This window comes from Nuphar pumila, chromosome 8, assembly GCF_984573655.1.
Source record: "Nuphar pumila chromosome 8, dmNupPumi1.hap1.1, whole genome shotgun sequence".
Lineage (NCBI taxonomy): Eukaryota > Viridiplantae > Streptophyta > Magnoliopsida > Nymphaeales > Nymphaeaceae > Nuphar > Nuphar pumila.
The window spans coordinates 17,163,558-17,307,736 of record NC_143256.1 but is presented as its reverse complement, the minus strand read 5'-3'; the positions used below and the strand labels follow the sequence as shown (position 1 = coordinate 17,307,736).

At 37.9% G+C, this 144,179-nt stretch overlaps 2 protein-coding genes, 1 long non-coding RNA gene and 1 pseudogene across 3 annotated transcripts in view; all 4 read right to left on the bottom strand.

Moving 5' to 3' along the window:
* Nucleotides 1–9,003: 9,003 nt before the first annotated feature.
* LOC149829692 (actin-interacting protein 1-2 pseudogene) lies at nt 9,004–13,425 on the bottom strand (annotated as a pseudogene).
* A 38,757-nt stretch (nt 13,426–52,182) lies between these two features.
* Nucleotides 52,183–101,603, bottom strand: LOC149829691 (actin-interacting protein 1-2-like). Its single transcript, XM_090016067.1, has 6 exons — nt 101,092–101,603; nt 85,179–85,340; nt 80,919–81,102; nt 68,979–69,401; nt 55,705–56,112; nt 52,183–52,562 (listed from the first exon to the last, which is right to left on the bottom strand). Exons 1-6 carry the CDS (start codon nt 101,484–101,486, stop codon nt 52,305–52,307), a joined length of 1,830 nt encoding a protein of 609 aa, XP_089872193.1. The 5' UTR covers nt 101,487–101,603; the 3' UTR covers nt 52,183–52,304.
* A 19,274-nt stretch (nt 101,604–120,877) lies between these two features.
* On the bottom strand, nt 120,878–130,968 carry LOC149829690 (uncharacterized). The gene is made up of 3 exons (XR_016433741.1): nt 130,884–130,968; nt 122,116–122,244; nt 120,878–122,003 (listed from the first exon to the last, which is right to left on the bottom strand). It is a non-coding gene; the product is annotated as an uncharacterized LOC149829690 (long non-coding RNA).
* Nucleotides 130,969–143,919: 12,951 nt separating this feature from the next.
* Nucleotides 143,920–144,179, bottom strand: part of LOC149829689 (actin-interacting protein 1-2-like) — a 9,130-nt gene continuing 8,870 nt past the window's right edge. The window contains exons 4-5 of the mRNA XM_090015252.1: nt 144,079–144,179; nt 143,920–143,961 (exon numbers count right to left, since the gene is read on the bottom strand). The exon at nt 144,079–144,179 is cut by the window's right edge and continues 322 nt beyond it. Of these exons, the coding sequence (XP_089871378.1) occupies nt 143,920–143,961; nt 144,079–144,179 (143 nt within the window). The remainder of the gene's footprint in view (nt 143,962–144,078) is intronic.

Here is a 144,179-nt window from a genome sequence, read left to right as displayed (position 1 = left end):
AGAGAAAAAATAAATATTTAGGAGAAAATTTATATATTTGGAAAAAAAATTGCATATATAAGAGAAAATTCACATATTTAAGAGAAATTTCTCATATTTAAGAAGAAATTCACATATTTAGGAGAATATTTTCATATTTGAGAGAAAAAATACATATATAGGAGAAAATTCACATGTTTAAGAGAAATTTGCATATTCACGTATTTTCTGCAAAACCATTTTTTTTTCATATCTGTATCTCTCTGATCTAATAATGAAAACCTATATTTTTATAGTCGTTAGAAGAAGATATAGGCCTGTAACTTTCCTGTTTTTAGTAAGAACTGAAAACCCTTCTAAGGTTTATGTTTTTGAGTTTAAAAAATAGAACAGAAATATGCCCTACAAACTAGAATAATTGAACAATCTATCTTTCAAAGAATGTTTCTTCCCCACCACTAATCTGATCAAGCTGATCTTAGTGGCATTAAAAAGCGAACAACATGATCTCTCTGCACTTTTTATTATTTTTTTAGATTTTTGGCACGTGGCTAGAAAATAGCATAGAATAATCAGGATAGGCACAATCACATTTGTTCATCTTTTATTTTAAAAATGTTATCAGGGTTGTATCCCTGCATCCGTTTATCATTTTCTAGCAAATCAAGTATCGTTGGTAATGTATTTATGCCTAGTTTGTTTGTTCTTCTTTATATTTTTTCATAATCTTTCATTTTTTGGGTAAAAAATAAGTGGTAAAGTCTGTAGCAAATCTTGGAAGCAATACTTAGACACATATTTAAGAGAAAATTTAAATATTTGAGAGAAAAATCACATATTTAGGAGGAATTTTGCATATTTAAGAGGAAGATCGTGTATTTAGGAGAAAATTCGCATATTCGCATATTTACAAATTTTTGTTGAACATTCATTGTTCTCAGATATGTATCTCTCTGATTCAACGTTGAAAACATATATTTTTAAGTTGTTGGAAAGTTAAGATACATGTCAATAAGTTTTCTATTTTGAGTCAGAACTCAAAACCCCTCTAAGGTTCTCGTTGGAGTTACAAAATTGGAAACGAAACATGCTTTGTAGACTGGAACAACCAAATAGTCTAACTTTTAAATGATGTTTCTCTCCAACCACTCATTAGATCATGGTAACCTTGGTGGCATTGGAAATATAACACCTCGATATGCCTCTATTCTTTTTATTATGTTTTTGGGTTTCTAGTATAAATGGCTAAAAAATAGTATAGAATAATTGGGATAGGAATAACCATGCTTGTTCAGCTCTTGTTTTAAGAATGTTGTCAGGGTTGTATCTCGTTCGTAGTTTTTCTGCAAATCAGGTATCGTTGAAAAGGTATTTTTGTGTAGTTTCTTTATCCTTTTATTTAGTTTTATGGAATATGGTGCACACCGACAATAAGTCAGTTCGTGATCAAGACATCGAAATAAAATTCTATTGCAAAAGCAGTCAAAGTGAAATTTTATGGAATATGACAATGACTGATACTACTAGAATTTGACTTAGTAGGTCACTAAATTTGAAAAAACTGATTAACAGAGAAAACACAGAAAACAAAAATATCTTTCCAACGAATCAATAATTGTAATTTTTTGATATCGGGGTGCCATGATATGGTATGAATAACTGGTCTGAATGATGCACCAGAAATACAGTCACTCGAATGACTGTACTCTTTGTTCAGATCTATTTTTGGTGACTGCAAATACAAAATCTGTCAGCGGACTGAACACTGGAAATATAGGAGAGTTCATTAGATTTTCAACAAATCTAAGTAAGCACAAAATAGACCTATATCTACGAAGATACACTCTGATTATCAGGACTGGGTCAGACAAACCAAAATGCATAAACACACATCAAGCACAAATGCACAAGTTTTGATTTTCGATTTTAATTTTTTGGTGGTTAAAATTTGACCTGCACAAAAAATATACTTCCAATGGTGATTTATCAAATTTTCAACTGCCCTTTCTCTGAAACCCAACTCCGGTTAGACAATGCTCAACTCAAACACGAAAGATAATCAACCACACAAGCTTTCAAGAAAATAACTTAACAAATCTGTATTCATTCAAAAGACATGCATGTTTCAAATATGGTGCAACACAATCCAACTCTAACAATGAGATGACAGATTTAAGAAGCAATAACAACATCCACAACACAAATTTAATAGAGCAATTGGGTTTTAGCCAAACTGATGGAGACAAAAATTGGCCAGTTCAAGCCACAAACATGTTTCTTCAATCCTAGTGGTCACAAGATAAGAAGTGTAATCTAAAATTGCCACCAAGGAACACATGCAACATTATGGGTCACGAACAGTAGCAGAGATGCACTTAAAACAACAATGGTGGATGCCCTTCATGTCCATCACGATACCATGAGGATGGAAGGCATCCTACTCGGTTCCTCCAAGCTCGAATACTCCAAGTTTGGCTCAAAACACAAAAATTGCCATTCTTTCTCCAAGTTTCTTCTCAAAACTTTTGCAAAATTCTTCAAATTGTTGTACATATATTGTATTTGAATCGTTATACCAGATAATGTCCTTAAGTGATTTACACAATGACATCTACGTCGGAGACAACGATTTACCTTTGCTACAAATAACAGTCCAACTTATTGACGTGTTTAGTAAAATTAATTTTTATTTCAACCCAGAGAGATTTACATAATTTGTCTGTTATATGTTCAAACCACAAACTCATCATTTATAATAGAAATGTCACTTCGTCTATTATTTACTGACGAAGCAAAGCGAAGTGACACCCTCCTAAACTTGTGCGACCTGTCATTCATTTATAAAGGAAACATCGTTTCACATACCGCTCATTTTAAAAAAGCGCACACAAATAAATTGCATTGCACATTAATTAAAAAACATCATTTCATTTGCCTTTTGCAAAAATGAATTATAATTGATTGCAAGTCAATCAATATCAAGCAACAATATGCCTTTGTTTGTCTTTCTCAATGAAATCGATTTGTATTTATGAAGTTACCTCGATTTGTATCGCTGAAGTTACCTCAATTTATACTTTACTAAGTCTAAACATTGTGTCGATTTGTTTGTTGTTTTTCTTTTCTGCCTTTTATGAATCAGTCATTTTGTAAATCGCGATAGGACATATCATTCATATAGACAAAGCTCGTAAAGGCAAATCGTAATACGATATTCAAATGGATTTGGTGGGATGAGATGTATTTGATTGTCAGATGTGTTTAGGTAGGGGAGTGATTGGATTGGGTTGGATGTGAGACCTATTTAGCTCTCATCAAATTTAAACCCAATCTAAACTATTATATATAGAGAGAGATACAAATTTACATATATATATTTTAATTAAATTTATTTGGGTCTCAAATGAACCCAAAAGTTATTATATTTAAGTATGATCCATTTGGAATTTAGATAGATCAAAAACTTATTATATTTTAGTAAAATTCACAGTACACTAAAATGATTCATTTAGATCATAAGTGAATCCAATTTTTTTTTTCTTAAGTAGGAGTTATTTGGACCTCGAATTGAATTCAGATTTAAACAAATTCATTTTACATTCATGAGAACCATTTAGGTCTCAGGTAGATCCAAAAGCCTTATTTACTTACTGGAATCCAATTGGATCTCCAAATGGGTCTAAATGTTAATATACATAATGAGATCAAATTGAGTCTTTAAGTAGATTCGATATCTTATTTTCTTAGTAGGATCCAATTTGATCTCTAAATGGATCTAAAATACTTTTACATTAGATTAGATTTATTTGGGTCTTAAATGGATCCAAATCTCTTATAGGTCCAGTCCAAACCCTGATCTGAGTCTAAACTATTTCCATATCCATGATGGTCATGTATTGTATCTAAGCCAAACCATTGATTATGATGTATTATAACTAAATACTCATATTTTTTGTAAATGAATGTGGTTGTAAATCACATCGATTTGTAGTTATGAAGTTACCGCGACAATGATATGTCTTTGTGAACGAAATCAATTTGTATTTATAAAGTTACATTGATTTGTATCATTGAAGTTAACTCGATTTGTTCTTTACTAAGTCTAAACATCGTCTCGATTTGTTTATTGTTTTTCTTTTTTTACCTTTTATGAATCAGTCATTGTGTAAATCGCGATATGACGTGTCGTTCACTTAGACAAAGCTCGTAAAGGCAAACCCAATCTAAACTATATATATATATATATATATATATATATATATATATATATATATATATATACACATTTACATATATATTTTTTAATTAAATTTATTTGGGTATCAAATAAACCCAAATTTTTTTTATTTAAGATGATCCATTTGAAATATAGATAGATCCAAAACTTAAACCCTAAACCCCAAACCCCAAACCCTAAAGCCTAAACTACAAACCCTAAAACCTAAAACCCTAAACCCTAAAACACTAAACACCAAACCCTAAACCCTAGACCCTAAACCCTAAACCTTAAATTCTAAAACCCTAAACCCTTAAAACACAAAAACCTAAACCCTAATCGTGATAGGGCATATCATTCTTATAGACAAAGCTCGTAAACACAAATCACGATAGGACAAATCATTTTTGCTTTATGTTCATGGGTGTACAGATCGTGATAGAACACTTCTTCTATAAAAAACAAATCGCGATCTCTTATAGAACTGATTGCAAGCCAATCGGTATCAAGCAAATCGCGATAACATGTAGCCTTTATACGTACAAATCCTTTCAGCCTTTTATCATTTTTTGTGTAAATCACGATAGAAAGAAAGGTCGTAAAAGTAAATCATAATTTCTGTAGTACACAACGCTAAATGCTTCTTCAATTTTTTTTTATGAAGGCCGAACATTACAACAATTTATTCAGTAGCACTTGTGTGTTGAACTTATTAAAAAAAGAATTATATATTTATAGAATGTCACATTACAAAAAAGAATTATAGAATTACAACAAAGAATTATAGAATTACAATAAATAATTATCGGGATACAAAAATCACATAATGTTTATTCAGTAGCACTTGACGACTCAGATGGACTATGATATACAAATCGTCTCTTTCTTTTCCTTGGTGGACTCTCTTTTCTCGGTGGCCTCTTGGTTTCCTCGAACTTATTCAAACCACTGGTAATCATCTCTACCAGTGTACCATATTGTGATCGCATTTATCTCTCCAAATTCTGCACCTACTTCCGTAACTCCTTATTCTCTCTCTCCAACATCTCTAACCTTGTGACAGAGACTACCTTCTTTTTTGTGAGTTGTGTTTGCTCCTCACCGTGTACTACAACTGAGGGAATCGTTGTTGTAGGTAGAGGGACACGATGAACATTTTTTCTATGCTGGGAGATGACATGTTGGGGGACGGGAGGGATGCATGGGTTCCCAATATTTTCACGTTGCTTCTTCTCAATCTCCAGATTTTGATGCATGGGTTCCTAATATTTTTTAAAATAGTTGAGGTCATATTGTCGTTCTTTATAATCATATGCTATGTTACAAACACCTCATTTGTTCCAGCTATCCAATTGTTTCCTAAAGCGTTCGTACTAATTCTCATTCCTGACCCCACCACTATTCATCTTCCTTCTCACTTCCACAAGCTGCTTTGGGGTAGACTGTCCCAAGCCAGCTTACAGGAGAACTTGACTACCATGCTGCAACTTGGCTTCAGATTTGCTAAATAGCCAAATATTGCAGCCAGACAGTCTCGCAGCCTCAGCAATAACCTCTTGGTCCTCGTCCTCCCCATCTTCATACAGTCTCCACACAACCTGTACATTGGAGATTATGGTTTAGGTATAGGCATAATTATTCATGCTAATGAATGCTAAATATTAAAATGATTTATAATAACGAGTGCTAAATATATTACAACGATTGTTGCTAATGAATGTTTTGTATTAAAATGATTTACACTAATGAATGCTACATATTACAACAATTTACAATAATGAATGCTAAAACGATACCGCTTTGTACTAACGAAGACAAAATCATTCAACGATCATTACTTAAGAATACTAAAGATTATAACGATTTACACTAATAAAAGTTAAATGCTAAAGCGATAACGATTTATACTAAGGAATACAAAATCCTGCAACGATCATTACTTAATAATGTTAAACATTAGAACGATTTATACTAATGAATGCTAAATGCTAATACGATAATGATTTGTACTAACGAAGACAAAATCCTACAGCGATGATTACTTAAAAATGCTAAACATTTCAATGATTTACACTAATAAAAGTTAAATGCTAAAGCAATAACGATTTGTACTAAGGAATACAAAATCTTATAAGCAATCATTACTTTAGAATGTTAAACATTAGAATGATTTATACTAATGAATGCTAAATGCTAATGCGATAATGATTTGTACTAACGAAGACAAATTCTTGCAGCGATGATTACTTAAGAATGCTAAACATTTCAACAATTTATACTAATGAATGATAAATGCTTAAACGATTATAAACGATTTTAAACCATTTACCTCATTTAATTGCAGACCATCTAAAATGAACTTAGCATTATCCTCCTTGACATTTATTGTAGCCTATCGGTCGATCTTGGAAAAACCATAAATCGCAGGGCCACACTGAGGACAAAAGGCGACAATATGCTCTCATGCTCAGGCCTACAAAAATAATATATTAGTAAGACTATAACCTTCAACGACATTAGTCTATAACTACCAAATATGTAATAAATAATTACCTTAACAAATGGCTAAAACCCTTCGACGGTTTTTGTACCCTTACTCACACGGTAAAGTTGACTGCATAAGAATGCAAGAATAGTAGCACCCCATGCATAGTTGTCTACTTCATCGAAGTCTTTCAAGAACTGCAGCCACAGGTAACTTAACCTCGAACCAGACAAATCCGAAAATAGAGTAAGTCCAAAAAAATAAAGATGGAAGCTGCGCAACTCTTGGTCAGCTCTTTCAGATGCACATGTAGCAGACCGGCCTTCCCATTTATTACGAAAAGAAGAAACTTTCATTAATGTGAAATTGCTTTCACCAAAAATACATTGACCCCAATCCTCCATCGACATTCCTAGAAGGGTCGTGCACTTGTCCCTTGCATTATAGTTTGAATCTCATGCTAGGACAACAATTCTATGGCACTTAAGACCCGTAATTTGTGGCACATCTTCTAGGGTCATGGTGATCTCAAAAGAATCAAACTGGAATGTGTTCATCTTATGATTTCACTTATTGACCGGGTGGGTTTTAGTGTTCCAACACGAGAAAGCCACTGAAGTGCATATTTCATAATTGATCATTCTGATATTCACTCAGATGTCCATATTACGACAGAACTGCAGGCCACTGACACCGCCCTTTGAGCTTTTCACCTGGCGTTCTACTTATCTTCTGACCTATTTGTAGCACAAAATAACATATTATTTGTATCAAATCAAAATTACTCTCATTTGTACTTTTACATGTCGCTATACACAGTAATTCCTATATAAAATAATTGTTGCACACTCGGTATCACTGTAATCATATACACAATAATCAATATCAAAGTAATCGCTATACGTACTAATCGCTATACATAGGTCACAATAATCACTATACATAGTAATCGCTATCACAGTAATCACTGTACATAATAATACCTATCACAATAAATCATTACGTAATCGCTATATGTTACATATAAACAGATTCAGATATCCTTCAAATTTGGATATTTATCAGATTTGATAGCAAAATCAGAATCGAATTATACTCGAATAGTTTTAGCTTATCAAATGCAACTGGACAATCGAATTTGGTCGGATATAGGATCAAAAATATGATTCACTGAGTGGCAGTTGTGCCAGAGAATGATGTTAAGGCACTTTATGCATTTGAGAAAGGAGGTGAGACGACCTTTGTATTTGCATTGAAAACTGGATTTAGCAACTACCACCTCATAAAATGGTAGATGCCAAATCCAGAAATGGACTGCTGCCACTTTGTCAAATGCATAAACTCCCTCCAACTACCAGTTCCCATATGGAGACTTATTTCACATTCTTAAGATCGAAATATCATCAAGAGGGCATTTATTGCATCCCCACCTAAGGGAAGCCACTTCTTGAAGGGACGCATGAGAAAAAGTTCTTTCCCATGGGGGGAAGGTGTGAACCAGTGTTGTCGATATTGGCCTGAATGTCGATGCACCAGAAAATACTGACCTGAATTGGCTATTTTTTAATAAAATGTAAAAAATAGATTAAAATTAATTTTTTATATTATTTTAATGGCTTTAACATGTGTCACGTTCTGATTGACACAATATTTTTTAATTATTTTTTGGCCAATTCAGAATAATTCACTTGAGAATGGATATTGAAGGATTCACCTGAATCATTGGGCCAAACGATAGAAGTCCGATTCTAATACAGACAACAGTGGTGTGAACCCATTTTGACAGGAAAGATGCTTGTTTGCCTTTATTATGTAAACACCACCACATGTTTTCCATGGAGATGTTTGTTTCACCTCCCTTAGTAAAAGTTCTCTTTCCTACGAAAGAGTGTCTCTTTCATCCCCCCCCCCCCGAAAAGAAAGCAATATCCATGCTTGAACAAAGAAGCGAGTGCGAATAGGCCAAGGGATTAAGCATTCTATTATTTCATCACAATTCCAGCAATGAACATTGCATACACAAATATGATCATGGAAAATATTTAGGTGTATGCATGGCTGATCAGACCGACAAAAGGAGAAGGAAAAAAAAAACACCCAATATAACCCAAAAAAGGCGAAAAACTCACATCAGCAAAATCATATCAAAACACGAGCCATTCTGCTATGTTCTTCTAGTCTTCAATCAAAGACAAACTGGAAAGGGTTTTCCTACAAACAAAACAGAGAATTCTTTTGACGAAGACTGCACAGAGCAAGAAATGTAAGGCCACACAATTTGCTTCCAAAACCAAATCAACCATCAATTGCAGTTACGATCCCGTTACTGCTGCACTAATCTCCACACACGAATGCATGCATCTTCACCAGAGCTTACAACAGTGCAATCATCATTGAAAACTAATCCATAAACACCTCCCAAGTGAGCACCCTTTATGGTTATATGACTTGAAGCTGGCTTATCAACTTCATATATAATTATGCTTGTGTCTAGAGATCCCGTAGCAACCATTGTGCTATCAGGAGACCAAGCCACACAATTTATACGAGCAGTATGGTACAACATGTTCTTAAGCTTAACCTGCAGAAGATAGTCAACTGGTTAGTGAGACAAATGTTCAGGAAGTTAAAAATCAAACCTTGGTAATTAACATTACATTTCTAAAAAGGATTAATGCGGAAGGGAAAGGAAGAAAGAGAGATGGACTATGCAAATGGGAACCAAAAAGTTAGAAGTATGAACAACTTAAATATAGTGACAAAATCTATCAAAAATAAAGAAAAAAGAAACATGGATGAAGCATGACAGCCTTCCACTACTTTAATGTGTGTAAAAAGAATTTAGGAAACAAAAAGAAAATTAAAAAACCATATAGGATTTACATTGTGCCTGATAAATTGAACCATGGCATTTTGCTATGTCACATGGGTGCGGGTGCGACACGGGTGCGGCGCAATTTCAAAAATTTTGGACACGGGGACTCAGCTATATATATATATATATATATAATTCTAGTAAACAATTAAAATTAAGTAGCCAAAACTATGACCTTAATTTTTTCGAAAGTTTCAATTTGGCATTCCCATTTCTTTATGGTAGTTCTTAAGCTAGCTTTTCTAATACTTGTGAAACTAGTATTTTTTTAAACTGGAAAAGCATTTATTTAGCTATCTCAAATGGTTGGGTTACCTTTTATCGTGTTTTATACATATTTTTACATAAGTTGTGACTTGTGAAACAGTCACACAAACTGTGCACACAGTCTGTGCAATGCAGTCTGTGACTGTGCAGACTGTGCACAGTCACACAGACTGTGCACAGTCACACAGACTGTGTGCAATGACTGTGCAGTTGCAGTTGCACAGTCTGTGACTGTGCAACTGCATTGCACAGTCTGGTTATATATTAAAAAAAAAGATATATAAAAATTATTTTTTTTTGTTTTTTGTCTTAAAAAGGGACATTTTTGGACTCGGTCAAAGTTGACCGAGTCCAAAATGTGGACGGACGCGGCCTAGACTCGTTGACCGAGTCCGACTCGGCGTTGACCGAGTCCGACTCGGCGTTGACCGAGTGCGACTCGGCGTTGACCGAGTCCGACTCGGCGTTGACCGAGTCCGACTCGGCGTTGACCGAGTCCGGGCCGAGTCCGGGCCGAGTCCGAAGCCGCACCCGTGTCCGCACCCGTGTCGGGGCGTGTCGACTCGGGTGCGGCACCTCCCTAGCCGAGTCCGTGTGACATAGGCATTTTGTAGTCTAGGAAAACAAGGGTAATTATAATACCGCACACAAGGCCATAAATGCTTAAGAATTTTCAAGGTTTTTGGATCTAGAATGCCATTGACATACAATAGAATGAATGTCTACTACATTTTTCATAACAGGGATATTGCGCTGAATCAATTCATTCTAGGTCTTGATTGCTTTGTCACCTTCTCATGAAAATCCAGAACATGCAATTAATAGCAAAGTACACCATTATTATCAAAACTGGTATTTGTCTTATGCACCACAATTTGCTTTGTAATCCCATTGTTGCTTAAAGCTAAACTTATGGTCCCCAATAGTAATATTCCTGCTTATTGCTGATCTCCAATCTTTACTGGGCTCCTCCTTTTCCCAGTTCCTTCAACTTGCTTCATGTCAAATTTTTTGTGTTCTGTAATTTCAGACAACTTGTAACATGCCCATTCTATCCCTGACAATGCTCATCTTTCTGTTTAATTAACTCTTAAGGACAAGATGTAAGGATACGTGGCATTTCTTCAATATGTGTTTTTATTTTTGCTTTACGTAACATGCATTAGTATTGTATCATTGTCATCAATGGCTCGGGTAATTGATTTGTAGTACCAGTTGGAGTCACACTATCTCAATCGGGCCATATTCAGGCAAACCTAGCTTGACTAATAAAAAAAAATTAACTCAATCCTAGTGAGGATTAATCTATTATGAGAGATCATCCCATGTGATTAATGAGTTGGGACATCAACCTGTTGTAGTTGGAATATTTATTTTCTCTTTCCTATTTCATTGAGTCAAATTGAAATGACAAAAATTGACACAGAATTAGAGCAGCCATGACGAAGTGATCTATTAATCTCATCTTCATGCTTTTTCCTCTAATCTTCTAACCTCTTTCTTCTCTATGGATTTAATATTTTTCAGAAGATTTCTTTGTTTTGAATGTTAAATTTTAAAACACTTACTGGAATCATAGGCAGATCTGACTGTTAGCTTTGAACAAATCTGGAATCTAACTTGTTTTTTGGTCCCATAGGCTTGGGTGAAGGGGATAAATGGATTGGTACGTGGAAATGGTAGCTCTATCTCAGCTGGTGGTGTGGTTGGCTGGAACCAAATAATCAAATCTTCAAGGGAGTACGACCTTGCAAAGGGGGGTGATTGAATTGGTAATTAAGTTTATGGTTCAAATCAAGCTTGCAAAGGGGTCAAGCTGAGGTTCCAGACTGACTTATGGTCCAGGGATGTAACTCTTGCTGAAAGATATCCACCGTTTTTTCACATAAACAGAGATAACAGCATACTTGTAAGTGAATGTTGGAAAGGAAGAGCTAGTTAGTTCACTGAATTCAGAAGGAATTTCAAGGAGCAAGAGGTAGAAGATTGGTTTTGGTTATGGCTATTGGATTTTTAGGCCCATGGAAAATTTCTGACAGCGAGAATTCCTTATATGGAAATGTGACGGATGTGTTATGTTCTCTATAGCTTCATTTAGCCATGCTTTTGGCTGTAAAGATGTAGACCACTTTCCAAATGACACCGTCCAGGGTTTCCATCCCTCTCCTACAACCAAGATATTTGTGTGGCTCTTAGCACTTGATAAGGTTAATAACCAGTGCAAATTGAAAGACAAAAGTTTCCAGCTTGCAAGTACTTGCTACTTCTGTTTCGATGAGAACGAAACAATTGAGCATTTGTTTTGGTTTTATCCAGCATTTCAGTGGTTGTTCAAACAAGCTTTGGATTGTGCCAATAAAATGGCCAGATGGGGATTTAGCTTGGATTGGTCGGAATAGGCCTGGTGGTTAAGAATCTTAATTTGATCTATTCTGTAAGCTTGTTGAAAGATTTCTTATCCCCTGGCTTAAATTATTTCTCTTAGACAAAAAAAAAGGATTTACATGGTTTGCAAAGTGTTATAATGTGCATCTCCCTAGCATACTGTCTGTAGACTCTGTACATACACCAATTCTTGTTTTCTTTTTGTTATGTGTGTGTGCTTGTGTTCAAGGATTGATACACACACACACACACACACACACACACACACACACATATATATATATATATATAGAGAGAGAGAGAGAGAGAGAGAGATGGTACCTCTCGAGTGACATGGTCCCATACAACAGCTTCTCGATTGAGATCACCAGAAATAAACATAGAGGCATCTGGGGAGAAACGAATGACGTTAATAGCACCACGATGCTTCTCAAGGACTGACTCTTTAGTGAGAGTGTCCCCATTGACAGAATAGACATGGAGTTTCCCATCTTGGCCACCAACAATGGCCTCACTTCCATCAGGTGAAATTGCAGATGCCGTCACAGCAAACCCAAGATTCAGAGTTGACAACACTTTGGATCCACGAAGCATGATTACTCCTGAATCAGTTGAAAGCAATGCCAGCTCGAGCTTATCAAGTGCAATATTTAAGTCCTTTGGTTGTGCACCAATATCAATTTGTTCTTCATCACCACACTGATCAGCATGCAGCGGAATTCTCCTTACCTGTAAAATTTTGGGAAAAGGATCATCTCTTGTAGCAAAAGCAAGTTGAACATATTGTACATAGCTACAGTTGTTGTACAGTCAGCAAAATATAAGCCCCACAGCAGGATATCATCAATTGGAATTTGGCAGGTAGATTAAGAAATTGTTCCTTATTAAAGGAATATGCTATTCATCAGACTTGGTGAGCAATACTACCGTGTATTGAACTTTTATAATTGGCTGCAAAGCTTTCCAGACAAGAATATATGGACTATCCCTGATATTTACTATCCGAACATCAAAGAAGAGGACCAAATATTTGGAGAACACCTGATAAAATCATCAAATTGGACTAGGACAATATAACTTAAAAACGAGGAGAAAATCTCCAACCGAATTGCCTTTGGAAATCTTTCACATGTTATTGCCATTAGACATACTAGCGAGCACAGACATGCTCCCAGTCTATGTCACAGGGACTCACCAAAGAGGCCTCTGCACCCACATCGACGCGACGCGGGTGTGGCACCCAATTCGGTCAACCCGCACCCAAGGTTATCATTGTCCAAAATGGACTTGGTTAACTTTGTCCATTAAAAAAAGGGACAGGGCTCGATAATGGGTAAGGGTACCTCGAGCACCCCCCTCCCCCCCCAATTAAAAAAATAAGGGGGTACCTCGAGAAGGGGTAAAGAGGGATGGGGCTTGAGAATGGGGTACCACGAGAAAGGGTAAAGGGGTGGTGTTAAAATATATATATATATATATATATATATATATATACCCTCCCGCACCCCCACACCCAAGTTCTTTTAAAGTGCCGCATCGCCGCCCCCGCATCTGCACCCGTACCTATGTGACATAGCTCCCAGTTTATCCAATACATATATGCACATGTATGAATAAAAATTGTAGTTAGTTGCCTGTTTATAGAGAGCGTGAGAGAGGTTGACTATACCATGCACGTGCGAAAATCAAATTCCACTTGTACAACTTACATAATGAATAACAAATAGTGTCAACTGTCACATACAAATCAATTCCTTATGCTGTGAACATTGGATCAAGAGAATTTCTGCTCATGACATTTTATATGTCAAATTTACAACTGGCACGGTAACAATGTCAGAACAAAACAATATCCATAGTGCTATGATTAGGCCAATGAAGCACTGCTCGTCATATTATATCATTACATGGCAAGGTGTACCTTTCAAAAGGTATATGTGTAATTAGGTTAACCTAAAGTTAGACATAACATACAAGAGAGTTGACTGCGACATCACCCACCATATGAGGCACTTTACAGCCCTGTGGTACCTCCTGTTATCTCTTCTCTATTCTTCGTCTTCACCACATGAACATAAAGTTGAATTACTTGCTTAAAAGATGTAGTACTGCTCATTTCAAGCATGGGCGTGAACAAATCTCAATTCATTTTTTATTTCTTCTCAAGGAGTATTGAAAATGATATTACTTGCATATTTTGGTCAAACTATTTCAATGGAATATTATATAGAATTTCAAAGGCTATTTAAGTTTCTAATTCAAGAATTTGACATCAAGAAATTGGTCTCATTTACGTACCTCTTAGAGATTGAAGTTACAAGAACAACAAAGAGTATATTTATCTTTTAGAGAGAATATGTTGGAAGATACTGTTATTAGTCAGTTTGGAGCCTTGTGAATTAACTAACATATCTGTTATCCGATTAGCCTGATTAATCAATTCATGCACAATGAAATGATACTGAGATGGGCCATGAATATTCAAAAAATTGAAGGCTACTCATCAAAAAGGAATCTTCTATGCCAATTCCTTTGAAGTACAAAATAGATGACCTGCATGTATGTGCATAAAAGAACCGCCTCTGGTTTTATTTTCTTTGAGAGTGAATTCCGTACCATTGAATAGAAAAGAGACAAATGATCATAAACTTAAATGTTGAAGCCAAATTATAAAGCCATGTCTTTTGGGCCATTTGAAAAGAATTCATGTAAAAGCAATATTACAAAAGGCAGAGATTCAGGTGAAACTTCTAGGAAGCTTTATGGTGATAAATAATATCTATGAAAAGAAGCAACCATATATTGGTGACTTGCCACTTTAATAAGAAAGAGTTGCATTCAAGATGTTTAGCACTTCAAATTTTCTGAACAGAATTGCAAATTCTCCAAGAGAGTTCAAGGCTTGACTTCATAAATCAATTTGATAGATATCTTTGCAACACCTCAAGATGGAGCATTGTTGCCTATCTCAATTAGGGGTGGCAATCGGGTCGGGTTGGCAGGTCGACTCGGCGGGTTGGCTGGTCAGCATACCTCAACCCGACCCGTTTATTAAACGGGTCGGCTGTGGCAAACACGAACCCGACCCGTTTATTAAACGGGTAACCCGACACGACCCGCCAACCCGTTTATAAACGGGTTGGGTCGGGTAAACGGATTGGCAGGTTAGCAGGTTGACCCGCCCGCCTAACCCATTTATTAAACGGGTCAGCTGGGTTGGCATACCCCTAACACGAACCTGACCCGTTTAATAAACGGGTTAGGCGTGAAAAGATACTGTCATTTAGTATAAAGTCTGGATCTCAGGATCCACACCCAATTCCTTTCATTTTAAACACATGCTCATTAATGTTTCATTAATGACATGCTATAATTTTATCATAACATGTAATGGGTATTTTCGTACCCTAGCTATTGTATCTGTGTGTATTTAATCAGAGAAGCAAAAATGAATACCCTGATTAGGGATTTTTGTTGCAGCCTCGTTCTCTCTCCCCATGCTGTGTTGTTGCTTGTAGATGAAGAAAGGAACCCATGATTTCTATCATGGTATCAGAGCAGCAGGTTCAATATTGAAGATCGGTTCCTTCTATGACTGATTTGTCTCCTTCTAAGGTACCTGTTTTCTCATTTTTCCTATCGATTTCTCTTGTATTTAAATCTGCAGTCCGGACTGAAATCTCTTCTTCGTACTCTCCTCTTTCTTTTTGCTCTTTTGAAATACATCATTAATCTGCTTATTGTCTTCTTCAAGTACCTCCTTTTGATTCCCCTTTTTTATTTAAGCCAACGTGTTTCTCTTATTTCCAAAATCCAAAACTGAAATTTGGTCACGTTGGCATATTTCCTCCTTCTTTCATTCCCTGTTGTTCTTCTGTCATATCTACTACTTCTTTCACATTGCTGCACGTGATCTTACCCATCCATAAGCAAAATAATCAAGCAAGATCAATTTTTTTGATCTATGTGTGATTACAAGAGTTGAAAAGGATCACTCCAAACTCATTTGCACATTGACGTCAGATCAGATTGTGATCTGCACGCCCAGATCTATCTTGATTAAAATAATTTCATCTTCGAATTCATTTTCATCTCTGTTTTGCCTGTTTTCTCATTATTCTAAAAGGAAAACACATTATTTTCAAAATAACGTACCTATTACTGATTGAATTTTATTCAAAACAGATTCTTTACTGTGCAGTCCTGTTTTTCTGCCTCGTGTTCATCAGTTAAAAAAAAAAACTAGTCTGGTCTTTAGACTTCTCTGATATTAAAATTTATGTTCTGAATTATACTAGAATTCAATTGTGGTTGGGTCTTTGTCGTAAGGCCATTTCTTATTTTTTATTCCTTCTCTTGGTTGGATCTTATTCCTTCTTGTTTTTGGCTTCAAAAGAATATGGACTCATTCCCTCATTCTCAGTCTGGTCTTTCCTCAAACTTTCTCAGCCAACTCGTGTCTGAGAAACTGAACAATTCCAATTTCCTAACTTGGAAGCAACAAATCATACCATTCATAAGAAGTCAGGACCTTTCTGGACATCTGGATGGTTCTGTTCCTGTTCCTCCAGAATTCATACCACAAGAAGAAAAGAATGGTGAGAAAGATCTTTCTATTACCTATGTTAGAAATCCTGAGTATGTATCCTGGATAAAGTGAGATCAGGCGTTGGTTGCCTATATCACTTCTACATTGTCACAAGAAGTGCTTGTGGCAATTCCAGATGACTGCTCTGTTAAAATGTAAAACTGTGCAAATGTTTCATATTTACTGACAAAAATGATAAACTTTCTCCTCGTGTGATTCCCTGTGCCTTTTTAGGATATGCTGAAAACCAGAAAGGTTATAGATGTTTTGACTTCAAAAATAATAAACTATATGTGTCTAGAAATGTTTCCTTTCTTGAAAAGGAGAGCTTCTTTGATTTTAGAAAATTAAAAGACGTCACTGAGTACTCCTTTTTGCTAGATCTAATATCAACATCTGATGAATATGACCTTGATTGTAACTTTGATGATGATCAAAGAATTATTAATCTTAATGTTGAAAATGAAGAAGTTCATAGAGATACTAGTATTCAATATTCCAGGCGACAAGAGTCTAATCCTCCATGTGCACTTGAAAAATATTCTAACATTCCAACTAGACAATCATCCCGAATCTCGAGGCCTCCAGGAAAGTTTATATCAGTGGCGGAGCCAGGGGTGGGCATGGGTGGGCGGCCGCCCACCCTAAAATTTGAAACTGAGTCGACTCATGACTCGGAAAACCGAGTCGAATCAGGACTCGTGAAACCGAGTCGACCGAGACCCGGGCTCTCGATGAGTCTAGAGCCTGCCAAAATAGGCGAGGGGTAAAACCCTAGCCAGTTTTCTAAAGCTCTGCCCCTCCGTTCCAGCGTTCCCCTTCAGTCACAGGCAAGACGGCAACCCCATTCGCCGGCAACCCTTGTGCTCTGCAGTGCCGCCGGCTTCCCTTCGGTGAACCCGCGGTGGCGGTGCCCCCCTTCGAGCTTCTCCCTCTCGGCTGCAATCTCCGGCGACGCGAGGCACCGGTGTCGCAGTCAGTCGGACCTTTGCCAATCTCCGGCAACCATCGCTAGCAGTTTGAAGAAGACCCTCTTATCTCCTAAATTTGAGGGTGGGTTTTGTTCATGTTCAGTGGCTCTGGTGATACAGTATCCAGTTATCCATTCTACAGGAGCAATACAGGCCAATCCTTCAATTTGGTTCTTGATCCTTTCTTTTTGGGGCACAACTGAACGTGGGTCTAGTTTCTTTCCTCCTTTTTGGGCGCAACCTCATTGGAAGAGTCAATCTTGCTATCCTTTCTTGGTCATCGTCCGTGCATAGGACTCTCCTTTTGTGCCTGCTGCTAAAACAAGGTATGGATGTCTATCAATGTAACGAAGGCAACGGATAGCGTATCTTTATCTACCAGATAGTTGGTGAGTGAATTGCTTGTTCTCGATTGTCTAGGATTCTTGTAGTGAGTAACTATGGCCATTGACAGATTTTAATAATTGGGCGTCTGTATTTTTTGTCTAACAGGCATTTTTATACTCTTTTTGCTTGAATTCTGCATATGGTGCATGTTGGTCATCATCGGTGTCATAAAAAATGTATTCATTTTTAAGCTTAAAGCTTTTTCGGGGTTCTACGGCCAATCTTGGTGGTCAGAGGCGGAGCTGGGGGGGGCGGGGGCAGGAATGGGCTGTAGCCCAGTCCTGCCTCTCGAAACAGTTAATTTTTTTTTTTTTTAAAAGCCCAGTCCTAGCCCAGCTCAGCCCTGACTGCAGCAAATAGTTTGATTTGTCCATATAAAATAGATTTTTATTAATAATTGTAGCCATTTTTTATTTTATCTCAAAAAATTTTTTTTCGGGGGCGCTGCCCCCGAGCCCCCAACTATCACGCCATTTTTTTTTTGCTACACCCCTGTTTGCCCATCCCCCACGTCAATCCTAGCTACGCCACTGGTTTGTATCATACGAGTCTTTCTCACCCACATATAGGGCAATTATTGCATTAATTCACTCATATGAAGAACCATCCACATATTTTCAAGCAAAAAATGATATCAAATGGATAGAAGCCATGAAAGCTGAATTAGATGCACTTGAAAAGGCTTCTACATGGAATATTCAAGATCTTCCTTCAGGGAAGAAAACTATAGGATGTCGATGGGTTTATAAAATCTTGCTGATGTCTTGGCTCACAATCAGTATATCATCCATATAAAGCAAGAGAATGATAAAATTACCATCTGGAAATTTCTTCACAAACACACAATGGTCTGTGGAGGTTCTTGAGTATCCATGCTCCTTCATAAAGAAATCAAAATTCTTATACCACTGCCTTGGTCTTGCTTCAATCCATACAAGCTCTTCTTCAACTTGCAAACTAGGTGCTTTTTACCCTTGTCAATGAAACTCTCAGGTTGCTCCATATAAATTTCTTCTTCCAAGTCACCATATAGAAATGCAGCCTTCACATCAAGCTGCTCAACTTCCAAATTCATGCTTGCAGCTATATCGAGCACAGTTCAGATGGAGGGCATCTTCACAAGTGGTGAGAAGATCTCATCAAAGTCAACTCTTTTCTTCTGAGCAAAACCTTTCACAACAAGACGTGCCTTGTATCTAGGTTGAGAGTTTTTTTCATCAGTCTTCTACTTGAAGACCCATTTGTTCTTTAACACCTTCTTCCCTTTAGTTGTCTTTACCAGATCAAAGGTGTGATTCGCATGCAATGAATCCATTTCTTCTTTCATTGCCTTAAACCACTCAGACTTGTTTTCATCCTCCAAAACTTCTTCAAAAGTTTCTGGCTCACCTTAATCTGTAATCATCACATACTCATTTGATGAGTATTTTCTGGATGACTGTTTTTCTCTAGTGGATCTCCTTATCGGAGTCTGAGGAAGTGACTCTTGGGGTGTTGGCTCCCCCTCAATTTCTGACTCAACACTTCCTTCCTTTGCATCATTGCGAGGAGGTGGAATCTCCTCCACGAAATCATGAACAGTCGGCGCATCTAGGGGATCTAAATCAATAAGATCACCTGTACTGGACTCTGATGGCTCAGACTCACCAATGTCTTCAATGGTCTAATCTTCCAATAAGACAAGATCTTGACTTCTGACCACCTTTTTATCAATAGGGTCATACAGTCTGTAGCCAAATTCTTCATGTCCATAGCCAATGAATATGCATTGCTTGACTTTTGGATCAAGCTTGGACCTCTCTTCCTTCGGAATGTGAATAAATGCTCTACAGTCGAACACTCTTAAGTGTCCATAGAAAGGTTCTTTTCCTATCCAAACTTTCTCTGGAACATCTCCCTTCAAGGGAATAAAAGGAGACAAGTTGATAAGATCAATTGTTGTCCTCATTGTCTCACCCCAGAAAGATCTTGGCAATTTAGAGTGTGACAGCAAACATCTGACTCTCTTAAGAATGATGTGCTTCATCCTCTCAGCAACCCCATTCTGTTGAGGTGTCATCCTTATAGTTCTTTCATGCTTGATGCCATGATTGGTGCAATACTGATTAAATGGCCCAATGTATTTGCCACCATTATCCGAGCGAACACACTTCAACTGCCTGCCAGTTTCTTATTTAGCCATGGCCTGAAAGTGCTTGAATACATCTAGAACTTGGTCTTTAGTCCTCAGTGTATAAGCCCAGACTTTCCTAGAGTGATCATCAATGAAAGTCATAAAGTACAATGCACCACCAAGTGTCTTGACCTTTAAAGGTCCACACACATCAGAATGTACAAGATTTAGAACATGAGATTTTCTAGATGCAATGCATCTATGGAAAGAAACTCTATTTTGTTTACCATGGAAGCAATGAACACAAGGTTCCAAAGATGTACCTGCTGCACCTGTCAGGAACTCTTTCTTAACTACGACTTGCAGCCCCTTCTTGCTCATATGCCCAAGCCTTCTATGCCATAATTTTGTGGACGAGCCAGTCTCCACAACATTCACAACACTCTTCCAGATCTTCGCTTACAAAGTGTAAAGGGAACGAGCCTTTGTTCCTCTGGCTATCACCAATGAGCCTTTGGTTAGCTTCCACCTTCCATCACTTTAGGTGTTGTTATAGCCCTCATCATCTAACTTTCCAGCAAGGATCAGATTCAGTCGGATGTCTGGTACATGCCTCACATTTTTCAGCAACAACTTACAGCCAACACTTGTTTCCAAGCAAATGTCGTCCATGCCAACAATCATTGACACATCTTCATTTCCCATTCAGACATTACCGAAATCACCTTGCGAGTAGGAAGTGAAGAAATCAACCCGTGAGGTAACATGAAATGAAGCTCCAGAGTCAATCACCCAATCGGTCTCCTGATCGATCAAATTTATGCTAGTGCCATCACAGACAACCATGAGCTCTCCATCTGTGACTGTGGCACCTTATTTTTCTTCTGAGCTCTTCTCTCTGTTCTACTCCTTAAGCTTGAGCTTCCTGCACTGTCGCTTCATATGCCCCTTCTTGTGGCAATAATAATACTCGACGTCTTTCTTTGAGCTCGAGTGTGAGTGGCCTCTGGATTTGCCATGGTAGTGCAGAGCCCTGCTCTTACTTCTGCTTCTCCCCCTGTTTTCAATCACAAGCGCCTTTGAGGTAGAAGGACCTAATGACTTTCTCCTGGACTCTTCATTCAACAGACTGCTGGTAACTTGGCTCATCGTTACCATTCCATCAGGTGCAGAGTTACTGACTGTGACCACCAAGGTTTCCCAACTCTCAGGAAGGGAAATAAGAGAAACAAAGTTTGTAACTCATCATCAAAAGTGATTTTCATTGTGGCCAACTGATTTACAATGCTTTTGATCTCATTCAAATGCTCTGCAATAGAGCCGCCCTCTTTATACTTGAGGTTCACAAGCTTTCGAAATAGAAAGGCCTTATTCACTGCTGCCTTTCTATCATAAAGGCTCTCTAGTTTGGTTCAAAGACCATGCGTCAAAGTTTCTATGGATACATGATGAAAGACACTATCATCTATCCATTGTCGAATGAAACTGATCGCCTTTCGGTCTAGTTTTTTTCATTCGACATCTTTCATCTCTTCTTGTTTGCCTCTTACACCGTCTATGGGTCCATCCAAATCTTTATAACCCAAGAGGTCTTCTATTTTAGTTTTCTATGCCATCCAGTTTGTGCCATTCAAACTGATCATACGCCCAATGTTATTCTCCATGACTTCACACACAAATATACTAACCAAATCTCTGATACCATATGTTGGGGTTAAAATGGACGTACCGGGTCTCCCCACAAGTGTGAATTGATGAAAACAATACGATGATGATAGTGGTAGAAAAATAAACCAAAACAAACTAGCTGCGAAAATAAAAATAGCACACAACGATTTACGTGGTTCCCTCTCAACTGAGGTATGTCCACGACGACCAATAGGTCAACAACTTCCACTATCTTCAAACAAAGATTACAAAGTGGCCAAAAGGCATAAGCCTTACAAACACACAAGGTGTAACGAAATGAACAAGAGGATATGCCTCACTGAGGAACAAAGAACGAATGATTTAAAGAACTAGCTTGACGAAGCTGTCTTGAAAGAAGTGTCGCAACACTTCTTGTTTTTTTTTTCCTCCGCACCCTTTCGGTGCCCTAAAAGTGTTTCTCACACTCTCTCCCTAATATTCTGCCTTTTTTGCTCTCTTCCATTGCTTTTGCTCTCTCATCCATCCCTTAAATAGAAGACAAGACTCACATTAAATGCGGAAGACTAAATATCTTGCATAACTTACGATGCGCCTTATCACAAATCGCTATCCAGCGATACCACAAATCGCTATCCAACGATAACCACAAATCGTCATCCGACTGAAACACATAACGCTAACCACAAACCGCTATGCAACTGAAGGCACTCACCACAAATCGTCATCGACAACTCGCTGAACCTCAAACTCTGAACAGTTGAATAGTCATTTAGCTGAGAGGACTTCTACAAATCGCTATCCAGCAAATACTCTAAATCATCTTCGAAAAGATCAAGCATCGTGCTTGAAATTCTGCAGTGATACTGAATGTGCATCGAACCAATGGATCCCACAAAGGAGGGAAACCCAACATATATCTCATCAAAGGGTGTTATTCTATAATATCTGCCCAACAGGTCTCCCGCTAACTCGAGTGAGCATTCAAATATTTGTCCCACATTCGTTCGTGAAGGTACTCTTAATGGATTGAATGCCATATCAACTGGTGTCCCATTTTGCAAATAAGACATATCCGGTCTAGGCAATTTTTTTGAAATGAAACCTTTTTTCCTATGACTTCCGACTACTTTATCGCCCACTTTGATTTTACGGGAGATTTACCACTTCCACATGTGCATCTGTTTGGAATGCAACTAAAAAGTTGGAAATAATACTGAAAGAACGTTAGGAAGGTTGTTGAAGCAGTCACCTGTGTGAGATCTGGTGTAGTATTTGGTAACTACCACCTCATGTAAGTGGGATGTAAAATGTGGAATTGGACGTGTCAAATACCATCTCACTTGCATCATTTCTTACAACTCCATCCATCACCAACAATTCTGGTGTTGGTATTCCCACTCTGGCTACTTCTGACAACTAGTTTCCAAACATCGCCTAAATCTATGAAACCCATCCATTTGGATGGGCAAAATTTCATGTTTATGCATCCGCACAAATATACGTGTGGTGTTGTAGTTTCAGTTTGGGTTACAAACTCTGTAGCGCATGTACAAGAGAGAGAGAGAGAGAGAGAACATTCACCATTCAACATTACCAAAATACATCCAACAGAATATTGGATGGGAGAGACAAAAGAGAAACATAAGAGCAAAACAGCCACAATCTAGATGGCGATTGTACATAGTTCAGAGTACAAGCCGATCAGCCCCTCCCCCCTACTATGTAATTTAAGAGCCAGATACACATCAGACATGACCCGTTGTCGAAGCCTTCCGAAATCGAATTTGATGCCCCTGAAGAAGATGTCGTTTCTTTCAGTCCATATGACCCACCATGCTGAAAGCAACCAAACCCGCCACAGTAATCTCCATTTTTTTTGTGTCGTACAATCCTGGGACCAAGCAAGAGGTCCCGAATAACGGAGCACGGACGAGTTTGAAAAAGTGGCGCACCCCAAGTTTGAAAAAATAAGTCTAGAATGACCGGGCAGAGCCAAAATAGGTGAGTCGTGTCCTCTACAACCTTCTCGTAAAGAACACACATGCTTAGAAATTGAATCCCCGTTTCCTGACATTAATTTGGGTTTGAACACGATCCAGAGCCACAAGTCACGCCAAAGCTTTTGCCCTTGGAGCTGGCCCCTTACCCCACATACAATCACTGGGAAACCAGTTCATCCCGGATGGCAACAAGGAATGGTAAACTTGCTTAATGGAGAACCTATCTCCGCTCGCCATGGCCCAGTGAAGCCATGTCATGCCATGGACAGGCCTAAAATCTCTGCCACTGAAGGATCGAAGTGTCTTCCGCCACTCTAGCCAGAGGGACGAATGACACACTGAACTGGGCGTGGAAAGAAGGGATTCATGTAGACTACCATATTTTTGCCTAACAATCATATCCCAAGAAGATTGAGATGTGGAAGCTTCCCAAGCCCACTTCAAGACTAAAACGATGCTCCTCTTTCTCATAGTTGGAATCTCTAAGCCACCTTGGTGCCTCGGAAGCATGATCTGTTGACAAGAAACAAGCAGGTACTTTTTGTGCGACACATTCCCAGACCAAAGGAAGTGCGAAAGCAAACGATTGATCGTCTGCTCTACTGTCGTCAGTATAATAGACATGCTCATTCGAAACTCTGGTAATCGGGCTAAAACATGGCGAATGAGCATCACTCGTCCCACAAAAGATAAATATTGAGCCTTCCAAGCCTGCAATCTTCCTTGCACCCGCTCTATGGTAGACATCCAAGTAGAAGTTCCCGCTGATTGTAGAGAGTGCAACGATGGACCCAAGAAATTGACAGGAAGTCGGATATTGGGCAGTTGAAGATCCTTGCAGCAGCCGATTGGAGAAGAGGGTCAACATTGAGTAAGACCAGAGCGCACTTACTCTCGTTCAGGCGAAGGTCTGAAATTGCAGCAAAGACTTTAATAATGAAGTACAACCTAGACATTTGATTAACATTCGCATGTCCAAATATTAAAGTATCGTCTGCATATTGAATTGTGTGACCAACAAAACCAGGAATGCCCAAGGATTCCAAGAAGCCTGTTTCTTCTGCCCTTTTCATGAGAATAGGTAAACCATCTACCACGATATTAAAAATGATAGGTGCTAGAGGACAACCCTGTCGTGCACCTCTAGCCAACTTGAATTCTTCCCCTCTCATTCCATTGATGCAAACTGATGATACGGATTTTGTGACCAACTCCTTAACCCATGCTATAAATCGGCTGCCAAGCCCCATATTTGTTAGAGATTCAATCAGAAAATCCCATGCCATTCTGTCATAAGTCTTGTGAAAATCCAATTTTAGCATGAAGTGCGGTGATCCAGTCGACTGTAAAGAGTGAAGAAGCTCAGTTGCACAAATAAAGGATCCTTGCAAACTTCGACCTGGAATAAAAGCACCCTGGTTCGGACAAAACAAGTTGATCAATGACAGCGTGCAACCGATTAGCCAACACCTTAGATATAATGCGATACAGAGCACCCATCACCGAAATCGGCCTAAAGTTGGATATGTCTGATGCCCCTTGCCTCTTAGAAATCAAAGAGATGACTGCCACATGATATGGTTTAGGCAGCCTCGCATTACGATAGAATTCATCGAACAAGTGGAGCAGGTCAGTTTTTACAGTTGACCAAAATGCTTTAAAGAAGTCAATGTGAAAACCATTAAGGCCTGGTGCCTTCCATCCCGATAGTTCGCTAATAGCATTCGAAATCTCCACTTCAGTGAATCTAACCTGCAAAGAAACAAATTGGTTTGCCGCCAACTGCTTATAGCCCATATCGCCGATGACCCCCCTGACGCCTAAGTCGGCCGAATACAACCTGGAGAAATAAGAAGTAATAGCTGGTAGGCAATTGTGCGGACCAAACTGGCATCCATCGATCTCGATCGAGAGTATACAGTTCTTACTGTATTTATTTGATGCGTTCATATGAAAAAATTGTGTATTATCATCGCTATTAGCCAACCATGCAACTCTAGCCCTCAACTTCCATCTAAGCTCATCTCGTGCTCTCCATTCTGCAACGAGAGTAGAGATTACGACGATACGCTCCTGCAATTGAAGCACTTGACCCTTCGGTACACCAACAAGATCGACCTGATGTTGGGCCAAATCGGAGAGCTCAGCTTCCCACTGGCCGATGAACCTAACTTGTTCAGGTTATTAAAACTTAGCCATTCCTTAATACGTTTTCGAAGACGAAGAAGCTTAACATGGATGCGGATGGCCACCCAAGATCCCGTAGCAGGTTGAGCCCACGATTGACCTACCAACTGCTGAAAGTCTGGCACCCGAAGCCACCATTCCTCAAAGAAGAACCTACGACATGCCTTGAAGCCTGCGCCCCACGAAACAGTCATTTGTCCATGATCGGACATGGTCTGTGGCAGCAGACAAGCAGTGACATCCGGAACTGCGTGAAATAGTTCTGGGGAGAGAAAAACGCGATCAAGTATCCGCAAGCAAGGGCGAGACCTCATATTTGACCACGAGAATTGCTCCCCTACAAGAGAGAGAGAGAGATCTAAAATGGTTTACAATTTAAGTACTTGATTGCCAAATTATTCAAGATCTAAAATGGTTTACAATTTAAGTATTTGATTGCCAAATTATTCTAATGGCTGGTTGACATGGTGAGTTGATTCACTTTCTGGGAAGCATATTGATTTTGTCAGTTATCAAGTTTGAACTGAAAAGTTTACTTCAACGATAGGGTCGCGAGATCGAAACTCAGAGGAATTGACAGGGGCCTGCACAAGATTTGAATTGCTTATCCGGTTCGGGCGTCAGGTGTACGGGGGACATAAAAACAATGAAAATATCAAATACAATATAATTGCACCAACATTAAGCACCTGATCATCCTCCATCTTGAGGACAGCCTGTCAGTTGTGGGGCTCAGGGCCTGATGGAGGGCAGTCAAGTGCATAATGCACAAATTTTGTGCCATGTGATTGCACCCGATCAGAATCCACAAAATAGGGTGGTTGTGTCTTAATCTTTGAGGGTCTTATATCGCAGTGGGCCGAGCCCATTAAGCGACCTGGTCTTCGATACGGGTTTTCTTGTCATTAAAAAATAAAGTTTAGATTAAAATATTGTTAAATTGTAAAATAGATGCTGTCATTATCCTAAAGAATTAAACATTAAAATTTTTTAAATATTTTCTAAATAGTCACTTTTTGAGCGCACAATGGTGAAATTTGTCCTTAGCGACCTGTTCCAGCACACAGAGACAAGGTCCTACCCCAGAACTACCCAACAATTAAGCGCACACTCTATCCTACTGAGAAAGTGGAAACTCACTATGACACTTTAGTGATTGGATGTCATCTAAGAAAGTTTGCTCACAAAAAAACCAGGACCGTTTTATGGGACAATATTTGCTACCCCTCGTGGGTAAGGAACCCCTCAGTGAAAAACTGTAATATTTTTATTATTTTTTGCACATTTGACACGATCTACATGTTTAGTTTAGTAGAAAAGGACCTTTGAAACATGTTATTATAACATGCATGTGAGATTTTTTCAGGGTTAAAAAATCAACGGCCTACAATGTACCAAACTTTCAACCTTCAAAAAATAATATTTTTACATAAAAAATATGATCTAAGTGTTCATTCTTACGAATTCGACCATGTTGAATACATTTGCTCAAACCAACCTTCTCCTGTGAGTTCCAATTAGAGGGTCAAATGCTTTCCCCATCTTATATTGCCCTTCGTAATGATGCATCTACTCATTCAGGAATCATGTCAGCCTTTTACATTAATGTTAGATCGTGGTTGTTTTTACTTTAAGCTTACGACATTGTATGTAAGGGTGTCAATAGGTCGGCTTTGGTTCGACCTAGGTGGAACCAAACTTGGATCAGATTTTTGGGTAGGATACCGGGTCTAGACCCAGGTCTAATCGAGCCTACTATAAGATAAATCATACCTAGATCCAATAAGAACTACATGAACCAGACCCAGATCATACCTGATAAAATAATAATTTTTTATCATTTTTACATTGAAAATTTATGGTCTTAATCAAAGCTTGAGTCAAGCTTGGGTCTGGTATAAAATTTCACAAACTATACTCGGGTCCATATATTAATCGGTTCTTCAAGTCGGGACATGAGTCTTAATCGGGTATTCTTTTTTGTCACCAAACCCGAACCCTATAGGGTTTGGTCGAAGTAAACCCAACCCGTTGACACCCCTAATTATATAGAGTCAAACATATTACTTTTCCCTAACAATTATGAGGGTGTGCTTGAGTGCCGAGATCTTGTAATATCGTGTATTAAATTTAGAGATATTTGAGGTTTTGGCTAAGTGCCATAAAAAAATCGATAAATCCTCGATTTTAGGTAGCGTCAATTGAGTTTGGGTTTGACCCATGGGTCATTGATAAGACCTAAATGAGCCAAACAAGATATGATAAAAACTTTTATTTTTGACCTTTAAAATCAAGCAAAATTTGAGCAAAATTCAGGTTAAATTCAAGTTATACATCATTAGATGTACCTCAAAATGTTGAATTCAACTATATTTTATTTTTCTGAACTCAGGCTATGGTCTGCTCGAAAATCATATTTTTTAAAAAAGGGTCTGTCTCGATGGGACCGGGTCCAGATTGGATCAAACTGAATCCAATCTGTATGATCCAAGTTAATATGGATCTAAACTCAATCCAAAACCCATATTAATTAGGATCTGATCCAGTTCAAGATCCATATAAATATTGGATATGAATTTGCATCTTGGATCTGGACCCAGATCTAAAATCTAGGTCCAACGAAATTAAAGCTTTCAATTCGGTATAAAGGTTTAATTTAAGGAAATTTAAGGTTAAAAAGACTCCAAGATGGATAAGGCACTCTATGAAATTTTCTAGATATTTATTAATTATTAATTAATTAATTAATTCCAAATTTTAGTTATATATGGTAGTTACCAAATAGTGAGGTCTCTAAAAGAGTCCCTTTGATTGCTTTAAAAAAAAATTACTTTTCAATAGGGATGAGTTGGGGTCGCTACAGGTTTGGTATCAGAGTCGACCATAAAATATTATATTTTAATCATTTTTGTGTACCAGAATTTTCTTTTGATAATCAAGCCATGTCCAAATTTTATCAGAAAGTCATGACTTGTATTCTAGAGCAGTCTCCATCACTAGTAAGGGCTACCTGGTATTTTTTTTACTAATATCAATTTATTTAAATTTCATATGATAGACTGTGAGAATGGCTTAATTTAATTCCTTTTTATGTGAATTAGGAATTTGATGTGAATATGCAATTATGATTGTTGAGGGGATCAATCCTAAGGGGGTAGGTTTGATAAGGGTGCAAATTTTTTAACTATTTTTCATGTTTTAGATGTATACCCGCTCCCGAGCTTTGACTTCTGGTGCTCTCGCTGATTGACAGGAGCAAAGGGACTTCATGTTGAATGCCCTGAACACCTTGACAACGATAGTGACCACATACGTCCAGGCACAGGTGGCGCAACAGATCATGTGTGTCTATCTTGCCGAGGTCACTCCAAACCCCACCGTGGTGATGTTCAAGAAGTTTCTTAGGTTGAATCTCCAACCTTCTCAGTGAAGGCCGACCCAGAGGCAGCTGAGAGTTGGGTTGAGGAGACTAAAAGGGCGTTTTGTATCCTGCCTGTGCCTGAGGATAGGCAGACTAATTTTGGCATGTTCCAATTGAAGGGTGATGCCAAGAAATTGTGGGACACCCTGTGATGAGTGAAATACGACAGAGTGGAGGTAATTCCTTGAGTGACTTTCAATGAGAATTTCTTAGATGCTTAGTTCCCTGCTTATGCACGAGAACGTATGTAGCAATATTTTTTTGGGTTTGTTCAGGGGAACATGAGTTTGGTGAACTATACCACCAAATTCAGGAGTTTGGAGCGCTACTACTTGAACCTTTTTACTAATGATAAGGCAAGGGCAGCGAAGTATGTTCGTGGGCTGAAAGACGGACTCCAGGTTCGTGTGATGACGAGTTGTCCTACTATATTCAGTGATGTGATCAAGTCTGCATCCATCTTGAATGAGGAGTGGAAGAGGTTCAAGGATGAATCACAGAAGAGTGGGGGGTAACCAGGGCATCACCAGTGGCAAAGCGAGGAAGAACCCACCTGTGGGTGGCAGGGGGTAAGGTAAAGAGGCAGAGGACACAACAAGGGCATCAGAAGGGTCGACCCCAACAGAGGAAGCAATAGGGGAAGACTTTGTTCATGTGTCAAAGGTGCAACAAGAGTCATCATTAGGGCTCTTGTCCACTCTTTAAGGGAGTCTGCTACTAGTGCCAACAGCCCGAACATATCGTTATCTATTGTCCGAACAAGCCAACGACTCATGGAGGACAACAATAGTAGCAACATAGGCCTCAACAATAGGCGCAACAGAGGACCAACAGGAGAGTGTACGCTGCAACAACTGCAACACAAGGTAATCAAAATGACCTGCTCGAAGGTATTTTCGTAGTCTTTGAACACTATGCTCGTGTGATGTTTGATTTGGGTGCTACCCATTCTTTATATCCTCCTCCTTTGCGAGTTTGCTTGATCTTGTTACATCTAGCCTCGAGAAGGCTTTTTACGTGATGTCACCGATGGGTACATCTTCTTCTTGCGAGAAATATTTTCCTACAGTCTGAGTGATCATCGAGGGGCATGAGTTGTTTGCTGACTTGATCATACTGAACATGACTTTCTATGATGTCATTTTGGGTATAGACTGGTTGTCTAAATACAATGCTACTCTTTAGTGTTGGAGAAATGAGGTTCCGTTAGAGCGCCCTGATTTGTCTGTATTGGTGTTTTAGGCGATTTGATCAACGAGCGAGGTGAAGATTGTCTCGACATTGAAGATCTCCAAGTACCATAAGCAAGGTTGTATGATGTTCTTGGCCAGTGTGTCTGCGACAGACAGTTAGGTGACACATTTGGAGCAGTTGGACGCGGTTCATGAGTTTTTGAACGTCTTTCCCGAGGACTTGCCAGGTTTGCTACCTCACAGGAAGATCAAGTTCTCAATCGAGCTAATGCCTGGCATGACACCAGTTTCCTGAATACCGTATCACATGGCACTTGCAGAGCTGGTTGAGTTGAAGAAGGAGCTGGTTCTGTAAGATAGATCTTTGTTTCGGGTACCATCAGTTGTGAATCAGGGCAGAGGATGTTCTAAAGACCACATTCAGGTCAAGATACGGGGACTATAAGTTTTTGGTGATGTCTTTTAGACTTACCAATGCCCCTGCAACATTCATGGACCTGATGAATCGGGTCTTCAGTTTATGGTTGGATTCTTTTGTCATTATATTCACCGATGGCATTCTTATCTACTCTGAGAGCGTGGAGGAGCACTGAGAGCATCTGTGGATTGTGTTGCAGACACTGAGAGAACATCAACTTTATGTTAAGTTCTTAAAGTGTGAGTTTTGGCTCCACAGGGTGATGTTTCTCAGCCACGTGATCTCTAAAAAGGGCATTGAGGTCGATCCAGCCAAGGTGGAGGCAATGTTGTCTTGGAAGCAACCGAAGACAATTTTAGAGATCAAGAGTTTCTTGGGATTGGTGAGCTACTACTGTCAATTCATTGAGAACTTCTCTCGTATAGCGGCTCCAATGACTCGACTTTTATAGAAGAAGATAAAGTTGGTTTGGTCACCTCGATGTGAGGCGAGCTTTCAGAAGCTGAAGAGGAGGTTGACCACAGCCCCACTATTAACTTTACCTTTTGGGACAGGTAGATTCATTGTGTACAATGATGCTTCAGGGACCGGGCTTTGGCTTAAGTAATTCTTGTTTGATTAAATTTCACAATTTATCCCCTACTGTTTGGTGCACTGAAATCTATTGTCAAACAACCGAGGCATAGAAAGTAAGGTCGTAGCTCTAGATCATAGGGTTTTATTGTTGTTGTAACTTGCAATTAATGGGAAAAAATCACAATCACATTAGAAACGGTTGAAGGCATACATGTATACATTATGTTTACACTTTAAAGTGATAATTTCTTACTAAAATTCTAATATATGATACAAAAGGGCAGCCTTTAATTTTGCTCCCAATACATCACTAAGCCATGCCTGCGTATGTCAAATCGACATCTTTCACTTTCTTACTAATATTATATTTCCATGCCTCTCTCTCTATTTGGTAGATTTTTTTTTCTATAAACTTGAGTAAGGCCCTGTTTGGAAGCTGTCAGTATGTGGCAGGAATGGAAATCTTTGTGTGTATATTGTTGGGGTTAAAACGGATGTACTGGATCTCCCCATGAGTGTGAATTGATGGAAACAATACGACGATGACACTGGTAGAAAAATAAACCAAAACAAACCAGTAGCGAAAATAAAAACAGCACACAACGATTTACGTGGTTCTCTCTCAACTGAGGTACGTCCACAGCGACCAATAGGTCAACAACTTTTACTATCTTCAAACAAAGATTACAGAGTGGCCAAAAGGCATAAGCCTTACAAATACACAAGGTGTAACGAAATGAACAAGAGGATATACCTCACTGAGGAACAAAGAACGAATGATCTGAAGAATCAGCTTGACAAAGTTGTCCTGAAAGAAGTATCGTAGCACTTCTTGCTTTTTGTTCCCTCCGCACCTTTTCGGTGCCCTAAAAGTGTTTCTCACACTCTCTCCCTAATGTTCTGCCTTTTTTGCTCTCTTCTGCTGCTTTTGTTCTCTCATCCATCCCCTAAATAGAGGACGAGACTCGCATTAAATGTGGAAGACTAAACGTCCTGCATAACTTACGATGTGCCTGAAGCGCCTTATCACAAATCGCTATCCAGTGATAACCACAATTCGTCATCCAGCTGAAGCACATAACGTTAACCACAAATCGCTATGCAGCTGAAGGCACTCACCATAAATTGCCATCGACAACTCGCTGAACCTCAAACTCTGAACAACTAAAGCATCATTCAGCTGAGAGGACTTCTACAAATCACTATCCAACGAATACTCCAAATCGTCCTCGAAAAGATCAAGCATCGTGCTTAGAATTCTGCAGCGATACTGAATGTGCATCGAACCAATGGATCCCACAAAGGAGGAAACCCCAACAATTCTCCCCCTTCCCGACTTATATGGAAGCTTCTTCCATTCCTGCTAGGAATCGACACTTCTCATGCTTGTCCTTGGTCAGCATATCTGATGTATTTTTTATCTCTCCTTTTTCTAGCGAGGTTATCTTGGGTTCTGGTTCGGGAATCAAGCCTTGGACATAGCCCCAAAGTCTTTTTCCTTTGATGTGAGCTTCCATATTTCTGGCCCAAACATGATAGTTGGACCCATTGAGTTTGAACCCAAGAGAGAAATGAGAGTCTTTTTCACCTATTAGAGAGGAAAGATGATGAAAAACAATACGTACCTTAAGGGTTTCTCAAGTCTTTCTTGATAAAAGAGGCTTCTAAAATATTGCCCGAAGAAGATGATCCACTCCAAAAAACAATAGCTTGAAGGCACGTTTTTTGAGGCACTAAAAAATGAACAAACGCACAATCCTTCTTCAAACGAGGCTCTGATACCATGTGAAAGTATCTTCAACAAGATACTATGATCAAGACCTTAATATTCTTGATAACAAATATGTGCACACATGTACAATAATTCCATTATTAATATTATTAGTGTTTATGCTCCTCAAGTAGGTTTAGATGATTCCATTAAGCGTCAATTTTGGGAAGATTCAGATGGAGTAGTACAAGGGATATCTTATGGAGAAAGGCTTTTTATCGGCGGTGACCTTAATGGGCATGTAGGCATTAGTAGGGATGGTTTTGAGAGTATCCATGGAGGCTATGGTATAGGAGAAATAAACGAGAGTGGAGAAAGGATTTTAGATTTTGGTTTGTCCTATGATATGATCTTAGCAAACACTTGGTTTAGGAAGAGGGAGTCTCACTTAGTAACATTTAAAAGTGGGGTTAATATGAGTTAGATAGAGTTTTTCCTACATAGAAAGAGAGATAGGGGTTGTTGCATCGATTGTAAGGTTATACCGGGAGAAAGTGTAGCTACACAACATAGTCTTAATTTTAGATCTTAGAATTAGATAATGCCGCAAAAGGGATAGACATAGGATAGATCCTAGAATTAAGTGGTGGGCACTGAAAGGAGCTAAACAAGGAATGTTTGTAGAGCAGGTAGTTAAGGAAGCTGATTGGTATCTCGGGGAGGATTCAGAATCAATGTGGAATAAGATAGCGGGTGGCATGAGAAATGTGGCTAAGGAGGTATTGAGTGAGTCTAAAGGCGGTGCACCGCTAGGTAAGGATACATCGTGGTGGAACGAGGATGTCAAATTAGCTATTAAAGTTAAAAGAGAGTGTTATAGAAATCTAAGAGTCGTGATAAAGAGAATTTGGAGAAGTATATGATAGCAAAGAAGGAAGCTAAAAAAGTAGTTCGGAACGCGAGGGATAAGATATATAAGGAGGTTTATGATAAGTTGGATACCAAAGAAGGCGAGAAGGATATTTATAGGCTTGCAAAGATGAGAGATGCTTGGGAGAGAAAGGTTTAGAATGATTGACAAATCTTTTTAACAAGATTTGGCGGACAAATAAGATGCTTAATGAGTGGAGGAAGAGTACTTTGGTGCCTCTATATAAAAATAAGGGTGATATACAAGATTGCACAAACTATCGTGGTATAAAACTCATGAGTCATACTATGAAACTTTGGGAGAGGGTGATTGAGTCTAGGTTGAAGAAGGTTGTCATGATATCGGAGAATCAATTTGGTTTTATGCCTGGAAGATTAACTATGGAAGCTATACATCTTCTTAGACAACTTATCGAGAGAAATAGATAGAGGAACAAAGATTTGCATATGGTTTTTATTGATTTAGAGAAGGCATACGATAGAGTACCTAGGGACGTTCTTTGGTGGACAATGATGAAGAAAGGTGTTTCTCTCAAGTACATTAAAATAATTAAAGATATGTATGAAGGAGTAGTAACCAATGTCCGCACTTGTGGAGGGGTGACAACCAATTTTCCTATAACGGTTGGGTTCCATCCAGGATCTGCTTTAAGCCCTTTCCTATTTGCTATAGTGATGGATGAGCTTACGAGATCAATTCAAGAAAATGTGTCGTGGTGTATGTTGTTTGCTGATGATATTGTTTTGATTGATGAGTCTAGAGCTGGGGTTAATGCTAAGTTAGAATTATGGAGACAGACATTGGAAGCAAGAGGTTTTAAGTTGAGTAAGAGTAAGACAGAATACATGGAATGTCGGTTTAGTAAGCAACAAAGTAATGATGGGAGTGTAGTGAAGCTTGGTGAGCAAGAAATATCGGTGGATGATTGTTTCAAATATTTGGGATCTATCATTCAAAAGTATGGAGAAATTGATGGAGATGTAGATCATAGGATAAAGATTGGGTGAATGAAATGGAAAAGTGCAACTGGAGTGTTGTGCGATCGTAGAATGTCATTGCGGTTGAAGGGAAAGTTTTATAGGACGACTATTAGGCCCGCTTTACTATATGGTACGGAATGTTGGGCTGCCAAGAGACATCATATTCAAAAAATGAGTGTAGCTGAGATGCGTATGCAGAGATGGATGTGTGGAAATACAATAAAAGATAAGATTCGGAACGAGGAGACACGTAAGAAGGTAGGTGTTGCACCCATTGAAAATAAGATGAGAGAGAATCGTTTATGGTGGTTTGGACATATTCGCCGAAGGCCTAATGATGCTCCAGTTAGTGTAAATTTTACCTATGAACAGACGTGTTCTGTTCAGATCGAGAGAGAGAGAGAGAAAAAGAAGCTTCTGCAATCGGCAGCCTCAATTAACTTGTTAGCTGCAACAATACATCATTAGGTTTAATAGGGTTACAATCATTTTACAATGACGAAGGTGCCCTTCATTAGTTGCACATGTTACATTTAAAATACAAAACAGAACTCGTGAATGGATATGGATCCTTTATCGGATCCATATCCATTCTATATTCTAATACCCTCCCTCAAGTTGTGCATGGGAGTGAACCATGTGCAACTTGTTCTTCAGATTCCAGAAACAGTGTCTGGTAAGACCTTTTGTAAACATATCGGCAACTTGGTCTTCTGAAGGCACATAAACTGGTTCAATCTCTTTGTCTGCTATCTTTTGTCTGATGAAATGTTGATCAATCTCAATATGCTTAGTCCGACTGTGATGGATAGGGTTGAATGCAATTTGTATAGCACTTCTATTATCACACATAAGTGTCAAATTTGAGATATCCTCTCCCATCTCTGCAAGTAGATGCCTAATCCAGGTCACCTCTGCTGTGGCAGCTGCCATAGATCTATACTCTGCCTCTGTGCTAGATCTTGCTACAACCTTCTGTTTTCTGCTACTCCATGAGACAAGATTTCTCCCAATGAAAACGCAATATCCTGAAACAGACCTTCTCTCATCTGGATCCCCTGCCCAGTCTGCATCTGTATAGGCCAGTATGTCATGTTTTGGTGTCTTCCATGAAGATTGAATATATATGAGTTCATCACCCACCGTTCCTTTTAGATAGCGAAGGATGCGTTTGACAGCATCCATGTGACCAATTTTTGGTTCATGCATGAATTGAGACACTTGATTAACAGAGTATACAATGTCTGGTCGAGTAAAAGGTATTGCAACATACCCACTAAACTGCGATATTTAACTGCATCAGGATATAACTCACCATCACAAATACTGAGCTTTTGGTTGACAACACTGGGTGTGGGTAGAGGTTTACAATCTGTCATTCCTGCTTTAGCCAGAAGATCAAGAGTGTATTTGTGTTGAGTTAATGACATTTTTTCATCTTGTCTGTCCACCTCTACACCAAGAAAATATCTCAGTTCCCCAAGGTCTTTCATTTTGAACCGCATACTCAACAAAGCTTTAATTTGTTGAATGTGGTCAGGAGCATTACCAATGATCACAATATCATCAACATATATGAGTAAGAAAACCACAGTGGTACTATTCCTGTATATAAACAGAGAATGGTCAAGTTGGGAACGAAAGAAACCATGTTTCTGAATTTCTAAGGAAAAGCTTTCAAACCATGACCTAGAAGCTTGCTTCAACCCATACAAAACTCTGGTTAATTTGCATACATATTCTTTTGTGTCTCCCTCTGCATAACCTTGAGGTTGCTCCATGTAAACCTCTTCCTTTAAGTCCCCATGAAGAAATGCATTCTTAACATCAAGCTGACTAAGGGTCCAACCTTGTTCAATTGCCAAACCAAGAATAATGCGAATAGTTCCCATTTTTACCACTGGGCTAAATGTCTCGTCATAATCCTGACCATATTCTTGAGTGAAACCCTTGGCAACAAGACGTGCCTTGTACCATTCAATACTACCATTCGGTTTATATTTAATTTTATATACCCATTTGCATCCAACGACATTTTTATCTGAAGGACGGCCAACTATCTCCCATGTTTGACACTCGTGAAGTGCCTCAATCTCCTCATTCATCGCTTCAATCCATTTGTTGGATTGGATAGCTTGATGAAAACCAAGTGGTTTATCGTGTTTTTCAATCTTGGATAGGAAAATTTGAAAGTCCATAGAAAAGTTGTCATAACTAACCCATTTTTCAATAGGATGCCTTATCCTGCCTGATCTTCTCGGTGCTTCTCTGTTATTGGACGATGCAATGTGTTCTTCAACAGGTTCATTTGTTCGCTCTTTGGGTCTCCTGGTATACACATTACCTTTGTATCTCAGACATTCTGTTTGTGATGCATCATCCCAAACCGTCTCCCCATGTATGCTTTCAGGGGTTAAAGTAGTATGTTCGGCAGTTTGTGAAATAAGTTCTGCACTAAGCCATGGGTCATACCAATCAACAACTGCACCAATATGTTCACGATTGACGTCTGCTTCTTTTCCCAGAAAACTATTTTCATCAAAAACAACATTTATGGAAATTCTTATCTTCTTGTTGACGGGATCATAGCACCTGTAACCCTTGTATTCATCTGCATAACCTACAAATTGGCAAATAGAGGCTTTGTCCTGGAACTTAGTCCTCATGGATTTGTCAATATGTACATAACATGTGCATCCAAAAACTCGTAACTCATTATAATCGGGATGTGCCCCAAAGAGAACATAATAGGGAGATTGATTTTCAAGAATGGGCATAGGAAGGCGATTTATCACATGAGTGGCAGTGTGAAAAGCTTCAGTCCAAAGACTAATGGGTAAGTTACTCCCATGTATCATACTCATTGCGCTTTCCACAATATGTCTGTGTTTACGTTCAGCAATTCCATTTTGTTGTGGAGTGTACGGGCAAGAAACTCTACGATGCATCCCATTATTTTGGAGAAAATCAAAAAATTCTTTGGAGGAATACTCACCACCTCCATCACATTGGAGAATTTGAATATTTTGAGAGAATTGATTTTTAACATAGGCATGAAAGTGACGGAAAATGAGAAAAACCTCTGATTTATGTTTCATGAAAAATATCCAGGTAAAACGAGAGAAACTGTCAATGAAGGATACATAATATTTACTTCCAGAAGAAGAAGAATTGGGGGTTGTGCCCCAAACATCTGAACATATTATTTCAAAGGGCATGGAGGCTCTTTTATTTATTTGATGAAAAGGAAGTACATGACTTTTGCAAACCTGACAACTAGGACATATTTTATCCTTCACTGAAGGTGAAACAGACTCTGAAAGAAAACCATTTGACACTAACTTTTCAATAAAGACTTGACTACAATGACCAAGACGAGAATGCCAGAGATCTGACTTATTGCATTTGGATGTACTTAGGATGCTTTTAGAGACGAGATCAGACTTGAGCTTCATGATACTGGAGGCTGGATCTTCATTAAAGACATACATGTCTCCACGTCGCTCTCCTTTAGCGAACATCTCCTTCGTTTGAAGATCCTTGACAAAGACAGAAGTAGGAGTAAATTCTACAGATGAATTGGTAGAATCAACAAGTTTAGAGACAGAGACAATATTTTTCTTTATATTTGGTGCATGAACAACATCAGATAAAGGGATAGATGACTCAGACAAAGGAATGAGGACGTTGCCTATGTTTGAAATAGGGTGGTGAGTCCCATCTCCAGTTACAATGTTAGATTTTCCAAAATATGGAGTCAAAGTAGAGAACTTACCTGCATTGCCAGTCACATGGGTTGCTGCCCCAGAGTCAACATACCATATTCCATCATCATTTTGCTTCAGATTCAAGTTGGCCATTGCAGATAGTAGAAGATCCTTAGCATCATCACTGACCCGAAATGTACCTGCAGTTCCTGATGTACCAACATTTCTAGTGTTTTGCATTCTATTCCGATTTTGTGGGTTGAACCAGCAGTTAGCTTTGATGTGACCTCGTTTGTTACATTGGTAGCATGTGGGAACATTCCTTGAAAAACTAGCAGTGGAATTTGGTGGTGTAGGTAGTAACCCACGTCCACCCTGGATTGGATTTCCCTTGCCTCTGCCCCGTCCTCCTCGTGCACGATCAGCTATCACCCCTGTGGCAATAACCGCATGCGTAGATGATTGTCCCGTTGAAGCTTCAGACATGCTTTTCAGTGTCATCTCATACTGAAAGAGTTTGGCGCGTAATTCCTCAAAACTGAGCAACGTAGGCAAGCACAATAAGGATGTAACAAGAACATGATATTCTGAACCCAGTGCATTTAGTGTCTGTTGCACCTTTTCTTTATCTGATACTGGATACCCAGCCATAGCTAATTGATCTGTGATGCTTTTGACTTGATTCAAGAATTCAATAATGCTCATTGTACCCTTTTTTAACATTTGAAATTCGCGTTTAAGAAACAATACTTTAGCCTCTGATATCTGAGAGTAGGTCTGAGCTAAAGCCTCCCACAAAACTTTAGATGTGCAATCATCAGGAATGAAAATCAGGACTTCTTGTGACAATGTGGAAGTGATGTACGCGACGAGGGCCTGATCGCGCTTCATCCAAGCAACAAATGCAGGGTTGCGAATAATCTTCGGCAATCCTCCATCATCTTTGTCTTCAGTTGTGAAAAATTCTAGAGGCATTGGAGTGGATCCATCCAAGTGGCCTGAAAGATCTTGGCTCCGAATAAAAGGAGCGATCTGCCTTTTCCAAGTCAGATAGTTGTTGGTGGTTAGCTTTGAAACTAATTGCCCCAGGAAACTGGAAGAGAGACCCGAATTGACGGAAGAGTCCATTTGAAGATTTGTTGACAGGAATGGAAACGAAAAACACTAGTGGCTGAAGCTGGCCTATTTTATCATAAACTGACAGTTATGACAGAATATGTTGGGACAGGCGTGGCAGCAGTAACGACAATCAGATCTTGGCAAGTGAGAGTGAAATCAGATCACTAACGTGACATATAGAAGCAAAGAAAATTTTTGGGCAAGAAACAGAAATGAAAGAATGTTTTAGAATAGGCGTGACGACAAAATCCAGATTAACACTAATGTGAATCTGGTTTCTTTCGTAGGAGAGTGGAACCAGATTCACTCAGGAAGGGACTTGGGTTTATGAAACTAAAGGTGAACCCGACTTTTGCAGGAAAGGGAATCTAGCAATTCCAAAACAGCTGTGACAGAATTCCAAAACAGCTGAAGATAAAAAGTAAGAAGAATCCAGCAAAAAATGGGGATAGGAAGAAAATAAAAGACAACAAAGATATTTTCAAAAGAATATCAAGAATTGCAAAGCAGCTGAAGATAGAGAATAAGAAGAATACCTGAAAATGGGGACAGGATGGAAGTAAAAACAGCAAAGAGACCTGTTGGCAGCAAGGAGAAGTAGACTTTTACATCGACTGGGCAAGCCTGTCACGCAACAGAAGTTTCGTGGCTCGTTGACGGTAAGAACTTGATCTTCACGTCGACTGAGCAGAACCCTTCACGCCCAGAGGAAAAATCTGTCACGCAGCAGAAGTTTCGTGGCTCGTTGACGGTAAGGAGAACTCGATCTTCACGTCGACTGAGCAGAACCCTTCACGCCCAGAGGATCCTCTGCTCTGATACCATGTAAATTTTACCTATGAACAGACGTGTTCTGTTCAGATCGAGAGAGAGAGAGAGAGGGAGAGAGAGAGAGAGAGGGAGAGAGAGAGAGAGAAGCTTCTGCAATCGACAGCCTCAATTAACTTGTTAGCTGCAGCAATACATCATTAGGTTTAATAGGGTTACAATCATTTTACAATGACGAACGTGCCCTTCATTAGTTGCACATGTTACATTTAAAATACAAAACAGAACTCGTGAATAGATATGGATCCTTTATCGGATCCATATCCATTCTATATTCTAATAGTTAGAAGGATGGAGAAATGGGAAAATATATTAGTTAAAAGAGGTTGGGGTAGGCCTAGGAAGACATGGATGGAGGTGATAGGAAAGGATATGAATGCTTTGAACCTCACCAAGGACATGGCATTGGATAGAAATGATTGGAGGAGAAGGATTCATGTGGAAGACCCATAATGATTTTCTTTTTTGGTTGATATCGCCGACCCCAATTATTTTGGGATGAAGGCGTAGTTGTTGTTGTATGCACAATAAGAACACTTGTGCATAAAAGCACAAAATCATAAACTCTCACAAATGCACCAAAGGCATAAAAATAAATATTTGAACTTTATTAGGAGCTTGGGCTTTGACTCAAAGCCATGAGAATACAAGAGGGGAGAGGCCCCTATTTATAACCAAACAAGGAGCCACATAGGGGACTCCCAAGAGAGTCGTCCCAACAGTCATATATGTGACCGTTGGAGGCTCCACAATGACTCTTTGGGGAGCCTCCATATGTGGCACAAAATATAAAAAATAAAAAAGAAAGAAAGAAAAAGAAAAAGAAGAAAAATAAAAGAATTAAAAAAGTTACAATCATATTCCAAAATGGAATATGCGTAAAATAAGTATTTATAGAATTACCCTTTTCGGGTGAACAATGAGACAAAAAAGAAATATATATGTATATGTATCTCTCTCTATATATATATATGAGTATATATATATATACGAGATTACAAGGTTGATATACATAATTTAATAGGTTCAACCCTCAAAATAAGGGAAAAACCCTACAAGCAGAGGCTAAGAGGGATGGAGAAGTAAAGGAGTTTCTATTGGCAGCCTTGGCATGCTTGAACATGAAACAAAATGATAAAGGTATTTGGTATGTTGACTCCGGAGCTGCGACCCACGTTTCGGGTGATGCGGGTAAGCTCTTGAATCTTACTCCTTATGTTGGAAAAAATAGCATAGTCACAGGAGATGGTTCTCATCACTCCATCTCACATATTAGAAATGCCATTATACCTATGTCCAAATCGTCTCTTAATCTTTCAAATGTTATTCATGCTCCTAATATTCAGAAGAATATTGTTTCTGTCTCAAAACTTGTTGATGATGTTAATGCCTCAGTTGAATTTACTCCCTCTTCTGTTTATGTCAAGGATCTTTGCACGAGGGAGACATTCGCTGAGGGAAAGAGATGTGGTAACATGTACATCTTCCAAGAAGATCCCTCATTCTCACTTTATTCTGCCTGTTCATCCTTGAAGCCTCATCAGTATCCATCTTTTGTTTCTTTCGATTATGTGTTTGCCATTTCTGAATGTAATAAGCCAACTCTTTGGCATAGTCGTTTGGGTAATTGTGGTCGTCATTTTATTGAAAAACTTGTCTTGAATAATTTCATTCCCAGGTCCAGTCTGAGTCCAAAAGTCAGTGATACAAAGTGTCCTAATTGTCACTTATGTAAGAGTCGTGTTTTGCCTTTCAATTCAATCAATAAGAGAGCTTCAATGCCCTTTGAGGTCATATGTTCTGATGTCAGGGATCCTGCCTCAATTGCTTCTTTTTCTGATAGTAAATATTACCGTATTTTCATTGATAGCTATTCACGCTATACTTGAATATTTTTTATGAAACACAAATCAGAAGTTTTTGGATTGTTCCAAAAATTTCACTCATTTGTCAGAAATCATTTCTCTACAATCATTCTAAATTTCTAATGTGATGAAGGAGGTGAATTCTCTTCTAACGATTTTGTTAGTTTCCTTCAGCATAATGGGATAAAGAGAAGAGTGTCTTGCTTACATACACCTCAACAAAATGGGATTGCTGAGAGGAAGCATCGACATATTGTTGAGAGTGCAATGAGCATGATGCATGAAAGTAATTTCCCTATCACCCTATGAACATAAGCTTTTCACTCCACAGTCTATGTGATAAATCGGCTGCCCATGACCATTTTAGAAAACAAGTCACCATTTTTCTTCTTATTTGGCGTTCATCCCGACTATCATGAATTACGTGCATTTGGATTAGTTTGCTATGTTCACATCAATGGTTCATTAAGACATATGTTTCAGGACAAAACCTTAAAGTGCAGGTTCTTGGGATATGCTGAAGACTACAAGGGATATAGGTGCTATGATCCATTAAGCAAACATGTCAAAATATCAAGAAATGTCGTGTTTGACGAGATGAATTTTGACAATCAACCTGCTAATCCAAACCTTCATGTTGCTACTCCAAGTCTCAGTGTTGAGGTGTACTATCCATGGTTAAATTCAGAACTCTTCTCCAATACTAGGGATGATTGTTCTACAGGTTGCAGTTTGGGAATCAACAGATGACTCTCAACCAGAAGAGGTTACTACACAAAACTTGGAGCCAGTAAGGTATAAGGGTATTGTCTACACCCGGTGTGAGAAAGGCCCCTCATCCATCCCTGGCACAGATGTTGGTCCTTCTACTTCTGCTCCACAGATGTTGGATGTCAGGAGATCCACCCGGACCCGACATCCGCTTGACAGGTGGGTAAGCTATAAAAAATTTTCTTTGGATTTTCAACTGTTCCTAACGTCCATAAATAAAGAAGATGAGCCTCTCATATTCTATCAAGCTGCGAGTTTTGGAAGATGGATCGAAACGATGAATAAAGAAATGGAAGCCTTATATGAATGTCGTACATGGGAAGTTGTGCCTAGACCACTAAATATAAATGTGGTTGGGTCAAAGTGGGTGTGCAAGATAAAATATAAACCAGATGGGAGCATTGAAAGGTATAAAGCTAGACTTGTAGCTAAAGGGTTCACACAAGAACAAGGACATGACTTTGATGAAACTTTCAGTCCTGTTGTTAAGACGAGGACCATTCGTATTGTCCTGAGTCTAGCCATTGAACATGGATGGACATTGAGCCAACTAGATGTAAAAAATGCCTTTTTACATGGTGACCTAAAAGAGGATGTTTATATAGAGAAACCCACTGGGTACGCAGAACAAGATGCCAATCAGTATGTATGCAAGTTGAAAAGAGCACTCTATGGATTGAAACAAGCTTCTCGGTCATGGTTCAAGAGTTTTTCACTGGAAATACAGAAGCACGGTTTCTCTCAGTCTCTTCTAGATCACTTATTATTCATTCACAATGAACGAGATGTTACCACTCTTCTATTGATATACGTAGATGATATTATTAGCATAGGGAACTGCAGAATAAATCAGAGATTCAAAATGAAGGATCTGGGAGATCTGCGGTATTTTCTTGGGGGTGGAAGTTGATAAGACATGTGATACCCTTACTCTTACTCAACACAAATACACAATGAATATTCTTAGTAGGGCAGACATGAAAGATTGTGAGCCATTAGCAACTCCCAGTATCATCCATCAGAAACTGAGTTCTAAAGAAGAAGATTTATATGAGGATCCGACTAGGTATCGCAACATAGTTGGCATGCTGCAATACCTAACTTTTACTAGACCTAACGTAGTGTATTCGGTTAATCAGGTATCTCAGTTTATGCATGAACCTCATACACCGCACATGGAGGCAGTTAAGCGAATACTACAGTATTTAAAAGGTACAGTTGGTGATGACCTGGTGTACAGGAAAAGTGAATCAAATCAAGATGGCCATGAAATCATTATTTATGCTGATGCTGATTGGGAGGGTGACCTAGATGAACGACTGTCAGTATCTAGTTATTGTAGTTTCATTGGGTCAAACATGGTGTCTTGGAGCAGTAGAAAGCAAAAGGCGATTGCTAGGTCGAGTACAGAGGCTGAATATAGATCGATGACTGCTGCCACTGTTGAGGCTACATGGATAAGACATCTCCTAGCAGAGATGGGAGAACCGATTGCTCGACCACTTCTGTTGTGAGATAATCAAAGTGCCATTAATATGTCTTTTAACCCCATCTATCACATTCGAGCCAAGCACATTAAGATAGATCAACATTTCGTCAGGAAAAAGGTTGAAGAAAAGGAGATTGAGCCTATGTTTGTGCGAACCAATGAGCAAGTTGCAGATATTTTCACCAAAGGGCTCACAAAGGACAAATTCTGGTTTCTGAAAAGCAAGTTGTTCATGGTTCAAGACCATGCACAACTTGAGGGAGGCTGAAAAGAAGTGATTGGACCCGACCTCTACCGGATCGGATCCAGATCCAAACATAGTATTGTAATTCTTTTTGTTATTAAAGGGTATTTTTGTACCCTAAAAGTATGTATTAGTTAAATACTCGTACCCTAATATAATGAAAACACGTTGAACACTTTAACGTGTTGTTTTTCTGCAGCCTCTTTCCCATTATCGTGTTTTCTCTTTTCTTGCACAGGTGTAACCTGGAGATCATTGTATTTTAACATTCTCTTCCCTCCTTCCCGTTGTTTTTATTGGGAGAGCTGATGTGGGGTTGATATCATTGGAAATCACCATGACCAAGGTCCAACCCCTCCCTGCTGGGACTCAAAGGGGCAGTACTCCCAGCAAGCATCAGAATCACTGCTGTTACTTTCTCCTTTTTTGATTGTTTGTTTTTCTCACACTAAACAAACATCAGAATTGGAATCACATGAGATTCGAAATCATGTGATTTTTGAATCTCATGAGATTGCAAATCTCATCTGATTTATTCACTTTTGCAAATTACAACCAAACATACCCTTGATGTTGGTGGGGCATTTGGCTGAGCTTTCTCTTTTGTTTGTTTTCTCTTATGTGCTCAAGTCTCTTGAGTGTAGTCTATATTGAAGTAGTTCAAGGTTTGAGAGATCTTTTGTTGCGAAAACCAGTATGCTTGACACATTGTATGGGGAGTTCTAACCATGACCTGGTTTCATGGATACTTCATTGGTCCCTTTGGTGACTGAGACTTGGTACAAACAAATTTTTTTCTGAAAATTTTGTCATGCTAATCATTTTTCTGGTTTGACAGTGAACTGCCATATGATCAGTGGTTTGGTGAGGTTTCGGAAGAGGCTATGCTTCGATTGAGTGGAAGAACTAAAATGATGAATGGGGAGCGGGATCTTAACAGTCCAACTGCATCTATATCAGCTCAGTCGATCTCTTCAATTAGATCTCATGGAAGCAACTAGTCATCAGTTAATGGTACCACTTGTGATCTATGGGGTCAGAGTAGGGTCATTGTGTTGCCTCGAAACAAGCCAATTCTTGATAGGCCTGCACATGTTCTGCCATTTTGTGGCAGTCATGTATAAATAGCAGACTGTTTATTCTTTTAACAAGCTGCCTTTGGTGTTTTAACCTGTGTAGGTTGCGATTATTTTTAGAGTTTAGGACGTCTTTTGCTTGCATTGGCCTAGCAAACCAATTTGAGATTGTAAATGTTATCCATTCTTTCTTTTTGTTAATGCTGTATTGTATCATTATCATGCATTGTGTCATGTTAGTTTGTATGTACAATTATTGAATTTCTGGCTGGGATGTGTTTCTGGTTTTTTGAGTGTACACCATTGATAAGAATTCTTTCCAATGGAAAGACCACATAAGGTGATGGATTCTCTGTTCTCAGCCCTCTCTCTGTGTTTGTGTGTTTGCACGTGCATACCCTGAATGAATTTCCTTTGTAGTTTCAATTAATCAGTCTTGGGAAAAGTAGAAGGAAAAATATAATGCGAGAAATTGCAGAAAGTAGAACAATTACAAATGGGAGACTGCAGAGATTGATCAGCACCTGTACATGATTAGCACGTCTATAGTCAAACCGCGTGGAGCATCACACCTCCCTGATACTAAACTGTAAACTGCAAAATAACATATCAAGCACCAATGGCATTTTATCGGGGGTGTCTGCCATTCAGACCTGTATTAGATTTCATAGTGCCGGTTTTAGTTAGTTAGCTCATTCAATCATATTGGATTCAGCCTAAATGATATCTGGATACAACGAAGCATACTTATATTTAGAAACTGGTTCAAAGATATTGTCATTCAAGCAACAATTGAAGTATATTAATATTTAGAAACTGTTTCAAATAGACTGTCAAACAAAAGTAGTCTACTTTATTTGTCAATGCTATTTTTTATTTCTTATTTTACTCTTTCATTGTATTCAAATGTGGGTGTCTATTAGTTTTGTATTAAGTGTATGGAATTTTAGCCATTTCATTTATTTTGATCAAATTATTGTTTGTTGAGGATTTTGCATGGTTATAAAAAAATGTTTATGTAGCTTGCAAACTATTCATCATTTTTTTATAAGCAATTATTCATCAAATTTGAGATCTAGATGGTTCCATCTTTGCTACAGTCTACATGGAGCCATTTCAAGGTAGTCAAATGGGTCGAGCACGTGGGTCTTAAAGTTGCCACAGAAAATGCATGGTCCAAAACGTATTATGCAGTAAATGAGTTTCCGAGTGTTGAAAGGGTTTTGGTTTGACCCTGAATCTAAGCAAGTCATATCTCCTATGAACTATGCAACAATTACATAAAGGTAATTTTCTTAAAGGATCATAGTGCATTTTCACTTTTCTCTTCATGTAGTTTTTTTTTTTGAAGGAATAAATCATTTCTTCATTCAGCTCATACAAGCTGGTTGGTCGTTGAGAATTCGACCTTAATCAAATAGAACAAACTTTACATATAGAGGTCACCGTTTACAATGGGGTGTAGCCTCTCCAAATGCTCCACATCAGAAATGATAGATCGGTTCAGGTCACACAACATTGCAGCTTGTCTCTTTGAAGATTCTGGCATTCCTCTCGTGCCAGGCTGAGATGATCCAACAGTGCCAGACAAAGCACCAAGGCCCAAGAAGGAGATCTCTTGCCCAGGATTCCATCCTAACCATTAACCATTGGGTAAGGCAGCGACCAGGCTAGCCGTAAGAGCTCCTTGAAGAAAGGGCACTCCAAAAAGAGAGCACAAGGGCTGGGCAGTTGCATGCCCCACTTTTTCAGGTCCCCCTATCCAAGAGTAGCAACCAGGTGAAGAGGCTGGCTCTAGGGGATGGGACCCCTACCCTAGATGGTATATGCAGGTAGCTGTGCTCAGCCCGGATCAGTAAGATAGTAACAACTATTTGTAATTAGAACAAGAAATAAATAAATATAGGGTTAATCTAATCATTAAACTAGTTGTATTTAACATTAGATGAATTTAAACTTATTAAAATGACTAAAATATCTTTAAAAAAATAACATTTTTGAAAATCAAGGTCTCTTTTTTGGGAACTACAGGTCTTCTACATTTGGAGGGAAGTTAAAAGTCAAACATCTTTTTCAAAAACATAACTTTATAAATCTATCAAAATTACCTTTGTACCTCAAAAAGTAACTATGCAATTTCATAAATGTTATTATTTTATAGGCATTTTTAAGGTTGAATCCATCAATGTTAAATATAACTAGTTTAATGTTAGATTAACCTATAAATATAAATGAAGGCCTATCCATGGATATGTTTCAATTTAAGATAATTATAGCAAAGAATAAGGTCGAAAAATGACCGTACTCTATGGATAATTTGATGTGTTTTTCTAAAAATCGTATAATTTTCACTATTCTTCTGCAAATACTCAACTTCGTTAAGTCCTTTTTATCCTCCACAATTGCAAATTGATGGGTTATTGCGATAAAATTGTATGCTTGTCGGCTAGTGCAAACTCCCACTTAAATCCAGAATCACACGTTTTCTTGTGAACCTCACAAACTCACATAAATTTATTTACGAACATTCAGTGAAACTGAAACCCCTAACGTAACAAATATCCTACATAATACGCATATATAATATGAACCTCGCATAAATTTATTTGTGCACATCCGGTTAGACTGAAACTATTAAAATCACAAATATCCTACTTATTCACATATACTTTACCAGTTTTCATAAATATATGTGTGAACCTTCACTTAAACTAGTTGTATTTAACATTAGATGAGTTTAAATTTATTAAAATGATTAAAATATCTTTAAAAAAAATAGCATTTTTGAAAATCCAGGTCTCTTTTTTGGGCATTACAAGTCTTTTACACTTGGAGGAAGGTTAAAAGTCAAACATTTTTTTCAAAAAAATAACTTTATAAATCTATCAAAATTACTTTTTTACCTCAAAAAGTAACTATGCATTTTACAAAATATTATTCTTTTGAAAGCATTTTAAAGGTTGAATCCATCAATGTTAAATACAACTAGTTTAATGTTAGATTAACCTATAAATATAAATGAGGGCCTATCCATGGCTATGTCTCAACTTAAAAGAATTACAACAAATAATAAGGTCGAAAAATGACCATACTATACGAATAATTTGGTACATTTATCTAAAAATCCTATAATTTTTGCTATTCTCCTGATGTCAAAATTCGTAAATACCCAACTTTGTTAGGACATTTTTACCCTTCACAATTACAAATTGATGGGTTATTACGATAAAATTGTATCACTCGTCAGCTAGTGCAAACACTCAAATCTAGAATTGCACGCTTTCATATGTGTGCCTCACGAATTCACATAAATTTATTTATGAACATTCAGTTAAACTAAAAGCCCTAACATAGCAAATATTCTACATAATTCACATATATAATACGAACCTCACACAAATTTATTTGTGCACATCTGGTTAGTCTGAAACAACAAAAATCATAAATATCCTTACTTATTCGCATATACTTTACCAATTCTCATAAATATATGTGTGAACCTCTACTTAAACAGAATGTCACATCACAAATATCATACTTAAATATTTGTGAATTTATGACATATACGCAGATTTCTTGCATATATGTGGACTTTCTGACAAATATGCAAAATTTGCCGATACATTGCATATGTTTTGGATGAATACTATGCAAGTTTTCTTATGATTTGTGGAGTTCTCAAATCATATATAAACTCATTTTTGTACCTAGGGTTTCTTTTTCTCGTTTGTTTCTACCTTCTAGAACCCTCTTTATTGTTTCTCACTCCTTGCAAAGATTTTCGTGTAATTTGACACTGCATTTTGAGGAGGTTGTGGTATCATCCATGTCATCGACTTTCCCATCTACAAGTTTGAACAGTGAGTTCCATACAATATATATGCATATTGTTTGTTTTTTCACACTGAACTTTTTTTTATATGTGATAATTTAATAACCCTATGCATATTTCTATTTGGTTGTTGCTATGGATGTCTTTTGCATGTTTTCCTATGTTGTTATCAACTTTTTCAGCCACTAGATTTATCGTTTAGGGTTTACTATGTTTAGGTTTTTTTTCATAGATATATATATTTGTTTTTGTTATAGATGATTTAGGATTGTTTTCTTGCCCTTTAATTAATATTTGTTGCTCTTGTTTTAGTATAATAGGGCTAGGGTTCACTGTGCACAAGCATTGAACATCTATAGTGGTTGTTGTAGGCGGTCAAAGATGACATCTAAAAGGGATAAAGTACACTACTATAGGTCTGATTGATCTAATCAAAGATCTATAGTGGTCTTAAAAAATAATACCCTTAAAGAATTTATGACTTTAATATCTCATAAAATTGATATATGAAAGACTTATTGAGCCTCCAGTATAGTTATTCTCCGAACATAAACAACCAACAAATATGGATAAATGTTTTGAACGATGATGATGTAGAATATATGTTATTTAGTGGTAATGTTTACTTGGATGCATGCAAAGTTAATCAATAAATAGTTAAATGAGGAATAGTTGATGAATTGAATGATGTGAATAGAATGCGCATCTATCTCAGACACCGTTTATCGAGCTCAGTCCTTTGCCAATTTGATGTTGTACAAAGGCCAATGAAAAGCTAAAGGTTGAGATGACATCGATCATTTAGGTGCCAGGTGTCGATATCTCGATAGATGAGTTGTGGACACTTGTGGGTTAAATGTAAATTTATATTGTAAGCTTCAAACATTAAGGATGTAACCACATACACACATATAAGCAGTGGATAATGTTGCACTTCTTTTATTATTTGTATGGTTTAGATTCAGTTTTTGCTTTGATTTATGAAATTTTATTATTTTTGTGGTTTGTACATGCACACACACATATGAATGAATATATGAGCATGTATGAATGAATGAATATATGAGCATGTATGAATGAATGAATGTATGAGAATATACAAGCAGGTTCATTATAAATAAATGGATGCTAATAAATTTATGCAAATATTTACTAGAATGAGAAAGTTTGCATAATTTGTCAACTTTCACAATTATTTTATGCAGAATGTCTCAATTTTCATAAATATTTTATGTGGACTTCTTCATCCTCACAAACATTTGTTAATTTCTGCATTTATTTTATGTAGACTTCCTCGTTTCAAAAAATATTTGTATATGATTGACTTTTTAATGGCTTTAACATGTGTCACGTTTTGATTGACACAATATTTTTTAATTATTTTTTGGCCAATTCAGAATAATTCACTTGAGAATGGATATTGGAGGATTCACCTGAATCATTGGGCCAAACGATACAAGTCCGATTCCGATACAGACAACAGTGGTGTGAACCCATTTTGACAGGAAAGATGCTTGTTTGCCTTTATTATGTAAACACCACCACATGTTTTCCATGGAGATGTTTGTTTCACCTCCCTTAGTAAAAGTTCTCTTTCCTACGAAAGAGTGTCTCTTTCATCCCCCCCCCCCGAAAAGAAAGCAATATCCATGCTTGAACAAAGAAGAGAGTGCGAATAGGCCAAGGGATTAAGCATTCTATTATTTCATCACAATTCCAGCAATGAACATTGCATACACAAATATGATCATGGAAAATATTTAGGTGTATGCATGGCTGATCAGACCGACAAAAGGAGAAGGAAAAAAAAACACCCAATATAACCCAAAAAAGGCGAAAAACTCACATCAGCAAAATCATATCAAAACACGAGCCATTCTGCTATGTTCTTCTAGTCTTCAATCAAAGACAAACTGGAAAGGGTTTTCCTACAAACAAAACAGAGAATTCTTTTGACGAAGACTGCACAGAGCAAGAAATGTAAGGCCACACAACTTGCTTCCAAAGCCAAATCAACCATCAATTGCAGTTACGATCCCGTTACTGCTGCACTAATCTCCACACACGAATGCATGCATCTTCACCAGAGCTTACAACAGTGCAATCATCATTGAAAACTAATCCATAAACACCTCCCAAGTGAGCACCCTTTATGGTTATACGACTTGAAGCTGGCTTATCAACTTCATATATAATTATGCTTGTGTCTAGAGATCCCGTAGCAACCATTGTGCTATCAGGAGACCAAGCCACACAATTTATACGAGCAGTATGGTACAACATGTTCTTAAGCTTAACCTGCAGAAGATAGTCAACTGGTTAGTGAGACAAATGTTCAGGAAGTTAAAAATCAAACCTTGGTAATTAACATTACATTTCTAAAAAGGATTAATGCGGAAGGGAAAGGAAGAAAGAGAGATGGACTATGCAAATGGGAACCAAAAAGTTAGAAGTATGAACAACTTAAATATAGTGACAAAATCTATCAAAAATAAAGAAAAAAAAAACATGGATGAAGCATGACAGCCTTCCACTACTTTAATGTGTGTAAAAAGAATTTAGGAAACAAAAAGAAAATTAAAAAACCATATAGGATTTACATTGTGCCTGATAAATTGAACCATGGCATTTTGCTATGTCACATGGGTGCGGGTGCGGGTGCGGGTGCGGGTGCGACACGGGTGCGGCGCAATTTCAAAAATTTTGGACACGGGGGCTCGGCTATATATATATAATTCTAGTAAACAATTAAAATTAAGTAGCCAAAACTATGACCTTAATTTTTTCGAAAGTTTCAATTTGGCATTCCCATTTCTTTATGGTAGTTCTTAAGCTAGCTTTTCTAATACTTGTGAAACTAGTATTTTTTTAAACTGGAAAAGCATTTATTTAGCTATCTCAAATGGTTGGGTTACCTTTTATCGTGTTTTATACATATTTTTACATAAGTTGTGACTTGTGAAACAGTCACACAAACTGTGCACACAGTCTGTGCAATGCAGTCTGTGACTGTGCAGACTGTGCACAGTCACACAGACTGTGCACAGTCACACAGACTGTGTGCAATGACTGTGCAGTTGCAGTTGCACAGTCTGTGACTGTGCAACTGCATTGCACAGTCTGGTTATATATTAAAAAAAAAGATATATAAAAATTATTTTTTTTTGTTTTTTGTCTTAAAAAGGGACATTTTTGGACTCGGTCAAAGTTGACCGAGTCCAAAATGTGGACGGACGCGGCCTAGACTCGTTGACCGAGTCCGACTCGGCGTTGACCGAGTCCGGGCCGAGTCCGAAGCCGCACCCGTGTCGGGGCGTGTCGACTCGGGTGCGGCACCTCCCTAGCCGAGTCCGTGTGACATAGGCATTTTGTAGTCTAGGAAAACAAGGGTAATTATAATACCGCACACAAGGCCATAAATGCTTAAGAATTTTCAAGGTTTTTGGATCTAGAATGCCATTGACATACAATAGAATGAATGTCTACTACATTTTTCATAACAGGGATATTGCGCCGAATCAATTCATTCTAGGTCTTGATTGCTTTGTCACCTTCTCATGAAAATCCAGAACATGCAATTAATAGCAAAGTACACCATTATTATCAAAACTGGTATTTGTCTTATGCACCACAATTTGCTTTGTAATCCCATTGTTGCTTAAAGCTAAACTTATGGTCCCCAATAGTAATATTCCTGCTTATTGCTGATCTCCAATCTTTACTGGGCTCCTCCTTTTCCCAGTTCCTTCAACTTGCTTCATGTCAAATTTTTTGTATTCTGTAATTTCAGACAGCTTGTAACATGCCCATTCTATCCCTGACAATGCTCATCTTTCTGTTTAATTAACTCTTAAGGACAAGATGTAAGGATACGTGGCATTTCTTCAATATGTGTTTTTATTTTTGCTTTACGTAACATGCATTAGTATTGTATCATTGTCATCAATGGCTCGGGTAATTGATTTGTAGTACCAGTTGGAGTCACACTATCTCAACCGGGCCATATTCAGGCAAACCTAGCTTGACTAATAAAAAAAAATTAACTCAATCCTAGTGAGGATTAATCTATTATGAGAGATCATCCCATGTGATTAATGAGTTGGGACATCGACCTGTTGTAGTTGGAATATTTATTTTCTCTTTCCTATTTCATTGAGTCAAATTGAAATGACAAAAATTGACACAGAATTAGAGCAGCCATGACGAAGTGATCTATTAATCTCATCTTCATGCTTTTTCCTCTAATCTTCTAACCTCTTTCTTCTCTATGGATTTAATATTTTTCAGAAGATTTCTTTGTTTTGAATGTTAAATTTTAAAACACTTACTGGAATCATAGGCAGATCTGACTGTTAGCTTTGAACAAATCTGGAATCTAACTTGTTTTTTGGTCCCATAGGCTTGGGTGAAGGGGATAAATGGATTGGTACGTGGAAATGGTAGCTCTATCTCAGCTGGTGGTGTGGTTGGCTGGAACCAAATAATCAAATCTTCAAGGGAGTACGACCTTGCAAAGGGGGGTGATTGAATTGGTAATTAAGTTTATGGTTCAAATCAAGCTTGCAAAGGGGTCAAGCTGAGGTTCCAGACTGACTTATGGTCCAGGGATGTAACTCTTGCTGAAAGATATCCACCGTTTTTTCACATAAACAGAGATAACAGCATACTTGTAAGTGAATGTTGGAAAGGAAGAGCTAGTTAGTTCACTGAATTCAGAAGGAATTTCAAGGAGCAAGAGGTAGAAGATTGGTTTTGGTTATGGCTATTGGATTTTTAGGCCCATGGAAAATTTCTGACAGCGAGAATTCCTTATATGGAAATGTGACGGATGTGTTATGTTCTCTATAGCTTCATTTAGCCATGCTTTTGGCTGTAAAGATGTAGACCACTTTCCAAATGACACCGTCCAGGGTTTCCATCCCTCCTACAGCCAAGATATTTGTGTGGCTCTTAGCACTTGATAAGGTTAATAACCAGTGCAAATTGAAAGACAAAAGTTTCCAGCTTGCAAGTACTTGCTACTTCTGTTTCGATGAGAACGAAACAATTGAGCATTTGTTTTGGTTTTATCCAGCATTTCAGTGGTTGTTCAAACAAGCTTTGGATTGTGCCAATAAAATGGCCAGATGGGGATTTAGCTTGGATTGGTCGGAATAGGACTGGTGGTTAAGAATCTTAATTTGATCTATTCTGTAAGCTTGTTGAAAGATTTCTTATCCCCTGGCTTAAATTATTTCTCTTAGACAAAAAAAAAGGATTTACATGGTTTGCAAAGTGTTATAATGTGCATCTCCCTCGCATACTGTCTGTAGACTCTGTACATACACCAATTCTTGTTTTCTTTTTGTTATGTGTGTGTGCTTGTGTTCAAGGATTGATACACACACACACATATATATATATATATATATATATATATAGAGAGAGAGAGAGATGGTACCTCTCGAGTGACATGGTCCCATACAACAGCTTCTCGATTGAGATCACCAGAAATAAACATAGAGGCATCTGGGGAGAAACGAATGACGTTAATAGCACCACGATGCTTCTCAAGGACTGACTCTTCAGTGAGAGTGTCCCCATTGACAGAATAGACGTGGAGTTTCCCATCTTGGCCACCAACAATGGCCTCACTTCCATCAGGTGAGATTGCAGATGCCGTCACAGCAAACCCAAGATTCAGAGTTGACAACACTTTGGATCCACGAAGCATGATTACTCCTGAATCAGTTGAAAGCAATGCCAGCTCGGGCTTATCAAGTGCAATATTTAAGTCCTTTGGTTGTGCACCAATATCAATTTGTTCTTCATCACCACACTGATCAGCATGCAGCGAAATTCTCCTTACCTGTAAAATTTTGGGAAAAGGATCATCTCTTGTAGCAAAAGCAAGTTGAACATATTGTACATAGCTACAATTGTTTTACAGTCAGCAAAATATAAGCCCCACAGCAGGATATCATCAATTGGAATTTGGCAGGTAGATTAAGAAATTGTTCCTTATTAAAGGAATATGCTATTCATCAGACTTGGTGAGCAATACTACCGTGTATTGAACTTTTATAATTGGCTGGAAAGCTTTCCAGACAAGAATATATGGACTATCCCTTATATTTACTATCCGAACATCAAAGAAGAGGACCAAATATTTGGAGAACACCTGATAAAATCATCAAATTGGACTAGGACAATATAACTTAAAAACGAGGAGAAAATCTCCAACCGAATAGCCTTTGGAAATCTTTCACATGTTATTGCCATTAGACATACTAGCGAGCACAGACATGCTCCCAGTCTATGTCACAGGGACTCACCAAAGAGGCCTCTGCACCCACGTCGACGCGACGCGGGTGTGGCACCCAATTCGGTCAACCCGCACCCAAGGTTATCATTGTCCAAAATGGACTTGGTTAACTTTGTCCATTAAAAAAAGGGACAGGGCTCGATAATGGGTAAGGGTACCTCGAGCACCCCCCTCCCCCCCCCCCAACTAAAAAAATAAGGGGGTACCTCGAGAAGGGGTAAAGAGGGATGGGGCTTGAGAATGGGGTACCGCGAGAAAGGGTAAAGGGGTGGTGTTAAAATATATATATATATATACCCTCCCGCACCCCCACACCCAAGTTCTTTTAAAGTGCCGCATCGCCGCCCCCGCATCTGCACCCGTACCTATGTGACATAGCTCCCAGTTTATCCAATACATATATGCACATGTATGAATACAAATTGTAGTTAGTTGCCTGTTTATAGAGAGCGTGAGAGAGGTTGACTATACCATGCACGTGCGAAAATCAAATTCCACTTGTACAACTTACATAATGAATAACAAATAGTGTCAACTGTCACATACAAATCAATTCCTTATGCTGTGAACATTGGATCAAGAGAATTTCCGCTCATGACATTTTATATGTCAAAATTACAACTGGCACGGTAACAATGTCAGAACAAAACAATATCCATAGTGCTATGATTAGGCCAATGAAGCACTGCTCGTCATATTATATCATTACATGGCAAGGTGTACCTTTCAAAAGGTATATGTGTAATTAGGTTAACCTAAAGTTAGACATAACATACAAGAGAGTTGACTGCGACATCACCCACCATATGAGGCACTTTACAGCCCTGTGGTACCTCCTGTTATCTCTTCTCTATTCTTCGTCTTCACCACATGAACATAAAGTTGAATTACTTGCTTAAAAGATGTAGTACTGCTCATTTCAAGCATGGGCGTGAACAAATCTCAATTCATTTTTTATTTCTTCTCAAGGAGTATTGAAAATGATATTACTTGCATATTTTGGTCAAACTATTTCAATGGAATATTATATAGAATTTCAAAGGCTATTTAAGTTTCTAATTCAAGAAATTGGTCTCATTTACGTACCTCTTAGAGATTGAAGTTACAACAACAAAGAGTATATTTATCTTTTAGAGAGAATATGTTGGAAGATACTGTTATTAGTCAGTTTGGAGCCTTGTGAATTAACTAACATATCTGTTATCCGATTAGCCGGATTAATCAATTCATGCACAATGAAATGATACTGAGATGGGCCATGAATATTCAAAAAATTGAAGGCTACTCATCAAAAAGGAATCTTCTATGCCAATTCCTTTGAAGTACAAAATAGATGACCTGCATGTATGTGCATAAAAGAACCGCCTCTGGTTTTATTTTCTTTGAGAGTGAATTCCGTACCATTGAATAGAAAAGAGACAAATGATCATAAGCTTAAATGTTGAAGCCAAATTATAAAGCCATGTCTTTTGGGCCATTTGAAAAGAATTCATGTAAAAGCAATATTACAAAAGGCAGAGATTCAGGTGAAACTTCTAGGAAGCTTTATGGTGATAAATAATATCTATGAAAAGAAGCAACCATATATTGGTGACTTGCCACTTTAATAAGAAAGAGTTGCATTCAAGATGTTTAGCACTTCAAATTTTCTGAATAGAATTGCAAATTCTCCAAGAGAGTTCAAGGCTTGACTTCATAAATCAATTCGATAGATATCTTTGCAACACCTCAAGATGGAGCATTGTTGCCTATCTCAATTAGGGGTGGCAATCGGGTCGGGTTGGCAGGTCGACCCGGCGGGTTGGCTGGTCAGCATACCTCAACCCGACCCGTTTATTAAACGGGTCGGCTGTGGCAAACACGAACCCGACCCGTTTATTAAACGGGTAACCCGACACGACCCGCCAACCCGTTTATAAACGGGTTGGGTCGGGTAAACGGATTGGCCGGTTAGCAGGTTGACCCGCCCGCCTAACCCGTTTATTAAACGGGTCAGCTGGGTTGGCATACCCCTAACACGAACCCGACCCGTTTAATAAACGGGTTAGGCGTGAAAAGATACTGTCATTTAGTATAAAGTCTGGATCTCAGGATCCAGACCCAATTCATTTTAAACACATGCTCATTAATGTTTCCTTAATGACATGCTATAATTTTATCATAACATGTAATGGGTATTTTCGTACCCTAGCTATTGTATCTGTGTGTATTTAATCAGAGAAGCAAAAATGAATACCCTGATTAGGGATTTTTGCTGCAGCCTCGTTCTCTCTCCCCATGATGTGTTGTTGCTTGTAGATGAAGAAAGGAACCCATGATTTCTATCATGGTATCAGAGCAGCAGGTTCACTATTGAAGATCGGTTCCTTCTATGACTGATTTGTCTCCTTCTAAGGTACCTGTTTTCTCATTTTTCCTATCGATTTCTCTTGTATTTAAATCTGCAGTCCGGACTGAAATCTCTTCTTCGTACTCTCCTCTTTCTTTTTGCTCTTTTGAAATACATCATTAATCTGCTTATTGTCTTCTTCAAGTACCTCTTTTGATTCCCCTTTTTTATTTAAGCCAACGTGTTTCTCTTATTTCCAAAATCCAAAACTGAAATTTGGTCACGTTGGCATATTTCCTCCTTCTTTCATTCCCTGTTGTTCTTCTGTCATATCTACTACTTCTTTCACATTGTTGCACGTGATCTTACCCATCCATAAGCAAAATAATCAAGCAAGATCAATTTTTTTGATCTATGTGTGATTACAAGAGTTGAAAAGGATCACTCCAAACTCATTTGCATATTGACGTCAGATCAGATTGTGATCTGCACGCCCAGATCTATCTTGATTAAAATAATTTCATCTTCGAATTCATTTTCATCTCTGTTTTGCCTGTTTTCTCATTATTCTAAAAGGAAAACACATTATTTTCAAAATAGCGTACCTATTACTGATTGAATTTTATTCAGAACAGATTCTTTACTGTGCAGTCCTGTTTTTCTGCCTCGTGTTCATCAGTTAAAAAAAAAAAACTAGTCTGGTCTTTAGACTTCTCTGATACTAAAATTTATGTTCTGAATTATACTAGAATTCAATTGTGGTTGGGTCTTTGTCGTAAGGCCATTTCTTATTTTTTATTCCTTCTCTTGGTTGGATCTTATTCCTTCTTGTTTTTGGCTTCAAAAGAATATGGACTCATTCCCTCATTCTCAGTCTGGTCTTTCCTCAAACTTTCTCAGCCAACTCGTGTCTGAGAAACTGAACAATTCCAATTTCCTAACTTGGAAGCAACAAATCATACCATTCATAAGAAGTCAGGACCTTTCTGGACATCTGGATGGTTCTGTTCCTGTTCCTCCAGAATTCATACCACAAGAAGAAAAGAATGGTGAGAAAGATCTTTCTATTACCTATGTAAGAAATCTTGAGTATGTATCCTGGATGAAGTGAGATCAGGCGTTGGTTGCCTATATCACTTCTACATTGTCACAAGAAGTGCTTGTGGCAATTCCAGATGACTGCTCTGTTAAAATGTAAAACTGTGCAAATGTTTCATATTTACTGACAAAAATGATAAACTTTCTCCTCGTGTGATTCCCTGTGCCTTTTTAGGATATGCTGAAAACCAGAAAGGTTATAGATGTTTTGACTTCAAAAATAATAAACTATATGTGTCTAGAAATGTTTCCTTTCTTGAAAAGGAGAGCTTCTTTGATTTTAGAAAATTAAAAGACGTCACTGAGTACTCCGTTTTGCTAGATCTAATATCAACATCTGATGAATATGACCTTGATTGTAACTTTGATGATGATCAAAGAATTATTGATCTTAATGTTGAAAATGAAGAAGTTCATAGAGATACTAGTATTCAATATTCCAGGCGACAAGAGTCTAATCCTCCATGTGCACTTGAAAAATATTCTAACATTCCAACTAGACAATCATCCTGAATCTCGAGGCCTCCAGGAAAGTTTATATCAGTGGCGGAGCCAGGGGTGGGCATGGGTGGGCGGCCGCCCACCCTAAAATTTGAAACCGAGTCGACTCATGACTCGGAAAACCGAGTCGAATCGGGACTCGTGAAACCGAGTCGACCGAGACCCGGGCTCTCGATGAGTCTAGAGCCTGCCAAAAGAGGCGAGGGGTAAAACCCTAGCCAGTTTTCTAAAGCTCTGCCCCTCCGTTCCAGCGTTCCCCTTCAGTCACAGGCAAGACGGCAACCCCATTCGCCGGCAACCCTTGTGCTCTGCAGTGCCGCCGGCCTCCCTTCGGTGAACCCGCGGTGGCGGTGCCCCCCTCCGAGCTTCTCCCTCTCGGCTGCAATCTTCGGCGACGCGAGGCACCGGTGTCGCAGTCAGTCGGACCTTTGCCAATCTCCGGCAACCATCGCTAGCAGTTTGAAGAAGACCCTCTTATCTCCTAAATTTGAGGGTGGGTTTTGTTCATGTTCAGTGGCTCTGGTGATACAGTATCCAATTATCCATTCTACAGGAGCAATACAGGCCAATCCTTCAATTTGGTTCTTGATCCTTTCTTTTTGGGGCACAACTGAACATGGGTCTAGTTTCTTTCCTCCTTTTTGGGCGCAACCTCATTGGAAGAGTCAATCTTGCTATCCTTTCTTGGTCATCGTGCGTGCATAGGACTCCCTTTGTGTCTGCTGCTAAAACAAGGTATGGATGTCTATCAATGTAACGAAGGCAACGGATAGCGTATCTTTATCTACCAGATAGTTGGTGAGTGAATTGCTTGTTCTCGATTGTCTAGGATTCTTGTAGTGAGTAACTGTGGCCATTGACAGATTTTAATAATTGGGCGTCTGTATTTTTTGTCTAACAGGCATTTTTATACTCTTTTTGCTTGAATTCTGCATTTGGTGCATGTTGGTCATCATCGGTGTCATAAAAAATGTATTCATTTTTTAGCTTAAAGCTTTTTCGGGGTTCTACGGCCAATCTTGGTGGTCAGAGGCGGAGCTGGGGGGGGAGGGGGCAGGAATGGGCTGTAGCCCAGTCCTGCCTCTCGAAACAGTTAAATATTTTTTTTTTTAAAAGCCCAGTCCTAGCCCAGCTCAGTCCTAGCCCAGCTCAGCCCTGACTGCAGCAAATAGTTTGATTTGTCCATATAAAATAGATTTTTATTAATAATTGTAGCCATTTTTTATTTTATCTCAATTTTTTTTTTTTCGGGGGCGCTGCCCCCGAGCCCCCGACTATCACGCCATTTTTTTTTTCTACACCCCTGTTTGCCCATCCCCCACGTCAATCCTAGCTACGCCACTGGTTTGTATCATACGAGTCTTTCTCACCCACATATAGGGCAGTTATTGCATTAATTCACTCATATGAAGAACCATCCACATATTTTCAAGCAAAAAATGATATCAAATGGATAGAAGCCATGAAAGCTGAATTAGATGCACTTGAAAAGGCTTCTACATGGAATATTCAAGATCTTCCTTCAGGGAAGAAAACTATAGGATGTCGATGGGTTTATAAAATTAAAACCAAGAGTGATGGTACTCTTGAAAGATATAAAGCCCGTTTAGTAGCCAAAGGTTATGCCCAAGAATATGGGATTGATTATGAAGAAACCTTTGCTCCGATGGCTCGTATGACTACTGTCCGAACCTTAATTGCCTTAGCTTCTATCAAAAAATGGTCTATTTTTCAAATGGATGTCAAAAATGTTTTTTTAAATGGAAAGCTAGTTGAAGAAGTATACATGGAACCCCCTCCTGGTCTAAGTATTCCTAAGGGTAAAGTCCTTCGCTTAGAAAAAACTCTTTACGGACTTAAACAAGCACCAAAAGATTGGTATGATAGGTTTAGTCGTGTTATGATTGATATTGGTTTTCAATTCTGTTTAACTGACACGCTTTGTTTATTAAGAATTCTGATGCAGGGATCATTGTGCTTCTTCTCTATGTGGATGATACGATCATCACCAGAAGCGATAAACAGGGAGTTGAAACAATCAAAACACTTCTTAAATCTCATTTTGAAATGACTGATTTGGGCTTGTTGAGATACTTTTTAGGCATTGAAGTTGCTTATTCTCCTAGAGGATATTTATTATCTCAGACTAAATTTGCTTTTGATATTGTTTTCAGGTCTGGTATTACTGATGATAAGAAAGTTGACAGTCCAGAAGTTGTTAATGTTAAAATGAAGATTGATGATGGAGAACTTCTTGCAGACCCTACTCCTTATAGACAGCTTGTCGGGGCACTTTCCTATCTATCCATTACCAGACCAGATATAGCACATGTTGTTCATACAGCAAGTCAATTTCAACATGCTCCTACTTCTGTTCATATGGGAGCAGTCATGCGTATTATCATATACATCAAGTCCTCTCTTTCACAAGGACTTTTCTTATCTTCCTCCTCTTCTCTTGATTTAATTGCATATACTGATGCTGATTGGGGAGGTGATCCCAATAACAGACACTCAACCACTGGCTTTTGTGTCTTTTTAGGGGAATCATTGATCTCGTGGAGGTGTAAAAAGCAGCAGAAGGTATTTCTCTCATCCACCGAAGCTGAATACAGAGCCATGGCAACCACGACCATGGAAGTAGTTTGGCTCCGACGACTGCTTGCTGACATGGGAGTTGAAGCAACAAAGGCTTCACAAATGTGTTGTGACAACAAAAGTGCGATCTACATTGCCAGTAACATAACATTCCACGAACGCACCAAACACATCGAAATGGATTGTCACTACGTCAGAGAGGAATATCTACACGGGATAATTGATCTGCCATATGTCACTTCAGAATATCAGTTAGCAGACTTCTTTACAAAGCCTCTCGCTGCTCCCCGATTTCACTTTCTCTTAGACAAACTTTCGCTCATTGTACCGTAAGTTTGAGGGGGAATGTTAAAATGTAAAACTATACACATATGTATATATAATAATATTATATTATTATTATATATATATAAATACATTTTTCATTTCTTTCTTTTCTGTATTTTTTTTCCTTTATTTTTATTTTTTGTCTTTATGTCATCTAGTTCAGTTTGAACTAGAATGACTGTTGCTAGTCAAGTCCTGTCCAGACTTGACTAGCAATAGAGCTGTTGGACTGACACATTCCAACAGCTCTTAATAGAGCTGTTGGACTGACACATTCCAACAGCTCTAAATAGAGCTGTTGGACTGTGTCCAACAGCTCTATTGAGTCCTCTTTCAGCTGTGTATATAAAGGGGTGCAGCCCCTCTTGTATTTCATTCCAATGCTTCTTAAGCAATTGGTTTTTCATATCAATAAATAATACATTTTTGTTTTTATTTTGTTTCCGGTTATACCCTTTTTAAGGGTTATGCTTTAGTGTCATTCTTGACACTTGCCCTTGTTAATCTAAGCTCGTGTTTCGAAGATCCCCATTTCATTTCATGCTCAACAATGCAATTATGGCATCGACTGGTTCAGACATATTCTCAAGTTTCTCAAGCCAGAGTATTATTTTTAAAGAAAGAGTTTCAAATGCTAAGAAAGGACTCCATGACTATTATGGAGTATTTGAACAAAATGAAGACTATTACAGATCAATTGGCCATTGTGGGATGCCCTGTTAGTGACAAAGATATGATGCGACAAACTTTGAGTAGGTTGGGGTCGGACTATCATATGATGGTTACTTCCTTATTGTGTTTGCCAGATTTACCTACATTTGAAGATCTTCGTGTCAAGCTTTTACAGTATGAGATGACGTTTAAAGGATTTTCTGAAGATACTCATGCTCATGTTGGAGCACACAATGTTCTTGCCACAGGAGTTGCCTATGGGCGAGGACGTGGTAGGTATGATTTTCGAGACAAATGGGGTCAAAAAAGGAATGGACAAGAAAGTCGTGGAATACTACCTACACCCAATGTTCCTCCCAATGGGCAAAGGCAAAGGACAATACCTACCTGCTTTCTCTGGAACAAAAAGGGACACATAAAGGCAAATTGCTGGTTTAACCCGCAAAATAGAGGAAAGCAATTGGAGACAAAAAAGGGAACAGATACATTGAAAAATAGTGGAGAAGTCAAAGAGTTACTATTATTTGCCTTGGCTGAATTGAATATCAAACAGAATAATCAAGGTACTTGGTATGTTGATTCGGGTGCAGCCACTCATGTCACTGGTGATGCTGGTAAGCTCCTAAATCTTGTTTCTTATGTTGGTAGAAATAGTATAGTCACTGGAGATGGGTCTCACCACCATATTTCGCACATTGAAAATTTTGTAATCCCCATGTCCAACTATTCTCTTGCACTTTCAAATGTCATTCATGCTCCTAATATCAAGAAAAATATTGTTTCTGTCTCTAAACTTATAGATGGCATTAATGCTTCAGTTGAGTTTACTCCTTTTTCTGTTTGTGTTAAGGACCTTCAAACGAGAGAAACATTCACTGAAGGAAAACGTCAAGGAAATATGTACGTGTTCCAAGAGAATCCTTCCTCTCGTGTTCAACCTGTTGATTCCATCTTGAAGCTCACATCATCATCTTCAGTTTCTACTGAGAGTGTTTTTAATCTTTCTGAATGTATTGAGTCGAATCTTTGGCATGGTCGTCTGGGTCATTGTAGTAGTCGCTTTATTGATAAGCTTGTTTCAAGTAGTCTTATTCCCAAGTCAAGTCTAGACTTAAGTGTCGATAATAAAAAGTGTTCTAGTTGTCTTCAGTGTAAGAGTCATGTTCTTCCTTTTCATTCCATTAATAAAAGAGCTTCAAGACCATTTGAAATTATATGTTCTGATGTTTGGGGCCCGGCTCCAGTTCCTTCCATGTATGGCACTAGATATTATCTCATATTTGTTGACAGTTATTCTCGATATACATGGATCTTCTTTATGAAAAGTAAATCTAAAACCTTCAAGTTATTTCAGAATTTTCATTCTTTTGTTCAAAACCAATTCTCTCAGAATATTATTTGTTTCCAATGTGATGGAGGGGGTGAATTCTCTTCAAATGACTTCATAAATTTCCTCCAAACAAATGGAATAAGTAGATATGTGTCTTGCCCTCACACACCTCAACAGAATGGGATTACTCAACGGAAGCATTGTCATATTGTCAAGAGTGCAATGAGCATGATGCATGATAGTAACCTTCCAGTTACCTTCTGGGCAGAGGCTTTTCACACAACTGTCTATGTCATAAATTGATTGCCTATGAACATCTTAGAGAACAAATCACCCTATTTCTCTTTGCATGGTGTGCATCCAAATTATCACGATTTGCGTGTATTCGGGTGTATGTTATGTTCATGTTGACAGTTCAATGCGGCACAAGTTTCAGGATAAGGCCTTAAAGTGCAGATTTGTGGGGTATGCTGATGATTACAAAGGCTACAAATGTTATGATCCCGTGAGCAAGCGCATAAAAATATCCAGAAATGTTGTGTTTGACGAATCAAATTTTGGTCATAATGCTAGCACTCCTCCTGAAATTGAAGTTTATCACCCTTGGTTGAACTCAGATCTCTTTTCTAGTATTGATAATGTATGTTCTTCTTAATGTAATCAAAGAGACTAGGGAAACGTATCTACTGTTGCGCAAAGAACTCAAGAAAGTGTAACGTCTGAATCACTATTGGCCCCCGAAAGGTATAAAGGCATTGGTTACTCTCGACGTGAGAAGGAGATACCTCCCAGCTTTAATCAGGAGCATAATTCTCCTTATGTTTCCACTCAATCACTTGCTCACAGAAGGTCTACCCGACCTCGGCATCCTATTGATAGGTGGGTCAGTTATGAGAACTTCACGATGGATTTTCAACTTTTCTTAACCTCTTTGGGCAAGGAAGATCAACCGACAACATTTTATCAAGCAATAAATTCTAAGAGATGAATTGAAGCTATGAACAACAAAATGGCGGCTCTTCATGAGTCTGGCACTTGGGATATTGTTCCCAGACCACATAATCGGAATGTGGTTGGGTCAAAATGGGTCTATAAGATAAAGTATAAGCTAGATGGTGCTATCGAGCGATATAAGGCAAGGCTGGTTGCCAAAGGATTCACACAGGAGCAAGGACAAGACTATGATGAGACCTTTATTCTAGTTGTGAAAATGGGAACTATCCGCATCATAGTATCATTGGCTGTTGAGCACCAGTGGACTCTCAACCAATTGGATGTGAAGAATGCGTTTCTACATGGAACTCCGAAGGAAGAAGTATACATGGAGCAGCCCACTGGGTATACAAAAGGGAACTCTAAAGAATACGTGTGCAGGTTAAAGATAGCTATATATGGTCTAAAGCAGGCATCTCGATCTTGGTTTGACAGTTTCGCTCTTGAAGTAGAAAAATATGGGTTTAGTCGGTCTCTTCTTGACCATTCTCTTTTCATATTTAAATGCAAAGATATAATTACCCTGTTATTGATATATGTTGATGACATTATCATTACAGGTAACTCTAATGAACATATTGAACAGGTTAAAGAACTTTTGAATCATAAATTCAAGATGAAGGATCTTGGTAAACTGCGATACTTTCTTGGAGTAGAAGTTGACAGGACTCCTTAAGGCATGACGCATAAGTATACCATTGATGTTCTTAGCAAGGCAGGTATGACAGATTGTAAGCCCCTCAGCACACCCAATGTACTTCATCAGAAACTCAGTTGCTAAGATGGAGATTTGTACGAGGATCCTACAGGATATCGCAGGATAGTAGGAATGCTTCAATATCTTACCTTCACTCGGCCTGACATTGTCTATTCTGTCAATCAGGTATCTCAGTTCATGCATGAACCACATATTGGGCATATGAAAACCGTTAAACGCATTCTTCGATATTTGAAGGGTACTATTGGAGATGGTCTTCTGTACAGAAAGAGTATGCCTGGTCATCACATGCATGAACTCCTTACTTACACAGATGTAGATTGGGCAGGAGATCCAGATGAACGTAGGTCTGTCTCAGGATACTGCGTTTTCATTGGGCTAAATCTTGTCTCCTGGAGCAGTAGAAAACAAAAAGCCATAGCCAGGTCGAGCACAGAAGATGAATATAGATCAATGTCAGCTACTACAGCCGAAGTAACATGGATCAGACACCTGTTGACAGAAGAGAATCGATTTCTAAAAGTATTCTCTTGTGTGACAATCAAAGTGCTATCAACATGTCATTCAATCCTATCTACCACAGTCGTACCAAACATATTGAAATTGATCAACATTTTGTAAGACAAAAGGTTGAAGAGAAGGAAATTGAACCAGAATACGTGCGGACTGCTGATCAAGTTGTTGACTTGTTTACAAAAGGACTTATCAAGGACAGATTTTGGATGTTCATGGTCCAAAACCATGTACAACTGGAGGGGGGGTGAAAAGATATTGTCATTTAGTATAAGGTCTGGAACTCAGAATCCAGACCCAATTCCTTTCATTTTAAACACATGCTCATTAATGTTTCATTAATGGCATGCTGTAATTTTATCATAACATGTAATGGGCATACCCTAGCTATTGTATTTGTGTGTATTTAATCAGAGAAGCAAAAATGAATACCCTGATTAGGGATTTTTGCTGCAGCCACGTTCTCTCTCCCCATGTTGTGCTGTTGCTTGTAGATGAAGAAAGGAACCCATGATTTCTATCAAGGCGGGTCGACCCGTTTATTAAACGGGTTAGTTTAAGCCCAACCTGAACCCGCCTAAAAGGCGGGTTGGCGGGTCGGGTTGGGAGGTCGTGTCAGGTTTTGCCACCCCTAATCTCAATATTTGTCATATTTTATGACAAAATCTTTGCAGTTTGTAGTTCTACTTTTAAAGGCAGTGACATTTTTTATTGATAAAAATATAATTTACAATGAAGCTCCTTTACCACCGGAGAAAATTATTAACACTATCACAGTTCACTATACATGGAGTTCACAAAACTATACTAGTCATCAATAACTTCACTTTTCATATTCTTTATATATTTTATATTTTTCACTCCATTGTTCTCTAAAATGCCAAAATTACTTCTGTAATATCACATAAGGGCATTTTGTGAAGCACATTCTTGTACCATTTCTATATTGAGGGATCTAACATTTCTCCATCAACGCAAGATTTCATTTTCTTGTTATTCAATTGCAATGAACATCTAGTCAGTCTTTTCCCTCAAGACATGTTTTATTTAGAACACAAGATCTTGTTGGCTTACTATGCCTGGCTCAACATTGAGTAGTAATTTTAGCTAGTGTGTAAATTGCCTATCCCATCAAGGTGCAAGATTGAATTGAAATATATTCATTTCAGTGATCATATTGGATAATAGAAAGACACATCATCATGTTCTCCAGCCTAATTGCAATCATAAGTCATCAAGAAAATCAGCTTCAAAAAGATGGTGCAAGCACACAAACCACAAGATATAAAAATAAAGGCAACTACTACATGTACATGAAGAAATGGTGCTACCTTGTTATCAAAGGCAAATGTGGTGAGCTCTCCTTCCACCACTGCAAAACATTTAATTTGAGAGTTCTCCCTTCTCTGTAACCTTCCTGCACATCCAACTCCTTGCATCCATCGGACAATCACCCCATCATAACTGCTAGATAGAATAATATTCTGGCTGCCTTCAGAGGTGACTGCCAAACCAGTGACGCTCTTCATGTGCCCAGAAAATGATACTGGCATCTTTTCTAGGTCATTGGCTGAATATATACTAATAGTGCCACCAAGGGAAACAGTGACAAGATGATTATTCTGCCACAGGCAACCAACTAGCATTCCATCCAGTCCAGAATCAGATGAAGTAAGTGTCTTCTTCACCTTACCGTTTCCATTTTCATCAATCTCCCACACTTTTGCAGTTTTATCTGCAGACACTGTTAGCACCTGAAACAGCAGGATAAGCTTTCGCAGTAAGATATGAGAGTTGGCTACTAGAGAAATAAATATATAAAACAAAGAATGAATAGGTATCTTTCTGTTGAGTCACACCAAAAGAAAAAATCATAATCACTTGCTGATCCACCTGTAAAATTGCAACAGGCAATTCAGTCAAAACCAGAAATCCAGCAGTAGCCGATGTGATTCGAAGCTAACAAGGAAAATGAAGGGCTTTTCACCATCTCTATTTCTCATAGTGACATAATCACTTCAACAGATTAAGTTTGCAAACTAAAGGCTATTAAGATACAGCATACAATGCAAACTACTTGTCTTAGATGTTCAAATGATATAACCCAAATATTGTTAAGATATATATATATACATATATATATATATACTTGTATATATATTATGTACTTTAAAGTTAAGTCAACTGTGGTTGACTTAGACTAGTTGTTGGACTGCTGGTCCAACGGCTAGAAATCTAGCCATTGGACTAGGTCCAACAGCTAGTCAAACTAATGTGGACTCCCTTTTTCTCTCCTTTAATCTCTTTTCTTCCTCCGTTTCTCTATAAATATGGGTGCCTTTGTAAGGTAAGAGAGTGATGGGTAGTTTTAAGCTTCTTGTGTGTTTTTTAGTGTATTGTAATGATGATTAAAATGTATTTTTCTTTGTATTTTTAATGTTCTTTATTAATGAAGTTATTCATTCACATTCTATTGTGTTTTATTTTAGTTATTATGTTTTTATCCAAATGCATTGTGTTTTTATTCTTGGAGTTCATTATAGAGTGCATTGAGGTCCATGCCATTTTGTGACATGGTATCAGAGCAAGGCATCATGGTCTTGAAAAAGATTCGTATTAATGAATAGCATGGATTCGAGGATTTTGCATTCCGGTATGTATCTTTAGCTTTTCTATCTTCATATGTATGGTAGGTGTTTTGAAAGGGTTATATTAAAAATGAATGTCTTCTTTTGAAATTAGAATATGTAGAAATTGTTAGAAGTCAAGCACCTTCGACCAGATCTTCATCCACAGCAGAAGAGAAAGGGATTTGCAAGAAGGAGAGGCGGCAATGACTGACACGATTCTCAATGAGAGGTTGTGCCCTATATTCAATGTTATATATATGATACAAGTTGGATTGGGTCTGTCAACCCAGACCCGATAATACCAACCATGTAAATACAATACAAAAGAATCATTTTGGGTCTAGAACTAGACCTGTACACTACATTCTCAATACCCTCCTTCAAGTTGTGCATGGTTTTGCAACATGGACAACTTGTTCTTCAAGAACCAAAAACGCATATTGGTACGGCCCTTAGTGAACAAATCTGCCACTTGGTCAGCCGTAGGAACATAAGTAGGTGCAACTTCTCTATCTTCAATCTTTTGCCGAATGAAGTATTGATCAATCTCTATATGCTTTGTGCGACTATGGTGAATAGGATTAAAAGCAATTTGTATGACACCTTGATTATCGCGCAAGAGAGTGGTGGGTAGCATAGATTCTCCAACTTCAGTCAAAAGATGTCTCAGCCATGTGGCCTTTATTGTAGCAGCCACCATAGATCGATACTCAGCTTTAATACTAGATCGTGCAAATGCACGTTGTTTCTTGTTACTCTACGCCATCAAGTTCCCATCAAGAAAAGCACAATATCCAGAAACCGACTGCCTGTCATCTGGAACTCCAGCCCAATCTGCATTTGTGTATACATCCAGTCGATGTTGCTCCCCTTTAGTCTTGGATTGATGATAAACTAGACCATCTCCAAGAGTTCCTTTTAAATATCAAAGGATTCTCTTGACAACATTCATATGCTTTGTTCGTGGGTCATGCATGAATTGTGAAACTTGATTCACTGCATACACAATGTCTGGTCTAGTGAAGGTGAGATATTGGAACATACCCACAAGACTCCGATATTTCTTGGAATCTTCATATGCTTCCCCATCCCGGGATCCGAGTTTATGATTAAGGACACTAGGGGTGGATAGAGGTTTATAATCCTTTATGCTGCCTTATCCAACAAATCCAAAGTATATTTGTGTTGGGTTAGTGAAGTGTTTCATCCTGTCGATCCACCTCAACCCCTAAGAAATAACGCAAAACCCCCAAATCTTTCATCTTAAACTGTCGACTCAATAAGATCTTGGTAGCTTCTATGTGTTCATCGGAGTTCCCAGTAATAATAATATCATCCACATATATAAGAATTAAGGTGCGTACCTGACAATCTCGAAAAATAAAAAGCGAATGATCAAGATGAGATCGAACCCATGTCTCTGAACTTCAATAGAGAAACTATCAAACCATGAGCGGGAGGCCTGCTTTAGCCCATAGATGGCTCTTCGTAGCTTGCAAACATGCGTGTTGGGGCTATGTTTGGTATAACTAGAGGGTTGCTCCATATACACCTCTTCCTTGAGAGTGTCATGCAAAAAATACATTTTTGACATCAAGTTGACTTAGAGTCCATCCATACTGAACTGACAAGGACAGAACTAATCGAATAGTTTCCATCTTGATCACAGAACTAAATGTTTCGGCATAATCTTGCCCGTATTCTTGAGTGAACCCTTTCGCTACTAGCCTCACCTTATAGCGTTCAATGGATTCATCGAGTTTATACTTGATTTTATAGACCTATTTAGATCCTACAACATTCTTGTTCGATGGTCTAGGAACAATCTCCCAAGTCCCACACTCATGTAAAGCTTTCATTTCCTCATTCATGACCTCAACCCATTTGATTGACATAGATGCTTGTGAGAAACTGATAGGTTCATCATGCTTTTCAATCTGGGAGATGAACAGTTGTAAGTCTGTAGAGAAGTTGTCATAACTTACCCATCTTTCAATAGGATGGTGAATCCTCTCAAGCCTCCTGGGTTGCACAATAGGTCGTTGAACTTTGTCTTTGTTTCACTGCACATAGGTAATCCCTTAAAACTTTATAACATCTGAAATGACAGGCATAGTAATATCTTGTGTGTTTGTCGACATTTCCTTTTCTGGGTGTACAACTGTACTATTTTGTTCTGCAGATAGTGTATGACATGAGGGTACGTCATGCATCACCATTTGATCAAGCACCTCAGCAACAAGCCATGGCTGATAACTTTTAGCATCCTTACAGTGTCCCTCTGTACTTCCTGAATCATCAGTATGAGTCTCGTCAAACACGACATTCCATGAAACTCTGATGCGACTGGTAGTGGAGTCATAGCAGTGATATCCTCTATATTGATCAACATATCCAACAAACCTACACCTGCATGCCTTTTTCTGAAACTTATCACGTTAAGAACTGTCAATATGAACATAGCATATGCAGCCAAACACTCGCAACTCATTATAGTCAGGATGAACCCCAAATAGTGTAAATAGCGTAAAATAAGGGGATTGATCTGCTAACAATTTCATTGGCAGTCGATTTATGACATAGACAGCTGAATGAAAAACTTTCATCCACAAGTTTAAAGGAATGTGAGTGTTATGCAACATACTCAGCGCACTCTCTACAATGTGCCAGTATTTTCTTTCAGCCGCACCATTTTGTTGTGGTGTGTGTGGACAAGATATTCGACGACCTATTCCATTATTTTAGAGAAATTCAGTAAATTCCTTTGATAAGTACTCTCATCCACCGTCACAATGAAAATATTGAATTTTAGTTGAAAATTGATTACAAACTAAAGCACAGAATGAGCAAAAAAGCTTGAAAACTTCAGATTTATATTTGATAAAATAAATACAGGTGTATCTAGAGTAACTATCAATGAAAGTAATGTAATAATGATTGCCCAATAAAGAAGACTGCAGGGCATGTCTCCAGACATCAGAATAGACAATTTCAAAAAGCATAAAATCTCTTTGATTTATTGAATGAAATGGAAGAACATGACTTTTACATAATTGACAACGGAAACAAAGAAGAAAATCAGCCTCGACATTCAAACTAGACTGCGGAACAAGTCCACTAGACACAAGCTTCTCAATAAATGAATGATTACAATGACTAAGACGACGATGCCAAATCTCTGGCTTATTACATTGAGATAGACTAAAACAAACTTTGAATGACACTGGACGAACTGGTTGTGAATTTATTGATGCATCATGAACTAGAAGAGACTCCTTGAAGACATACATGTTTCCCTGTCGTTCTCCTTCAACGAGTGTCTTCTTCGTGAGAAGATCCTTGACACATACAGAAAGAGTAAATTCGACAAAAGAATTAGTATCATCGACAAGTTTAGAAACAGAAACAATGTTTTTAACAATACTAGGAGAATGGTAAACATCAGATAAAGGTAATGAGGAATTGGAGAGTAGAAGGAAAATATTTCCAACATGAGAGATAGGATGAAGAACACCATCTCCGGTTTTAATAAATCTTACCAATATCACATGTCACATGTGCAGCAGCCCGGAGTTAATGTACCAAGTCTCCTACTCAGTTTGCTTGAAGCTCAATTCTGAAAGAGCGAAAATCAAAAGATTCTTCACATTTTTCTTTTCATCTCCTTTACGGTCGTCTCCTGCTTGTCCCCTAGTAGAAGGCCCAGCACCATTAAACTTGCCTTTGTTTTGCGGATTATGCGAGCAATTTGCTTTAATGTGCTCCATTTGATTACACTGAAAACATGTCGGGATGTTTATAGGGTTCCCTGGATACAAGTTAGGTGACATGTAGGGTATGGGAAAAAGCCCACGGCCTCCTTGATTACCTCTTCTATGTCCACGCCCGCCTCAAAAGCCCCCACGTCCTCGTCCTAATACTACTCATGTGACAAGTACCTCATGGTTGTTGGAATTCAGGGTCATCTTCTCGCCCCTAATGGTAACTTCATATTGTAGTAGCTTAGTCCGTAGATCTTCAAAACTGGACAATGAAGGGAGGCATAGAAGAGAGGTGACTAACATGTGGTAGTCAGAACCCAGACCATTCAGTGCCTGTTGAACCTTTTCTTTGTTAAGAATTACGCAACCCACCATGGCTAGTTGATATGTAATACTCTTGATTTTGTTCATGTATTATGTCACTGATAAACTCTATTTCTTCAAAAGCTGAAATTCTCTCTTTAAATGCAAAATCCTAGCTTATGAAATCTGTGAATAAGTCTGCGCCAATATTTGCCACAACTCCCTGGCTGAACATTCATCTAGGATGGCCACTAATATCTCATGGGAAAGCATAGAGGTAATGTAAGCCACAACTGCCTGATCTTTTCTTCTTCATGTTACAAATTTTGAATTATGAATCAATTTGTTGGAAACCTCCCCTTTATCATCTCGCTCTTCTTGCAGGACGAATTCTAGTGGTGCATGGATCGTTCCATCAAGATATCCAGAGAGATCCAGACTCTTAATAAAAGGAAAACTTTGTCGCTTCCAGGTCAAGTAGTTATATGAGTTGTCCAAGGAAACTGGAAGGGAGAATCCATGTGAAAGGACAACAAAAGAACACTCTGACCAGCAGTTTGATTTACCAGCAATGTAAATCTGTTTTTTTTTTCTTTTTGCTACAAAAATAATATTGCAGGGAAACAAATAATCAGTAGAACACGACAAATTAATGATCTGAATTTTTTTTTTGTATGGACCGAAACTTTGATTTGGTTTTGGAGAATAAGATTTGACTTGAAAGACAAAAGAGAGATCTAAGTTTAAATGGAAACACAAATCTGATCTGATACGATCAGATTTGATTTAACGCTGCTGAAGGGAAGAATCAATATGCCATGGCCAGATCTAATTTAGTCTGGCTTGGAACGAAAACACTAGATCTGGAACGATCCGATCAAGCATCAAAGAGGAAAAAAAATAATCAAGATTTAAGAAAACAGATCTGGTTTGACGTGACCAGACTGTTTGACGTGAACAGATTCAGTTTTAAGAGATCGAAAACTTAGAGAGGAAGAAAGATGTTTAAAAATTTTAAGAAAGAGATTTTTAACCCAATATGATAAGATCAATTTTCAGGACAGAAGGAGAATAGAATCTGATCTGATAAGATCAGATCTTGGATCAAAGAAAGGAAGAAGAGAACTCGACCTAGTATTTACTTCTCAGCCTGCTCTGATACCATGTTAGAAGTCACGCACCTTCGACCAGATCTTCATCCACAGCAGAAGAGAAAGGGATTTGCAAGAAGGAGAGGCAGCAATGACTGGCACGATTCTCAATGAGAGGTTGTGCCCTATATTCAATGTAATATATATGATACAAGTTGGATCGAGTCTGTCAACCCAGACCCGATAACACCAACCATGTAAATACAATACAAAAGAATCATTTTGGGTCTAGAACCAGACCCGTACCCTACATTCTCAATAGAAATTATTGTCTTTTAATATATTTTTTAGATTATGGATATGTATATTGAAAAAATTATATTTTGCAAAAATATGTGGTTTCTTAAAATCTTATGTGTTTCATGTTTTGCAAAATATTAATTTTTTACATTTTTTTTTTGTGTCTCTTAATGTATGTATTTACATAGATTATCTTTGGGATTTTTAATATATAGTGATGTTTCTTTGGTGATTCTAACTAATGTGACCATGCATGATTTTAATTATGTAGCCTTTGTGATTATTATTGGATGGCATAAGCATGATTTGTCATCATGAACTCGAATGCATATTTTAATTTCTCTATTATGCATTATATTTTTTAGTGGGTTCTTGTGTATGCTTCTTGAGCATTTTATGAATAAAACTTATATTTTTTAAAAGACTCTTGTATGATTGTTGCTTAGCCCTTAGTAGTTTTATGTGCTTTTTGGTAGCTTAGTGACTTGAGTGTTTGTGCACTTTTGTAACCCTTAGTGGTTTCTTTCTTGTGCATTGATACTTCATTGCATGTTTCTTAAAGATTTTATATTTGTTACATTGTGATAAAATTCTTTGTATGATATATATGAGTTCATGGTTGTTGATAGTTATATAGCTCTTTGTGAATCTCTATATGTTTGTCATCAATTGTCTAATAGTAGACTAATGATTTAGATCTAGCTTCTTAGAAGCTTTTCTTTAATAAAATCATATACTTTTGTCTTTTTATTGAGATTTATTGGATCTTTTGTATATGATGTGCCTTAGTGCACTTGTTTCTTGATTGGTGGATTCATGATTCCATTATCTTTTGAAAGATACTCTAACATCATAATTTCATCACATCTATGTAGATTATTTATATTGGGCATGATTCTTGTCCATTATTTGCTTGTCAAAGTTTGTAAAATTTGTCATGAGACATCTTGTGTTGGAAGTGATTGCATCAATTGACATATTGTTGTGCATATGATTGAACTATATTCATTCTAAGTCTTCATCTACCTTTATTGGATTTGATTTAAAACTTTGTTTTTTCAAATCGGTACTTTTATATATGAACTCACTTATTTAAAAATCAATTTCCGTGAGTATTTTTTGCCTTCTTTTGGCATTGTTTTTTGTCCATCATAGATTTTTCTAGGATGCGCCATTTATTTTTGGCCTTGTTGTTGGGTCAGAGTTAGCCGTTGAGGTGAGTTATGTGTGCACCTCATGTCATCTTACTAGTCTAGATTCCCAAAGGTTATGAGTGATGTGTTGTCACTTGTCTTGGGTTTGATTGGTATCTACATCCATGTTGCTTTTGTTGAACAAGAGATGCTTGTTGGGGTGAGTTGTGTGCACCTTGGTTTTCTTATCAGTATAGATTGTCGCCTTATAGTTTGGCTCTAATTGACGGTTGTTTGATCTCTAGTTCTATGAGTGTGTTATATCACTCATTTGTTTATTTGGACAATGTTATTATGAATACTTATAATTATGTTTATCTGTGATGGTTATCTATTTTGAAAATATGGTGTTTGAAAGATTGTTAAAATTGATACATTTATCCTTCTTGATGACATTAGTTTGTTTTTATTACAAGCTCTCTTACTTCGTGTCTTCTCCTATTATGTCTCTTATTTAAAAGATATTTTTGTGGTGAGTTATATGCACCCATTGGTTATTCACATTTTGTGTGTTTGTATTATACTCTTATTCTAGTAGCTGATGCACTTGAATATTGAGGTTTGTCTCTTATTTAAGTGTCATTTTACGTAGACAAGAAAGATTTGTTTGCAATGAGTTAGGTGCACCCATTGGTTATTCATACTTTTTGTGTGTTTGTATTATGCTCTTTTTCTAGTAGCTGAAACATTGAGGTTTGTCTCTTATTTAAGTGTTATTTTATATAGATGAGATGTTCACACTTTTTGTGTGTTTGTTAAGCTCATAAGTGGCATTGTCATTGATCTCTTGTTCTAGCAGCTATTACACTTGAATTTTGAGGTTTGAAGGTCAAGCGAGGTAAATTGCTTATGGTGGTCGAACTATTGTGAAGGTTTGCAAAATATCATTTCTTGATATTTGTGGGATTTTCAAATCTCTCCACAAAATTTCTAAAAAAAAATCACTCATTTACCCTTGTCTGGGAAATGGTTATTGAAAATTCTTCATGCATTTTGCATTGAATATGTTTTAATTGCATGCTTAAAGATATTTTAAATGTGTTCCATGATTAGTTATCTTGGGTGATTTACATCATGATATGCCTTGGTTGCATAGGATGCAATATTTTGAGTGTATTTATAGATATTGTTTCTATTGTTGAGATTTAAATTGTTATTAATATTTGTCATTATTACAAAATATCTCTTGTTATGATTTGTACGTGGGATTTTGAACTTCCCCATTATTTCTGTTGTACATTTAATATGGCTACTTGTTTTGAAAAACCCTGCTTTATGAATATTTTTTGTGTGGGTTAAACTCTTTTGTGAGTTATTTATTCATGGTATTGATGTGGTTTGAAAATTCATATTTCATGCATTAATGTGCTTTTCGAGATAGATGTGTGTATTGACTTTCAATAATGCATGTTTTCATGAATGTTTAAAGTGATGAATGATTTATACGTTTATCTTTGAGATATTTTATGCATGCATCTCTTCTTTTGATAATATGCAATTGTGTTCTCTTATAAATCAAGAACTATGATTTCGTAAAATTATCTATTGAGGTGAGACTCTCAATGAATATTGTGTATAAAAATTTAATGACTTTCAAAATTGATGTTGAAAAATTTTCTTACTATTAAAAGATTTTGAAAATTATTAAAATGTCTTATTAAATATGTATTGTATTTTTGGCGTGTTTGGTCATTTATATATATATATATAGAGACAGAGAGAGAGACAGAGAGATGGGTGTGTACGAAATGAAATATGCGAATGAAATGTGCTAAATGGGTTTTTCTGCTCTTTTGGTGTGGGTTTTTTTTTGCAGTTCTGACCCCATAAATGTGTTGGGCATGGTCAATTTACGAGGAATCCACACTTGGATCATGTGTTTTCGATGAAAAAAATGATATTTGGAGCCTAAAAATTAACAAAGATTTTGGAATGGTGATTTTTTAAACGTTATAAAAACCCGCTCATGTGTCAGAATCGAACACTTAAAGAGTTGAACCCTATAAAATCAAGTACATAGATCACATTTGTACGATTAGAATTTAAAAATAAAACAAAAAAACCCTGAAAAACTCATTTAGCATGTTTCATCTAGCATATTTTATTTAGCACGTACCCATTACTCTCGCTCTCTCTCTCTCTCTCTATATATATATATATAGTTATTTTTAGTTGGATTGCTCATTTTGCACTCTTTAAAATATTGGCATTATTGATGATTCTAGAGACCTTTCGAGCATATCAAGGAAGATCTAGAAGCTCCTTCAAGAATTTGTATTATAGAAGAACATGTCGATATCTTGTGTAATGGGATTCCTTTTGTAATTGCAAACTTATAGTGAGTCAATGTAAGTTTGAGCGGGGGCGTTAACATATATCATGGTTGCCAGTCGAGGAAGCAGGAGCAGGAAGCGTGGCACTTTCAAAATTTTAGGAAGCGAGAAACGTGAGGCTACTTAAAAGCGAATCAAGAATCATCTTGAAAGCGACCTAGGAAGCGAACCGGAAGCGACCTACGAAGCGAAGGGGAAGCGAAAAAATAAAAATAAAAAAAATGAAAAAAGGGAGGAAGCGCAGGAGAAGCGCGGGATAAGCAACGGGAAAGCACGCTTCTCAAAAAAAATGGCGCTTCCCAACGCGTTTCGGAAGCACAACATTTCGTGCTTCCACTAGGCTAGGTGCTTTCGGTAACTCTGATATATATACTTTAAAGTTAAGTCAACTTTGGTTGACTTGGACTAGTTGTTTGACTTATGGTCCAATGGTTAGTGTGGTCTCCCTTTTTCTCTCCTTTAATCTCTCTCTTCTTCCTTCTTTTCTCTATAAATATGGGTGGGTGGGTGCCTTTGTAAGGTGAGGGAGTGATGAGTAGTTTTAGGCAGAGTTACTGGAAGCACCTAGCCTAGTGGGGAAGCATGTTTCGGAAGCGTAAAACGTCGCGCTTCCAAAACGCACTGAGAAGCGCCAATTTTTTTGAAAAGCGCATTTCCCATTTATGGGAAGCGCGTTTCTCTTTTATGGGAAACATGCTTCCCATTTATAGGAAACACACTTCCCATTTATGGGAAGCACGCTTCTCCTTCGCTTTCCCTACATTTCCTCCCTTTTTTTGTATTTTTATTTTTATTTTATTTTTCGCTTCCCGCTCGCTTCCTAGGTCGCTTCCAGATTCGCTTCTGGTTCGCTTTCGAGACGATTCTTGATTCGCTTTTAAGTCGTCCCATGCTTCCCGCTTCCTAAAATTTTGAAAGTGCCACGCTTCCCGCTTACACTTCACATATCGCTTCCCGCTTCCTCGACTAGCAACCATGGTTTTAGGCTTCTTGTGTGTTTTTTAGTGTATTGTAATGAGGATTAAAATGTATTTTTTTTGTATTTTTAGTGTTCTTTATTAATGAAGTTATTTACTCACATTCTATTGTGTTTCATTTTAGTTCTTATGTTTTTGTTTAAATGCATTATGTTTTGACCCTCGGAGTCCATTATGGAGGGTATTGGGATCCGTGCCATTTTGTCACAAATATAACCTCAACCAGGTTTATCCAACTGCACAGAAAATATGAAAGAATTTTCTATCAATACCAAAGAAAAGCAGACTAAAGCACACAATGAAACTTTGGATTAACACTTCCACTCACACCTGCAATACAGACAAGTACAGCCCCATCAGAACCAGTATGGTGCTGGAGACCATTAGAATATAGGTAAACCAGATTGTATAAAACTTTCATTCAACAGATAAATGAATGTGCTTCTTCGATCAACCAAAAAACAAAAAAGTAGAAGAAAAACTCTCCATTAGTCAGGCATTTGATTATATAAGTAACATTTAAATTTAATTGTGTTCCAATTAAAATGTTCATATTATCAATCTAAGAATCTGAAAAAGGAAAAAGTAGATATCATTCAATGTAGATATTTGCATCCTAAGTCCACCACTGGAAGTATAATTATTAATCAATAATGAAAATAGCATAGGAATATCATAAATACCGCTTTACTGTCAGGACTCCAACTAACAGCATAGATGCTACCATTGTGACCTTCAGCAGATAGCTCCCCAATCTTTTCTCCTGTCCTCCCATCATATAGTATACCTTTCTTATCTGAACTTACACTGATAAACTTGCTTCCATCAGGAGAAAACCTTACGCAATTGACAAAGTTGGAATGTTCCCTGCACTTCAAACAATAATTTTTCCTTTAGATACTACCTTTGTTCGGTAAGACACAATCAAGAACATCTTCCTCAGCACATTATATTTTATTATGGCCACAAGCCTACATTGCTACAATGCCATGAATGAGTTTTTTATCATTGACATAAAATTAAAATAATGACTACATTTCTCCTACAAGAAATTTTGAAAAAAAAAAAAGAAAAAATACCAAGCACTCGATGTTAATTAATATGAACCCTAGAACATTTTTCCAGAAGTTTTGCATTGGACTCTGCAAATCAAGGACACGACTGTTGCTCCAAAATAAAGAGTATGCTTCAACAATTAATGGGGAAAGGCATCTTGTAAACAATGTAGCCAAATCACACCAATGCACAATATTTGATGGGCCAAACAAGCAATGCAAGGAAACTTGAATAAATGTTATGTTTCTGCGTTCTATCTTGAACCAAGAGGCTACCATGAATTAAAATCTTAGAAGGATGAAGACATCTAACACTCAATCCAATTGCATCGATCAGAAGATGGCAGGTTTAGTGGATACTTAAGGGAAGTTTTCCACTTTTTCACTTTTTCTGTTTTGGTTAGCTTAACTGGAGTGCAGACCAGTGAATTAATGAGGTAACAAAAATAAAGGGTTCATATACATCATGATGACCAGTTTAGAGGTTTATCCCAGGGTTACCGGAAGTACCATAGGACATGGGGAAGCATGCTTCTCCGAAGCGTATTTCGGAGGCGCGAAACGTGGCGCTTCCAAAATGTATCTTTTTTTCCTTTTTTTGTTTTTTCCTTTTTTTGTTTTTTCCTTTTTTCGCTTCCCCCTCACTTCCCGCTTCCGCTACCCGAATCGCTTCCCCAACTGGCAACTCTGGTTTATCCTTTGAAGTACAATATGTTATAAGGAAGCATTACATGAGAGTCAAAATTGATTGGCTAGTGAAGTCCTTTTTTGTATTCAAGACCCAATAGGTCAAAAGATATAGTTATGAAGGGCATTTTTGTAAACTGACTTAAATTACCTTTATAAGGGTCAATATGAGAGGGATAGGGCACGATTCCAGCCCCTATTCTCTTTCTCCCTTGTCTTTTCTCACTTCCTCTCTTTTCCTATATCTTCTTCTTCCTCCTCACTCACTCATTTCTCTCACCTTGTTTCACAGTTCGCACACACCACATATTCTTTCACACATCAAAGGAACATAATCATGTTACCATCAATCTGAAGATGGTATCAGACCAGATGAAGATATGAAGGGAAATTTTGAAGCATACATCAACCACAAAATGACAAGGGGATTCATGACCTGCCACATGGGAGCTCCAATCAGTTTTGGTTGCATTCATGCAGATAATATTTCAGAAGATTTTGGTTAGGGAGCTCCAAAATCCAAAATTCAGTTTTTAAACATTATAACAAAAAGTATTCTTAGGTATTTCCAAAAAATCTATGTAGTATAAACCTCCTTCTTTACAGCCTTCTCCAATCAGCTTCCCTGAGAGACGATCCCGCACTCATAAACCAATAGAAGAGAAAGAAACATTATACCAAAGGTCACATAATTAAGAGACAAATAAAAGATTTAGGCTTAACTTGGGAATATATCTAATTTTTTGAATAAAAAATCTCTTTAAAATATTTTCAAAATTTCTTATTCCCTTTATCTCAAGAGATATTCTATCAACAATAAAAAACATTTGACTCGCTTGAGTTATGACATCCAGATAAAATATCACAATTTAGTGTCATATGAAATGAGGCACATGAGCCAAGAAGCCAAAGAGACTTACTGGGATCAAAGATGCCAACAGAAGAGACCGTAGCTTCGGTTGGTGAAGCTCCTTTGAATAGAGGTTGAAGAGCTTCTACAATTTGAGTCAAGGACATGCTCTCAATAGTTGATTCTTGTGTAGCTTTGAATTCACTTGACTCTTGAGCAACGGAGGCTACCTTCTTCTCGTAGGGTATCTTTAGTTTAGGACAATATATCTTGACATACCCCGGTTCACGACAATAATAGCAAATAATTTATTTTTTTTTCGAACTCATTGTCTTGCTTTCCATAGCTATCATTGTTTGGTCTCTTATAATGTGATAGTTATAATGTAGTAGTTGGTAAGCATGGACATGGTTTCTCAGCCTAGACACGGCTATGACCGAATTATCATCATCTTTAAATGTCTTTTTTTTAGTCTATTTTCTTTCATACTTAGCTCTTCAATAGAGAGAACTTCTCCTTTATGAAGAAAAGCCGATTTAGTAGACTCAAACTCCGGTCTTAGACCATTGATGAATTGATAGAAATGTTTCACATCAATTTGTCTTTGACGGAGTTCTATGTCTTTGGGATAATGTCATTGTGACTCAAGAAGAGCAAACTCATTCCAAAGGTCGAACAACTTACTAAAATATTCTCTAATACATTTTTCTCCTTGAATCATAGTGTGTACCTTGTCTTACAAGTTGCAAATGTGGGTAATATCTTTAAGACTATGTCACAGGGACTCTTCAACTAGGTGCTGCACTCACATCGCACCCGCACCCGATGCGATCAACCTGACCCTGGGTGCAGTCAATGCACCCAGGGTCATTTATGTCCAACTTTTTGCCGCATCCCCGCACCCAAGTTTTTTTAAAGTGTCGCACCCCTGCCCCTGCACCTGCACCCATGTGACATAGATTTAAGAGAATACATTTTCGTAAGATAGTCTCATGCAAATATTTATTTGCATGTTCAAATTTAGCTAGACTCAAGCACTTCTTGATATCAAGACTACTAATGACCCAAGACATAATCTTGGCATGCCCCATTCTCCATTCTTTCCATTTTTTCTCATATGTGGCCATAGCCATAAAGATTCAAATAGAGATACATGTTTAAATTACTTTGAATAGAAAGCTAATCTAGTTTGATCTAATTTCAAATCTAACAAATATGTTAATCAAATCCTCAAACTGTATGAATCCATATGTATATATGAAACTTAAACCTTTATGAATGTGCAATTAGATTTTCTAGAGAAGCGTCATTTGTTAGTAGCCTTTTCCCTTATCGGTTAACTTACTCTTTTATCATTTATATATCCATAACCTATGTTAACGGTTAAGAAAAAGAAAGTTTGCCAAGCCCCTCATGTTCTTGTCATATTTTCTGCTTTTTGCCATTTTTATAACCTTCCAGCCTTAAACACAGAGGGAGAGAGACCTAAATTAGTAAGTGTTCCTGATGTGCTCAGACTAGATTCATAACTATATCGCTCTCATGAAGGGGGCTTGGCAGTTATAATGTATTTTGAAGCAATATTATCAAGATATGAACTGTGATCTGGAAACCAGCAGGGCCCATCCTCTAGGACAGAAAAGCTCTCTAGTTATGGCTTGAAAAATCTGTTTAGATTTTTGGTAGAAAAAGTGGTAGTCCTGTCCCTACAAGAACAAAGATCAATTATATTAAAACATTTACCTAGACGGTGCAGTTAATTTAAACCTGTGTTGGCCATTTTAGGAATAATAGTTTAAATGTTATCTTCAATACCCTGATATATTCCCCTTGGATGTTATTAGTTAATTCTCTTACTAGTTTTAAACAGACTACACATCAGATAAAGGGCAGGTATACATCTCCCTCACTAGAGCACATAATTCCTTACAATTTGGAGAAAATATTATTTACATCATGTGCATTGCTTTTGGAAAATGTCATTCAAGCATGAAGATACTAGGAACACTTATTTATACCATGATTTTATATTCCATTGCAAGTTAAACGTTATAGTAATGTTTCAAGCCAGAGTGCACTCCTAAAGTTTGAGAATGGTCATTATTTACTTAAAAGCTAACACATCATATACTGAATAGCTATTAGAATTTCATTTGCTTCGACAGGCTAACATGTCACGCTTCAGTTCCTGCATTGGATCCTCATACCTTTACCAAAAAAGAAAGACAATGTACCAAAGGATTCTTCATACAAAACAATTATGTTAAAACAGCTGAACCTTTAGCAAATTTGCACTATCCTTGACCTAATATAGTATAAATCAATCTCTTAAAACCATAAACAAGACTAACCTTTGTGACAGTTTGAACCTAAATGGTGGTCCCTCATAGAAATTCACCAAGTAATCTTCTCCACATGTAACAATACGAAAAGGTCTTGTAGGCTTGAATGCACAACTTAAGACACGTCTTGAATGACCGTCAAACTCACCAACAGTTGATCCTGAATCCCACCTACAAACAAAAACAAAAAATACAACAAAGAGAAGGAGATCACCATGACAAAGATGGATTAAACTATAAATTGTGCAAAGCACAAAATACAACCGAAACAAATTTAAATGTAAAATATCAAGGCAATCTCAATCAAACTTCACATATGGTAAATAATGCTAGAAAAAAAAAAAGATATTATCTCTATCATAAACAGAATGTCAATGATAGAAAGACAAAAAAATCACCCTTTCCTTACTCTTTGAGGTATCAAAAGAAAATGGAATTAGCAACATTATGCATGCTTGCTTTGTCATTTTTTAATTGTGTGCAAATGATTCAATTATAAATAATAAAAAAACTACATATTCTTGGTTAAGTAAATGTCATATTTACCTTTAGCACAGACCAAGATCCCAAAAAGGAGTAGCTGTTGCAACGAAATAGAACAAGTGTTGATGGTATGCCTGATAACTCTCCTGACTCTGGCAGGCTAGTGAAATGTAATCAACGTTAATAAACTTTTAGGTGGTGAAGCACCTTTGTGAGTTTTAAGAGGATGAGGTGTTTTCCAAATTATAGACCTGGTTCATGGTTCTATCGGTGAATGTTGCTAGAATTAGATCACATGGTGACATGTAATGTGACCAACACACTATGTTGTCGAAAGCGCTAGGCGGGGCTAGTTGGAGGACCTTCGAAAAGGCCTAGGCGGCCGACTAGGCAGGGCCTAGGCGGGCAAAAAAAATTAAGAACAAACAATTCTGTAGATTCCGCCTTTATATGTATTTTTGCACAGATCACGTCACTGAATTCAAATTTGCCTCATCCTTGCAAAATGCCCAATTCCATGTCGGATCCCCAGAGTTTCTAATTTTCCTTTTTGTTGAAGATTCTCTGCTAGGGTTGGAACAAGAGCCACTTGCACTTGCATTTAGAGGAGCCAATCCACAATCATCTGAAGAACTTGGGTTTGCATCTTCCATTGTTCTAATTAAACATTTCAAAACAAACAATTATTAATCAATAAAGTAGATAAACAAAACATACACAATATATATATATATATAAAACAATATATAAACAATAGGCACGCCTTTGACAACATAGGGCAACACATAGATCAACTCAGGTTAGTCAGGACTATTATCCTTGTGTTTGATTAATTCATTGTCTTAGAGTTGGGCCTGTTTTTAAGCCATGCACAGGTATCAAACACATCAAATCCGCAGAAATAAGGAAGAAGCAGAAGAAAGAAAATAATTAAGATGGAATGGAGGAGCGAAGTCATGATCCCTTCTCTCTTTCTCAATGATGAGGGTAACACAATACTAATCGTCATTAGGGTTCTTTACAAACAAGTCATGCATTTGATGTGATATTACAAAGATACCACACTAGGCATCTCATTTAATCTCCATAGTTTTCTATTGTTACCAGTAAGCAATCGGTTTAACGTGAAATACCTATATGCCCCTTTACCATTGAACCAATTACTTCTTAACATGCTCCCCCAAGATACACATAGCATAGTATGTACAACTTGATCTTTAAATAATGGTGCCTTGCCCTTGACAATCCTTTAGTGAAATTATGATTTGATAAATTTAGCTTCTACCAAAGTTGTCAATCAAGGAAGTGGAAAGTGGAAAGCCAGAAAGCGAGACACTTCTAAAATTTTAGGAAGCGGGAAGCGTGAAACGACTTAGAAGTGAACTGAGAATCGTCTCGGAAGCAACCTAAGAAGCAAACCAAAAGCGACCTAAGAATCGAACTGGAAGCAAACCAGGATTCAAAGGGAAAACTAAGAGGGAAGTGACCTATGTCACATAGGTTCGGATGCGGATGCAGTGATGCAACACTTTAAAAAATTTGTGTGTGGGGAGGGTGTGTATATATATATATATATATATATATATAATTTTTAACAGTTTTAAGTTAACACTAATGAAATAAAACAATTATCATATCATCAATTTATCATGCATAAATTCATGAAATAAATCAAATTAACAATTTACAATTGTTATTCCTCATTAATAAAAAATAACTACACTGGTGCAGAGGTGCGTATATATATATATATATATATATATACATGTATGTGTGTGTATTTATGTAATTATATATATATATATATAATACACATAAACTGGACTTGGTTAGGGTTAATTGAATCTACTTTTAGACAAAAATGGACCTCAATGTGGTTGACTTCACCTGACACAAAGAAAACCATGTCCGAGTGTCGCACCAAGATGGTGCTTCTTATGGGCTTACAAGAGCATAATATTCAAATCACAAGACCAACCCACACAAGCGCCGAGAACACAAAAAAATATAGGGAATTGTATTGCAAAATGCTTAAGAAAGCATTAGATTACATGGAAGGGGATCAAACCTATTTATACACACAAGAGAGCCATAGAGCCATTGGGACTCTCCCCAACGGCTAGAATTAGAGTCATTGTGGAGGTCCCAACGACTCTATGTAGCTTTGTCTTTTATGCCCTCCATTACAAACTAATTTCCTAGTTTGTACATAAAATAAATAAAGACTATTATGCTCCTAATGGGCACAACCTATTGCATGTCTAGTGAAAAGTCAAAAATACCCCTAGTGGGTATTTATCTATTACAATGAATAATATATATATATATATATATATATAATATTATATATATATGATATATGTATATCATATATATGTACAACTAGATATGCATATATGCATATCTTAACAACCCCCCCCAAACTCACAGTGCTGCAATCGAGAGTTTGCTAAGGAGAAAATGGAATCTTGGTGACAGAAGTGCTTTGGAGAAGAAATCCACCAATTGATACTCATATGGTACATATGGAAAAGTAATGTTCTTCAAAAATTCTTCTCACATAATGGCAATCCATTTTGATGTGTTGGTCTTCTCATGAAAGTTGTGATTGCAGGCGATGTAAGCTGCACTTTTGTTGTCACAACATAGTCTTGAGGGTTCTGCTATATGAATGACCAAATTTTCTAGTAATCGCTTCACAACCAACTCGGAGATTGTCGTTTTCATAGCTTGGTACTCTACTTCTATAGAGGACAAAGACACCTTTTGTTGTTTCTTGCATTTTCATGAAATCAACAAATCCCCTAAAAAAACACAAAAACCTATAATTGAGCGATAATGATTCACAGATTCCCCCAATCAGATTCAGAATGTGCAATAACTTCTAACGAGGAGGAAGATAATAAAAATAAACACAACTAATAGTATTTATGATATATCTAATAATCCTTATTACAACACTCATATGTATTGTAGTAGAATCATGCTAAAATTGAGTGAATAGCATCTGCAATATCAAGACGAGTAATAAAAAGATAAGATAAAGTTTTAATCATCTGTCTGTAGGGAGTTGGATCCTTCAAGGTTCTCCATCATCCTTCATCTTTGCATTGATAACCTCTGGAGTGTCAACTCATTTTTTATTTAAAAGTCTTGATCGTTCTATGATCTCGGTTGCATACTTAGTCTATGACAACAAATACCCACAAGGTGAGTAAGCTATTTTTATTCCAAAAAAGTATTCTAAAAAGCCAAGATCTATCATGTCAAAGTTAGCTTTGAGCACATCTTTGATATGACTAACTTTCTGCTTATCACCTCCTGTGATAATCATGCCATCAACATAAAGAAGTAGTATCACTATATGTGCATTAGAAGACTTAACAAACAATGCATTGTCAGTAATAACAAGATTTAAAATCAAGTTGTGTTATCACTGTAACGACCCCAACTCATACCCCCGAAAAGTGCGGATTTTTTTTTAAATCAATTGCGAAAAGTTTCCCAGAAACTCGGGGCCTTTACAGTTCCATTTCACATCCACAAAACCACAACGGATCTTACACCCCATCTTTCAAACAAAACCCAAACCAGAGTTACCGGAAGCGCCTAGGGTAATGGAGAAGCGTGCTTCCCCAATATGCGCTTTGGAAGCATGAAACGTCGTGCTTTTGAAACGCGTGGGGCCTCTTTTTTGAGAAGCGTGCTTCTCTTTTATGGGAAGCACGCTTCCCCCCTCGCTTCCCCATTTTTTCATTTTTTCACTTCCCCCTCGCTTCTGGTTCGCTTCCGAGACGGTTCATAATTTTCTTCTAAGTGGTCCCACGCTTCCCCGCTTCTTACATTTTTTAAAGTGCCTCGCTTCCCGCTCCCGCTTCCCGTATCGCTTCTCACTCCCGCTTCCTCAATTGGCAACTCTAACCCAAACTGAATCAACTTTATTACAACAACAACAACTACGCTTTCATCCCAAAACAATTGGGGTCAGCGATATGAACCAAAAAAGAAATTCATTTTGGGTCTTCCACATGAATCCTTTTCCTCCAATCATTTCTATCCAATGCCATGTCCTCGGTGAGGTTCAAAGCAATCATATCCTTTCCTATCATCTCCATCCAAGTCTTCCTAGGCCTACCCCGACCTCTTTTAACTAATATATTTTCCCATTTCTCCAACCTTCTAACTGGAGCATCATTAGGCCTTCGCCGAATATGTCCAAACCACCGTAAACGATTCTCTCGCATCTTATTTTCAATGGGTGCAACACCTACCTTCTTACGTATCTCCTCGTTCCGAATCTTATCTTTTATTGTATTTCCACACATCCATCTAAGCATCCGCATCTCATTTGGAGTCAAGTCGTACCGGGATCAATACATGTAGATACGGCTGCACCGGAGATAAGCAGATGATTCTTGAACATTGGTTGTACCATTGTAGTGCTTCCATGAGTTGTGCCAAAGACAATGAGCCCACACTTTTGGAGTTGTCATCTACACCATTTCTTTCCAAAGATGGCCCCACAAAAGCCACCTTCTTTTCATCTTTTCGATCATCTCTCATCTGACTCATAGCAATGATAGCATATTAGTTTGTCACTCTTCTTGTGTTCATATTCACTTCTTCCATGATCATTTAGACTCCTCCCATAATCATTGGAGTTTCTCTCATTCTCATTAGTTTTTCCAAAGTGAGGAGGCTTATAAGCCACTGTGTGGTTTTCGGGCCTTGACATAACAAGCACGAATTATTCATCTTTAGTAGAGGATTTTTTTAACCTATTTTCCTCCATAGTTAATTCTTAGTGTTTCTACTATGATAGGTACTCCTATACGAAGAATGACCGATTTGGTCCCTTCAAATTCGAATCTAAGTCCATTAACAAATTGATAGAAATGTTTTGTTTTAATTTGTTTTTCAGAGAGTTCTACATCTTGATGACAATGTCACTTAGGTTCTAAAGGAGTCAATTCATACCAAAGAAGAGATAGAGCATTATAGTATTCCCTAATGCTCATTTTTCCTTGGGTCATGGTTCTAACCTTGTTTTGCACATTGCATATATGTGCTATGTCATTTAGACTATAATTCAAGATATTTTCATGCATCACTTGCAAAATCAAATTTTGCCAAACTTGAGCATTTTTTGATGTCAACAGTATTAATGAGCCATCCAATGAATTTGGAATGGCCCATCCTCCAATATTTCCATCTTTTCTCATATTCCCCAATGGCTTTAGACATCTCTTCTCCTTGGAGAGCTACTTCCTTGCCATCTTCAAGTTTGGTAAGGATAAGCTTTGGTTCTCTTTCGGTGCATTCGACCAAGCCCCATAGACCCTTTTTCCATATTTTATGTTTAACTATGGATGCCCACATCACATAGTTTGTATCGTTGAGTCTTACAGGAACCAGAGACGACCACTTCTCTTTCATCTTCCATTTTTACAAATAAGGGTGTAGAGATAGAGAGAGAGAAAAGAGAGAAGAAGAGGATATAGGATAGAAGTAGAATACACTTTGAACACCACGAGATCACGAACATAAGATCCATGCTCTCACGTCCACACGAACAAAGTCTTTAACCGATGGCTATGATACCATGTAATGAAACAAGAACAAGATGGTGCCTCTTATGGGATTACAAGAACACAATATTTAAATCACAATACCACTTATAGGTCAACACTCAATCACATCAAGAAATTTTTCCAACGGATTCTAATACTAATTTGGAACAAAACCCATCTCATGGAGTAACCTACACAAGGGCCAAGAGAGCACAAAAATATAGGGAATTGTATTACAAAATGCTTGAGAAAGCATTGGATTACATGGAAGGGGATCTCCCCTATTTATAGGCACAAGAGAGCCATAGAGCCATTGGGACTCTCCCCAATGGATAGAAATAGAGCCGTTGGGGAGGTCCCAATAACTCTATGTAGCTTTGTATATTATGCTCTCCACTGCAAACTAATTTCCTAGTCTGTACATAAAATAAATAAAGACTATTATGCTCATAATGAGCACAACCTAATTACATGTCCATTGAAAAGACAAAAATACCCCTAGTGGATATTTATCTATTACAATGAATAAAATGAATATATATAATATATATATTATATATGTATATACATCCATACATATATGATATATGTATATCGTATATATGTACAACTAGATATGCATACATGCATATCTTGACAGAAATGAATAGGAATCGAAAGCGATGCGAAAATGTAATTATTTTTTTTAAAATTTACAAAAATATAAGATTTATGTTATTATTGACAAAATAAAACATGAGTGTATAATATTAAAGTTGATCTATTAATTTCAAAACTGAATTATATATGCAAGCAGCTTGGCTGTTAATATGCCCGGATCATGAATTCATGATCAACAAGTAAAAAACTACATAGACAAATATAAGCTAAGGTCTGCAATGGAACAAAAGATATTCAACAAATGAGCCAAGTCAAACTGAACAAGAACCCAAGCTTAAGCTGCTTAACAGCCTACTAAAACCACTATTCAACATAAATTTGAAGCCAGAACTTTCTTACAATATTCATCCACATAAAGTATAAACAATGCTCACTACTTGAAAACAAAATTATTTTTGTATGCAATAACCAACCTTTATTCTCAATAGAGACAAACTCACATGGAAGCTCATTCTGTGTGTGCATAATGCATACATCTCCGCATGTAACAAGAGAGAGAGAGAGTGTGTGTGTGTGAAAGACAAAGAGAGCGAGAGAGAGTGAGAGACAAAGAGAGAGATGGAGAGAGAGGGAGAGAATGAGAGACAGAGAAAGGGAGAGATGAAGAGAGAGGGGGGAGAGAGTGAGAGACAAAGAGAGCCAGAGACAGAGAGAGGGGGAGAGAGTGAGACAGAGAGAAAACTGGTCCAATTGTTAAAAAATAAAGAAAACTCATTTCCCGATATTGGGCTCTTCCCCAAGCGTTTCAAGGAAGAGCAGTTTCCCACTCCTACCAGCACTTCCAGTAATCCTGGCTTCTACTCACTGACAAAGTGATAATCAACTTGAAAGTGCTTTGACTTATCACCGATACAGGACTTGATGCTAGTGCTACAGCACTTTTTATCACATTATGCAATGCAACGACATATTTTCATTCCTAATATATTCATTACACCATGACTCTTACCATTTCATAAACCATTCTCAGACTTGGCTCTATATTCAGCTTCAATACTTTATCTAGCAATTCTTTGTCTTCATGAGACTACACTTTTACACAAAAATCTACAATTTTTGGAAAGATGCTCACAAATGCATAATAACCTGAAACAAATTTCTTAGTGTCAAGATCTCCTACCCAAACTACATTACCCACAACTAATTAAATTACACTTGTTTGTGGGTCATTCTTATGACAAAGAAGGCCTTGACTAGGTGGTGCGGTACCGACTGTGAGTCGGTTCGAAGCCAAGACTCCGGTCCTATTAGTTCTACTGCATAAGCAAGTAAATGAAAATTCGGTCCAATAAATCACAGAATTAGTAAAAAATGGTAAACTGAGAAAATGTAGCCAATAAAATTATCTTTTCAACGCAACAAAATCAGAATTTTATGATATCAGAGCGCAAAGATATCTGATGAACAAGATAGACTGGTACACTCCGGACACAGACACTTTGTTCACATCCGTTTTCAGAGACTGCAAACGGTCAGAACACAAAAGTTGGAGGTATTTTCGATACCTCTCCAACGAATCCAAGAACACTGAAAACGGATACTGGGTTAAAGAGATATCGCCCAAAAACATCGAGACTGTTTGACACATCAAAACACAGTCATGTGAATGACAGAGTTCTTTGTTCGGGTCAGTTTTTGAAGACTATAGGAACAAAGTCTTCCAATGGGCTTTGATACCAACAATGATGCGGTAGTGACTGCAGGTTGGTCCACGATCCACGATCCGAATGGATCCAACATGCGGAAGCACTAAACGGATATCCAAAGTTTTGAAAAAGTTCTGACCGAAGGCGTTTAGACTGAGCTAATCACCTAATTTGCAAATAGGGGCACCACAAAAAGTGTAGATAATGTTTTTGCCTTTCTATAGAGTCTGAATTTTGTAATTTCTCGACAACTGGTTGTTGAGACATGGCTCAGACAAGGGACAGGTTGCTGGATTTGGAGACTGTCACACTTGGGACAGCCCGGTTGGTGAAAGACCAGAACGGGGACTAACTTTACTGTTTTTGTTGATGGCCAGAACACGAAAATTCTAGATAAAATTGTTGTTGTTCCAACAAAACAAAAATCAAGAATTTCTGAGTTCAAATGACCCAGATATGACCTAAACAATGAACCAGACTGACACAGGCCAGGACAGACACTCGAGTGGTTGTCCTCTCTGTTTCGGGACGTTTTCGACAATGATAACGTCGGAATCAGAAAACGAGTAAAACACGAAGTTGGTCGGGCGTTCAATAGCTTTCCAACAAGTTAAACCACACAATTTTTTGACTTCGAACGAGAGAGTTATGCTCAAAACACTGACGAAGGGTCTTCTTAGGCATAGTTCTGAAATGAACTAAAACAGTCATGCAGTATATCAAACACCAAAATTAAATTAATCCAGTTTTAGTTTTTAGTATTTATAGTTCAACCTGCACAGAAAGATACTTCAAAAGGTATTTTCTACAATGTAAAATCCCATCCTCCTTAACCCGACTTTGCTTAGTTTAAAGTTTAAACAAATATCACAAATACATATTTTGTCTAAACAAGTTATCTCTAAAAAAATCAACTTCAAAAATCTATTTCTTTCAAGCAAAACACAGCAAGTTTTTTTTCTAATCAAAACAAAATCACTCAAGTTCAAGTCAAACCCAAGATGAAGACAAGAGTGAGAAGGTTCCAGCCAATGTTGTGAAAAAAGTTGAGGCGAAGCAAGGCACTTCACCAAAAACTGAGGCGAGGCATAAGCCTCGAGGCATAAAGCGTAAGCCTCAATTTTTTTTTGAAAACTTAAAAATAACTATACAAATATCTAAAATTATAAATAAATAAAAAAATGCTTCTTCTTCTTCCTCATATTCTTCTTCTTCTTCTTCTTCTTCTTCTTATTATTATTATTATTATTATTATTATTATTATCATTGTTTTTTTTATTATTATATGATTATTATTATTATTATTATTACTATCATGCCTTAGGCTGGCGCCTTGAGGTGCAGAGGGCCTTGCCTCAAGGTGAGGCGCGCTTTTAACAACACCGATTCCAGCAATGGCTCGAATGTCCAACAATGATAAATAGACTGGTTCAGCAATGAGAAGAATCTGCTCAAGTCGGCAAATGGTTGCGAAACAGCAGCAACAATGTGACAGCAGGAAATTTTGGTATGCTGGTGGTTAATGGCAACGATATCACACGTCTTTCAGGTTCGTCGGGTAACCTCACGACAGCAACAAAAGTTAGCAACTTCAGGCACGCACACAAACACGAGTCCCCAAAGTCCCATTGGCAGCAAATGATGTTCACGGTCTCACTAACACAACAACAATCCTTAATAGCCTTGAAATGGGTCACACGTTCAAGGACCAACACTTTCACGGCAACAGTATTCTCACCAAAGGTCTGATGTTGCAGGAGCAAACGTATTTGTCCAACAGATTCACAACCCAGAAAGTCAGCTAGAGGTAGGGGACGACTAGCTTCTTCTCCATTTCTTTTTCCTTGTTCTTTTTTTCTCAAAAAAAAAAATGAAAGCCAAAACCCCTGCACAACTTTCTCTAGAGCCTTATAGAGCTCAGCAAAGGCTGAGTTAATGGCTGAGGTAGGTTCCAATGCCACCTCCCAAAGTGGCCAATGGATGCACATGTTTTGAATTTTCTTTAAATTTAGCCTTAACTTACCCTTTCTAACAATCAAATGGAATAAATAGGCATACACGACTTTTCAATAAGGCATACATGACTTTTCTGGAAGGAATAAAGGGCTTGAGTGTTGGGTCCACATTGGTTCAACATACTGTGGCGCCAATGTGGATCAAATACTTGAAATATTGGATCTATTGCAAGATCCAATACTTGCAAATTTGATCACATCAAATGAATGGGTCAAGGTCTGAATCCAAAGCTGAAATAAAATATAAAAATTACCCAAATACCCATACACCCTCTAGTGCCCAATATAAATCCTAGCCGACACCAAAACTATCTGGATCCATAGAATTCAGCACCTAAAAAAATTAAAAAATAAAAAATAAAACGAAAAAATACAAGGGTGATTCCAAAATTCACAAAAATGGAACCACAAAGCAAAATATATTTTCTGAGATGATAAGAACCAAAATTCTCAGGAAATAAAATATGTATAATGATAATTTTACCCTTGAGATTCATTTGAACTCGAATGGTCCAGATTTGGATTGAATATTCTTTGGTATTTCTTTCCAGATCTAGTAATGTAGAGTTGGATTCACATCCAACTTCTCTTCAATGTGATGATGATCCGGATGCTCTGCATCACTAGGAGTGACCTCTATATATAGCAAGATTTCTTTCAAAGCTTCCATGTGCATCATGGTAGGTGCACGCATAAATTAACAAGTTCCCTAGACATGCTTCTGTACTTTTTTGTTTATTTTAGTGGTTCTCCTTTTGACAGCCTTTATTCACTGCCCGTGATGAAACTATCAACTTGTAATTTATCATATCAAACCTTTTAATTATGTGAATTGCATATTTACATTGAGACAATGCAATCTTATCTTCAGATTTATCAACTTCAACATCGAAAAAGCATCGCAGTTCTCCTAAATCTTTCATTCAGAACCTCTTTAGCATGGATATCTTTATTTCATGTATGGTGTTTTGGAACTTCCAACTATGATTATGTCATCAACATAAATGATAAATGATCATCATTCCTTTTCCTACGACATTCTATTCAGTGCCAGATGAAAGCTCAAGAACCAAGTACTCGAAACTTGCTTAGTCCATAAATTGATCTTCTCAGCTTGCACACATGTTTTCTAGGATCAGCTTCACAAAAATCAACGCTCCATGTATACTTTTTCTTTCAACTCCCCAAGGCGAAAATGGATTTTTCACATCCAACTAATATAAAGTCCAGCTGCACGATAACACAAATGAAATCATTACATGCATTGTGCAAATTTTAACAACATAGTTAAACGTATTCACTAATTCAAGCTATGTTGTTGATTGTATTCTTTTGCAACAAGTATATTTTTATGTGTTTATCTAATTTGTGACAGCCAGCATAAAAACTGTCATATCCTATGAAAATGAACCAATATGAGAATTTCGTTGGGGCGTTCCCTACTGAGCGACGCGCTGTACTCTCTAGGCCCGGAGGCAGTGATAAATGTGCAAGGGTTGCTAGGTCGTCGCCCAGAAGCGACGCGTCACACCGGCGCCCGGGTGTGGTGTCAAATAGGCAAGGGTTCCCTCACTTTGTTGGACGGGTGGGGGTAAAGAAGTTAGTCCAAGACCATAAAATTAGGTTAGCCACTTGGAACATAGGGTCTTTAACTGGTAAGTTGGTAGAGTTAGTAGATGTTATGTGTAGGAGAAAGATTGATATTTTATGTCTTCAAGAGACCAAATGGGTAGGTGAGAAAGCTAAAGTGATAGAACCTTGGGGATATAAAATTTGGTATACAGGAATAAATAGGAATAGGAATGGAGTAGGGATTGCTATGAGTCGTCAGTTTATAGATAATGTAGTTGAGGTCCGTAGGAAGGGTGATAGAATTTTACTTATTAAATTAGTATTAGGTACGGATATTATTAATATTATTAGTGTTTATGCACCTCAAGTAGGTTTAGATGATTCCATTAAGCATCAATTTTGGGAAGATTTAGATGGAGTAGTACAAGAGACATCTTATGGAGAAAAGCTTTTCATCGGCGGTGACCTTAATGGACATGTAGGCATTAGTAGGGATGGATTTGAGAATATCCATGGAGGCTATGGTATAGGAGAAAGAAATGAAAGTGGAGAAAGGATTTTAGATTTTTGTTTGTCCTATGATATGATCTTAGCAAACACTTGGTTTAGGAAGAGGGAGTCTCACCTAGTAACATTTAAAAGTGGGGTTAATACGAGTCAGATAGATTTTTTCCTACTTAGAAAGAGAGATAGGGGTTGTTGCATCGATTGTAAGGTTATACCAGGAGAAAGTGTAGCTACACAACATAGAGTCTTAATTTTAGACCTTAGAATTAGACAATGCCGCAAAAGGGATAGACATAGGATAGATCCTAGAATTAAGTGGTGGGCACTGAAAGGAGCTAAACAAGGAATGTTTGTAGCGCAGGTAGTTAAGGAAGTTGATTGGTGTCTCGAGGAGGATTCAGAATCAATGTGGAATAAGATAGCGGGTGGTATGAGAAAAGTAGCTAAGGAGGTATTGGGTGAGTCTAAAGGCGGTGCACCACTAGGTAAGGATACATCATGGTGGAACGAGGATGTCAAATTAGCTATTAAGGTTAAAAGAGAGTGTTATAGAAATCTAAGTAAGAGTCGTGATAATGAGAATTTGGAGAAGTATATGATAGCAAAGAAGGAAGCTAAAAAAGTTGTTCGAAACGCGAGGGCTAAGGTATATAAGGAGGTTTATGACAAGTTGGATACCAAAGAAGGCGAGAAGGATATTTATAGGCTTGCAAAGATGAGAGATAGGAAATCGAAGGATTTGGGTATGGTTAGATGTATCAAAGATGAAACGCAAAGGGTTTTAGTCAAAGATGAGGAGATTAAGGAGAGATGGAAAGATTATTTTGATAAGCTATTTAATGATAGTCATGCTCAAGATCTTGGAGACTTCTCCATTCCTTTTCATGAGATAAATCGTGACTTCATGCGCAAGATTCAAAAGAAAGAAATTGCAGAGGCTTTGAAGAAAATGAAATCAAGAAGGGCAGTTGGCCCAGATGGTATACCTATCGAGGCTTGGAAATGCTTGGGAGAGAAAGGTTTAGAATGGTTGACAAATCTTTTTAACTTGATTTGGCGAACAAATAAGATGCCTAATGAGTGGAGGAAGAGTACTTTGGTGCCTTTATATAAGAATAAGGGTGATATACAAGATTGCACAAACTATCGTGGTATAAAACTCATGAGTCATACTATGAAACTTTGGGAGAGGGTGATTGAGTCTAGGTTGAGGAAGGTTGTCATGATATCGGAGAATCAATTTGGTTTTATGCCTGGAAGATCAACTATGGAAGCTATACATCTTCTTAGACAACTTATTGAAAGATATAGAGAGAGGAACAAAGATTTGCATATGGTTTTTATTGATTTAGAGAAGGCATACGATAGAGTACCTAGGGACGTTCTCTGGTGGACAATGATGAAGAAAGGTGTTTCTCTCAAGTACATTAGTATAATTAAAGATATGTATGAAGGAGTAGTAACCAATGTCCGCACTTGTGGAGGGGTGACAACCAATTTTCCGATAACGGTTGGGTTACATCAAGGATCTGCTTTAAGCCCTTTCCTATTTGCGATAGTGATGGATGAGCTTACGAGATCAATTCAAGAAAATGTACCGTGGTGTATGTTGTTTGCTGATGATATTGTTTTGATTGATGAGTCTAGAGCTGGGGTTAATGCTAAGTTAGAATTATGGAGACAGACATTGGAAGCTAGAGGTTTTAAGTTGAGTAAGAGTAAGACTGAATATATGGAATGTCGGTTTAGTAAGCAACGAAGTAGTGATGGGAGTGTAGTGAAGCTTGGTGAGCAAGATATACCGGTGAATGATTATTTCAAATATTTGGGATCCATCATTCAAAAGTATGGAGAAATTGATGGAGATGTAAATCATAGGATAAAGGTTGGGTGGATGAAATGGAAAAGTGCTACTGGAGTGCTGTGCGATCGTAGAATGCCATTGCGGTTGAAGGGAAAGTTTTATAGGACGACTATTAGACCCGCTTTACTATATGGTACGGAATGTTGGGCTGCCAAGAGACATCATATTCAAAAAATGAGTGTAGCTGAGATGCGGATGCTTAGATGGATGTGTGGAAATACAATAAAAGATAAGATTCGGAACGAAGAGATACGTAAGAAGGTAGGTGTTGCACCCATTGAAAATAAGATGCGAGAGAATCGTTTACGGTGGTTTGGACATATTCGGCGAAGGCCTAATGATGCTCCAGTTAGAAGGTTGGAGAAATGGGAAAATATATTAGTTAAAAGAGGTCGGGGTAGGCCTAGGAAGACTTGGATGGAGATGATAGGAAAGGATATGAATGCTTTGAACCTCACCGAGGACATGGCGTTGGATAGAAATGATTGGAGGAAAAGGATTCATGTGGAAGACCCAAAATGAATTTCTTTTTTGGTTCATATCGCTGACCCCAATTGTTTTGGGATGAAGGCGTAGTTGTTGTTGTTGTTGTTGTTGTTATCTAATTTGTACATACCTTTGTAAATCCATTTGCAACCAACCGTTTTTAATCATGGGGTTGAGGCACAACTTCCCAAGTATTACTGTGATACATTGCTTGTTAGACAAATTACTTGTGCTAATTGTGAGAACATAATTGTACAAACAGACGTAATATTTGGCAAGAGGAACACAATCAGATGGGAAAGATCTCCGCTGCACTCATCATCCTCTCCACTGGAGTCACTTTCAGAACAATGACACGGTTGTCTTTTACAGAAGGAAAAGAAAAACACCAGGTATGACTAATGGGAACCATCTACCCCGATGCACCGATAAATTTAAACCATGGTCCCCATTTACACTTGTGCGTGGGTGTGCTTGTTTTCTACTGGCTATCATTCTCCATTGAGAGACGTGTTTGTGCGTTTATGCTTTATTATCTAGGCTGCGTGGTGAAGAGGTACAGAAACTTGGTGCCAAAAACAAGATTTGTTGCACATGTAGCAAGCAATAATCCTAGCTTGTTCATGCGTGAGACCATCCTAGAGATGACTACAATAAGGAAGAGCATACCATGGCAAAGAGCGGAAAAAAAAAAAGCAAGCTTTTACAGAAGCAAGAATGGCCATGAAAACAACTCGAAACGGAAAATTGAAACGAAAATTAAATATTTAGGCGCTTTTCTAGCAATTGTAGTAGCAGCATTCCTGATCATACTCAATTTTCTTTTTTTTATCTCTCTTATTTTTCTTTTCTCCTTTCTCAGCAATATGAACACTAACGAGTTAATAACCGAACAGATAAAAGAGCACGCAAACGGAATCAGAAACTGCTCACTCTCCCTATGATCATACTAATCAAAATAAGAAATATGCACTCATGGATCGCATTCAGTGGATTATCGAAAATTCCTTGTTTGTGATCAACTTAGAAAAAGGAGTTTGAATCGGTAACAGAGAAAAACGGAAACGAAACCAATCCACAGGAAACCGATCGAAGCAAGAGTCGAGGGAGAGACGGTACATGAAGGCGCGGACGAAGGACTTGCCCCTGCCGTCGCCGGAGACAACGATCCGCTGGCTGTCGGGGGACCACTGGAGGTCGTCGATCCGACCGGAGAGGACGCGGAATTCGTTCTTGAGGACGTGGTCGTTCTGCCAGCCCCAGATCCTGACGGTGCCGGAGACATCGGCGGAGGCGACCCACTCTCCGTTGGGGGAGAACCGGGCGACGGTGGCCTGGTAGGCGTGCTCCCCGTAGACGACGGCCTCGAGCGGCCGGTCGAGGTGGCGGACGATGACGGACCGGCCGTTGCAATAGGCGATGGCGTTGGTCTTGGGGTCTCCGGAGATGAGGATCCCCCGCCCCCTTTCCGTCGACGGCACGCACGCGTACGTCTCCAACAGGTTCGCTGCCATCTCTCTCTCGCTCTCAGAGAAAAAGAGTCGGAGGCTGAAACAGGGAACGAAATAAACCCAGCGCAGGATGCGAAGGAGAAAGAAGGAATGAACAGCTGACTCTTTCCTCGTTCTTTTTCTTTTTCTTCTTCTTTTTTTCCTCCCAAACGATACGATACACAATTACACACTTACTTAGAATCGACTCGGGGACTCGAGGGATGCCGATACGGATTCCTTTTTTTATTTGCGTGATCCGTACAGTTGGATCCATGTTACGGTCTCAAAATATTGTTATCTAGATTTCTGAGAAAATTTCTCACGACAAAATTAAAAAAAAAAAATCTCAAAAAAAGCTCGGGACACTATCGGTATGTTTCTATTTTAAAAGTGTATATGAAATATAAAAAGCTAAAAAAAACATAAAAGTACAAAATATCATGTTAACAATGCAATTATTATATTATGATAAAAATGTCATATTTTCAAAATAGGTAATATTTTGAAAATATTATATCTTTTTTAGATTATATCATGTTTTGAAAACCTCACGAGATTTTCACAGAAATGGCTGATATTTGTGACTATGCATCGAGGCGTTTGAAGACCTGTCATGATTTTGATTCTCCTTAATCAAACCTACCGCAAGTATGGAGCAACGCTTTGGAGTCGGTCCACTCGAAATTCCTATTAATTGAGAGCAATCATGTTGAGCTTCTACAAATTTTTTTAGTTAGAACTTGAAAAGAGAAAATATGAGCATTTTTAATAGCTTTTTTTTTTCAAATCCAACAATGTGGATTTGCTTGGCATGTCTAATTTGCTAGGAACCAACCATTGGATCGTGTATTTTTTATAAAAAAAATGTGATTTTTTGAATACTTGAATATTTACGAAGATTATGAGCCATTGATTATAAAATTCTTCAAAAAATCTTGTTTATGCATTAAAATGGATGATTCAAGAGCGAATTCTTATAAAACTAAACATGTAGATCACATTAGTATGTTTAAATTCAAGAGAAAAGAACAAAAAAATTATGAAAATTGCAGTTCACATTAGTTCTCATATTTTCTGTTCTCATAATCTAGTTATTCATCATTATGCAATACACGAACACTTGCATACAAAATAGATGGCAGAAAATAATTTCACAACTTTGCCACGGATATCATTAGAGCTGCCTCTAAACTGACACACTCAATTCTACTGCATCACGCTCTTGATTTTTAGCCAAACAAGGATGGCAGTGGACCAGGGAAAATAGGGCCTCATCCCGCCCCACCTTGCCTCATTTGAATTGGGGATGAAAGATATGAAATAGAGATAGAAATGGAAATCGAGGTTAAAATCAAAATCCATGCAAAAATAAGGCGGGGATGAAAGGCAGAATTTTGAGACGAGATGGGGTGAAGATCTTGTCCGCTTATCCACCCTGATTCACTGCCATCTCTAGTAGAGATGGCATTGGACCGGGAGAAAGCGGGGGCCCGCCCTGCCTCATCCAGTTTGGACCGGGGATGAAGGGTATGAAACGTGGATGGAGGCGGGGCTGAAGGTTAAAATCCATCCACATTCGGGGATGAAGGCGGGGATGGACTTACACTTGTTTCCACCACACCTAGCCCCCGCCCCACCTCATCTCCGTTTGAACCGGGGATGGAGGACATGAAATGGGGATGAAGGCGGGGGTGGAGGTTAAAATCCATTGAGATACACCAACACATTTACATTTTGAGAGAGATGGTCCCAGTCTCCGATTTCTTGGGATCTGAATTTAAATTTTGTTTTGTTGTTGTGATGCGACTCAAGATTAAATAAACCCACCATCAAAGCATTATCCCCGGTCTCGAAGAAAGGGATTGATGATGGGCTCGTCCCGTAATCGATGGTGAACTGGTGGGGTCTGTTTTAGAAGTCAGAGGTGTGGAGTTTAAACTGTTTAAGAGAAAAAAGTTTGTTCGGTTCTGAGTGCCAAACGTGTAAGCCTGTTAGGTTATTAGTGGACAGGGTCACACGCATTTACTTTTTTTTCCCTTTTTTTCGACAGTACCATTGGGATTCGAACTTACAACCAACACAAGTGACGTGCACTAACTGCTCTTGCCAGATAAGCGGATCTCCCGTTGGTATCTATTTTTTTTCTATTATATTTTTTTATAATCCAAAGAAGAATAAAAAATCATCACCGACGGCAGATTGTCGGTCCCTCATATTTTGCTTGCACTCTGAGACTAGGCCATGGGTTAGATTTAGATGGTGCATTCATTTATGTGAATCCATTGGCATTCATAAACGATAGGACGAACTCGGTCTGGATTCAAGTGGGTCCGGCGTCCTACTCTGTCCTTGAGGGACCTTTTACCAGACTGGCTTTTGAGAAAGCTACGATTCCGAGTCGACCAGACGTTTGCTGCATGGATTGTCAAAGTTGGGCCGCATTTAAAAAATGTGACGCCTCTTTTTCTAGTCTTTTGGCTACGATGAAACAAACATTTAGCGGCGTTTTCTTGTCAAGGAATAGGGTTCTGCGGCACTTCTTTAGTGGATTCCTCTGCGGCGGAAACTAAATGGGACCCACATGAGAACAGTTTTTCGAGAAAAATGAGAGTTAAGTGTGTAAAATGACACACCCGTCGAGGCATTTTTCCATACGCCATGTTTGTTTTGGCATTGTAAGTTCTGCAGAAACGCACGCCCATCGATGCATTTTTTGCGAAAAAACTTGAATTTTCCATGACACACAAACACCCCCTTAAACATCACAGTTAAAATTGTCATGTTGGCATCGGTGAGTCTCAGTTTTTTTTTTGTTACCTTTTCTTTCTTATTTTTAATAAGCAAGATGGGGTTAGGCCGGCTCCACCCGTTACACTACATACCATTGGGTTTTGAACTTGCAACGTTCCATCACATGGTGACTTGCACTAACAGCTCCTACCAAACAAGCAGAGCCCCGGTTGGTTACCTTTTATTAATCCTTTCATACTTCTCTCAATTAAATTGAACTGGCAAGAGCTTTTAAAAATCGATGCCTATTTTTGTATGATAGATCATTCCCATCCATGAAAATGGAACAAACAGGTCTTTGAAATATAAAAAACATTATTTTTTGACAAAATATTATTATGTAATATATACAAATTGGGGTCTCAGGTTCATGGCGTTATCCCTCAACTTGCTCATCAAACAGCAAAAAAAAATAAAAAGAAAAAGACAATTCTCCCTCAATCAACACAGCTTATTTGTCTCTTCTGGTTCATTTTTTATGTTTGTAAATGTAGCTATGAGAAACTCAAAGTTAACCAAGCAATGGGTCAAGTCAAGCTAGATGATGGGTTCAGGGCTAGTCAAACTCTTCCTATTTATTTCTTGTCCTAAGTAAGATTATGTTAAGACGTTGCCAAAATACATATTTGCTCCTAATTAAGTGAGTCATTAGTAGCCAAAGTTGTGTTGTTGGTAGGAGCTGTCAGTGCATGTCTCCTTGTAGTGGGAAGTTGCAGGTTCAAAACCCAATGGTAGGTTGAATAACTGATGGGGTTTGCCAAACCCCACCTTGCCTTTCAAAAAAAAGAAGTGAGAGCCATTAGTCTCTTAGCCTAGTTGATCATGTCTCATTAATTTATAACCTTAGGGAGACTGGTCATGCCCTTCAACGGACAAGATGGCGTGGATGCCAATTCCTTGGGTGGTAAGTCATGGATACAAATATAGTAAGTAGCAAGTCATGGAGACGTGGATTGGTAGCCCCAAAGGGTTTTGTGTAATGGAAGGGCCCTTGGCTGCTAGGCGGGTGGTTAGAGTTTCTCACAAATGTCAGCCCCTTGCATTATGAAGGGTAAGGGTATCATGCCTTTAGCTCGTGCCGAAGCAAGACGACTCCCTAAAGACAAGGTGTGTCTCAGGGGGTTTACACCGTGATATCAACGGCTGAATGTGCGATATGCATAGCCAGCGCAGGGTCTGATTTCGCAGGTGGTTTCAACATTCCTCATAAAAAAAGACTTCTTGATGTTTAATAGAGTCTTCCTTTTATATATATATATATATATATATATATATATATATATATATATATATATATATATATATATATATAGTTAGTTAGTTAGTTAGTGGAGAACAATATATACATAGTTAGTTAGTGGGGATGTGCATACAATATTAATGAGTTGAAATGAGCAATATCTCATAGCTCGTGTTATTTTATGTGAATCTTTATAGATATGATCTACATGGTCTATTTGGTTGGGATCAAATTTTTTGTTTCATGGGAATCCAGTTTATGCAAGTGTTTTTTTTTGGTGATTCAAAAATCAATGGTCACAAATGCTCAATTTTTTCATAGCTTAAAAAAAGTTTCTTTTGTTGAAAAAATGTGATCGATATAAAACTCGGTTGTTAGAAAAAGAACACCGTGGATTATCATGGGTTGTAGATTTTGGACCTTCTTTTAGTTGGACGGTCCCTCTTCCTATATATAGAGCACCTACTCCCATCTAGTAAAAGGTTTGGGTTTTCCAAATCTTGTAGTTTTTTTTTTGTTGATAAGACCTTATAAATGTGATCTATATGCATTTTTAAACAGAAAACAAGTTTTAGATCATGCGATTATAATCATTGTATAGGGTTTTTAAGACCTTAAAAAAATCAACGGCCTAAAATGTAGCAAAGTTTCATGATTTAAAAAATCTTATTTTATGTCCAAAAACATGATCCGGACATGATTCTTATCAAATAACTATGTTGAACACGGAGTCCGATTGAGAAGATACTACATCTATGATTTTACTATGTGTGTAGGTAATCCCGAAGCAGCTTAGCATTACTTTATATATATTTATATATATATAGGAAGATGGGTCCGTGCTAAACCCATTTGGTGCTAAACCGCATGCTAAATGGGTTTTTGGGCTTCTTCGGTGCTTTTTATGCAGTTTTAGCTCTATAAATGTGTTGGGCATGGTGGATTTACTAAGGATCCACACCTGGCTCTTGTGTTTTCAATAATGTTTGGAGCCTAAAAATTTTACAAAGATTTTGGACCGTTGTTTTTTTGAACCTTATAAAAACCCACCCATATATTGGAATCAAATGCTTCAAGAGCTGATCCCTATAAATCAAGTACATAGATCACATTACGGTCAGAATTTAAAAGTAAAATGAAAAAAAGGACAAAAAAACCCATTTAGCATGTGGTTTAGCATCAAATGAGTTTAGCACAAACTCATTAATATATATATATATATATATATATATATATATATATATATATATATATATATATATATATATATATATATATATATATAACCTTGGTTCCATTCGCAGGTAGATCATAGATCAACCACCAATGGGGTAAAATTCTGAGGTCAAGACTTTCGCCCTCGCGCCTATGCTGGGCTTTGGCTTAAGTAATTCTTGTTTGATTAAATTTCACAATTTATCCCCTACTGTTTGGTGCACTGAAATCTATTGTCAAACAACCGAGGCATAGAAAGTAAGGTCGTAGCTCTAGATCATAGGGTTTTATTGTTGTTGTAACTTGCAATTAATGGGAAAAAATCACAATCACATTAGAAACGGTTGAAGGCATACATGTATACATTATGTTTACACTTTAAAGTGATAATTTCTTACTAAAATTCTAATATATGATACAAAAGGGCAGCCTTTAATTTTGCTCCCAATACATCACTAAGCCATGCCTGCGTATGTCAAATCGACCTCTTTCACTTTCTTACTAATATTATATTTCCATGCCTCTCTCTCTATTTGGTAGATTTTTTTTTCTATAAACTTGAGTAAGGCCCTGTTTGGAAGCTGTCAGTATGTGGCAGGAATGGAAATTTTTGTGTGTATATTGTTGGGGTTAAAACGGATGTACTGGATCTCCCCATGAGTGTGAATTGATGGAAACAATACGACGATGACACTGGTAGAAAAATAAACCAAAACAAACCAGTAGCGAAAATAAAAACAGCACACAACGATTTACGTGGTTCTCTCTCAACTGAGGTACGTCCACAGCGACCAATAGGTCAACAACTTTTACTATCTTCAAACAAAGATTACAGAGTGGCCAAAAGGCATAAGCCTTACAAATACACAAGGTGTAACGAAATGAACAAGAGGATATACCTCACTGAGGAACAAAGAACGAATGATCTGAAGAATCAGCTTGACAAAGTTGTCCTGAAAGAAGTATCGTAGCACTTCTTGCTTTTTGTTCCCTCCGCACCTTTTCGGTGCCCTAAAAGTGTTTCTCACACTCTCTCCCTAATGTTCTGCCTTTTTTGCTCTCTTCTGCTGCTTTTGTTCTCTCATCCATCCCCTAAATAGAGGACGAGACTCGCATTAAATGTGGAAGACTAAACGTCCTGCATAACTTACGATGTGCCTGAAGCGCCTTATCACAAATCGCTATCCAGTGATAACCACAATTCGTCATCCAGCTGAAGCACATAACGTTAACCACAAATCGCTATGCAGCTGAAGGCACTCACCATAAATTGCCATCGACAACTCGCTGAACCTCAAACTCTGAACAACTAAAGCATCATTCAGCTGAGAGGACTTCTACAAATCACTATCCAACGAATACTCCAAATCGTCCTCGAAAAGATCAAGCATCGTGCTTAGAATTCTGCAGCGATACTGAATGTGCATCGAACCAATGGATCCCACAAAGGAGGAAACCCCAACAATTCTCCCCCTTCCCGACTTATATGGAAGCTTCTTCCATTCCTGCTAGGAATCGACACTTCTCATGCTTGTCCTTGGTCAGCATATCTGATGTATTTTTTATCTCTCCTTTTTCTAGCGAGGTTATCTTGGGTTCTGGTTCGGGAATCAAGCCTTGGACATAGCCCCAAAGTCTTTTTCCTTTGATGTGAGCTTCCATATTTCTGGCCCAAACATGATAGTTGGACCCATTGAGTTTGAACCCAAGAGAGAAATGAGAGTCTTTTTCACCTATTAGAGAGGAAAGATGATGAAAAACAATACGTACCTTAAGGGTTTCTCAAGTCTTTCTTGATAAAAGAGGCTTCTAAAATATTGCCCGAAGAAGATGATCCACTCCAAAAAACAATAGCTTGAAGGCACGTTTTTTGAGGCACTAAAAAATGAACAAACGCACAATCCTTCTTCAAACGAGGCTCTGATACCATGTGAAAGTATCTTCAACAAGATACTATGATCAAGACCTTAATATTCTTGATAACAAATATGTGCACACATGTACAATAATTCCATTATTAATATTATTAGTGTTTATGCTCCTCAAGTAGGTTTAGATGATTCCATTAAGCGTCAATTTTGGGAAGATTCAGATGGAGTAGTACAAGGGATATCTTATGGAGAAAGGCTTTTTATCGGCGGTGACCTTAATGGGCATGTAGGCATTAGTAGGGATGGTTTTGAGAGTATCCATGGAGGCTATGGTATAGGAGAAATAAACGAAAGTGGAGAAAGGATTTTAGATTTTGGTTTGTCCTATGATATGATCTTAGCAAACACTTGGTTTAGGAAGAGGGAGTCTCACTTAGTAACATTTAAAAGTGGGGTTAATATGAGTTAGATAGAGTTTTTCCTACATAGAAAGAGAGATAGGGGTTGTTGCATCGATTGTAAGGTTATACCGGGAGAAAGTGTAGCTACACAACATAGTCTTAATTTTAGATCTTAGAATTAGATAATGCCGCAAAAGGGATAGACATAGGATAGATCCTAGAATTAAGTGGTGGGCACTGAAAGGAGCTAAACAAGGAATGTTTGTAGAGCAGGTAGTTAAGGAAGCTGATTGGTATCTCGGGGAGGATTCAGAATCAATGTGGAATAAGATAGCGGGTGGCATGAGAAATGTGGCTAAGGAGGTATTGAGTGAGTCTAAAGGCGGTGCACCGCTAGGTAAGGATACATCGTGGTGGAACGAGGATGTCAAATTAGCTATTAAAGTTAAAAGAGAGTGTTATAGAAATCTAAGAGTCGTGATAAAGAGAATTTGGAGAAGTATATGATAGCAAAGAAGAAAGCTAAAAAAGTAGTTCGGAACGCGAGGGATAAGATATATAAGGAGGTTTATGATAAGTTGGATACCAAAGAAGGCGAGAAGGATATTTATAGGCTTGCAAAGATGAGAGATGCTTGGGAGAGAAAGGTTTAGAATGATTGACAAATCTTTTTAACAAGATTTGGCGGACAAATAAGATGCTTAATGAGTGGAGGAAGAGTACTTTGGTGCCTCTATATAAAAATAAGGGTGATATACAAGATTGCACAAACTATCGTGGTATAAAACTCATGAGTCATACTATGAAACTTTGGGAGAGGGTGATTGAGTCTAGGTTGAAGAAGGTTGTCATGATATCGGAGAATCAATTTGGTTTTATGCCTGGAAGATTAACTATGGAAGCTATACATCTTCTTAGACAACTTATCGAGAGAAATAGATAGAGGAACAAAGATTTGCATATGGTTTTTATTGATTTAGAGAAGGCATACGATATAGTACCTAGGGACGTTCTCTGGTGGACAATGATGAAGAAAGGTGTTTCTCTCAAGTACATTAAAATAATTAAAGATATGTATGAAGGAGTAGTAACCAATGTCCGCACTTGTGGAGGGGTGACAACCAATTTTCCTATAACGGTTGGATTCCATCAAGGATCTGCTTTAAGCCCTTTCCTATTTGCTATAGTGATGGATGAGCTTACGAGATCAATTCAAGAAAATGTGCCGTGGTGTATGTTGTTTGCTGATGATATTGTTTTGATTGATGAGTCTAGAGCTGGGGTTAATGCTAAGTTAGAATTATGGAGACAGACATTGGAAGCAAGAGGTTTTAAGTTGAGTAAGAGTAAGACAGAATACATGGAATGTCGGTTTAGTAAGCAACAAAGTAATGATGGGAGTGTAGTGAAGCTTGGTGAGCAAGAAATATCGGTGGATGATTGTTTCAAATATTTGGGATCTATCATTCAAAAGTATGGAGAAATTGATGGAGATGTAGATCATAGGATAAAGATTGGGTGAATGAAATGGAAAAGTGCAACTGGAGTGTTGTGCGATCGTAGAATGTCATTGCGGTTGAAGGGAAAGTTTTATAGGACGACTATTAGGCCCGCTTTACTATATGGTACGGAATGTTGGGCTGCCAAGAGACATCATATTCAAAAAATGAGTGTAGCTGAGATGCGTATGCAGAGATGGATGTGTGGAAATACAATAAAAGATAAGATTCGGAACGAGGAGACACGTAAGAAGGTAGGTGTTGCACCCATTGAAAATAAGATGAGAGAGAATCGTTTATGGTGGTTTGGACATATTCGGCGAAGGCCTAATGATGCTCCAGTTAGTGTAAATTTTACCTATGAACAGACGTGTTCTGTTCAGATCGAGAGAGAGAGAGAAAAAAAGAAGCTTCTGCAATCGGCAGCCTCAATTAACTTGTTAGCTGCAACAATACATCATTAGGTTTAATAGGGTTACAATCATTTTACAATGACGAAGGTGCCCTTCATTAGTTGCACATGTTACATTTAAAATACAAAACAGAACTCATGAATGGATATGGATCCTTTATCGGATCCATATCCATTCTATATTCTAATACCCTCCCTCAAGTTGTGCATGGGAGTGAACCATGTGCAACTTGTTCTTCAGATTCCAGAAACAGTGTCTGGTAAGACCTTTTGTAAACATATCGGCAACTTGGTCTTCTGAAGGCACATAAACTGGTTCAATCTCTTTGTCTGATGAAATGTTGATCAATCTCAATATGCTTAGTCCGACTGTGATGGATAGGGTTGAATGCAATTTGTATAGCACTTCTATTATCACACATAAGTGTCAAATTTGAGATATCCTCTCCCATCTCTGCAAGTAGATGCCTAATCCAGGTCACCTCTGCTGTGGCAGCTGCCATAGATCTATACTCTGCCTCTGTGCTAGATCTTGCTGCAATCTTCTGTTTTCTGCTACTCCATGAGACAAGATTTCTCCCAATGAAAATGCAATATCCTGAAACAGACCTTCTCTCATCTGGATCCCCTGCCCAGTCTGCATCTGTATAGGCCAGTATGTCATGTTTTGGTGTCTTCCATGAAGATTGAATATATATGAGTCCATCACCCACCGTTCCTTTTAGATAGCGAAGGATGCGTTTGACAGCATCCATGTGACCAGTTTTTGGTTCATGCATGAATTGAGACACTTGATTAACAGAGTATACAATGTCTGGTCGAGTAAAAGGTATTGCAACATACCCACTAAACTGCGATATTTAACTGCATCAGGATATAACTCACCATCACAAATACTGAGCTTTTGGTTGACAACACTGGGTGTGGGTAGAGGTTTACAATCTGTCATTCCTGCTTTAGCCAGAAGATCAAGAGTGTATTTGTGTTGAGTTAATGACATTTTTTCATCTTGTCTGTCCACCTCTACACCAAGAAAATATCTCAGTTCCCCAAGGTCTTTCATTTTGAACCGCATACTCAACAAAGCTTTAATTTGTTGAATGTGGTCAGGAGCATTACCAATGATCACAATATCATCAACATATATGAGTAAGAAAACCACAGTGGTACTATTCCTGTATATAAACAGAGAATGGTCAAGTTGGGAACGAAAGAAACCATGTTTCTGAATTTCTAAGGAAAAGCTTTCAAACCATGACCTAGAAGCTTGCTTCAACCCATACAAAACTCTGGTTAATTTGCATACATATTCTTTTGTGTCTCCCTCTGCATAACCTTGAGGTTGCTCCATGTAAACCTCTTCCTTTAAGTCCCCATGAAGAAATGTATTCTTAACATCAAGCTGACTAAGGGTCCAACCTTGTTCAATTGCCAAACCAAGAATAATGCGAATAGTTCCCATTTTTACCACTGGGCTAAATGTCTCGTCATAATCCTGACCATATTCTTGAGTGAAACCCTTGGCAACAAGACGTGCCTTGTACCCTTCAATACTACCATCCGGTTTATATTTAATTTTATATACCCATTTGCATCCAACGACATTTTTATCTGAAGGACGGCCAACTATCTCCCATGTTTGACACTCGTGAAGTGCCTCAATCTCCTCATTCATCGCTTCAATCCATTTGTTGGATTGGATAGCTTGATGAAAACCAAGTGGTTTATCGTGTTTTTCAATCTTGGATAGGAAAATTTGAAAGTCCATAGAAAAGTTGTCATAACTAACCCATTTTTCAATAGGATGCCTTATCCTGCCTGATCTTCTCGGTGCTTCTCTATTATTGGACGATGCAATGTGTTCTTCAACAGGTTCATTTGTTCGCTCTTTGGGTCTCCTGGTATACACATTACCTTTGTATCTCAGACATTCTGTTTGTGATGCATCATCCGAAACCGTCTCCCCATGTATGCTTTCAGGGGTTAAAGTAGTATGTTCGGCAGTTTGTAAAATAAGTTCTGCACTAAGCCATGGCTCATACCAATCAGCAACTGCACCAATATGTTCACGATTGGCGTCTGCTTCTTTTCCCAGAAAACTATTTTCATCAAAAACAACATTTCTGGAAATTCTTATCTTCTTGTTGACGGGATAATAGCACCTGTAACCCTTGTATTCATCTGCATAACCTACAAATTGGCAAATAGAGGCTTTGTCCTGGAACTTAGTCCTCATGGATTTGTCAATATGTACATAACATGTGCATCCAAAAACTCATAACTCATTATAATCAGGATGTGCCCCAAAGAAAACATAATAGGGAGATTGATTTTCAAGAATGGGCATAGGAAGGCGATTTATCACATGAGTGGCAGTGTGAAAAGCTTCAGTCCAAAGACTAATGGGTAAGTTACTCCCATGTATCATACTCATTGCGCTTTCCACAATATGTCTGTGTTTACGTTCAGCAATTCCATTTTGTTGTGGAGTGTACGGGCAAGAAACTCTACGATGCATCCCATTATTTTGGAGAAAATCAAAAAATTCTTTGGAGGAATACTCACCACCTCCATCACATTGGAGAATTTGAATATTTTGAGAGAATTAATTTTTAACATAGGCATGAAAGTGACGGAAAATGAGAAAAACCTCTGATTTGTGTTTCATGAAAAATATCCAGGTAAAACGAGAGAAACTGTCAATGAAGGATACATAATATTTACTTCCAGAAGAAGAAGAATTGGGGGCTGTGCCCCAAACATCTGAACATATTATTTCAAAGGGCATGAAGGCTCTTTTATTTATTTGATGAAAAGGAAGTACATGACTTTTGCAAACCTGACAACTAGGACATATTTTATCCTTCACTGAAGGTGAAACAGACTCTGAAAGAAAACCATTTGACAATAACTTTTCAATAAAGACTTGACTACAATGACCAAGACGAGAATGCCAGAGATCTGACTTATTGCATTTGGATGTACTTAGGATGCTTTTAGAGACGAGATCAGACTTGAGCTTCATGATACTGGAGGCTGGATCTTCATTAAAGACATACATGTCTCCACGTTGCTCTCCTTTAGCGAACATCTCCTTCGTTTGAAGATCCTTGACAAAGACAAAAGTAAGAGTAAATTCTACAGATGAATTGGTAGAATCAACAAGTTTAGAGACAGAGACAATATTTTTCTTTATATTTGGTGCATGAACAACATCAGATAAAGGGATAGATGACTCAGACAAAGGAATGAGGACGTTGCCTATGTTTGAAATAGGGTGGTGAGTCCCATCTCCAGTTATAATGTTAGATTTTCCAAAATATGGAGTCAAAGTAGAGAACTTACCTGCATTGCCAGTCACATGGGTTGCTGCCCCAGAGTCAACATACCATATTCCATCATCATTTTGCTTCAGATTCAAGTTGGCCATTGCAGATAGTAGAAGATCCTTAGCATCATCACTGACCCGAAATGTACCTGCAGTTCCTGATGTACCAACATTTCTAGTGTTTTGCATTCTATTCCGATTTTGTGGGTTGAACCAGCAGTTAGCTTTGATGTGACCTCGTTTGTTACATTGGTAGCATGTGGGAACATTCCTTGAAAAACTAGCAGTGGAATTTGGTGGTGTAGGTAGTAACCCACGTCCACCCTGGATTGGATTTCCCTTGCCTCTGCCCCGTCCTCCTCGTGCACGATCAGCTATCACCCCTGTGGCAAGAACCGCATGCGTAGATGATTGTCCCGTTGAAGCTTCAGACATGCTTTTCAGTGTCATCTCATACTGAAAGAGTTTGGCGCGTAATTCCTCAAAACTGAGCAACGTAGGCAAGCACAATAAGGATGTAACAAGAACATGATATTCTGAACCCAATGCATTTAGTGTCTGTTGCACCTTTTCTTTATCTGATACTGGATACCCAGCCATAGCTAATTGATCTGTGATGCTTTTGACTTGATTCAAGAATTCAATAATGCTCATTGTACCCTTTTTTAACATTTGAAATTCGCGTTTAAGAAACAATACTTTAGCCTCTGATATCTGAGAGTAGGTCTGAGCTAAAGCCTCCCACAAAACTTTAGATGTGCAATCATCAGGAATGAAAATCAGGACTTCTTGTGACAATGTGGAAGTGATGTACGCGACGAGGGCCTGATCGCGCTTCATCCAAGCAACAAATGCAGGGTTGCGAATAATCTTCGGCAATCCTCCATCATCTTTGTCTTCAGTTGTGAAAAATTCTAGAGGCATTGGAGTGGATCCATCCAAGTGGCCTGAAAGATCTTGGCTCCGAATAAAAGGAGCGATCTGCCTTTTCCAAGTCAGATAGTTGTTGGTGGTTAGCTTTTCTGAAACTAATTGCCTCAGGAAACTGGAAGAGAGACCTGAATTGACGGAAGAGTCCATTTGAAGATTTGTTGACAGGAATGGAAACGAAAAACACTAGTGGCTGAAGCTGGCCTGTTTTATCATAAACTGACAGTTATGACAGAATATGTTGGGACAGGCGTGGCAGCAGTAACGACAATCAGATCTTGGCAAGTGAGAGTGAAATCAGATCACTAACGTGACATATAGAAGCAAAGAAAATTTTTGGGCAAGAAACAGAAATGAAAGAATGTTTTAGAATAGGCGTGACGACAAAATCCAGATTAACACTAATGTGAATCTGGTTTCTTTCGTAGGAGAGTGGAACCAGATTCACTCAGGAAGGGACTTGGGTTTATGAAACTAAAGGTGAACCCGACTTTTGCAGGAAAGGGAATCTAGCAATTCCAAAACAGCTGTGACAGAATTCCAAAACAGCTGAAGATAAAAAGTAAGAAGAATCCAACAAAAAATGGGGATAGGAAGAAAATAAAAGACAACAAAGATATTTTCAAAAGAATATCAAGAATTGCAAAGCAGCTGAAGATAGAGAATAAGAAGAATACCTGAAAATGGGGACAGGATGGAAGTAAAAACAGCAAAGAGACCTGTTGGCAGCAAGGAGAAGTAGACTTTTACATCGACTGGGCAAGCCTGTCACGCAACAGAAGTTTCGTGGCTCGTTGACGGTAAGAACTTGATCTTCACGTCGACTGAGCAGAACCCTTCACGCCCAGAGGAAAAATCTGTCACGCAGCAGAAGTTTCGTGGCTCGTTGACGGTAAGGAGAACTCGATCTTCACGTCGACTGAGCAGAACCCTTCACGCCCAGAGGATCCTCTGCTCTGATACCATGTAAATTTTACCTATGAACAGACGTGTTCTGTTCAGATCGAGAGAGAGAGAAAGAGGGAGAGAGAGAGAGAGAGAGAGAGAGAGAGAGAGAGAGAGAGAGAGAGAGAGAGAGAAACTTCTGCAATCGACAACCTCAATTAACTTGTTAGCTGCAGCAATACATCATTAGGTTTAATAGGGTTACAATCATTTTACAATGACGAACGTGCCCTTCATTAGTTGCACATGTTACATTTAAAATACAAAACAAAACTCGTGAATAGATATGGATCCTTTATCGGATCCATATCCATTCTATATTCTAATAGTTAGAAGGATGGAGAAATGGGAAAATATATTAGTTAAAAGAGGTTGGGGTAGGCCTAGGAAGACATGGATGGAGGTGATAGGAAAGGATATGAATGCTTTGAACCTCACCAAGGACATGACATTGGATAGAAATGATTGGAGGAGAAGGATTCATGTGGAAGACCCATAATGATTTTCTTTTTTGGTTGATATCGCCGACCCCAATTATTTTGGGATGAAGGCGTAGTTGTTGTTGTATGCACAATAAGAACACTTGTGCATAAAAGCACAAAATCATAAACTCTCACAAATGCACCAAAGGCATAAAAATAAATATTTGAACTTTATTAGGAGCTTGGGCTTTGACTCAAAGCCATGAGAATACAAGAGGGGAGAGGCCCCTATTTATAACCAAACAAGGAGCCACATAGGGGACTCCCAAGAGAGTCGTCCCAACAGTCATATATGTGACCGTTGGAGGCTCCCCAATGACTCTTTGGGGAGCCTCCATATGTGGCACAAAATACAAAAAATAAAAAAGAAAGAAAGAAAAAGAAAAAGAAGAAAAATAAAAGAATTAAAAAAGTTACAATCATATTCCAAAATGGAATATGCGTAAAATAAGTATTTATAGAATTACCCTTTTCGGGTGAACAATGAGACAAAAAAGAAATACATATGTATATGTATATGTATCTCTCTCTCTATATATATATGAGTATATATATATACGAGATTATAAGGTTGATATACATAATTTAATAGGTTCAACCCTCAAAATAAGGGAAAAACCCTACAAGCAGAGGCTAAGAGGGATGGAGAAGTAAAGGAGTTTCTATTGGCAGCCTTGGCATGCTTGAACATGAAACAAAATGATAAAGGTATTTGGTATGTTGACTCCGGAGCTGCGACCCACGTTTCGGGTGATGCGGGTAAGCTCTTGAATCTTACTCCTTATGTTGGAAAAAATAGCATAGTCACAGGAGATGGTTCTCATCACTCCATCTCACATATTAGAAATGCCATTATACCTATGTCCAAATCGTCTCTTAATCTTTCAAATGTTATTCATGCTCCTAATATTCAGAAGAATATTGTTTCTGTCTCAAAACTTGTTGATGATGTTAATGCCTCAGTTGAATTTACTCCCTCTTCTGTTTATGTCAAGGATCTTTGCACGAGGGAGACATTCGCTGAGGGAAAGAGATGTGGTAACATGTACATCTTCCAAGAAGATCCCTCATTCTCACTTTATTCTGCCTGTTCATCCTTGAAGCCTCATCAGCATCCATCTTTTGTTTCTTCCGATTATGTGTTTGCCATTTCTGAATGTAATAAGCCAACTCTTTGGCATAGTCGTTTGGGTAATTGTGGTCGTCATTTTATTGAAAAACTTGTCTTGAATAATTTCATTCCCAGGTCCAGTCTGAGTCCAAAAGTCAGTGATACAAAGTGTCCTAATTGTCACTTATGTAAGAGTCGTGTTTTGCCTTTCAATTCAATCAATAAGAGAGCTTCAATGCCCTTTGAGGTCATATATTCTGATGTCAGGGGTCCTGCCTCAATTGCTTCTGTTTCTGATAGTAAATATTACCGTATTTTCATTGATAGCTATTCACGCTATACTTGGATATTTTTTATGAAACACAAATCAGAAGTTTTTGGATTGTTCCAAAAATTTCACTCATTTGTCAGAAATCATTTCTCTACAATCATTCTAAATTTCTAATGTGATGAAGGAGGTGAATTCTCTTCTAACGATTTTGTTAGTTTCCTTCAGCATAATGGGATAAAGAGAAGAGTGTCTTGCCCACATACACCTCAACAAAATGGGATTGCTGAGAGGAAGCATCGACATATTGTTGAGAGTGCAATGAGCATGATGCATGAAAGTAATTTCCCTATCACCCTATGGACATAAGCTTTTCACTCCACAGTCTATGTGATAAATCGGCTGCCCATGACCATTTTAGAAAACAAGTCACCATTTTTCTTCTTATTTGGCGTTCATCCCGACTATCATGAATTACGTGCATTTGGATTAGTTTGCTATGTTCACATCAATGGTTCATTGAGACATATGTTTCAGGACAAAACCTTAAAGTGCAGGTTCTTGGGATATGCTGAAGACTACAAGGGATATAGGTGCTATGATCCATTAAGCAAACATGTCAAAATATCAAGAAATGTCGTGTTTGACGAGATGAATTTTGACAATCAACCTGCTAATCCAAACCTTCATGTTGCTACTCCAAGTCCCAGTGTTGAGGTGTACTATCCATGGTTAAATTCAGAACTCTTCTCCAATACTAGGGATGATTGTTCTACAGGTTGCAGTTTGGGAATCAACAGATGACTCTCAACCAGAAGAGGTTACTACACAAAACTTGGAGCCAGTAAGGTATAAGGGTATTGTCTACACCCGGTGTGAGAAAGGCCCCTCATCCATCCCTGGCACAGATGTTGGTCCTTCTACTTCCGCTCCACAGATGTTGGATGTCAGGAGATCCACCCGAACCCGACATCCGCTTGACAGGTGGGTAAGCTATAAAAATTTTTCTTTGGATTTTCAACTGTTCCTAACGTCCATAAATAAAGAAGATGAGCCTCTCACATTCTATCAAGCTGCGAGTTTTGGAAGATGGATCGAAACGATGAATGAAGAAATGGAAGCCTTATATGAATGTCGTACATGGGAAGTTGTGCCTAGACCACTAAATATAAATGTGGTTGGGTCAAAGTGGGTGTGCAAGATAAAATATAAACCAGATGGGAGCATTGAAAGGTATAAAGCTAGACTTGTAGCTAAAGGGTTCACACAAGAACAAGGACATGACTTTGATGAAACTTTCAGTCCTGTTGTTAAGACGAGGACCATTCGTATTGTCCTGAGTCTAGCCATTGAACATGGATGGACATTGAGCCAACTAGATGTAAAAAATGCCTTTTTACATGGTGACCTAAAAGAGGATGTTTATATAGAGAAACCCACTGGGTACGCAGAACAAGATGCCAATCAGTATGTATGCAAGTTGAAAAGAGCACTCTATGGATTGAAACAAGCTTCTCGGTCATGGTTCAAGAGTTTTTCACTGGAAATACAGAAGCACGGTTTCTCTCAGTCTCTTCTAGATCACTTATTATTCATTCACAATGAACGAGATGTTACCACTCTTCTATTGATATACGTAGATGATATTATTAGCACAGGGAACTGCAGAATAAATCAGAGATTCAAAATGAAGGATCTGGGAGATCTGCGGTATTTTCTTGGGGGTGGAAGTTGATAAGACATGTGATACCCTTACTCTTACTCAACACAAATACACAATGGATATTCTTAGTAGGGCAGACATGAAAGATTGTGAGCCATTAGCAACTCCCAGTATCATCCATCAGAAACTGAGTTCTAAAGAAGAAGATTTATATGAGGATCCGACTAGGTATCGCAACATAGTTGGCATGCTGCAATACCTAACTTTTACTAGACCTGACGTAGTGTATTCGGTTAATCATGTATCTCAGTTTATGCATGAACCTCATACACCGCACATGGAGGCAGTTAAGCGAATACTACAGTATTTAAAAGGTACAGTTGGTGATGACCTGGTGTACAGGAAAAGTGAATCAAATCAAGATGGCCATGAAATCATTATTTATGCTGATGCTGATTGGGAGGGTGACCTAGATGAACGACTGTCAGTATCTAGTTATTGTAGTTTCATTGGGTCAAACATGGTGTCTTGGAGCAGTAGAAAGCAAAAGGCGGTTGCTAGGTCGAGTACAGAGGCTGAATATAGATCGATGACTGCTGCCACTGTTGAGGCTACATGGATAAGACATCTCCTAGCAGAGATGGGAGAACCGATTGCTCGACCACTTCTGTTGTGAGATAATCAAAGTGCCATTAATATGTCTTTTAACCCCATCTATCACATTCGAGCCAAGCACATTAAGATAGATCAACATTTCGTCAGGAAAAAGGTTGAAGAAAAGGAGATTGAGCCTATGTTTGTGCGAACCGATGAGCAAGTTGCAGATATTTTCACCAAAGGGCTCACAAAGGACAAATTCTGGTTTCTGAAAAGCAAGTTGTTCATGGTTCAAGACCATGCACAACTTGAGGGAGGCTGAAAAGAAGTGATTGGACCCGACCTCTACCGGATCGGATCCAGATCCAAACATAGTATTGTAATTCTTTTTGTTATTAAAGGGTATTTTTGTACCCTAAAAGTATGTATTAGTTAAATACTCGTACCCTAATATAATGAAAACACGTTGAACACTTTAACGTGTTGTTTTTCTGCAGCCTCTTTCCCATTATCGTGTTTTCTCTTTTCTTGCACAGGTGTAACCTGGAGATCATTGTATTTTAACATTCTCTTCCCTCCTTCCCGTTGTTTTTATTGGGAGAGCTGATGTGGGGTTGATATCATTGGAAATCACCATGACCAAGGTCCAACCCCTCCCTGCTGGGACTCAAAGGGGCAGCACTCCCAGCAAGCATCAGAATCACTGCTGTTACTTTCTCCTTTTTTGATTGTTTGTTTTTCTCACACTAAACAAACATCAGAATTGGAATCACATGAGATTCGAAATCATGTGATTTTTGAATCTCATGAGATTGCAAATCTCATCTGATTTATTCACTTTTGCAAATTACAACCAAACATACCCTTGATGTTGGTGGGGCATTTGGCTGAGCTTTCTCTTTTGTTTGTTTTCTCTTATGTGCTCAAGTCTCTTGAGTGTAGTCTATATTGAAGTAGTTCAAGGTTTGAGAGATCTTTTGTTGCGAAAACCAGTATGCTTGACACATTGTATGGGGAGTTCTAACCATGACCTGGTTTCATGGATACTTCATTGGTCCCTTTGGTGACTGAGACTTGGTACAAACAAATTTTTTTCTGAAAATTTTGTCATGCTAATCATTTTTCTGGTTTGACAGTGAACTGCCATATGATCAGTGGTTTGGTGAGGTTTCGGAAGAGGCTATGCTTCGATTGAGTGGAAGAACTAAAATGATGAATGGGGAGCGGGATCTTAACAGTCCAACTGCATCTATATCAGCTCAGTCGATCTCTTCAATTAGATCTCATGGAAGCAACTAGTCATCAGTTAATGGTACCACTTGTGATCTATGGGGTCAGAGTAGGGTCATTGTGTTGCCTCGAAACAAGCCAATTCTTGATAGGCCTGCACATGTTCTGCCATTTTGTGGCAGTCATGTATAAATAGCAGACTGTTTATTCTTTTAACAAGCTGCCTTTGGTGTTTTAACCTGTGTAGGTTGCGATTATTTTTAGAGTTTAGGACGTCTTTTGCTTGCATTGGCCTAGCAAACCAATTTGAGATTGTAAATGTTATCCATTCTTTCTTTTTGTTAATGCTGTATTGTATCATTATCATGCATTGTGTCATGTTAGTTTGTATGTACAATTATTGAATTTCTGGCTGGGATGTGTTTCTGGTTTTTTGAGTGTACACCATTGATAAGAATTCTTTCCAATGGAAAGACCACATAAGGTGATGGATTCTCTGTTCTCAGCCCTCTCTCTGTGTTTGTGTGTTTGCACGTGCATACCCTGAATGAATTTCCTTTGTAGTTTCAATTAATCAGTCTTGGGAAAAGTAGAAGGAAAAATATAATGCGAGAAATTGCAGAAAGTAGAACAATTACAAATGGGAGACTGCAGACATTGATCAGCACCTGTACATGATTAGCACGTCTATAGTCAAACCGCGTGGAGCATCACACCTCCCTGATACTAAACTGTAAACTGCAAAATAACATATCAAGCACCAATGGCATTTTATCGGGGGTGTCTGCCATTCAGACCTGTATTAGATTTCATAGTGCCGGTTTTAGTTAGTTAGCTCATTCAATCATATTGGATTCAGCCTAAATGATATCTGGATACAACGAAGCATACTTATATTTAGAAACTGGTTCAAAGATATTGTCATTCAAGCAACAATTGAAGTATATTAATATTTAGAAACTGTTTCAAATAGACTGTCAAACAAAAGTAGTCTACTTTATTTGTCAATGCTATTTTTTATTTCTTATTTTACTCTTTCATTGTATTCAAATGTGGGTGTCTATTAGTTTTGTATTAAGTGTATGGAATTTTAGCCCTTTCATTTATTTTGATCAAATTATTGTTTGTTGAGGATTTTGCATGGTTATAAAAAAATGTTTATGTAGCTTGCAAACTATTCATCATTTTTTTATAAGCAATTATTCATCAAATTTGAGATCTAGATGGTTCCATCTTTGCTACAGTCTACATGGAGCCATTTCAAGGTAGTCAAATGGGTCGAGCACGTGGGTCTTAAAGTTGCCACAGAAAATGCATGGTCCAAAACGTATTATGCAGTAAATGAGTTCCCGAGTGTTGAAAGGGTTTTGGTTTGACCCTGAATCTAAGCAAGTCATATCTCCTATGAACTATGCAACAATTACATAAAGGTAATTTTCTTAAAGGATCATAGTGCATTTTCACTTTTCTCTTCATGTAGTTTTTTTTTTTGAAGGAATAAATCATTTCTTCATTCAGCTCATACAAGCTGGTTGGTCGTTGAGAATTCGACCTTAATCAAATAGAACAAACTTCACATATAGAGGTCACCGTTTACAATGGGGTGTAGCCTCTCCAAATGCTCCACATCAGAAATGATAGATCGGTTCAGGTCACACAACATTGCAGCTTGTCTCTTTGAAGATTCTGGCATTCCTCTCGTGCCAGGCTGAGATGATCCAACAGTGCCAGACAAAGCACCAAGGCCCAAGAAGGAGATCTCTTGCCCAGGATTCCATCCTAACCATTAACCATTGGGTAAGGCAGCGACCAGGCTAGCCGTAAGAGCTCCTTGAAGAAAGGGCACTCCAAAAAGAGAGCACAAGGGCTGGGCAGTTGCATGCCCCACTTTTTCAGGTCCCCCTATCCAAGAGTAGCAACCAGGTGAAGAGGCTGGCTCTAGGGGATGGGACCCCTACCCTAGATGGTATATGCAGGTAGCTGTGCTCAGCCCGGATCAGTAAGATAGTAACAACTATTTGTAATTAGAACAAGAAATAAATAAATATAGGGTTAATCTAATCATTAAACTAGTTGTATTTAACATTAGATGAATTTAAACTTATTAAAATGACTAAAATATCTTTAAAAAAATAACATTTTTGAAAATCAAGGTCTCTTTTTTGGGAACTACAGGTCTTCTACATTTGGAGGGAAGTTAAAAGTCAAACATCTTTTTCAAAAACATAACTTTATAAATCTATCAAAATTACCTTTGTACCTCAAAAAGTAACTATGCAATTTCATAAATGTTATTATTTTATAGGCATTTTTAAGGTTGAATCCATCAATGTTAAATATAACTAGTTTAATGTTAGATTAACCTATAAATATAAATGAAGGCCTATCCATGGATATGTTTCAATTTAAGATAATTATAGCAAAGAATAAGGTCGAAAAATGACCGTACTCTATGGATAATTTGATGTGTTTTTCTAAAAATCGTATAATTTTCACTATTCTTCTGCAAATACTCAACTTCGTTAAGTCCTTTTTATCCTCCACAATTGCAAATTGATGGGTTATTGCGATAAAATTGTATGCTTGTCGGCTAGTGCAAACTCCCACTTAAATCCAGAATCACACGTTTTCTTGTGAACCTCACAAACTCACATAAATTTATTTACGAACATTCAGTGAAACTGAAACCCCTAACGTAACAAATATCCTACATAATACGCATATATAATATGAACCTCGCATAAATTTATTTGTGCACATCCGGTTAGACTGAAACTATTAAAATCACAAATATCCTACTTATTCACATATACTTTACCAGTTTTCATAAATATATGTGTGAACCTTCACTTAAACTAGTTGTATTTAACATTAGATGAGTTTAAATTTATTAAAATGATTAAAATATCTTTTAAAAAATAGCATTTTTGAAAATCCAGGTCTCTTTTTTGGGCATTACAAGTCTTTTACACTTGGAGGAAGGTTAAAAGTCAAACATTTTTTTCAAAAAAATAACTTTATAAATCTATCAAAATTACTTTTTTACCTCAAAAAGTAACTATGCATTTTACAAAATATTATTCTTTTGAAAGCATTTTAAAGGTTGAATCCATCAATGTTAAATACAACTAGTTTAATGTTAGATTAACCTATAAATATAGATGAGGGCCTATCCATGGCTATGTCTCAACTTAAAAGAATTACAACAAATAATAAGGTCGAAAAATGACCATACTATACGAATAATTTGGTACATTTATCTAAAAATCCTATAATTTTTGCTATTCTCCTGATGTCAAAATTCGTAAATACCCAACTTTGTTAGGACATTTTTACCCTTCACAATTACAAATTGATGGGTTATTACGATAAAATTGTATCACTCGTCAGCTAGTGCAAACACTCAAATCTAGAATTGCACGCTTTCATATGTGTGCCTCACGAATTCACATAAATTTATTTATGAACATTCGGTTAAACTAAAAGCCCTAACATAGCAAATATTCTACATAATTCACATATATAATACGAACCTCACACAAATTTATTTGTGCACATCTGGTTAGTCTGAAACAACAAAAATCATAAATATCCTTACTTATTCGCATATACTTTACCAATTCTCATAAATATATGTGTGAACCTCTACTTAAACAGAATGTCACATCACAAATATCATACTTAAATATTTGTGAATTTATGACATATACGCAAATTTCTTGCATATATGTGGACTTTCTGACAAATATGCAAAATTTGCCGATACATTGCATATGTTTTGGATGAATACTATGCAAGTTTTCTTATGATTTGTGGAGTTCTCAAATCATATATAAACTCATTTTTGTACCTAGGGTTTCTTTTTCTCGTTTGTTTCTACCTTCTAGAACCCTCTTTATTGTTTCTCACTCCTTGCAAAGATTTTCGTGTAATTTGACACTGCATTTTGAGGAGGTTGTGGTATCATCCATGTCATCGACTTTCCCATCTACAAGTTTGAACAGTGAGTTCCATACAATATATATGCATATTGTTTGTTTTTTCACACTGAACTTTTTTTTATATGTGATAATTTAATAACCCTATGCATATTTCTATTTGGTTGTTGCTATGGATGTCTTTTGCATGTTTTCCTATGTTGTTATCAACTTTTTCAGCCACCAGATTTATCGTTTAGGGTTTACTATGTTGCCTGTTTTTTTTCATAGATATATATATTTGTTTTTGTTATAGATGATTTATGATTGTTTTCTTGCCCTTTAATTAATATTTGTTGCTCTTGTTTTAGTATAATAGGGCTAGGGTTCACTGTGCACAAGCATTGAACATCTATAGTGGTTGTTGTAGGCGGTCAAAGATGACATCTAAAAGGGATAAAGTACACTACTATAGGTCTGATTGATCTAATCAAAGATCTATAGTGGTCTTAAAAAATAATACCCTTAAAGAATTTATGACTTTAATATCTCATAAAATTGATATATGAAAGACTTATTGAGCCTCCAGTATAGTTATTCTCCGAACATAAACAACCAACAAATATGGATAAATGTTTTGAACGATGATGATGTAGAATATATGTTATTTAGTGGTAATGTTTACTTGGATGCATGCAAAGTTAATCAATAAATAGTTAAATGAGGAATAGTTGATGAATTGAATGATGTGAATAGAATGCGCATCTATCTCAGACACCGTTTATCGAGCTCAGTCCTTTGCCAATTTGATGTTGTACAAAGGCCAATGAAAAGCTAAAGGTTGAGATGACATCGATCATTTAGGTGCCAGGTGTCGATATCTCGATAGATGAGTTGTGGACACTTGTGGGTTAAATGTAAATTTATATTGTAAGCTTCAAACATTAAGGATGTAACCACATACACACATATAAGCAGTGGATAATGTTGCACTTCTTTTGTTATTTGTATGGTTTAGATTCAGTTTTTGCTTTGATTTATGAAATTTTATTATTTTTGTGGTTTGTACATGCACACACACACATATGAATGAATATATGAGCATGTATGAATGAATGAATATATGAGCATGTATGAATGAATGAATGTATGAGAATATACAAGCAGGTTCATTATAAATAAATGGATGCTAATAAATTTATGCAAATATTTACTAGAATGAGAAAGTTTGCATAATTTGTCAACTTTCACAATTATTTTATGCAGAATGTCTCAATTTTCATAAATATTTTATGTGGACTTCTTCATCCTCACAAACATTTGTTAATTTCTGCATTTATTTTATGTAGACTTCCTCGTTTCAAAAAATATTTGTATATGATTGACTTTTTAATGGCTTTAACATGTGTCACGTTTTGATTGACACAATATTTTTTAATTATTTTTTGGCCAATTCAGAATAATTCACTTGAGAATGGATATTGGAGGATTCACCTGAATCATTGGGCCAAACGATACAAGTCCGATTCCGATACAGACAACAGTGGTGTGAACCCATTTTGACAGGAAAGATGCTTGTTTGCCTTTATTATGTAAACACCACCACATGTTTTCCATGGAGATGTTTGTTTCACCTCCCTTAGTAAAAGTTCTCTTTCCTACGAAAGAGTGTCTCTTTCATCCCCCCCCGAAAAGAAAGCAATATCCATGCTTGAACAAAGAAGAGAGTGCGAATAGGCCAAGGGATTAAGCATTCTATTATTTCATCACAATTCCAGCAATGAACATTGCATACACAAATATGATCATGGAAAATATTTAGGTGTATGCATGGCTGATCAGACCGACAAAAGGAGAAGGAAAAAAAAAACACCCAATATAACCCAAAAAAGGCGAAAAACTCACATCAGCAAAATCATATCAAAACACGAGCCATTCTGCTATGTTCTTCTAGTCTTCAATCAAAGACAAACTGGAAAGGGTTTTCCTACAAACAAAACAGAGAATTCTTTTGACGAAGACTGCACAGAGCAAGAAATGTAAGGCCACACAACTTGCTTCCAAAGCCAAATCAACCATCAATTGCAGTTACGATCCCGTTACTGCTGCACTAATCTCCACACACGAATGCATGCATCTTCACCAGAGCTTACAACAGTGCAATCATCATTGAAAACTAATCCATAAACACCTCCCAAGTGAGCACCCTTTATGGTTATACGACTTGAAGCTGGCTTATCAACTTCATATATAATTATGCTTGTGTCTAGAGATCCCGTAGCAACCATTGTGCTATCAGGAGACCAAGCCACACAATTTATACGAGCAGTATGGTACAACATGTTCTTAAGCTTAACCTGCAGAAGATAGTCAACTGGTTAGTGAGACAAATGTTCAGGAAGTTAAAAATCAAACCTTGGTAATTAACATTACATTTCTAAAAAGGATTAATGCGGAAGGGAAAGGAAGAAAGAGAGATGGACTATGCAAATGGGAACCAAAAAGTTAGAAGTATGAACAACTTAAATATAGTGACAAAATCTATCAAAAATAAAGAAAAAAAAAACATGGATGAAGCATGACAGCCTTCCACTACTTTAATGTGTGTAAAAAGAATTTAGGAAACAAAAAGAAAATTAAAAAACCATATAGGATTTACATTGTGCCTGATAAATTGAACCATGGCATTTTGCTATGTCACATGGGTGCGGGTGCGACACGGGTGCGGCGCAATTTCAAAAATTTTGGACACGGGGGCTCGGCTATATATATATATAATTCTAGTAAACAATTAAAATTAAGTAGCCAAAACTATGACCTTAATTTTTTCGAAAGTTTCAATTTGGCATTCCCATTTCTTTATGGTAGTTCTTAAGCTAGCTTTTCTAATACTTGTGAAACAAGTATTTTTTTAAACTGGAAAAGCATTTATTTAGCTATCTCAAATGGTTGGGTTACCTTTTATCGTGTTTTATACATATTTTTACATAAGTTGTGACTTGTGAAACAGTCACACAGACTGTGCACACAGTCTGTGCAATGCAGTCTGTGACTGTGCAGACTGTGCACAGTCACACAGACTGTGCACAGTCACACAGACTGTGTGCAATGACTGTGCAGTTGCAGTTGCACAGTCTGTGACTGTGCAACTGCATTGCACAGTCTGGTTATATATTAAAAAAAAAGATATATAAAAATTGTTTTTTTTGTTTTTTGTCTTAAAAATGGACATTTTTGGACTCGGTCAAAGTTGACCGAGTCCAAAATGTGGACGGACGCGGCCTGGACTCGTTGACCGAGTCCGACTCGGCGTTGACCGAGTCCAGGCCGAGTCCGAAGCCGCACCCGTGTCCGCACCCGTGTCGGGGCGTGTCGACTCGGGTGCGGCACCTCCCTAGCCGAGTCCGTGTGACATAGGCATTTTGTAGTCTAGGAAAACAAGGGTAATTATAATACCGCACACATAGCCATAAATGCTTAAGAATTTTCAAGGTTTTTGGATCTAGAATGCCATTGACATACAATAGAATGAATGTCTACTACATTTTTCATAACAGGGATATTGCGCCGAATCAATTCATTCTAGGTCTTGATTGCTTTGTCACCTTCTCATGAAAATCCAGAACATGCAATTAATAGCAAAGTACACCATTATTATCAAAACTGTATTTGTCTTATGCACCACAATTTGCTTTGTAATCCCATTGTTGCTTAAAGCTAAACTTATGGTCCCCAATAGTAATATTCCTGCTTATTGCTGATCTCCAATCTTTACTGGGCTCCTCCTTTTCCCAGTTCCTTCAACTTGCTTCATGTCAAATTTTTTGTGTTCTGTAATTTCAGACAGCTTGTAACATGCCCATTCTATCCCTGACAATGCTCATCTTTCTGTTTAATTAACTCTTAAGGACAAGATGTAAGGATACGTGGCATTTCTTCAATATGTGTTTTTATTTTTACTTTACGTAACATGCATTAGTATTGTATCATTGTCATCAATGGCTCGGGTAATTGATTTGTAGTACCAGTTGGAGTCACACTATCTCAACCGGGCCATATTCAGGCAAACCTAGCTTGACTAATAAAAAAAAATTAACTCAATCCTAGTGAGGATTAATCTATTATGAGAGATCATCCCATGTGATTAATGAGTTGGGACATCAACCTGTTGTAGTTGGAATATTCATTTTCTCTTTCCTATTTCATTGAGTCAAATTGAAATGACAAAAATTGACACAGAATTAGAGCAGCCATGACGAAGTGATCTATTAATCTCATCTTCATGCTTTTTCCTCTAATCTTCTAACCTCTTTCTTCTCTATGGATTTAATATTTTTCAGAAGATTTCTTTGTTTTGAATGTTAAATTTTAAAACACTTACTGGAATCATAGGCAGATCTGACTGTTAGCTTTGAACAAATCTGGAATCTAACTTGTTTTTTGGTCTCATAGGCTTGGGTGAAGGGGATAAATGGATTGGTACGTGGAAATGGTAGCTCTATCTCAGCTGGTGGTGTGGTTGGCTGGAACCAAATAATCAAATCTTCAAGGGAGTACGACCTTGCAAAGGGGGGTGATTGAATTGGTAATTAAGTTTATGGTTCAAATCAAGCTTGCAAAGGGGTCAAGCTGAGGTTCCAGACTGACTTATGGTCCAGGGATGTAACTCTTGCTGAAAGATATCCACCGTTTTTTCACATAAACAGAGATAACAGCATACTTGTAAGTGAATGTTGGAAAGGAAGAGCTAGTTAGTTCACTGAATTCAGAAGGAATTTCAAGGAGCAAGAGGTAGAAGATTGATTTTGGTTATGGCTATTGGATTTTTAGGCCCATGGAAAATTTCTGACAGCGAGAATTCCTTATATGGAAATGTGACGGATGTGTTATGTTCTCTATAGCTTCATTTAGCCATGCTTTTGGCTGTAAAGATGTAGACCACTTTCCAAATGACACCGTCCAGGGTTTCCATCCCTCCTACAGCCAAGATATTTGTGTGGCTCTTAGCACTTGATAAGGTTAATAACCAGTGCAAATTGAAAGACAAAAGTTTCCAGCTTGCAAGTACTTGCTACTTCTGTTTCGATGAGAACGAAACAATTGAGCATTTGTTTTGGTTTTATCCAGCATTTCAGTGGTTGTTCAAACAAGCTTTGGATTGTGCCAATAAAATGGCCAGATGGGGATTTAGCTTGGATTGGTCGGAATAGGACTGGTGGTTAAGAATCTTAATTTGATCTATTCTGTAAGCTTGTTGAAAAATTTCTTATCCCCTGGCTTAAATTATTTCTCTTAGACAAAAAAAAAGGATTTACATGGTTTGCAAAGTGTTATAATGTGCATCTCCCTCGCATACTGTCTGTAGACTCTGTGCATACACCAATTCTTGTTTTCTTTTTGTTATGTGTGTGTGCTTGTGTTCAAGGATTGATACACACACACACACACACACACACACATATATATATATATATATATATATATATATATAGAGAGAGAGAGAGAGAGAGAGATGGTACCTCTCGAGTGACATGGTCCCATACAACAGCTTCTCGATTGAGATCACCAGAAATAAACATAGAGGCATCTGGGGAGAAACGAATGACGTTAATAGCACCACGATGCTTCTCAAGGACTGACTCTTCAGTGAGAGTGTCCCCATTGACAGAATAGACGTGGAGTTTCCCATCTTGGCCACCAACAATGGACTCACTTCCATCAGGTGAAATTGCAGATGCCGTCACAGCAAACCCAAGATTCAGAGTTGACAACACTTTGGATCCACGAAGCATGATTACTCCTGAATCAGTTGAAAGCAATGCCAGCTCGGGCTTATCAAGTGCAATATTTAAGTCCTTTGGTTGTGCACCAATATCAATTTGTTCTTCATCACCACACTGATCATCATGCAGCGAAATTCTCCTTACCTGTAAAATTTTGGGAAAAGGATCATCTCTTGTAGCAAAAGCAAGTTGAACATATTGTACATAGCTACAGTTGTTGTACAGTCAGCAAAATATAAGCCCCACAGCAGGATATCATCAATTGGAATTTGGCAGGTAGATTAAGAAATTGTTCCTTATTAAAGGAATATGCTATTCATCAGACTTGGTGAGCAATACTACCGTGTATTGAACTTTTATAATTGGCTGGAAAGCTTTCCAGACAAGAATATATGGACTATCCCTGATATTTACTATCCGAACATCAAAGAAGAGGACCAAATATTTGAAGAACACCTGATAAAATCATCAAATTGGACTAGGACAATATAACTTAAAAACGAGGAGAAAATCTCCAACCGAATAGCCTTTGGAAATCTTTCACATGTTATTGCCATTAGACATACTAGCGAGCACAGACATGCTCCCAGTCTATGTCACAGGGACTCACCAAAGAGGCCTCTGCACCCACGTCGACGCGACGCGGGTGTGGCACCCAATTCGGTCAACCCGCACCCAAGGTTATCATTGTCCAAAATGGACTTGGTTAACTTTGTCCATTAAAAAAAGGGACAGGGCTCGATAATGGGTAAGGGTACCTCGAGCACCCCCCTCCCCCCCCCAATTAAAAAAATAAGGGGGTACCTCGAGAAGGGGTAAAGAGGGATGGGGCTTGAGAATGGGGTACCGCGAGAAAGGGTAAAGGGGTGGTGTTAAAATATATATATATATACCCTCCCGCACCCCCACACCCAAGTTCTTTTAAAGTGCCGCATCGCCGCCCCCGCATCTGCACCCGTACCTATGTGACATAGCTCCCAGTTTATCCAATACATATATGCACATGTATGAATACAAATTGTAGTTAGTTGCCTGTTTATAGAGAGCGTGAGAGAGGTTGACTATACCATGCACGTGCGAAAATCAAATTCCACTTGTACAACTTACATAATGAATAACAAATAGTGTCAACTGTCACATACAGATCAATTCCTTATGCTGTGAACATTGGATCAAGAGAATTTCCGCTCATGACATTTTATATGTCAAAATTACAACTGGCACGGTAACAATGTCAGAACAAAACAATATCCATAGTGCTATGATTAGGCCAATGAAGCACTGCTCGTCATATTATATCATTACATGGCAAGGTGTACCTTTCAAAAGGTATATGTGTAATTAGGTTAACCTAAAGTTAGACATAACATACAAGAGAGTTGACTGCGACATCACCCACCATATGAGGCACTTTACAGCCCTGTGGTACCTCCTGTTATCTCTTCTCTATTCTTCGTCTTCACCACATGAACATAAAGTTGAATTACTTGCTTAAAAGATGTAGTACTGCTCATTTCAAGCATGGGCGTGAACAAATCTCAATTCATTTTTTATTTCTTCTCAAGGAGTATTGAAAATGATATTACTTGCATATTTTGGTCAAACTATTTCAATGGAATATTATATAGAATTTCAAAGGCTATTTAAGTTTCTAATTCAAGAATTTGACATCAAGAAATTGGTCTCATTTACGTACCTCTTAGAGATTGAAGTTACAAGAACAACAAAGAGTATATTTATCTTTTAGAGAGAATATGTTGGAAGATACTGTTATTAGTCAGTTTGGAGCCTTGTGAATTAACTAACATATCTGTTATCCGATTAGCCTGATTAATCAATTCATGCACAATGAAATGATACTGAGATGGGCCATGAATATTCAAAAAATTGAAGGCTACTCATCAAAAAGGAATCTTCTATGCCAATTCCTTTGAAGTACAAAATAGATGACCTGCATGTATGTGCATAAAAGAACCGCCTCTGGTTTTATTTTCTTTGAGAGTGAATTCCGTACCATTGAATAGAAAAGAGACAAATGATCATAAGCTTAAATGTTGAAGCCAAATTATAAAGCCATGTCTTTTGGGCCATTTGAAAAGAATTCATGTAAAAGCAATATTACAAAAGGCAGAGATTCAGGTGAAACTTCTAGAAAGCTTTATGGTGATAAATAATATCTATGAAAAGAAGCAACCATATATTGGTGACTTGCCACTTTAATAAGAAAGAGTTGCATTCAAGATGTTTAGCACTTCAAATTTTCTGAACAGAATTGCAAATTCTCCAAGAGAGTTCAAGGCTTGACTTCATAAATCAATTCGATAGATATCTTTGCAACACCTCAAGATGGAGCATTGTTGCCTATCTCAATTAGGGGTGGCAATCGGGTCGGGTTGGCAGGTCGACCCGGCGGGTTGGCTGGTCAGCATACCTCAACCCGACCCGTTTATTAAACGGGTCGGCTGTGGCAAACACGAACCCGACCCGTTTATTAAACGGGTAACCCGACACGACCCGCCAACCCGTTTATAAACGGGTTGGGTCGGGTAAACGGATTGGCAGGTTAGCAGGTTGACCCGCCCGCCTAACCCGTTTATTAAACGGGTCAGCTGGGTTGGCATACCCCTAACACGAACCCGACCCGTTTAATAAACGGGTTAGGCGTGAAAAGATACTGTCATTTAGTATAAAGTCTGGATCTCAGGATCCAGACCCAATTCATTTTAAACACATGCTCATTAATGTTTCCTTAATGACATGCTATAATTTTATCATAACATGTAATGGGTATTTTCGTACCCTAGCTATTGTATCTGTGTGTATTTAATCAGAGAAGCAAAAATGAATACCCTGATTAGGGATTTTTGCTGCAGCCTCGTTCTCTCTCCCCATGCTGTGTTGTTGCTTGTAGATGAAGAAAGGAACCCATGATTTCTATCATGGTATCAGAGCAGCAGGTTCAATATTGAAGATCGGTTCCTTCTATGACTGATTTGTCTCCTTCTAAGGTACCTGTTTTCTCATTTTTCCTATCGATTTCTCTTGTATTTAAATCTGCAGTCCGGACTGAAATCTCTTCTTTGTACTCTCCTCTTTCTTTTTGCTCTTTTGAAATACATCATTAATCTGCTTATTGTCTTCTTCAAGTACCTCCTTTTGATTCCCCTTTTTTATTTAAGCCAACGTGTTTCTCTTATTTCCAAAATCCAAAACTGAAATTTGGTCACGTTGGCATATTTCCTCCTTCTTTCATTCCCTGTTGTTCTTCTGTCATATCTACTACTTCTTTCACATTGCTGCACGTGATCTTACCCATCCATAAGCAAAATAATCAAGCAAGATCAATTTTTTTGATCTATGTGTGATTACAAGAGTTGAAAAGGATCACTCCAAACTCATTTGCATATTGACGTCAGATCAGATTGTGATCTGCACGCCCAGATCTATCTTGATTGAAATAATTTCATCTTCGAATTCATTTTCATCTCTGTTTTGCCTGTTTTCTCATTATTCTAAAAGGAAAACACATTATTTTCAAAATAACGTACCTATTACTGATTGAATTTTATTCAGAACAGATTCTTTACTGTGCAGTCCTGTTTTTCTGCCTCGTGTTCATCAGTTAAAAAAAAAAACTAGTCTGGTCTTTAGACTTCTCTGATACTAAAATTTATGTTCTGAATTATACTAGAATTCAATTGTGGTTGGGTCTTTGTCGTAAGGCCATTTCTTATTTTTTATTCCTTCTCTTGGTTGGATCTTATTCCTTCTTGTTTTTGGCTTCAAAAGAATATGGACTCATTCCCTCATTCTCAGTCTGGTCTTTCCTCAAACTTTCTCAGCCAACTCGTGTCTGAGAAACTGAACAATTAGCAACAAATCATACCATTCATAAGAAGTCAGGACCTTTCTGGACATCTGGATGGTTCTGTTCCTGTTCCTCCAGAATTCATACCACAAGAAGAAAAGAATGGTGAGAAAGATCTTTCTAGTACCTATGTAAGAAATCCTGAGTATGTATCCTGGATGAAGTGAGATCAGGCGTTGGTTGCCTATATCACTTCTACATTGTCACAAGAAGTGCTTGTGGCAATTCCAGATGACTGCTCTGTTAAAATGTAAAACTGTGCAAATGTTTCATATTTACTGACAAAAATGATAAACTTTCTCCTCGTGTGATTCCCTGTGCCTTTTTAGGATATGCTAAAACCAGAAAGGTTATAGATGTTTTGACTTCAAAAATAATAAACTATATGTGTCTAGAAATGTTTCCTTTCTTGAAAAGGAGAGCTTCTTTGATTTTAGAAAATTAAAAGACGTCACTGAGTACTCCTTTTTGCTAGATCTAATATCAACATCTGATGAATATGACCTTGATTGTAACTTTGATGATGATCAAAGAATTATTGATCTTAATGTTGAAAATGAAGAAGTTCATAGAGATACTAGTATTCAATATTCCAGGCGACAAGAGTCTAATCCTCCATGTGCACTTGAAAAATATTCTAACATTCCAACTAGACAATCATCTCGAATCTCGAGGCCTCCAGGAAAGTTTATATCAGTGGCGAAGCCAGGGGTGGGCATGGGTGGGCGGCCGCCCACCCTAAAATTTGAAACCGAGTCGACTCATGACTCAGAAAACCGAGTCGAATCGGGACTCGTGAAACCGAGTCGACCGAGACCCGGGCTCTCGATGAGTCTAGAGCCTGCCAAAAGAGGCGAGGGGTAAAACCCTAGCCAGTTTTCTAAAGCTCTGCCCCTCCGTTCCAGCGTTCCCCTTCAGTCACAGGCAAGACGGCAACCCCATTCGCCGGCAACCCTTGTGCTCTGCAGTGCCGTCGGCCTCCCTTCGGTGAACCCGCGGTGGCGGTGCCCCCGTCCGAGCTTGTCCCTCTCGGCTGCAATCTCCGGCGACGCGAGGCACCGGTGTCGCAGTCAGTCGGACCTTTGCCAATCTCCGGCAACCATCGCTAGCAGTTTGAAGAAGACCCTCTTATCTCCTAAATTTGAGGGTGGGTTTTGTTCATGTTCAGTGGCTCTGGTGATACAGTATCCAATTATCCATTCTAGAGGAGATATACAGGCCAATCCTTCAATTTGGTTCTTGATCCTTTCTTTTTGGGGCACAACTGAACGTGGGTCTAGTTTCTTTCCTCCTTTTTGGGCGCAACCTCATTGGAAGAGTCAATCTTGCTATCCTTTCTTGGTCATCGTGCGTGCATAGGACTCTCCTTTTGTGCCTGCTGCTAAAACAAGGTATGGATGTCTATCAATGTAACGAAGGCAACAGATAGCGTATCTTTATCTACCAGATAGTTGGTGAGTGAATTGCTTGTTCTCGATTGTCTAGGATTCTTGTAGTGAGTAACTGTGGCCATTGACAGATTTTAATAATTGGGCGTCTGTATTTTTTGTCTAATAGGCATTTTTATACTCTTTTTGCTTGAATTCTGCATATGGTGCATGTTGGTCATCATCGGTGTCATAAAAAATGTATTCATTTTTTAGCTTAAAGCTTTTTCGGGGTTCTACGGCCAATCTTGGTGGTCAGAGGCGGAGCTGGGGGGGGGGGGGGGAGGGGGCAGGAATGGGCTGTAGCCCAGTCCTGCCTCTCGAAACAGTTAAATATTTTTTTTTAAAAAGCCCAGTCCTAGCCCAGCTCAGCCCTGACTGCAGCAAATAGTTTGATTTGTCCATATAAAATAGATTTTTATTAATAATTGTAGCCATTTTTTATTTTATCTCAATTTTTTTTCGGGGGCGCTGCCCCCGAGCCCCCGACTATCACGCCATTTTTTTTTGCTACACCCCTGTTTGCCCATCCCCCACGTCAATCCTAGCTACGCCACTGGTTTGTATCATACGAGTCTTTCTCACCCACATATAGGGCAGTTATTGCATTAATTCACTCATATGAAGAACCATCCACATATTTTCAAGCAAAAAATGATATCAAATGGATAGAAGCCATGAAAGCTGAATTAGATGCACTTGAAAAGGCTTCTACATGGAATATTCAAGATCTTCCTTCAGGGAAGAAAACTATAGGATGTCGATGGGTTTATAAAATTAAAACCAAGAGTGATGGTACTCTTGAAAGATATAAAGCCCGTTTAGTAGCCAAAGGTTATGCCCAAGAATATGGGATTGATTATGAAGAAACCTTTGCTCCGATGGCTCGTATGACTACTGTCCGAACCTTAATTGCCTTAGCTTCTATCAAAAAATGGTCTATTTTTCAAAAGGATGTCAAAAATGTTTTTTTAAATGGAAAGCTAGTTGAAGAAGTATACATGGAACCCCCTCCTGGTCTAAGTATTCCTAAGGGTAAAGTCCTTCGCTTAGAAAAAACTCTTTACGGACTTAAACAAGCACCAAAAGCTTGGTATGATAGGTTTAGTCGTGTTATGATTGATATTGGTTTTCAATTCTGTTTAACTGACACTGCTTTGTTTATTAAGAATTCTGATGCAGGGATCATTATGCTTCTTCTCTATGTGGATGATATGATCATCACCGGAAGCGATAAACAGGGAGTTGAAACAATCAAAACACTTCTTAAATCTCATTTTGAAATGACTGATTTGGGCTTGTTGAGATACTTTTTAGGCATTGAAGTTGCTTATTCTCCTAGAGGATATTTATTATCTCAGACTAAATTTGCTTTTGATATTGTTTTCAGGTCTGGTATTACTGATGATAAGAAAGTTGACACTCCAGAAGTTGTTAATGTTAAAATGAAGATTGATGATGGAGAACTTCTTGCAGACCCTACTCCTTATAGACAGCTTGTCGGGGCACTTTCCTATCTATCCATTACCAGACCAGATATAGCACATGTTGTTCATACAGCAAGTCAATTTCAACATGCTCCTACTTCTGTTCGTATGGGAGCAGTCATGCGTATTATCATATACATCAAGTCCTCTCTTTCACAAGGACTTTTCTTATCTTTCTCCTCTTCTCTTGATTTAATTGCATATACTGATGCTGATTGGGGAGGTGATCCCAATAACAGACACTCAACCACTGGCTTTTGTGTCTTTTTAGGGGAATCATTGATCTCGTGGAGGTGTAAAAAGCAGCAGAAGGTATCTCTCTCATCCACCGAAGCTGAATACAGAGCCATGGCAACCACGACCATGGAAGTAGTTTGGCTCCGACGACTGCTTGCTGACATGGGAGTTGAAGCAACAAAGGCTTCACAAATGTGTTGTGACAACAAAAGTGCGATCTACATTGCCAGTAACATAACATTCCACGAACGCACCAAACACATCGAAATGGAATGTCACTACGTCAGAGAGGAATATCTACACGGGATAATTGATCTGCCATATGTCACTTCAGAATATCAGTTAGCAGACTTCTTTACAAAGCCTCTCGCTGCTCCTCAATTTCGCTTTCTCTTAGACAAACTTTCGCTCATTGTACCGTAAGTTTGAGGGGGAGTGTTAAAATGTAAAACTGTACACATATGTATATATAATAAAATTATATTATTATTATATATATATATATAAATACATTTTTCATTTCTTTCTTTTTTGTATTTTTTTTCCTTTATTTTTATTTTTTGTCTTTATGTCATCTAGTTCAGTTTGAACTAGAATGACTGTTGCTAGTCAAGTCCTGTCCAGACTTGACTAGCAATAGAGTTGTTGGACTGACACATTCCAACAGCTCTTAATAGAGCTGTTGGACTGTGTCCAACAGCTCTATTGAGTCCTCTTTGAGCTGTGTATATAAAGGGGTGCAGCCCCTCTTGTATTTCATTCCAATGCTTCTTAAGCAATTGGTTTTTCATATCAATAAATAATACATTTTTGTTTTTATTTTGTTTCCAGTTATAACCTTTTTAAGGGTTATGCTTTTGTGTCATTCTTGACACTTGCCCTTGTTAATCTAAGCTCGTGTTTCAAAGATCCCCATTTCATTTCATGCTCAACAATGCAATTATGGCATCGACTAGTTCAGACATATTCTCAAGTTTCTCAGGCCAGAGTATTATTTTTAAAGAAAGAGTTTCAAATGCTAAGAAAGGACTGCATGACTATTATGGAGTATTTGAACAAAATGAAGACTATTACAGATCAATTGGCCATTGTGGGATGCCCTGTTAGTGACAAAGATATGGTGCGACAAACTTTGAGTAGGTTGGGGTCGGACTATCATATGATGGTTACTTCCTTATTGTGTTTGCCAGATTTACCTACATTTGAAGATCTTCGTGTCAAGCTTTTACAGTATGAGATGACGTTGAAAGGATTTTCTGAAGATACTCATGCTCATGTTGGAGCACACAATGTTCTTGCCACAGGAGTTGCCTATGGGCGAGGACGTGGTAGGTATGATTTTCGAGACAAATGTGGTCAAGAAAGAAATGGACAAGGAAGTCGTGGAATACTACCTACACCCAATGTTCCTCCCAATGGGCAAAGGCAAAGGACAATACCTACCTGCTTTCTCTGCAACAAAAAGGGACACATAAAGGCAAATTGCTGGTTTAACCCGCAAAATAGAGGAAAGCAATTGGAGACAAGAAAGGGAACAGATACATTGAAAAATAGTGGAGAAGTCAAAGAGTTACTATTATTTGCCTTGGCTGAATTGAATATCAAACAGAATAATCAAGGTACTTGGTATGTTGATTCGGGTGCAGCCACTCATGTCACTGGTGATGCTGGTAAGCTCCTAAATCTTGTTTCTTATGTTGGTAGAAATAGTATAGTCACTGGAGATGGGTCTCACCACCATATTTCGCACATTGAAAATTTTGTAATCCCCATGTCCAACTATTCTCTTGCACTTTTAAATGTCATTCATGCTCCTAATATCAAGAAAAATATTGTTTCTGTCTCTAAACTTGTAGATGGCATTAATGCTTCAGTTGAGTTTACTCCTTTTTCTGTTTGTGTTAAGGACCTTCAAACGAGAGAAACATTCACTGAAGGAAAACGTCAAGGAAATATGTACGTGTTCCAAGAGAATCCTTCCTCTCGTGTTCAACCTGTTGATTCCATCTTGAAGCTCACATCATCATCTTCAGTTTCTACTGAGAGTGTTTTTAATCTTTCTGAATGTATTGAGTCAAATCTTTGGCATGGTCGTCTGGGTCATTGTAGTAGTCGCTTTATTGATAAGCTTGTTTCAAGTAGTCTTATTCCCAAGTCAAGTCTAGACTTAAGTGTCGATAATAAAAAGTGTTCTTGTTGTCTTCAGTGTAAGAGTCATGTTCTTCCTTTTCATTCCATTAATAAAAGAGCTTCAAGACCATTTGAAATTATATGTTCTGATGTTTGGGGCCCGGCTCCAGTTCCTTCCATGTATGGCACTAGATATTATCTCATATTTGTTGACAGTTATTCTCGATATACATGGATCTTCTTTATGAAAAGTAAATCTAAAACCTTCAAGTTATTTCAGAATTTTCATTCTTTTGTTCAAAACCAATTCTCTCAGAATATTATTTGTTTCCAATGTGATGGAGGGGGTGAATTCTCTTCAAATGACTTCATAAATTTCCTCCAAACAAATGGAATAAGTAGATATGTGTCTTGCCCTCACACACCTCAACAGAATGGGATTACTCAACGGAAGCATTGTCATATTGTCAAGAGTGCAATGAGCATGATGCATGATAGTAACCTTCCAGTTACCTTCTGGGCAGAGGCTTTTCACACAACTGTCTATGTCATAAATTGATTGCCTATGAACATCTTAGAGAACAAATCACCCTATTTCTCTTTGCATGGTGTGCATCCAAATTATCACGATTTGAGTGTATTCGGGTGTATGTTATGTTCATGTTGACAGTTCAATGCGGCACAAGTTTCAGGATAAGGCCTTAAAGTGCAGATTTGTGGGGTATGCTGATGATTACAAAGTCTACAAATGCTATGATCCCGTGAGCAAGCACATAAAAATATCAAGAAATGTTGTGTTTGACGAATCAAATTTTGGTCATAATGCTAGCACTCCTCCTGAAATTGAAGTTTATCACCCTTGGTTGAACTCAGATCTCTTTTCTAGTATTGATAATGTATGTTCTTCTTAATGTAATCAAAGAGACTAGGGAAACGTATCTACTCTTGCGCAAAGAACTCAAGAAAGTGTAACGTCTGAATCACTATTGGCCCCCGAAAGGTATAAAGGCATTGGTTACTCTCGACGTGAGAAGGAGAAACCTCCCAGCTTTAATCAGGAGCATAATTCTCCTTATGTTTCCACTCAATCACTTGCTCACAGAAGGTCTACCCGACCTCGGCATCCTATTGATAGGTGGGTCAGTTATGAGAACTTCACGATGGATTTTCAACTTTTCTTAACCTCTTTGGGCAAGGAAGATCAACCGACAACATTTTATCAAGCAATAAATTCTAAGAGATGAATTGAAGCTATGAACAACGAAATGGCAGCTCTTCATGAGTCTGGCACTTGGGATATTGTTCCCAGACCACATAATCGGAATGTGGTTGGGTCAAAATGGGTCTATAAGATAAAGTATAAGCTAGATGGTGCTATCGAGCGATATAAGGCAAGGCTGGTTGTCAAAGGATTCACACAGGAGCAAGGACAAGACTATGATGAGACCTTTATTCTAGTTGTGAAGATGGGAACTATCCGCATCATAGTATCATTGGCTGTTGAGCACCAGTGGACTCTCAACCAATTGGATGTGAAGAATGCGTTTCTACATGGAACTCCGAAGGAAGAAGTATACATGGAGCAGCCCACTGGGTATGCAAAAGGGAACTCTAAAGAATACGTGTGCAGGTTAAAGATAGCTATATATGGTCTAAAGCAGGCATCTCGATCTTGGTTTGACAGTTTCGCTCTTGAAGTAGAAAAATATGGGTTTAGTCGGTCTCTTCTTGACCATTCTCTTTTCATATTTAAATGCAAAGATATAATTACCCTGTTATTGATATATGTTGATGACATTATCATTACAGGTAACTCTAATGAACATATTGAACAGGTTAAAGAACTTTTGAATCATAAATTCAAGATGAAGGATCTTGGTAAACTGCGATACTTTCTTGGAGTAGAAGTTGACAGGACTCCTTAAGGCATGACGCTTACTCAGCATAAGTATACCATTGATGTTCTTAGCAAGGCAGGTATGACAGATTGTAAGCTCCTCAGCACACCCAATGTACTTCATCAGAAACTCAGTTGCTAAGATGGAGATTTGTACAAGGATCCTACAGGATATCGCAGAATAGTAGGAATGCTTCAATATCTTACCTTCACTCGGCCTGACATTGTCTATTCTGTCAATCAGGTATCTCAGTTCATGCATGAACCACATATTGGGCATATGAAAACCGTTAAACGCATTCTTCGATATTTAAAGGGTACTATTGGAGATGGTCTTCTGTACAAAAAGAGTATGCCTGGTCATCACATGCATGAACTCCTTACTTACACAGATATAGATTGGGCAGGAGATCCAGATGAACGTAGGTCTGTCTCAGGATACTGCGTTTTCATTGGGCTAAATCTTGTCTCCTGGAGCAGTAGAAAACAAAAAGCCATAGCCAGGTCGAGCACAGAAGATGAATATAGATCAATGTCAGCTACTACAGCCGAAGTAACATGGATCAGACACCTGTTGACAGAAGAGAATCGATTTCTAAAAGTATTCTCTTGGGTGACAATCAAAGTGCTATCAACATGTCATTCAATCCTATCTACCACAGTCGTGCCAAACATATTGAAATTGATCAACATTTTGTAAGACAAAAGGTTGAAGAGAAGGAAATTGAACCAGAATACGTGCGGACTGCTGATCAAGTTGTTGACTTGTTTACAAAAGGACTTATCAAGGACAGATTTTGGATGTTCATGGTCCAAAACCATGTACAACTGGAGGGGGGGTGAAAAGATACTGTCATTTAGTATAAGGTCTGGAACTTAGAATCCAGACCCAATTCCTTTCATTTTAAACACATGCTCATTAATGTTTCATTAATGGCATGCTGTAATTTTATCATAACATGTAATGGGTATTTTCATACCCTAGCTATTGTATTTGTGTGTATTTAATCAGAGAAGCAAAAATGAATACCCTAATTAGGGATTTTTGCTGCAGCCACGTTCTCTCTCCCCATGTTGTGCTGTTGCTTGTAGATGAAGAAAGGAACCCATGATTTCTATCAAGGCGGGTCGACCCGTTTATCAAGGCGGGTCGGGTTAGGAGGTCGTGTCAGGTTTTGCCACCCCTAATCTCAATATTTGTCATATTTTATGACAAAATCTTTGCAGTTTGTAGTTCTACTTTTAAAGGCAGTGACATTTTTTATTGATAAAAATATAATTTACAATCAAGCTCCTTTACCACCCGGAGAAAATTATTAACACTATCACAGTTCACTATACATGGAGTTCACAAAACTATACTAGTCATCAATAACTTCACTTTTCATATTCTTTATATATTTTATATTTTTCACTCCATTGTTCTCTAAAATGCCAAAATTACTTCTGTAATATCACATAAGGGCATTTTGTGAAGCACATTCTTGTACCATTTCTATATTGAGGGATCTAACATTTCTCCATCAACGCAAGATTTCATTTTCTTGTTATTCAATTGCAATGAACATCTAGTCAGTCTTTTCCCTCAAGACATGTTTTATTTAGAACACAAGATCTTGTTGGCTTACTATGCCTGACTCAACATTGAGTAGTAATTTTAGCTAGTGTGTAAATTGCCTACCCCATCAAGGTGCAAGATTGAATTGAAATATATTCATTTCAGTGATCATATTGGATAATAGAAAGACACATCATCATGTTCTCCAGCCTAGTTGCAATCATAAGTCATCAAGAAAATCAGCTTCAAAAAGATGGTGCAAGCACACAAACCACAAGATATAAAAATAAAGGCAACTACTACATGTACATGAAGAAATGGTGCTACCTTGTTATCAAAGGCAAATGTGGTGAGCTCTCCTTCCACCACTGCAAAACATTTAATTTGAGAGTTCTCCCTTCTCTGTAACCTTCCTGCACATCCAACTC

What these genes read in the sequence shown, in the direction of transcription:
- LOC149829691 (XM_090016067.1), bottom strand. Translation starts at nt 101,486, where the DNA reads ATGGCAGCGAACCTGTTGGAGACGTACGCGTGCGTGCCGTCGACGGAA. An exon ending in AGGTTCAAACTGTCACAAAG is followed by an intron (nt 81,103 to 85,178) that starts GTTAGTCTTGTT and finishes TTTGAAGTGCAG; the next exon opens with GGAACATTCCAACTTTGTCA. An exon ending in GGGACCATGTCACTCGAGAG is followed by an intron (nt 52,563 to 55,704) that starts GTACCATCTCTC and finishes TATCTTCTGCAG; the next exon opens with GTTAAGCTTAAGAACATGTT.